This window comes from Humulus lupulus, chromosome 1, assembly GCF_963169125.1.
Source record: "Humulus lupulus chromosome 1, drHumLupu1.1, whole genome shotgun sequence".
NCBI classification, from domain to species: Eukaryota; Viridiplantae; Streptophyta; class Magnoliopsida; order Rosales; family Cannabaceae; genus Humulus; species Humulus lupulus.
The window spans coordinates 257,221,651-257,365,829 of NC_084793.1; the positions used below are offsets into that span (position 1 = coordinate 257,221,651).

Genomic DNA, 144,179 nt, shown 5'->3' on the forward strand with positions numbered 1-144,179 from the left:
TCATCAGTTATGATATGAATTACAAATCTTTATTATTAAATGGTTTTTGGATAAAGACTTTTATTCATATCGCTCATTCTCATATATAATTATATTATATAAAGCACATTTACCGAGATGTCTTACCACATCAATAATCTGAATCTAGATTATTTGTATCAACATGATACTCAGTAAACCGTACTTACAACCCTCTAATTAAACAATTTCATAACTTCAATTTGTTGTTGACTATTTTTATTCATTCATGTGATCTTAATTCTCTCGTACTAATACAAGATCACATTCTCAATAATGAATATGAAATTTTTCTGATATTTAAAAAAATTATTCAAACAATAATTTAATAATCTAAATATAACAATAATAGACCATTGTATTTATTTATTCATTGAAATAATAAATGTATTTTACATGCTTTTAGGACATACTCCTAACACTTTTTGGGTCCAAAGTGTTTCTTTGCAGTATATGAGAGTACTCAAAATGTTTGGGAGCATTTGGAGATGTGTAAAGACCCGACTAACATATAGACCTATGACCTTTAAAACTACTATCTTTTGGATACATACATAAAATAATAGAACTTTATTTATTTATACATAGAAAATCCAAAAAAAAATACAAGATCCCATTGTATATACATAAAATCATAAAGAAAACAAAACCTTTATTTAAATGTTCAAATACTAAATGCGGAAATCATAAATACATATTTAAAAGACTCAAATGTCAACGTCATCCTCGATCGATCCCATCGGTTCATTCATTTAGTTCCTCGCCCAATACACATGCCAAAGCAACCTCAGATCCGTCCCGCCTTCCATGTTCATTTACCTACGCAATCTAAATAAAAAGGAATGAGCCTAATGCCCAATAAGGAAAAACTACTAAATCATAAACATAAAACACAAGACATGAAACATGAAACATAAAATATAAAAATGGACTACAATATTAATGGCCATTAACTCATTACTGTAGTATATGATAGAAATCACTATAGTCCTCTTGCTACTATTTAGAGGTAGGTTTAGATACAACTATAGTCTACGATAATGATAAAAAAAATCTCGAGATTTGCTATCTAAGCAACCATATTTCCCAAGCAACTAAAAGACATAAAAAAACATACAAACAAACACATAGCACATAAAATCTAACTTATTTTCCTTATCGAAAATCAAGGTATTGGAGAAAAATGTGGGATTAGAAACTCCTAAAACCAAACAGTAAAACCATGAGTTTCCTAAAAAGAAGATGAAAAGAAAATCTAAACCATCAAGATAAGAACTTACCGAAAACCTTAAGTTTCAAAGAAATCAAGTTCCTAACAAAAAGTCATTATAACGAGTTAGGATTGAACTAAAAGAAAAGGATAAGAGGAATAACAATGAACTAAACCTGAGGATTAAGAGTACCTTAGATAGCTTAGAGCTTTGATATATACCTCAAACACCGAAATCACACTATAGCTTACCTCCCAAGCTTAGATTTGAAAGATTTTAACCCCAAAACCCTAGTGTTTCTCTCTAGAACAAAATTGGTAGCTTGGTGGCTCTGAGAAGTGTTTGAAAGATGATGCAAATGGCTGAGTGAAGGGTCTTATTTATAGAGTTCAAGGAGTGAAACTAACTGTAGAGTCCAAGAACTTTACTTAACTAATTGTTTAGTAGTATTATAGTATGTTTAGTGTTATCTTTGTTACTATGGATTTTTGGTTCAGACCAGGAATTATTTGGACACTCATAGTAGTACTTATAGATTTTCTAAGTTTAATCTATAGTTTAAGAATATTAAGTATAACCTAAGGTTTGATTAATATGACTGATATTAAGGATTATATTTATTATACTATAAGGTTTAGACATCAACCAATAGGATTTTAAGCACATGTTATGAATGGTGATTAAGGATTAAGTATTTTTGAGGATTTAATTTAATAAAGAGTAAAGTTTGAATGTTATAGGGTCAGTCAGCAGCTTTGAGTACGTTGAAGGCTTAGTCAAGGCTGTTTACTTCATTCAAACTTAGCTAAAAATGTGTAATTTCGTGTTTAAATATTCAGCGTGTGCCAATATATCGCAGCTATAGGGGGCGATATATCGCAGCACGTAGATACGGAAAACACGAGACGATGCACGGTCGCCTCGGGCATACTGGCCCAGGCGATATATCGCCTACAGGGGGCGATATATCGCCTCCTCCAGTATGTTTTCAAATGTTTTTGAATTCATTTCCTCTCAGCCATTCAAACTCCTTCAACAGTCCAGCATCTTTTGAACGAGTCTTCAGCCTCTGCTGAACGATTATTCAAATGATTTTCACCTAAAAAGCCATTATTTTTATTCAAGTAAAATCAAGATCCTTTCATTCCCAAACTCTATAAATAGGACCTAGTACCCAGCCATTATTCACCATTTGCTCTAAGTTCAGAAGCTGCTAGTGTTAAGTGAGTGTGAGAGTGTAAACACTTGGTTTGGGAAAAACTATAAGCTTAAACATCATAAGCTTATCAAACACTTTGGGAAATGAGTTCTATAGTATTTCGGTGGAGGTTAGATTGATCTTGCAAATCTTTGAGGTAAACCCGAAACTCTACTTCATTCATTTCATGTTATTTCCTTTCTCAAAACCTTCTACTCAGTCCCCTAACCTCATTCTTATTTTGGTTAGGGAATCCAAGTTCTTAAGCATATAAGTCGGTAAGTATGTTTTTTATGGTTTAGTCTTTCCATCCTTTTCATTTCTTCTTCTTCCTTCAACTCACTCTTGTTCATTATGGTTTTAGGAGTGTTCCAAAAAGTCCCAACCCAGTCCATTATATCCCGATAACTTTGGTAAGGAAAATAGGCTAGAATCAATATGTTATGTGCTTATGTTATCTATATGTTTTATGTTATTAAATGTGTTATGATATGTATATATGTTTGTAGGCTTGGGCATATGACCCATATGACTAACAAGACCCCAAATGGATTATGGGCATATGACCTACTTAGCTAGTAGGACCCCACTAATCCCATGGGCATATGCTTGTTTAGTCTATGGGACCCCAAGTAATAATGGCCATTATATTAAGTGTATGTTATATGTATTATGTTAAGTCTTTATGTTTTCTTATGAAATTATGTATATGACTATGTGTTAGATTTTCCTTGCTGGGCATTAGGCTCATTCCTTTCTGTTTTATGTGCAGGAAAATAAGCTTAGAGGCGGTAAGATTCGTGACGCTTGGAGGATGTGTATCGATGGTGAATGGAGTCAAGGGGCCGAGCGTTATTCGATTCGAGGATGTAGTTTCGGTTTTATGTCTTTTTACATGTATTTTCCGCACTAATTATGTAATGTCTTATTATTTTAAATTATGTTTTTGTTTTAAAGACAATGGGATCCCATATCTGTTTTGGTATTTACTTTGTAAGTAACTCTTATTTTTCAAGTTACTTAATAAAATTATGGTATTTTCGCAAATGTAAGTTCTTTTAAGGATTTTATGTATGGTTTCGTTAATGGTCCAAATAGTCTAGAGAAGTGGGTCGTTACACTAACTCCCTTTGAAATGAATAAAAATGGGATTTTCCACTCAACAAATGTCCAGAACTCGGTCAAAATTGTTCAAGAGCAAGTCCAAGTTGTTGAGGGTTGTTTCTAACTTCAGATTCCATGGATTTTCAAAAATGGCTGATGGAGTTGATATATCGCCCCCTATAGGCGATATATCACTGCCCCATTTTGCTGAGGCTTCATGGTTTTGTTCATGCGAAGTCGACGTATTTTTCGTATCAACATAGGCGATATATCGACCCCTATATTTGCGATATATCGGCTTACGCTGATATACTAAATCACGTTTTTGCACATTTTAAGCACACTTAAAGCTGTTTAATTTAAACCACTTTCACTGAGTAATACGAGATCCTAGCATCTGAGGGAAGAATCTAGACTTCTTAGGTTTATCCTTGATTATTTTATTCATCTAAAATCCTTAATAAACATACATGTGACAAATGTCACATTCTTAATTATTCAATCTAAACCTTAGGTTATAATAAATAATATTTCTAGACCAACTTTAATAATTAAACTTTATGATAAAATTAATATTTCTAAACTATAGGGTAAACTTATAAAATTCATAACTATCTCTATGAGTTTCCAAATAATTTCTGGCTTGAACCAATATCCACGAAAACTAAAATACTACAGCATAAGATACTACTATCTAACTAAGTAAAATTCTGAGGCGCTACAGGATGTTTTAAGAGAATTTTTGGAGCGCCAAGTCATAGGCATCGACAATGAGGCGACGCATTGCTCGCCTTTGAAAGAGGTACCTAGGCGACTTGCCGCTTGGGTTGTCCGTACAAATCCGTACAATGACGTATTTTGGCTCCAAAATTCAAATTAAAATGCTCTAATCTCATTGATTGAGTCTAATGAGGTTCCTACACTATTTAAAGGGTTCATTTGAGTTAATTGGTGACTTAATCACTCACATGTCTCTCTCCCTAAAAGAAACCTCTCTCTCTCTAGCTTTCAAGATTACTAGTTTTCTCAAAGATCTTCATTGGTGTTTGCACTGTAGTTGGCGTGTAACACATTCCTGATTTGAGGGATGTGTTCCAACTACTTTCTTTTAATTATTATTTAATAATTATTTATTCAAAAAATATCTAATAACTTATCTTATCAGATTAATTAAATAATAAATATCATTTCAAATTCAAATCTAATTTGAATTATCATAAATATATTTTCAAATCATTGAAATAAATATAACTAATTAATTCAAAATTAATTATCTTAATTATTTAAATGTTATTTTCAAAAATTCCCATTTTATTTAAAAAATTTATTTTCGAAAATTATATTAATTAATTAATTAATTAATTTGTCTCAATTACATATTTGACCCTGAAGAACAAATTTCTTTCAAATATGCAATTTCTCTGATTTTTCCCGATTTCAACTCTTACCTTGAATAGTGTTGATAGAGTCATCTCGAGGACCTATGGAACTATAATATCAAGCTCCAATAAATTTATATTATTGATTAAAACTCTTTAATATAATAACCTTAATTTATTAATCTCAATATTATTCCACTAAAAATATGAAACTAATCTCTTGTAATTATAGACATTTATTTATTGAGTACCTTTAAATATAAAAAGTGTCCATCGATTTAATCATTACATAAAATTCAATCCTCCATTAATGATTCATAATTAAAGTAGGAATTGATTACTGTTTAACCTCTTTAATTATATCTTGTTTCCTAGTACCATTAACTTTACTAGTGAAAATTAATTCATAAACTGATTTATGAGTTTGAGCTCAAAAACCTTTCAGTTCCAAAAGTCAACCCTTAAGAGAACCATTATTCAATTCCTCTCAAAAAGATATAGATTCCATATTTGTATATTATGTCCCCAGCCATTTACATCAATGAGTTCCTAAAGCAAAAAATTTCAGCCTGATCATTTTGACAAACCATAACGAGTGAATTAAAGAACCCATATGACATAAACAATAGTTCATAATAACTTTAGGATTAAGATAAATTTGTATATGATCATCCAATTGATAAATTTAATTAATACTTATAAAGTAAATAATATTATGAAGTATTAATAACACATCAGGTCCCGTTCATTTATAACCATTTTATACAAAGTTTCTCCACTAAGATGTCCTACTACATCAGTAAGCCAGATCTAGATTACATGTATTCATAATACTAGTAAACCGTACTTACAGTATTTAATCCAAAGATTTCATATAACTTTATTTTACTACGAACTATTTAAATTTGTTCCATACAATCTTAATCCTCTCGTACCAATACAAGATTTTTGTCATAATAACGAACTTGAGAATATTCTGATATTCATATAATATTATTCTATCAATAATAATAAATAATCAATATATGCAAAAAAATTATTTCAATTATTTATTTCATAAAACACTGTTCAATACATATGCTTTAAAGGGCACTAATCCCAATAGTTTGTTGATGAAGTTCTTAAAGATGGAGATGGAGAGTATGTTCAGAAAAGCATTGGGAGGAGTCCGTTTAGTTTATTAGTTTTATTTTATTGAAGGAAAACTTTGTTTTTTGTTCAGAACAATTTTTAGTTTATTTCTTTTAGAAATTTAATTTCCTTTTACTGCATGTAGTGACATTTAAATAATTTTTTAAATATGATTATTCTTAAACTTATTTTAAATAGACATGTAATTATAAACATTCAGGTCATAGACGCTTTTGTCAAATGAACGATCACTTAATAACTTTGAGTAATTTAAATTAGCTAAACCAAAAGGTAATAAAAGACAAAAAAATTCAAAAGAGGATCTCACATATCAATGGGATCTAAGACTAGGTCATATTAGACTAGACAGAATAAATTGGTTAGCAAAAGAAGGACCATTGAGAAAACATATTGTTGGAACTCTTCCAGTTTGTGAATCTTGTAGAAGGTAGAATGATTAAACGTCATTTCTCAGTGAAAGGAAATAGATCCAAAGAACCATTAAAGCTTGTACATAGTGATGTGTGTGGTCCCATAAATGTACAGGCTTGAGATGGTTATGAGTATTTCATCACTTTCATTGATGATTATTCTAAATATAGTCATACTTTTCTAATGTTTAGGAAGTAAACATTTGGCAAGTTTAAGGACTTCAAAGTTGAGGTTGAGAAATAGTTAGGTAAAACTCTTAGGACACTTCGATCAGATCGAGGTGGTGAATGTTTGGATTTAGAATTTAAAGACTTCATGCTGGAGCATGGTATTCTATCCCAACTCACAACACTTGGAACACCACAACAAAATGGTGTTTCAGAAAGAAAAACAGGACCTTGCTGGACATGGTCAAGTCTATGTAAAGCTACTCATCTCTTCCTCTCATATTCTGGGGTTATGCACTTCAAACGGTGACTTACATTTTGAATGTAGTCCCATCTAAGACAATAAACAAGAAAACAGTAGAGTTTTGGAATTGTAACAAACCTAGTTTGTGCCATTTCCACACTTGGGGTTGTCCTGCTCATGTTCTTAGACCTATGTCAGGGAAACTTGACTCAAGGTCTGAAGTGTGTATTTTCGTGGGCTATGCTCCAGAGACACGAGGTGGTTATTTCTATAGTCAAAAGGACCAAAATGTATTTGTTTCTACAAATGCAACCTTCCTTGAACATGACTATATGACTAACTATAAACCTCAGAGAAAATTATTTTTTGGATGAGCTTACAGTTAATCAAATTTCATCACCATCATCATTAAATTATAAAAGACAAACCAGAGAGACCATTGTTCCTGAAAAGGAAGCCTTAGTGCAACGTTGTAGTGGGAGGATTGTGAGACAACCTGTTTGCTATGAATATGAAGCACACATCCTTGTTTCTGACACAAACAAGGACGATCCATTAACTTTTAAGGAGTCAATGGAAGACCCTAAAAAGGAAAAATGGCAAGAAGCCATGAACCAAGAAATGGAATCGATGTATTCCAATTTTTTCTATGAACCTGTAGACCCACCCAAAGATGTCAAGCCCATTGGGTGCAAATAGATCTTCAAGAAGAAAATAGGTGCTAATGGGAAAGTGAAGACTTTCAAGGCAAGGCTTGTAGCCAAAGGTTGTACACAAAGAAATGGTGTTGATTATGAAGAAACATTTTATCCTGTTCTCATGCTGAAGTCCATACGCATTCTCTTATCCATAGCTGCCGCTTATGACTATGAGATATGACATATGGATGTCAAGACAACTTTGCTTAATGACTATCTTGATGAAAGTATCTATATGGTACAACTAAAAGGGTTAGTGAAGAAAGGGGAACATCATAAGATATGCAAATTGCTAAAATCCATTTATGGATTGAAGCAAGCATCTAGATCTTTGAACAATACCTTTGATGAGACAATTAAAACATATGGCTTTGAAAAAAAAATGTCGATGAAGCATGTGTGTATATATATATATCAAGGGAAAAGTAGAGTTTTCTTAGTTTTTTATGTATATGACATTCTACTCATTGGCAACGAAGTAGAGACACTGTCAAATGTAAGGAAATGGTTAGGTGAAAAGTTCCAAATGAAAGACTTGGGTGAAGCCAGCTATATTCTAGAAATTCAAATCCTGAGGGATAGGAAGAACAAGCTCTTGGCGCTCTCTCAAGCAAATTATATAGATAAAGTGTTGGTAAGGTTCTCAGTGGAGAATTCCAAGAAAGATCAGTTAACGACAAGACATGTAATTATCTATCCAAGGAGCAATGTCCAAAGACACCTCAAGAATAAGAGGACATTAGAATGTATTCCTATGCTTTAGTAGTTAGGAGTTTGATGTATGCTATGTTGTGTACAAGGCCCAAATATGCTATGCAATGAGAATCGTAAGCCGTTATCAATAAAATCCTTGTTTAGAACACTAGATTGCAGTAAAGCGCATAATCTAGTATCTTCAAAGAATAAGAGATTATATGCTTGTTTATTCAGGGGGTGAGTTAAATCCTACTGGATACACTGATTCTAATTTCCAATTAGACAAAGATAATCGTAAATCGACGTCTCGGTTAGTTTTCACTCTTGATGGAGGAGATATAGTTTGGAGAAGCATCAAACAATCCAATATTGCAGATGCAACCATAGAAGCCGAGTATATAGCGACTTGTGAAGCAGCTAAGGAAGCGGTTTGACTCAGGAAGTTATACACTGATCTGGAAGTGATTCCTGATATGGAGAAGCCACTAATCCTATACTGTGATAAGAGTGGAGTGGTAGCTAACTCAAAGGAACCTAGAAGCCACAAGAGAGCAAACCTTATATAAAGAAAATACCATCTGGTAAGAGAAATCGTGCACATAGGTGATGTGATAGTTATGAAGATAGCGTCGGAACAAAACCTGCTAAACTCATTTACCAAGACACTTCCTGCAAAGTCCTTTATGTGTCATGAACATAATATTGGATTGAAAGAGATGTCTCACTTGTTTTAAGGGCAAGTGGAATATTGTTATGGTTGATTCCCTAAAAGCATGTGAAAATATATTTTTATTGATTTAAATAAAAGTACAATTTTATTATATTTGACTCTCAAAATTATTGTTTGAATAATTTATATATAAATATCAGAAAATTTTCATATTCATTTATGAAAATATGATCTTTTATGCATACAAGATAATTGAGATCATATATAATGAATAAAATAATCAGCAACATATTAAAGCGCGAAATCTTTAATGAATGATTATTAGTACAGTTTACTAAGCTTATGGGATGCGAGTAATCTATATTAGAATTACTGATGTGGATAGACATCTTGGTAAATGTACTTTATATAATTGTGATTATATATGACAGGACCGATGTAAATTAATTTCTTTATAAACTTATCGTTTTCCATAAAGATTTAATTCGTATTTTAAAAGGTGATTATTTGTAGATCAGTCTAAATCCCGAGTAGTTATGAACTCATCTTCATGTTTATTGGATATTTTTATTCATTCTTTAAGGTCTCTTAATATAATGAGGCTAGTGACTTTTGTTTTGGAGATTCAATATCTTGAAAAGCTGGGAACATGATTTTACAATATTTGAATTCATGCTTTCCTAACGGATCAAATATTGGTTCCCTTAAGGGTTAATTCTTGGACTGAATAGTTATTGAACTCAAATCTATAATATGATTATAGATTAATTATTCACTGGTGAAGTAATGGTACTTAAGGAATAAGAGGTAATTATAAGGGTAAAATGGTAATTCTTGACCAGCTTTAATTAACGAACCAATAAATGGAGGACAAAACTACATATATTGATTATATCAATGGACTACAAGAGAATACTCTGTAAATATAATTATATAATTACTATGAGTGCAATTAAATATTTATAATGGAGTAATAATTGAATTAATAAATAAGATTATTTAATTAAAGAGTTTAATTAATAGTCTGGTTTATTGGAGCTTAGTATTGTAGGTCCATAGTCCCCAAGTCGCCTCTGTCATACACTGTCAAGGGTAAAGATGTCACATGCAAGATTAATAGAGAAAATAACTAAATTACAAATGAATTAATTTTCTAGGGCTAAGTGATAATTATGTGCAATTAATTATTTAACTAATTAGTTTTTATTTTAAAAAACTTTATATTAGTTGAAATTTATATTAATCGGTGTTTGAGTTAATGTTAAAAAGATTTAATTATTATCTTAGTATAAGATAATGTTGATTTTGAATTAACTGATATTTATTTTTTGAGAATAAATTTGTCTTAAAGTTAATTAAACAAACAAATGAAGAAAAAAATAGGGACACACAATTGGCGCCACTTAGACTGTCATATGTCACTGAGATTTGAATTTCAAATATTATTTATTTAATTAATTATTTAATTATAGTTTTAATTTGATTAAAGTAAAGATATAAGATATCAGTTATAATTAATTAAATTAAAAGAAAATAAAATTGTCGATTATTTTTAAATCAATTGGATCAGACGTATTAGTGAGATTGATCTATATAAAATTTTCTAAGCCTGAAAATATATAGAACTCTCTATAGGTTGCTCTCTTCTCCAAACTCTTTAGATCTCATGTGTTGAGAACATCTAGAGAGCCTAAATAATCAAAACAGTGAATCTTACGTGCCCACACATGACCTTGTGTGTTTGAGAAAGAATGATTAGTGGTGAAAAATGTATATTTATTGATTTTAATGGTCAAAATAAATTAAGTTTAATTAATATTTTCATGGAATTAATATAATTTATTTTATAATTGAAAATATTTGATTATGATTTAATTTATTGTTATTTTGTAGGAATTAAAGTTATATTTTGGCATAAAGAAAAAGAAAGAAGAAAGAAAGAATCAAAACTGAAAAAAGAGTTGAAAAAGTAGTATTTTTTAAGGGAATTAGACTCAAAATGAGCCCAAACAAGCACATGCCTAAGCTTGTCACCACCTGGACACGTGGCGCGCCTCTATTGGCCACGACTTGGTCAATATTTCAGCCACCATCAGCCCATTTTCTTGTGCATATTAGGCATTGAACCTTCCATTTTGAGCTCTAAAGCTCACATTTTGTGGTATTTTAGAAAAATGGTAAAATGATCATTCACTCAAATAGCTAGGTTAATATTAATAATAAGATTTGATTTTTCAAAATCATATTTTATTATTAATATTTCAAATTTATTTGTAGACCCCATTTGTAATTTAATTTCTTTTTAGTCATTTTCTCATTTGATAACTCTACAAAATAGAATTATTTTACCATATTTTATATGCTAATTGTTGCTTAGTTCTTGAGTTTTTAATTAACTTATTAAGTTTTTATGTAATTTTTAATTTATTAGTCTTATTGTAGTTTTCTAGATTTTTATATGTTTTTATAGATATTTCATTATAATATGTTGTAGTTAATTATTTGAAATTTGTGTTGTTAGATTATAAGTTAAAAAATGTGATTTTATTGAACTTAATTGCCAAAGTAAATTAAATTTCTATTAGTATTTTCATGGACTTAATATGAGTTATTTTATAATTGAAAATATTTGATTCTAATTTAATATTTACTTATTTTGTAGGATGTATTTTGCCATTTTTTATGCTTGAAAAAAAAAAACGAAATAAAAGTGGCATTTTTTGTGGAAAAAGCAAATAAATTATGGCATTTGTGAAGAGGAAATAGCAAAATTTGGCACAAGACCATCTCACTTCAGAAAGCCCACGCCCAGATTAGGCCCAATCTCATCAAGCTTCAGCATCACCAACTCTTCAGTAGTCCCACGTGCCCTCCATCCAGCCGCCACCTGTGCCAAATTTTCTCACCATTCGGCCTTCACATGCCCCAGCCGAAGCACCAAGTCTGCAGCTGCCACCTCACGCCCCAGATGTTTGCTTCCTTCAGCACCCCCTGAAGACCACACGCCTGCCAGCCAGCCCCCATGGGCCCACGCCCAGACCCGGCCCACCAACCACCAGTTGCTGCCCTTGCCTCCATTCGACCCAGCATTGTTCAGCCCGCAACACATTCTGCCAGCCACCTTGCCCAGCCGTACACCACCCTTCTTGAGCCCATAAAATTGTCCAAGTGTACCATTTGTCCCCTATGTCCAAAATGCCAACTTTTTACCCATTTTTATACACATTTTCACCACAACATCATCATTACACCCTATAATTTACCTCTACATACCATATTTATTTTATTTAATTAATCTAATCAATTTAATTAATTTAAATTGATTATTTTAAAAATCTCATTTTGGCTATAAATATGGAATTTCAAGACCATTTTAGGGTGCTTAATTTTTGGTTACTATCTTCTTTTCTCCCATTCTCTCTCTACCATCCTCTCTTCCATTTTGGGTTTTTTTTCAAGAGCATTTGCAAGTATGTATGTCATTTATTTTGTAATTTCTATTCTAGTTATGTGCTTCTAATCTTTTTCATAAGATTATTAAGATCATGATGAAGCAACTTGTAACTAGGTAATATTTATGTTGTATGTTGATTTCCCTTGTAATGCAACAAGTTTATGGATTTTTCTTCTTCATATATGTCTTTAATCTTTAATATCTCATATTTTGGATTGTTAGATAATATGCACTTTGTTCTTCATTTTGCAAAAACATAATATTCTTTGTGTAAGATGTGTCATTAAATTGTACACATCCATGGTTAGAACAAAAATATTATGTTTTGCCTTATAAATAATGTTCATTGATTTATTTGTTATTTCATTAGATTGATTTACACTAAATGCTTTGAAATTATAATTTTGAAAAGTGAAGAAAAATCCTGTCTTTCTAGAAGTAATTTGTGCTTAAAATTATAAATCTATTTAGAAAATGATAGTTTAAATTATTTTAACTATCACTAAAACTTGGGAATCAATATACTAATAAATATTATTAAACTTACATTTTGTGGATTCTAGTATCTTAATAATCTTTTCTTTTAACACTTATTTTCAAATTATTATTGGTTTATTTTTATTCTCTCAAATAGCTTTATTTTTCAATCTTTTATTTTATGTTCATAATATTAAAACTCATCAAACTTTGGAGCTAGGTTAGAATTTATTGCTTTTGATTTAAAATAGTTTTCTTTTTAATTTTAGACAACTCTTTTGGTTCGATCTCGTGCTTACACGAACATTATATTCCATATACGATTCGTGCGCTTGCGAGTATAACTTTTTAAAACATACCCGTTTTGGGTCCATCAAGTTATTGGTGCCGTTGACGGGGAGTTGCAAGAAAAAAGAAGCGAAATTTATCTCAAGGTTAGTAAATTCTTCTACTAGTTATTTTAATTTTTGCTCTTAAAAAAAAGAAAAAAAAACTATATATACAAAAATATAAAAATATATATCTATAAAAACTAAAAAAAAAAAGATAAAAAGAAAATTTGGGACGGTTCTACCACCCATAAAAAAAACTTACTTATATATTTATATATATATTTTTTTTAGTTGACGACACTTGAGCCTCCTATCTATCTTTTTATTTTTTTTAGTCGATGGCACTTGTGCCTCCTAATTTTGTTATAATTTTATTGTAATTTTTATTTCTTGTATTTCTTTGTTAGTAGACGGCACTTGTGCCTCCTAACATTTGTTGTAATTTTTTTTATTTATCTTGTTGTAATTTTTATTTTATTTTATTTTATTTCTGCAAATTACTAGTTGATGGTAATTTTGCCTCCTAGCTAGTTGATGGCAATTTTGCCTCCTAGTCTTTTATCTTATGTTTTAGTTGATGGCACTTGTGCCTCCTAATTTTTACCTTAATTTTGTTATGGTTGATGGCATGCTATGCCTCCCTACTCTTGCCTAAATTTTAGTCTTATTTAATTTTTGCCTCATTTTTTCTTTGTCTTTTATAATATTTTAGTGTAATATTGTGAAAAATACTTGGAAAAAAAATTGTTAAAAGTGTCTTTTATAATATTTAATTTTGCCTTATTTTTCTTTACCTTTTACCATATTATCCTATAATTGTGAAAAATACTTGAAAAAAAAAAACTTAAATCTTGTCCTTTCACCATAAGCAATTTTTGCTTAAAGGAAATTTGAACAAAATTCCCAATCCGCCTCTACTAATTAACCTCGGGGAGTTGTTAGTAGTGCGCGAGTAAAGTGGAATCAAATAGGCCTGGGGACAAGTAAACCATAAGAATTATATTGTTGTGAAATCTCTAAAAATTCTAAATATGCTCTGTGGTTGCGGTTTTAACTGATCTTCCACATCAGAAAATTGCTTGTTTGAGATTATCCTTGTTGCCTTGTTTGTGAAAATTGTATGCATCATTGGGAGCGTAACTCTAAAAAAGCAATGAGTAAAAAGACGTTTATCTTTGTTTGAAATTGAAAGTGTTAGTAAAATTTTGAGCATCATGGAACCTATTGCTAATCTTGTTGATGAAAATGTTGTGCCTGAAAAAACTTTGCTTGAATATTTTGCACCTATTTCATCTAATACTCCTTCATGCATTGTTTTACCTACAACTTCAGCTACTCATTTTGAGCTTAAACCAGCAATCATTCAATTGTTGCCATCTTTTTATGGGTTAGATAGAGAAGATCTTTACATGCATGTCAAAGATTTCTTAGAAATTTGCTCAACATTTAAATTTCAAAAATTTTCTGATGAGTCAGTCAAACTAAGATTGTTTCCTTTTTCATTAAAGGACAAATCAAAAGCTTGGTTAAATTCCCTTCCAACAGGGTCTATAACTACATGGGATCAACTTTATAATAAATTATTACTGAAATTTTTTCCTATGTCTAAAACTAATAGTCTAAGGAGAGAAATCTCCGAGTTTTTTCAAAAAGATAATGAAGAGTTTTATGAATGTTGGGAAAGATTTAAAGATTTATTATTAAAATGTCCTCATCATGGTTTTGAAAAATAGAGACTTGTAAAATATTTTTATGATGGTTTGACTCCCTTTAATCGTCAAATGATTCAATCTATGCATACTGGGAATTTTTTAAAATTTCAAGGACAAGAGGCATGGGACGCCCTTGAAGATTTATCTGTCAATTCACAACAATGGAATTATTTTGATCCTAGGTCTAGGTCAACTAATTCATCAAAAAGAGGAGGAAGGTATGAAGTAAAAAAAGAATTAGACTTAAGAGCATCCTTAGACAAATTAGCGAGAAAAGTAGAAGCTTTAGCCATAAGCCAAACTATAAACTCTCCAATACAACCAAGAAAAGATGTTTGTTCTATATGTTCTAGTCCTTGCCATAATGCCCAATCATGTCCTTCCTACCAAGAAGCCTTTTCTGAGGAGGCCAATGCTCTTCATTCTTATGGGAAACCAAATGATAGCCCATTTCCATCCACCTACAATCCAAATTGGAGAAACCATCCAAACTTTTCATGGAGACAAAACCAACCCCAAATGAATCAAGGGCACCAATACAACACACAAAACCAAACTCATGCCCCACAAAATCAACCATATCCTCAACAAAGGAAACCTTCCTTAGAAGATATTTTACAACAATTTATGCAATCCACTCAACAAATCCTACAAAATCAATCTCAATCAATTACCAAACTCAAGACACAAGTAAGACAACTCGCCACTGCTTTAGCTGATAGAGAAAAATGAACATTCCCTAGTCAACCTATCCCTAATCCAAAAGGTCAATATGAGATAGGAAAATCTAGTCATAATGGAGAAGTCAAATCAATTTCAACTCTTAGGTCCGGAAAGAACATTGCCAAACCCAATTACATACTCGAGGTTGAAAAAGAAAAAGAAAAAGAAAAGAGTCAGCCTTCTAGTTCTAATGCCAGTGACTTTTCAAACAAGGAAACTCCAATCCATCCTTTCATTCCAAAAGCCTCATTTCCACAAAGATTACTTCCAATTAAAAAAGGCGGCCAATATAATGACATCTTAGAAGTTTTTAAACAAGTTAGTATCAATATCCCTTTCTTAGACGCCATTAAACAAATTCCTGCCTACTCTAAATTTTTAAAGGATCTTTGAACTGTTAAAAGAAACACTAATGTTCCTAAAAAGGCATTTTTAACTGAACAAGCTAGTTCCATTATTCAATATAAGAGTCTTGTTAAATATAAAGATCTTGGGTGTCCCACAATTTCATGCATTATTGGCGATCATTTTATTAACAAAGCTTTACTTGGTTTGGGTGCTAGTGTGAATTTATTGCCTTATTCTGTTTATAAGTAACTTGGTCTTTGTGAGCTAAAACCTACCTCTATAACTCTTCAATTAGCCGATCGTTCTGTGAAAATTCCTAGAGGCATTATAGAGGATGTTTTGATAAAAGTTGATAAATTTTATTTTCCTGTTGACTTCATTGTTCTTGATACTCAACCTGTAGAAAACATGCATACTCAAATTCCTAGCATTTTAGGTAGACCATTCTTAGCTACATCTAATGCAATCATAAATTGTCGTAATGGTGTTTTAAAATTATCTTTTGGAAATATGACTGTTGAATTGAATGTATTTAATGTTGTTAAATCTATTAAGTGTGAGGAAGTGCATGGAGTTAACATGATAGATAGCATTTGTGAAGATGATGGAAATGACTTACTTGATTTTTGTGAAAAATACTTTGGTATAAACTTGCATGTTGACGACTCTAATGATGATGTGAATTCTTTGGTAGAGCCTATACCCTTAAATGAAACCAAAGTTGAACCTTTTTCACCCTTAGATCATGTTCTATCAATTTCTGAGCCTCCAAAGTTAGACCTTAAACCTTTGGCAGAAAATTTAAAATATGCTTTTCTAGGAGAGTCTGAAACCTTACCTGTTATCATAGCATCCGCTTTAGATAAAAAATAAGAAGGTAAATTGTTAGATGTCCTTAGAAAACATAAAGAAGCCATAGGTTGGAACATTGGAGACATTAAAGGAATTAGCCCATCCATATGTATGCATAGAATCCATCTAGAAGAGAATGCTAAAACCTCTCGGGAATGTCAAAGAAGGTTAAATCCAAATATGAAAGAAGTAGTTAGAGAAGAGGTCATAAAATTGTTAGACATAGGTATCATTTACCCTATTTCTGATAGTCAATGGGTTAGTCCAGTTCAAGTTGTGCCTAAGAAGTCTGGGATCACAGTTGTTGAAAATGAGAAAAATGAATTAATCCCTACTAGAGTACAAACGGGGTGGCGAGTGTGCATAGACTATAGAAAGCTGAATAATGTTACTAGAAAAGACCATTTTCCATTACCTTTTATTGATCAAATGCTTGAACGATTAGCTGATCATGCATATTATTGCTTTCTTGATGGGTATTCGGGATATAACCAAATCCCCATTGCCCCAGAAGATCAAGAAAAGACTACATTTACATGCCTTTTTGGGACTTTTGCCTATCGTCGCATGCATTTTGGATTATGCAATGCACCTGCGACATGATTTCGATTTTTTCTGTGTTTGGTTCCTCTTTTGATGAATGTTTGCACCATCTTTCACTTGTTTTAATTCATTGCAAAGAGAAAAACCTGGTGCTTAACTGGGAAAAATGTCATTTTATGGTTAAAAAAGGAATTTTTTTAGGTCATGTAATCTCATCTGAGGGAATAGAAGTTGATAAAGCAAAAGTTGATCTTATTTCAAAACTTCCCCCACCTAAAACTGTGAAAGAAATTAGATCATTCTTAGGCCATGCTGGTTTTTATAGAAGATTTATAAAAGACTTTAGCAAAATTTCTCGGCCTTTATGCCATTTACTTGGAAAAGAAAATGCTTTTGTCTTTAATAATGATTGCCATGTTGCCTTTGAAAAATTAAATATTTGTTGACTACTGCACCCATTAGTCGACCTCCTGATTGGAAAATACCTTTTGAAATAATGTGTGATGCTTCTGATTATGCTATAGGTGCTGTCTTAGGACAAAGACTTGAAAAATACCTCATGTAATTTACTATGCTAGCAAAACTTTGAATGATGCTCAATTAAATTATTCCACAACCGAAAAAGAATTGCTTGCTATTGTTTTTGCATTGGAGAAATTTAGGTCTTATCTATTAGGATCTAAAATTATTGTATACTCTGATCATGCTGCATTAAAATATATCTTATCGAAAAAAGATGCTAAGTCTCATTTGATCCGTTGGATCCTGCTTTTACAAGAATTTGACGTAGAAATACGTGATAAAAAAGGATCTGAAAATGTTGTTGCTGATCATTTGTCTAGACTAGTTGTTGAAACTATACATGACTCCACTCCTATCACTGAAACTTTTCCTGATGAACAATTGATGCATGTTTCTTCCTTGCCTTGGTATGCTGATATTGTTAAGTATTTGGTCACTAAAGAAATACCATCTCATTGGTCTAAGCATGATAAATCTAAATTTTATTCTGAGGTGAAAATTTTTATTTGGGATGATCCTTACTTGTTTAAGTACTGCCCTGATCAAATAATTAGAAGATGCATTCCAAATTGTGACCAATCTAAAATCATATCTTTTTGTCATGATCATGCATGTGGAGGACATTTTAGTGGTAAGAAAACAACTGCTAAAATTTTAGAATGTGGTTTTTATTGGCCTACTATCTTTCATGATACATATGTTTATTGTAAAGCTTGTGAATGTTGCCAAAAGTTAGGAAGTTTAACTAAAAGAAACATGATGCATTTAAATCCTATTCTTCTTATTGACATATTTGATGTTTGGGACATTGATTTTATGGGACCACTTCCTAACTCTTTTGGTAATTTTTATATTCTTGTTGGAGTTGATTATGTGTCTAAATGGGTTGAAGTTATTGCATGCCACACTAATGACCACAAAGTTGTGCTTCAGTTTTTGAAAGAAAATATATTTTCCCGTTTTGGTTCACCACGTGCTTTCATTAGTGATAACGATACACACTTTTGTAATAAGCCATTTGAACATTTGATGAAACAATATGACATTACGCATAAAGTCTCAACACCATATCACCCACAAACTAGTGGTCAAGTTGAAGTGTCTAATAGGGAAGTTAAGCACATTTTAGAAAAAATTGTGAATCCAACTAGGAAAGATTGGTCCTTAAGACTCACTGATGCATTATGGGTGTATCGTACCGCGTACAAAACACCCATTGGCATGTCACCCTACAGACTTGTGTATGGGAAGGCGTGCCATTTACCTGTTGAGGTAGAACATAGAGCCTTTTGGGCAATTAAGCTATTAAACTTTTCTTTAGACAAGGCAGGTGAGAAACGAAAGCTTCAACTAAATGAACTAGACGAAATTAGGAATGATGCATATGACTATTCAAAAAAGTATAAGGATCGCATGAAATTTTACCATGACAAAAATATTTTGAGAAATTATTTTTCTCCAGGTCAGAAAGTCCTTTTATACAACTTTCGTTTAAATTTATTCCCGGGAAAGTTACGCTCTAGGTGGTTCGGTCCTTACATTGTTCGTATTCTTTTTCCACATGGAGCTATTGAAATTGAAAATCCTAAAAATGGTGATATATTTAAAGTTAATGGACAAAAATTAAAACCATTTTTATAATTGAAAACCGATGAAGTGGATGAGATTCTCCTTGAGGACCCTGTTTACCATGCACTTTGATTCCTATTTGATATTGATAACTTGTGTTTTATTTGTTTTGTTTGTTTTATGTGCGATTTAATTTTTGTTTGTTGTATCTTTTACTCTCTTAGCGGTGCACCATATCGAGGTACGACCATTCTAAACTCTAAACTCTTGTCAATTTTAATTTATATTTATATTTATATTTATATTTATATTTTGGCACATTGAGGACAATACTTAAATTAAGTTTGGGGGTATCGAGTTTATATGGTTATTATCATTAAGGAGAGTATGATTTATTGTGTTTATGCTTTGCGTTGTTTTTAATTTTTATGTTTTGTGTTAATTTTTGTGTTTTATTTATGTTTGTTTGAAAAAAAAATTATATATATATGTTGTTGTTTTGTTAATTTTTTTTTTAATTTGTTCATTTTCATAAAAATTCAAAAAAAAAATTGTGATATTTTTCATTTTCAATGATAAAAATCTTGATTGAGTTTGAGTTTAGTTCTCTTAAAAATATGAATAATTCTTGAGCTTTGTTTTTAATTATAGGGTCAATTTTGCTTGTAACAAAAATTACATTTTTCATAACAAGAACACTCTTATTTCCTATAAGTTTAAGTAAAAAATAATTTTAATGAAAACCTATTTTCTAAAAGCAAAATTGACAATTTAATTAATTACATATGCTTAACTTTTATTCATAATAATTTTTTAGAATTATTTTCATTGTGCAATTTTTTAGAAATCCTTTTTATATCACCAATAAAAAAAATGTATGTTTTAATTTTTCTATTGCTTGAGGACTTGCAAAACTTTAAGTTTGGGGGTGTGATAACTCTACAAAATAGAGTTATTTTACCATATTTTATATGATAATTGTTGCTTAGTTCTTGAGTTTTTAATTAACTTATTAAGTTTTTATGTAATTTTTAATTTATTAGTCTTATTGTAGTTTTCTAGATTTTTATATGTTTTTATAGATATTTTATTATAATATGTTGTAGTTAATTATTTGAAATTTGTGTTGTTAGATTATAAGTTAAAAAATGTGATTTTATTGAACTTAATTGTCAAAGTAAATTAAATTTCAATTAGTATTTTCATGGACTTAATATGAGTTATTTTATAATTGAAAATTTTAATTCTAATTTAATATTTACTTATTTTGTAGGATGTATTTTGTAATTTTTTATGCTTGAAAAAAAAAGAGAAAACGAAATAAAAGTGGCATTTTTGTGGAAAAAGCAAATAAATTATGGCATTTGTGAAGAGGAAATAGCAAAATTTGGCACAAGGCCATCTCACTTCAGCAGGCCCATGCCCAGATTAGGCCCAACCTCATCAAGCTTCAGCATCACCACCTCTTCAGCAGTCCCACGTGCCCTCCATCCAGCCGCCACCTGTCCCAAATTTTCTCACCATTCGCCCTTCACATGCCCCAGCCGAAGCACCAAGTCTGCAGCTGCCACCTCACGCCCCAGATGTTTGCTTCCTTCAGCACCCCCTGAAGACCACACGCCTGCAAGCCAGCCCCCATGGGCCCACGCCTAAACCCGGCCCACCAGCCACCAGCTGCTGCCCTTGCCTCCATTCGGCCCAGCGTTGTTCAGCTCGCAACCCATTTTGCCAGCCACCTTGCCCAGCCGTACACCACCCTTCTTGAGCCCATAAAATTGTCCAAGTGTACCCTTTGTCCCCTATGTCCAAAATGCCAACTTTTTACCCATTTTTCTACACATTTTCACCACAACATCATCATTACACCCTATAATTTACCTCTACATACCATATTTATTTTATTTAATTAATCTAATCAATTTAATTAATTTAAATTGATTATTTTAAAAATCTCATTTTGGCTATAAATATGGAATTTCAAGACCATTTTAGGGTGCTTAATTTTTGGTTACTATCTTCTTTTCTTCCATTTTCTCTCAACCATCCTCTCTTCCATTTTGGGTTTTTTTTCAAGAGCATTTGCAAGTATGTATGTCATTTATTTTGTAATTTCTATTCTAGTTATGTGCTTCTAATCTTTTTCATAAGATTATTAAGATCATGATGAAGCAACTTGTAACTAGATAATATTTATGTCGTATGTTGATTTCCCTTGTAATGCAACAAGTTTATGGATTTTTCTTCTTCATATATGTCTTTAATCTTTAATATCTCATATTTTGGATTGTTAGATAATATGCACTTTGTTCTTCATTTTGCAAAAACATAATATTCTTTGTGTAAGATGTGTCATTAAATTGTACACATCCATGGTTATAACAAAAATATTATGTTTTGCCTTATAAATAATGTTCATTGATTTATTTGTTATTTCATTAGATTGATTTACACTAAATGCTTTGAAATTATAATTTTGAAAAGTGAAGAAAAATCCTGTCTTTCTAGAAGTAATTTGTGCTTAAAATTATAAATCTATTTAGAAAATGATAGTTTAAATTATTTTAACTATCACTAAAACTTGGGAATCAATATACTAATAAATATTATTAAACTTACATTTTGTGGATTCTAGTATCTTAATTATCTTTTCTTTTAACACTTATTTTCAAATTATTATTGGTTTATTTTTATTCTCTCAAATAGCTTTATTTTTCAATCTTTTATTTTATGTTCATAATATTAAAACTCATCAATCTTTGGAGCTAGGTTAGAATTTATTACTTTTGATTTAAAATAGTTTTTTATTTTTATTTTAGACAACTCCTTTGGGGTCGATCTCGTGCTTACACGAACATTATATTCCATATACGATTCGTGCGCTTGCGAGTATAAATTTTTAAAACATACCCGTTTTGGGTCCATCATCATTCTATAAATAGGGACTATTCTTTCACATTTTGTATGTAATTTTGAGAGTAAAGAAATTATAGCCAAATTTCTACTCACTTTCTTCTCATATTTTCTTCTTAGAATTTTGTGAGAATCATGAGCATAATGACCTAATCTTCATCGGAAGGTTAATGATGATTCCATATGCTAGTGATTTTATTTTGCTACTTTGATTTATTATATTCTTAATATAATGTATTTGAGTTATTTATGTTCGTTTATCATCATCTCTATTTACTTGTGCTAATAGTATACAGGATTAGTCATGCTCTTTCTATGTGCTTCTAATTAGTAAAAGTAATATCGATACATAATTTTATGTCTAAATCTTCTATTGTATTATTGCCCTTGGGTATTTTGTCATTTTTAGATTTTTCATAAGATTAACATTATGCTCGTAAAGTAAAGAACTTTATAACTCAAATGAACTTTTGTTAGAAAAGAATATGGACTTTAATGTTAGATTTTCCAAGTAAATGTTGGGATGTGAACTATTTACTTGTGTATTTTTGTAAATCAAGTAACTAACTAACAAAACAAGCATATGGATGATTATTAAAACCTTTCTATTTCTCAAACTCTTGATTACACCCTACTTTTATTTCACTTGTCTCATTTTATCATTTTATCAAAAAGACAACACCAAAATCTCAAATCTCTTTTCATTTCCATTTTTATTTATTTCATGTTACTAACTTTTTGTGTTATTTTCTACTAATCCTTTGGTTTTAGGTTACCTCCTTGTGGATCGACTGCCCAATTTTACTACAACTATCACTTAGTGGTTGTCACATTTTGGGCGTTAAAAAAATTCTGGCGTCGTTTCCAGGTAGGTAGTTTTAAAAAAATTTAGTGAAATTTTTCCCAAAATATTTGTAACTTTATTTGTATTTTTGTTAGTATGAATATTGTGTTAGCATAGTGTTCTTATATTTGTGGGTTGTATTCTTTTTATTTACTAATTTTTAGTTAATTTGATTATTATTAAAAAAATCAAAACAATTTTTTTTTAGTTATTTATATATATATTCTTTTTTTTTCTTTCTTCCTTTTATTTTTTCGGAAAAAAAAAATAATATATATATAAACAAAAAAAAAGTAGAGAAAAAAAAACGTAAAAAAAAAAATATTTTTTTATTTTCTTTTCCTTTCTTTTGGTTACAAAAAGAGAATTATATAAATATATATAATTTTTTTCTTTTTAGTTAATTCTTACTCTATTTCTCTTTTTTAATTTATTTTCTATTTTTTTAGTTTAATAAATATTTTTTAAAAAAAAGATTAAGGTTGCTATTTTATCTTCACTTCAATTTTCTTTTCTTTATTTTATTTTTGTGTTGATTATTTTGTTGTTTTAGATTCCTTAGTTTAGGCTTTTCTTTTTCTTTGCCTTAGTTTTCCTTATAATTTAGGTTTTCCAAAAACAAAAAAAAAACAAAGATAAAATTGCATAAAATTGTTCATAAAATTTCGATCATAAAACGCTTAGTATTTGGAACAATTGTGTAATATTACAAATGGTAGAAACCAACATTGTTCTGTCCTATAAAGATTGGTTGTTAAATAAGGTTTGTGATAGCGTTACCCCCCACACTTACCTGGGAAACCCAGGGAGTTCTGTCTAGACAAGTGTGGGTCTAAAGCGGTACCTTGGCAACCTTCACAATCGGTCTGGGAACATTTCGAGCATATACCTTTGCACTATTACATTGTTGAACTTATTACTATAAGAAAACCAAGCTTGTTTTGTTAAAATAAGCAATTTCACTCTACTTAAAGGTTGTTTGGTCGAAAATATTTAACTTGTGATCCACCATACTTATTCAGTAACCTCGGGGAGTTCTAGTAATGTAACGCCCTGGTTACTCCAATACCGTTACTATGAACTTTAAATAGTGCTTAACTCGCTACACGAGTCATTTGGTTATAAACGTGCATCTAGGTGTTATTAATAGGCTAAGGTAAAAAAATCAAAAGGAATGGATAAATTTGATTTGAAACATAAAACTGTACATGGGCCCATAAAAGTGTTTACAAAGTTATTTACAATAAAAAATGGTCATTATAGTGTAAAAATTACAACCCGCTGACCTAAGCGGAAAAAATAGGGTTAACCCCTAGTTCCTCTAAGAAACACCTTGGCCATGGTGGTCAAGCGGCCGCATATGTACACATCGCCACCTAAGCTCTCTACTCAAGGCTGGGTGAGCTTTTCTTTCCCTTTACCTGCACCACATAGCACCCGTGAGCCAAGGCTCAGCAAGAAAACTTATTACTGCATGTATGTTGTTGACACTGTTTTTGTTGACGCCGTTTTTCGTCAACAGATAAAAGAAGAGAGCACGCAAACAATTAAAGACAATGGTTAAAACAAACAAACGAATCAGACACACGATTTTTACGTGGTTCAGCAGTTAAATCTGCCTAGTCCACGAGTCTCTGTTATTAATCTCAAGATTATCTCTGAACAATTCTTTAGCGTGAATTCTCCAGAGTTTTCTCTCAAGAATCAGAAATTCGGTCCTTTACAATGGTGCATGACTTCTCTATTTATAGAGAAGGATGCAGAATACTATCCCACATATTTTGGGTAGTTACTCCTTTGTGAATAAAAATAAATGGCCTTAAATGCCAATAATCAGATATACAAGGAAACGTTTCCCAAAGATCAGGAAACACACAACTGACTAAACAATATCCCACGATTCTTGGGGATTTACATCAATAAATGAGGATTACATCCTATATCTACAATACTTGTAGATATTCAAAGTAATCATAGCGTATCTCCAAGGCTTCAGCATCTAAGGTTTCATGTCATTGTGCGAGCCACTGACATTTCCCGAGCTAACATCGCTTTCGAGATAGCATATCTAGCTCGAGACCCCTGCTCCGAAGTTGTTCCTGAAGATGAGGGGCTCTCAGAGCTATCTTTCGAGATCGAGTTCATTTCGAGGTCAGTACAATCGAGGTCTGTATCATACTTTGCAGGCTCCGATTTACAATCGTAGAGCATACCCCAACCCTCACGAGACCATTTAATGCGAACTCAGCTTTCGAGGTCATATTTGCTATGGCTCGAAATCTGGGTATAACATTTTGCCCCCTCAAAAGTATTTGTTCGAATCCTAAGAGAAGGAAACTTTTGAACTACTCTTTTCGGGAACCATACCGTCACACTCTTAAAACGGACACGTGCCAGATGGGTATTGCTCACTTTAGGTACTTGAGTACCTTGGGAACATGCCCACGATCGTTCGTCTGACAGCTTTTCGGCGCCATCTTATCATCGACTCCCCTCCATTCGATCTGTTGAGGATTTTAATCAACGCTCCTGATTAATCCAGTTTTCCCACCTATTTATACAAGACCCCCTCTTCGTCTTCTTCACATTTGCTCATCACAGACCAGAAAAAAGAAAAACACTCCCTAAACCTCTTACCACAGTTTATGCTCATTGCATGTTTTCCAGGCCGAAGAAACAAAAGAATCCTGGTTTGTACGAGTCAGTGAGTTCTTTCCTGCAACCTCTTCTCCTCTCGACGATTTTGCTGCACTCCCCATCACTGTGTAAGTACGCCGTTTTTGTTGTTCCTTTTATACTGTGCTTGCTGTGTATGTTAGTTTACGTTCTTAGCATGATGCGATAGGAGGGTTTGAACCGATAGGTTTTTAGGTTTTCTGGATTTTTACTCTGGAAGTTCGTCTCTGGTTTATATCCAGATTCGACGTTCGAATGTGGTTTCAACTTTCTGGATTTTGATTCAACTTTCTGGGTTTCGAAAATTTTAGGCTATGTTTCTTGTACACCAAGTTTTCGGGTAAAAACCCTTATTCTTGACAATTACACGAAACCCGAAAAAGCCCTTTCCTGGCTAACCGCCACCTTTCTTTCTCTTGAATTTCGGGATTTTCAAAACAAAAAAAATCATCCACGTTCTCTTTCTTCCCTGTGGAACACGCGCTCTGACCCCTTAGTGAAGGTCTAAATTCTTAGTTTCTTGTCCTTAAATCTCCGAGCTCATTCTGTCGAGCTCGTGATCCTTGCATGCATGGCCCTCACCATTTTTTCTTTCTCGTTAGATGTCACAGAATCCGGAAAGACGGTGGGGGTCACTACGAGCAATTCCTTACGAGCCCAAATCTCCGAGCCCGGAATCGGTCTTTGCCCGGAACCAGCGTCGGATTAAAGAATACGAGATCGCACGGGAGAAAGAAGACATTCGAGCCCACTATCGTCGCCAGATAGACGAGGTCATCGAAAAGAAGAGAAGGGTTCTCCGAGAAGCCATCTATCCGGAGCCGAACCCCGGACCTAGGCCAGTTCCCCTCGACCCCGCGTTAAAAGTCACGGTAGCATACCACCCGGGGGAACTCCAGTTTTCCCTAATGGCGGAGCCTTCGTCTTCGCAACCTAGGAGGGAGATGTTTGAAGCCGAATTCTACCAGAGCTCGGTTACCACCTCCGACCAGATAACTGACATCCTGGCCATTCATGGCCTTAGCTCGCTAGACACACTGAAGTGTCGAGCTCCGACAAGGCATGAACAGAGCTGCTTCGCTCCTGGGGGCCGCGACTCCAGTGTGAAATACGCGGCCTGGAGCCAGGAACACCTAAAGGCAGGAGCTTTGCTGCCCCTGAAGTCCTTTTTCAGGGACTTTATCGATTTCGCTGGGTTGGCTCCATTCCAACTCAACACCAATTCATACAGGGTGCTGTCTGCCCTGAGGTCCTTGTTTCACGAGCAGGGGTGGACAGGTCCTTCACCCCAAGAAATTTTATATCTCTTTTGCTTGAAGAGTAATCCCTCCCGAGCTCGGGGAGGAGATGGTTTCTACTATCTTTCGAGCTACCCCAAAGAGACAAAAATCTTTGAAGATCTTCCAAACCATCCTCCTGACTTCAAGAGGGCTTTTTTCTGGACAGACGGTCTGTTCCCGTCTCGACATCGTTCGTTTAGGCGAATTCGTAAGTATTCCCGTTACTTTCTACTTTTGAGCTCGAATTTTTAGCCCTTGAATCCATGTTTAGTTGAAGTGTATCTCGCCTTTCAGCTAACTTTCAGCGTCCCACCCCTGATGAGACAATGAAGGAGCACAGAGAGAGCCTGCTCCGACTCCCTTATGGCAGGAGGTCTCTCTCATTTCTGCTACATGAGGACAAGCTTCGAGCTTGTGGCTTGTTGGGACAGGGCCAGTCGACCTCTGACTGGTCCAGTAACAAATATGAACGCTGGGAGGAAGTGCCTCTGCCCACAGGCATCCTTCCTCCGAGGAGGGAAAGGAAAGCACCTCTCCCAATTCGCTCGAGAAGTCCGCGGTCAGGGAACGAGGCAAATGATGAAGCCTCGGGTTCGGACTCCGATGGAGGTAAAACCCTTCCTACTTTGCGAATGTGGTCTCCCACTTTATTAAAACACAGGCCCAATAGACTAGTCTCGTGCCCACAGGATAGATATCACTTCTACATATGGAGTTGGGTAGATGACTGTGTCCATAGGTTTGATAGTGGGCTCGGGAAATACGACACTATGTATACCACGGACGAGATGTGGAATGGGATAGCTGTGCAGTATGGGACCAATGATTTTAGGGACCTTTCGAGGTTATCACCAACTTATAGGGAAGGCCCTCCCCCCGCCTCTTCTGAAGACGGGGGAATTTCATGGTCCCCAAGCTCGAACTCGGGGGAAAGTTCCAGTTAGGTTTTTTCTTTCACCACTCTGTATAGTGTTGGAGTAACTTGTATTTCTTTTACTGACTCACTGTGATGACTTGTGCAGGCAACATGGACTCCGACCTCGACGCCCTCATCGACAATGCGGGTGCCAAGAGGAGCAAGCGCCCTAGGGCAAGGGCACTGACAACCAGTCAGCCTGGGAAAAGCTCCAAGAGATCTAGGAAGACGCCTCCTCCTCCCCCGCCGGCTTCGAGCTCTGCTGCTGCGTCGACTGGCCAGACCAACGTCCCCACGACGATACCACCCTCGCAGGCCATCGTCTCTGTGGTGGCGCCGGCCTCGCAGACTAGTATCGCTGCCGTGGTCGAATCCCAACCTCCTGTGGCGGGTCAAATGCCTTTTGCCCAGCTCGTCAAAAGACCTTCTGCTTCCCGAGCTCAGAAGCTAACCATTTCCACCCATATGGATTCGTATGTGGTGGATAATGCCGCCGGTCCTCACGGGTCTACGCTGATCTCTGATGTAATGTCCCAGATTGGCCAGAGCTATGGCAATTTCGAGGCTCCTCAGTGGCAGTGTTTAACTGGCACTCGGGACCGCACTGTCCTGTACGAGAAGAGTATCGAGCACACTGCCGCGGTAAGTATCCTATATTCCCTTTGCTTACATTCATACCGTCTCGAGGCTAATGATGGTTTCTTCCTTTTTCTCAGGCTCTTGCTTTCACTGCCCAGCTCAATTACGAGCTGAATAACGAGGTCCATTCGAGCAGGACCCTTGCTCAAGAGGAGAGGGACCTCCACCTTAGAGCGAATGATGACCTGAAGGCGGCGAACATTAAGCTCGAGGCAGTGGTTAAGGAGCGTGAGGAAATGGCCAAGGAGCTTGGGAAGCTGAAAAATGAACTCGAGGAGCAAAAGAGAGATAACATCCAGCTTCGGGAGACCAATAAGAAGCTCGAGGAAGACAAGGCCGTCACCCTCGACCTCATGGAGGATATCGAAACCCGCCTTACTGCCGAGTTCAAAGAAAAGAAGGAAACGGCGGTCGACTCAGCCATGTACCGGATGTGGGCTTACAACGAAGAGCTGGACACCAGCTTTTTGGGTCCCCACGAGGCGTCGTTCCTTGAACGATGGAATGCTCGGCTCGAGAAGGAAAAGGCTACTCCGGGCACCGTTTCGGAGGAAGCTCAGGAGGATAGTCATGCTATTCGTCCTGAGGGGTCCGGTGCCACTGATGCTGAGAAGGCCAAGGAGACTCCTCTTCACTGAATCTGACCTCGGGGAGATCAGTTATCGGGGCTGCGTCCCCTTCTGTAATTATTGTAATTTATGCCCATGGGGCTGATACAATTTCTTTAACTATTCTTTTACATGCTTTACATTTCTTGGCTCGAAATATTTTGCACATTTTTATAATTGATGAACCGGTTATGTTTATTTATGCATACATAGTTTGGATTTAGGCTCGAAATTCGATGCATTCATGCATAGTTTATTCGAATTATCCGCTTCCGACCTCGTTACTTATCAAGGTCGGATATTACTTTAACCATGAACTCGAAAGTACTTATATGGTATGTAATATGAATGATTTGGTTATCTTTTTAGTCACTTTTCCTCATCCTTAGTATCTTAGCTCCGAGGTTATGAGTTCGAAACTATTTTTCTTTAAGATGTTCCAGCCTCGATCTTGACATATTTCGTGATGGGTTTAGGCTCCCATTTTTCATCGATCGATAATTTGGCTGGTTTGTTCCAAACCTGTTATGCTTGCACATCTGGTTAACTCCAAACATTTTTGGTAGTTCGGTAATGTCCGAACTATCTAAGCCCGCGTACTTGGTTATTTCCAAATACTTAATGTTTTTTGATAACTCGGTTGAGTCCGAACTATCTAAGCTCGCTCGGTTAAGTCCGATCTATCTAAGCTCGCGTATTTGGTTATATCCAAATACTTTTTTGTTTTTGATAACTCGGTTAAGTCCGAACTATCTAAGCTCGCGTATTTGGTTATATCCAAATACTTTTTATATTTTTTATTTTTTAAGCTGGAGGTATGTATACCAATGATGCCCCCTTAATATCCTATGAGTGTGACCATAGGTTATTAAATTAAGAGAGATTGCAAAAATAAAAATAAACTACATGCGAAACAAAGTAGACATTTTATTTGATGAAATTCAAAAGCAAACTAACGTGGATAGAAAATCATGGTTACAGGCAACACTTTTCCTATACTATTGATAATAAGGTCTAAGGTGTTCGCCATTCCATGCTCGTGGTATGAGGCTCCCATTTAATCTTGCAAGTTTGTATACGCCAGGGTGGATGACTGATTCTATCTGGTATGGTCCTTCCCAGTTTGGTCCGAGTACTCCTGCTGCTGGATCTCGGGTTGCTAAGAATACTCGTCTCAAAATCAGGTCTCCCACTCCGAACTTTTGGTCTCGAACCCTCTTATTGAAATATCTCGTGGTCCGTTGCTGGTAAGCAGCATTTTTCAGCTGAGCCTCTTCTCTTTTTTCTTCGATCAAGTCTAAGGTTTCTTCGAGCTGAGTATGATTGGTACTTTGGTCGTAAATCTGAGTTCGAATTGTTGGAATCTCGACCTCAATGGGCAACATTGCCTCGCAGCCGTATGCTAGAGAAAATGGGGTATGTCCAGTTGATCTCCGAGCTGTAGTTCTATATCCCCAAAGGACTTGGGGTAATTCCTCAGGCCACCGTCCCTTTGCTTCTTCCAACTTTTTCTTCAAGGAACTCTTGAGAGTTTTATTAACGGCTTCGACCTGTCCGTTCGCCTGAGGGTGAGCCACTGACGAAAAGCTCTTGATTATACCGTTCTTGTTACAAAAGTTGGTAAATAAGTCGCAGTCAAACTGAGTTCCGTTGTCAGACACAATCTTTCTTGGCACTCCATATCGGCATTCGATGTTCTTTACCACGAAATCTAGGATCTTCTTTGAAGTTATGGTCGCTAGTGGTTCAGCCTCTGTCCATTTTGTGAAGTAATCAACTGCGACCACAGCATACTTTACTCCTCCTTTGCCAGTTGGGAGTGAGCCTATGAGGTCGATGCCCCATACCGCAAAAGGCCATGGGGACGTCAACATGGTTAGTTCGGAAGGTGGAGCTCGGGGTATCGTGGCGAATCTCTGGCACTTGTCGCATTTTTTCACGAACTCGAAAGAATCCGTTTTAATGGTTGGCCAGAAATATCCTTGGCGTATAATTTTCTTGGATAGGCTATGCCCCCCGGTATGATCTCCGCAAAACCCTTCATGAACTTCTCTAATAATCTTCTTTGCCTCGGGGGGAGTCACGCATCTGAGCAATGGCATGGAATACCCTCTTCTGTATAGCCTTCCGTCCAGGATGGTGTATCGAGGAAGTTGATACATTAGTTTCCGAGCCTGACTTCGATCTTTTGGAAGAATTCCATTTTCGAGGTATTCAACGATCGGGCTCATCCAGGTCGGTTCTGTCTCGATCATGCACACATCTTCCTTGTCTGACTCAGTAATGCTGGGTGCTGACAAATGTTCTATGGGTACAACATTCAGCTCCTCATTTTCAGTGGAAGTGGCGAGCCGAGCTAAGGCATCTGCATTTGAGTTTTGTTCTCGGGGAACCTGTTCGATTGCATAAAACTCAAAAAACTCCAATGCGTACTTTGCCTTCTCCAGATAAGCTGCCATTTTTGTGCCACGAGCCTGGTACTCTCCCAAGATTTGATTAACTACGAGCTGAGAGTCGCTGTAGCAATGTATAGCTCTGGCCTTGAGTTCCTTTGCTATTCGTAGTCCCGCCAGTAAAGCCTCGTACTCAGCTTCATTATTAGATGCTTTAAAGCCGAACCTTAATGCAGAGTGAAATTTTCTCCCTGCAGGAGTGATCAGAATAACTCCTGCCCCCGCTCCATTTTCATTTGACGACCCGTCGACGTAAAGTTTCCACAGCTCGTGGGCCGTGGTTGTTACCTCGTCGTCGGCTGTACCGGTGCACTCCACTATAAAATCTGCCAACGCTTGTGCCTTAATGGTTGTTCTCGGATGGTAGGTGATCTCGAATTGTCCGAGCTCAACAGCCCACTTAAGGAGTTGACCAGATGCCTCTGGTTTGGACAAGACTTACCTTAATGGTTGATCTGTCAGTACATGGATAGGATGTGCCTGAAAGTAAGGGCGGAGCTTTCGAGATGAGTGGATCAAACTGAGGGCGAGTTTCTCCATCAGTGGATACCTTGACTCTGCCCCCAGTAATCTTTTACTGATGTAGTAGACGGGTTTCTGTATTCTCTCTTCCTCTCGGACGAGCACCGCGCTTATCGCGTGTTCAGTTGTTGAGAGATATAAGAATAGTATTTCTCCCGTCTCAGGTTTCGATAGGATGGGTGGTTCGGCTAAGTGCCTTTTGAGCTCTTGAAAGGCTAGCTCGCACTCGTCTGTCCATTCGAACTTTTTACTTCCTTTCAATAAGTTGAAGAATGGGAGACCGCGGTCCATTGACTTCGAAATGAACCTGCCCAGAGCTGCCATCCTGCCAGTCAAGCTTTGAACATCTTTATGCTTCCGAGGTGAAGGCATATCGATCAGGGCCTTTATTTTATCGGGATTAGCCTCGATTCCACGAGAGTTGACAATGAAACCCAGAAATTTCCCTGAAGACACCCCAAAGCTGCACTTCTGAGGATTCAACTTCATGTTGTACTTTCTGAGCACGCCAAAGCACTCTTCGAGGTCATCAACATGGTTCTTGTTAAGTTGAGACTTTACAAGCATGTCGTCAACATAAACTTCCATGTTGTTCCCTATTTGCTCTGAGAACATCATGTTTACGAGCCGCTGGTACGTGGCTCCGGCATTCTTGAGTCCGAATGGCATGACATTGTAGCAGTAGAGCCCTTTATCCGTAATGAAGCTTGTATGCTCTTGGTCGGGGGCATGCATGGGAATCTGGTTATATCCAGAATAGGCATCCATGAACGACATCAGACCATGCCCCGCCGTGGCATCCACGAGCTGATCAATTCTCGGTAGGGGAAAACAGTCTTTCGGGCAGGCCTTGTTGAGGTCTGAGTAGTCAATGCACGTTCTCCATGTCCCATTGGGTTTCGAGACCAACACTGGATTGGCCACCCAATCAGGGTAAAAAGCGTCCCTTATAAAATTATTTGCTTTCAGCCTGTCCACCTCCTCCTTTAGTGCTTTCTTTCTGTCTTCATCCAGCTGCCTTCGCTTTTGCTGCTTCGGGGGAAAGCTTTTGTCTATATTCAATGCGTGGCTTGCTACATTAGGGCTTATTCCCACCATGTCAGAGTGGGACCACGCGAAGACATCCTGGTTTTTCTTCAGAAAGCAAATTAATTGCTATTTTGATTCGTCTAGGAGGTGTTTCCCGACCTTCACCTTTTTCGAGGGATCAGATTCATCGAGCTGAACCTCTTCGAGCTCCTCCAAAGGTTGGAGGTCAATCTTCTCTTCAATCCTTGGATCGATCTCCTCATCAATTTCTAAAACTGTCCCATCTTTATACTGTATGACAACAAGTGCTTGCGCGCTTGTTTGTTTCTTTCCCCTTAAGGAAATGCTGTAGCACTCCCTTCCTGCCAATTGATCTCCTTTCAATGTTCCGACCCCGCTTGGAGTTGGGAACTTAAGGGCTAGATGCCTTACAGATGAAACTGCCCCCAGCCCGATCAGGGCGGGTCTCCCGAGCAATACATTGTAGGCAGATGGTAACTCTACTACCACGAACTCCATCATCTTGGTCACCGAGACTGGATAATCTCCCAAGGTCACAGGGAGTTCAATGGACCCCATACAGGCGGTTCCTTCTCCAGAAAAGCCGTACAAAGTGGTTGCACAAGCCCTCAGGTCGCGAAGGGAGAGTCCCATTTTTTCTAGGGTTGCTTTATAAAGAATGTTAACTGAGCTCCCATTATCTATGAGAACTCGGCGCACTCTTTTGTTGGCAAGCTGTAGGGTGATGACGAGTGGATCATGATGAGGGAACTGGACGTGAGAGGCATCCTCCTCGGTGAAGGTTATAGGCTGAGTCTCAACCCTTTGGCTTTTTGGTGCCCTTGGTTCGGGTTCATATGGAGACCCGTCCCCTGTCTTTAGCTCATTCACATATCGTTTTTGAGCATTTCTGTCCCCTCCTGCGAGATGAGGACCTCCCGAGATGGTTATTACGTCCTCTCCATCTATCGGCGGAGGCCTATCCTCATCCCGAGATCGGGAGTTATTATTCTGTGTTGCCGGAAGCGCGGCTACTCTCTGGCTGGCAGTAGCCTGTCCAGTATTCTGGTTTTTGACATACTGCCGGAAATAACCTCTCGAGATCAATCCTTCGATCTCGTCCTTCAGCTGTCGGCACTCATCAGTTGTGTGGCCGGTGTCCCTATGAAATCGACAATACTTGCTGGAGTCCCTCTTGGACTTTTGATTCCTCATAGGATCCGGACTCCTGAAGGGGACCTGGTTTTCATTAGCCAGGTATATGTTTTCCCGAGACTCGTTGAGCTCGGTATGCACTTTATATACGGAGAAATATCTTTCTCCTTTTTTCTTCTTTCCTCCATCAGCCTCGGGATTATTTCCCTCGCTTTTTTTTCTCTTGGAAGGATTCTCCGAGGTAGGTTGTGTAACTAGAGGGTCAACCGAGGTTGAGGCGGAGTTAATGTTTATCGTTGTAGTTTCGGTCTGCGAGGTCGCTTTGAGTGTTGACCTCGCTTCCTCTACATTGACAAATTTCTGCGCCCGTCTGTTAAACTCGGTTATCGACCTCACCGGTTTCCCTTGTATGTCATCCCAAAGGGCACTCCCGGGTAAAACACCAGCTCGGATGCCCATCAAGTGCCCGCTGTCATCCACGTCACGAGCTCAGGCGACCTCTAGATTAAATCTTGTCAGGTAGCTCTTTAGTGTTTCGCCTGGTTGTTGTCGGACGTTAGTCAAAGTGGATGCTTTGGGTCTGACTCCCACCATAGCCCGGAACTGCTTCTTGAAGTCTCTAGACAATTGATCCCACGAAGTTATAGAATGTCTCTTGTACTTCTCGAACCAACTCTTGGCAGGCCCGGCCAATGATGTTGGAAACAACATACATCTGAGCTCGTAACCCACGTTACTAGCTCTCATGATAGTGTTGAATGTACTCAGATGGCTGCATGGGTCGGCTTTTCCTTCAAACGCTGGGACGTGAGGGATCCGGAACCCTTGGGGGAACTGAGTGTTAGAAATATTGGGAGCAAACGGCTCGAGCTCCTCATCAGAGTCCTCATATCGACCGTTTCCTCGCTCATTCTTCAAAAGCCTAAAGGCTTTTTCGAGCTGATCGATCCTTTCTTGTACTGGGTCCTTAGGTGGTGTTTGGAATTGATAGTCATTAATCGCGATCCCAGGCTCGCGTCTCCGTGAGGGATCTCTACGCCCATTTAGATGATTCCTAAGATCCGGGTTTGTCTGATCTCCCTTTCCCCTGCTCTGATTCAGGTGATTGCGCAGGTCGGGATGGCTCTTGTGATTCCCAGTATTTTTACGACCCCGGTCGTGTTTACTGACAGACCTTGTTTCTCCAGACTCATCGCTAGTGAAACTCATCGATCGGTCATTTCGTGGTGGATCCTTTCTACGTCGCCTCGTCACTGCAGTGCGAGATCGGGACGTCTGACTTCTCTCGGATGGCGCGCCTTTCCGCCCCTGGAACGTCTCCCTGTCTCCTTGTCTCTCCCCTGTACGCCCTTGATCCTGATCTCGACCAGGTTGAGCGTTCCTGCGGGAGGTGAAGGATATCTTATGGGAGACGGAGGAAACCGTATAGGTGACGGTGGTTGCCGTCCTTGCCTCGGCCTGGAAGGTCCAGAATTTGCCCGAGATGGGTCGGTTGCGTTTGGTGCGCTACCAGGAACCTGAGTCCGAGCCTCGACAGGAGGTCGGTTGTTCTCAGTTCCTGCAGGCACTTCCACAGGTGGATTAGGCGGGACCCGAGCTCGGGTACTCCTCTGAGGCCTAGAAGGAGCAGATGGCTCTGTTGGTGCTGGAGGTTGCGCTGGCCTCCTTGTGTTAGCATTTTTTCGTGGATGCCCACGGGGCCTCCGGGGAGGAACGTGCACGTCCCTTGGAGGAGGGACTTGGTCTTCGCGCGGAGGTGGGGGCTGAGCCACCTGCGCCTCCGCGGCTATCCTAGTCAACTCCTCGTTACGTTTGTTGGCATCTGCCAGCAGTTGTTTCAGCTGCCGATTCTCCAATTCTACAATAGGGACATAACGCTCAGGGTTATAATACATGTCCTCATCCCTTGGTTGTGGAGGTGGTCCCCGGGAATCGGAGGATCCACTCCTTTCTTCAGCGTCCGGGTTCTCCATCGGTTGTTTTCCAGGACGCCTTGGGTAATTTTCTTCAGGAGTGTTCTGATTGTTTGTAGCCATGAATCTTTCTGGGATGGATGCTTGAGGCTCTCAATGAAAGCACCAAACTGTTGACGCCGTTTTTCGTCAACAGATAAAAGAAGAGAGCACGCAAACAATTAAAGACAATGGTTAAAACAAACAAACGAATCAGACACACGGTTTTTACGTGGTTCAGCAGTTAAATCTGCCTAGTCCACGAGTCTCTGTTATTAATCTCAAGATTATCTCTGAACAATTCTTTAGCGTGAATTCTCCAGAGTTTTCTCTCAAGAATCAGAAATTCGGTCCTTTACAATGGTGCATGACTTCTCTATTTATAGAGAAGGATGCAGAATAATATCCCACATATTTTGGGTAGTTACTCCTTTGTGAATAAAAATAAATGGCCTTAAATGCCAATAATCAGATATACAAGGAAACGTTTCCCAAAGATCAGGAAACACACAACTGACTAAACAATATCCCACGATTCTTGGGGATTTACATCAATAAATGAGGATTACATCCTATATCTACAATACTTGTAGATATTCAAAGTAATCATAGCGTATCTCCAAGGCTTCAGAATCTAAGGTTTCATGTCATTGTGCGAGCCACTGACATTTCCCGAGCTAACATCGCTTTCGAGATAGCATATCTAGCTCGAGACCCCTGCTCCAAAGTTGTTCCTGAAGATGAGGGGCTCTCAGAGCTATCTTTCGAGATCGAGTTCATTTCGAGGTCAGTACAATCGAGGTCTGTATCATACTTTGCAGGCTCCGATTTACAATCGTAGAGCATACCCCAACCCTCACGAGACCATTTAATGCGAACTCAGCTTTCGAGGTCATATTTGCTATGGCTCGAAATCTGGGTATAACAGTTTTTCGTCAACTTGAAATGTAGAGTACGTAAATATTTATGGCCAGAAAATACAATGAAACTAGAAGGATTTTTTACATGGTTCAGCAGCTAACTCTGCCTAGTCCACGAGTCTTTGTTATTAGAACTTAGGAAATTTCTGGAAATTCTTCAAGAATGAATTCTCCAGAGTTTCTTTCAAGATCCAAAATTTAGGTCTTTTACAAAGGTACAGGACTTCTCTATTTATAGAGGAAGTCTCAGGATACTATCCTCCACCTTTCTCGGAAGTTATCCTTTACATTAATAAATTTAATGGCTTTAAAAGCCTGTAACTCCTATATACAAGGAAACGTATCCTGAAGACCAGGGGGTGTATAACTGAATAATAAATATCCCTTTATTATAGGGAAGTTACAACAATAAATGTAGACTACGTCTCTCCAAGTGACTGACTAAGATGTTCGAAGTCAGCAATCAACATCGTCAGTGTCGTACCATCCCAGGTTTCTGAGTGACTTTCGAGGTGTATTATTTTCTCAAAATCAACTTAGAATGAAACGCCGAGCTCACACTTAAGCCAAGCTCGGGCCACTTGGTCCGAGGTCACACGGCAATGGACGTATCACGATGCTCTGTCTTCCGAGCTTGCAAGGCTTCGAGACCGCCATTTCGAGGTTGCCATCTATTTTGAAGGTTCGGCGCCTAGGTTGCGAACACGTATTCTAGATATTGCGAGCTCACACCTGACGAATCCAGCTTTCGAGATCACAATTCTCAAGGCTCGAAATCTGGGTGTAAAATTTTGCCCCCTCAAAAGTATTTGTTTGAATCCTATGAGAAGGAAACTTTTGAACTACTTTCCTTTTTTTTTCGAGAACTGTACCATTACACATGTTCGGGTATGGACACGTGCCAATTGGGTATTGCTCACCCAAGGTACTCGAGTACCTTGGAAACCTGCCCACGATCGTTCGCCTGCCACCTTTTCGGCGCCATCATGTCATTTGTCCCTGAACGTCAGATTTGATAAGGATCCTAATCAATGGCCCGGATCAACCCCCTTTTTCCACCTCTGATCGTCTATATATAAGGCTCTAGTCATCTTCCTCATTTTATTTTTACGTTCATCAGAGGAAAAAAGAAAAGAGAAAGAAAAACCAGAGGATATCCCAGAAAGCTTCGTGCTTTTGCATGTTTTCCCAGCCAAAGAAGCAAAAGGCTGCCAGCTTGCTCGAGACCATGGGACTATACTTGCAGCCTCTTCTTCAATCAACGATTTCTCTGCAACCGTCGTCTTCATTGCGTAAGTATCTGATGTATATATATTTTCTTTATCAGTCTCTGGCTTTGCTGTTTTTTAGTTCCTGGGAATGCACTGGTTCACTTTGTAGTTTTGACATACTAGGACGCTTTGACCAATAGGTATTTAGGTTTAGGTTTTCCCATTACTGGTTCTAAATCCAGTTTATATGTAGAAAAAACCCAAACATGGTCTCTTTTTTCTGGGTTTTCAAAATTTAAAAGACATTGGGTACAAATCTCAGTTTTAAAGAATGCATGATACCCAAGAATTCCATTTTTGAACAACCGCCACCTTTTTCCCTGATATTTCGAGATTCTCAAAAATTAGACCCACTTCCCTCCTTTCTTTCATAGAATACACGTTCTAACCCTTAATCGGGTTTCTAGGATCGAGCTCGTCTCGTACCCAAGCACTTTCCGAGCTTGTTTCACCAAGCTCGTTAATCTTGACTCCTTGCATGCATGGCCCTCACCATTTTTTCTTTCTCGCTAGATGTCACAGAATCTGGAAAGACGGTGGGGGTCGCTGCTTGCCATCCCGTATTCGCCAAAAACTCCGAGCCCAGAATCGCTGTTTGCTCGGAACCAACGTCTAATTCGTGAATACAATCTCGCGCGCGAACAGGAAGAAACCCGAGCTCATTATCGCCGCAAAATCGTCGAGGTCATAGAAAAGAAGAGAAGAATCCTTCGAGAGGCTCTTTATCCGGAATCTGGTTCAGGGCCCAGACCGATCCCCCTTGATCCTAGGTTAAAAGTGACAATCGCATACAACCCGGGAGAGCTTCAATTCTCACTGATGGAGGAGCCCTCTACCTCACAGCCAAGGAGGGAGTTTTTCGAGGCCGGGCACTATTGGAGCTCGGTTACCTCGCTAGGTCAGATAAATGATATCCTGGCCTTTCACGGTATCAGACTGTCAGGCTCGTTAAGGTGTCGAGCCCCTACTTCCAACGAGCGAAGCTGCTACGCTCCAGGAGATGGAAATCCTGACAACAAGCTGAGGTACACGGCTTGGAGCCAGGAGCATATGAAGGCAGGAGCGATACTGCCTTTGAAGTCTTTCTTCAAGGAGTTCACAAACTTCGTTGGGTTGGCTCCATTCCAGCTCAACACTAATTCATACAGGGTTCTGTCTACCCTGAGGTCGATATACCACGAGCTGAAGTGGGAAGGACCGAGGCTAGAGGAGATCCTGTATCTTTTCTGCTTGAAAAGAAATCCCTCCCGAGCTCGGGGAGGAGACGACTTCTATTACCTTTCGTGCTACCCGAAGGAGAAAAAGATGTTTGAGGATCTTCCCAATCACCCTCCTGATTTTAAGAAGGCCTTCTTCTGAACGGATGGCCTGTCTCCGTCACGATGCTATTCGTTCAGACTGATCCGTAAATATCCCACTTCCTTTAACTCTGTGCTCGAACTTTTGTCTATAGGCTTGTACTTAGTTGAAATGTATTTTATTTTCCAGCCAACTATCGTCGTCCCACTCCTTCTGCCGAGATGAAGGAGCGTAGGGAGACCCTGCTCCAACTCCCTTATGGCAGGAGATCGCTCTCATACCTTTTGGACGAAGGTAAGCTCCGGGCTTGTGGGCTCTTAGGAGATGGCCATTCCACCTCGGACTGGTCCAACAAAAAATATGACCGCTGGGAGCTCGTGCCTTTGCCAACAGGCATCCTCCCTCCAAGGAGAGAGGTGAGGCCCCCGCCTCCAGCTCGCTGACGGAGCCCGCAGGCAGGGAACGAGGCCAACGATGAAGCCTCGAGCTCGGGCTCGGATGATCAAGGTACAGTCATCCTAAGTTCGAAAATGTGGCCCCCCACCCTGTTAAAGCACAAACCCGATAGGCTAGTTCTGTGCGTAGATGCTAGGAACCACTTTTATGTGTGGACTTGGGTAGATGAACGGGTTCATAGGTTCGATAGCTGGCTCGGGCAATACGATACTATGTATAGCCTGAACGAGGTATGGAACGGAATAGCCATCCAATACGGGACCAATGACTATAGGGACCTTTCGAGGTTGACGTCCACATATAGGGAAGGTACTCCCCCCGCCTCTTCTGAAGATGGGGGAATTTCATGGTCTCCGAGCTCAAGCTCGGAGGAGAGTTCCAGTTAGGTTTTTCTCCACTTGTTTGTTTTTTTATATATCTTCTAAGTTTGTTAGCACCATGCTAAACCTTGATTGCAACTGTGCAGGTGCTATGGACTCCGACCTTGATGTCGTGCTCTTCAGTGGCGAGGGAGCTCAAAAGAGTAAGCGCCCGAGAGGCTTGCGGAGGTTAGACCGACCCTCTAAAATCTGCAAGAGCACTGAGAAGACCCCACCGGCTCCAACTGCTACGAGCACAGCCGAGGACCCGAATGCCCATGTCGACGCATCTGTCTCGACCGCACCTGCCACGCTTCCTCCAGCCACAACTCTTCCAACACTCGGCCAACCTCCGAAGAAACCCTCAATCTCCAAATCACTCCTACCATCGGCCCGACCTCATGTTGATGAGTTCGTGCTTGATAGTACCGCTGGGGCCCACGGAGCCATAATTGGTTCGGATGTCCTTTCTCGGGTGGGTCAGAGTCTTTCAGGATTCGATGCTGATCACTGAGAGTTTGTGAATAAGGCCCGAGACTACAATACTCTTTATGATAAGAGTATTGAACTTACTACCGCGGTAATTTTCGTAACTTACCTTTAATTGCTTATGTCTTGGCTTATGTTCTAATTCAATCTCTTTGTGTTTCAAGCCCTCGTCGTCTCGGCACAGCTTAATCATAAGCTGACCAATGAGGTGCATACGAGCATGTCTCTGGCCCAGGAGTCGAGGGATCTCCAGCTTAAAACAGCTGATGAACTCAAGGACTCGAAGACAGAGCTTGAAAAGGTGAAGGCTCGTCTTGCGGAGCTGGAGAAAGCTAATGCCAAGCTCGAGGAGGAGAAAGCTGCCACTTTCGAGATAATCGAAAATGAAAAGGCCCGCCTCCTTAACAAGTTCAAAGAGAAGAAAGACAAAGCGGTCGATCAAGCCATGTACAAGATTTGGGCTAACAATGCTGACCTCGATACCAGCTTCCTAGGTCCTCTTGAGGCGAAGCTCGTAGATCAGTGGAATGCTCGACTTGAGGCGGAGGAGGCTGCTCGGGAGGCTGCTCAGGAGGCTGCTCAGGAGGATAGTCATGTTATTCGTCCTGGAGAATCTAGTGCTGCTGGTGCTGAGGAGTCTAAGGAGACTGCTCCTTCTTGAATCTCATCTGGGGGCTGCATCCCTTTATTTTTGTAATTGTTTTGATTTATGCCCATAGGGCTGATACAATTTCTTTTTCTTTTAATATATATATGCTTTACATTTCTTGATTCGAAATATTTTGCACATTTTATTTAAAGAATCGCGTATGTTTGTTTATTCGCACAAACATAGTTTGGGTTTAGGCTCGAGGTTCAATGCATTCATGCATAGTTTGCTCGAATTATCCGCTTCCGATCTCGTTATTCGTCAAGGTCGGATATTACTTTAACCATGAACCCGAAAGTAATTGTATGGTGTGTAATGCAAATGGTTTAGTTATATCTTATTTTTTAGTTACTTTTTCTTGTCCTCGGTTATCTCTCAGAGGTTATGAGTTTGAAACTATTGTTTTATAAGATACTCCAGCCTTGATCTCGACCTAACTCGAAGTGGGTTTATGTTCCAACTTATCGTCGATTAGTTTTAGCTGGTTTGCTCCAAACCTGTTAAGGTCGTGATTGGTTTGTAATCCATACACTTATATGTTTTTGATAATTCAGTTTTATCCAAATTACCTTAGCTCGCGCATTTGGTTACATCCAAACACTTATGTTTTTAATAATTCGGTTATATCAAAATTATCTTAGCTCGCGTATTTGGTTAAATCCAAACACTTATGTTTTTAATAATTTGGTTATATCCAAATTATCTTAGCTCGCGTATTTGGTTATATCCAAACACTTGTATGTATTTCGTATATCTTAATTTATTTTTCAAGCTGGTGGTATTTATATATACCAATGATGCCCCCTTAATATCCTATGAATGTGACCATAGGTTATTAGATTAAGAGAGATTGCAAAAATAAATCATATCAGACGAAATAACTCTTTATTTGATAAAATCCAAGAGTAGGCAAAACAGTACAAATAGACAAGCATGGTTACAGGCAACTTCCTTCCTACACTATTGATAGTAAGGTCTTAGGTGTTCGCCATTCCATGCTCGCGGTATTAGGCTCCCATCCAACCTCGCTAGCTTGTAGACACCGGATCAGATGATTGACTCTATCTGGTAGGGTCCTTCCCAATTTTGCCCGAGCACGCCAGCTGCTGGATCTCGCGTTGCCAAAAATACACGCTGTAGCACCAAATCTCCCACGCCGAACTTTCGATCCCGAACTCTCTTGTTGAAGTACCTGGTAGCTTGCTGTTGGTATGCAGCGTTTCTCAATTGAGCTTTGTTTCTTCTTTCCTTGATCAGGTCTAAGTTTTCTTCAAGCTGAGTGTGGTTCGAGTCTTGATCATAAGTGTGGGTTCGAATCGTAGGAATTTCGACCTCAACTGGCAACATAGCCTCGCAACCGTATGCTAAAGAGAATGGGGTATGGCCTGTTGATGTCCGGGCCGTAGTCCTATATCCCCATAGGACTTGGGGCAATTCTTCGGGCCATCGTCCCTTTGCTTCTTCCAACTTTTTCTTCAGTGAACTCTTGAGAGTTTTGTTTACAGCTTCGACCTGGCCATTTTCCTGGGGATGAGCTACTGATGAAAAACTCTTTATTATTCCATTTTTTTCGCAAAAGTTGGTAAACAGATCGCTATCGAACTAGGTTCCATTGTCGGACACAATTTTCCTCGGCATCCCATATCGACATATGATGTTCTTCACTACAAAGTCGAGGACTTTTTTAGAGGTTATTGTTGCTAATGGTTCAGCTTCTGTCCACTTCGTGAAGTAGTCTACGACAACTACAGCATACTTTACTCCACCCTTGCCAGTTGGGAGAGAGCCTATGAGGTCGATTCCCCATACCGCGAATGGCCATGGGGAGGTCATCATGGTCAGCTCGGATGGTGGAGCTCAAGGGATTGTGGCAAATCGCTGGCACTTATCACACTTCTTTACGTACTCGAAAGAGTGCGACGTGATAGTAGGCCAAAAATAACCTTGGAGTATGATTTCTTGAACAGACCATGCCCCCCAGTGTGGTCTCCACAGAACCCTTCATGAATTTCTTCAATGATTTTCTTGGCTTCGGGTGGAGTCACACACCGAAGTAATGGCATGGAATATCCCCTCCTATACAGCCTGCCATCCATGATGGTGTAACGGGGGATTTGATACATTAATTTTTTAGCCTGGTTCCGATCTTTTGGGAGGATGTCGGCTTCGAGATATTCGACTATCGGAGTCATCCAAGTAGGATCGGTGTCGATCATACACACGTCTTCTAGCTCTGGCTCATTAATACTTGGTGCCGAGAGATGTTCAATTGGCACAACATTTAGCTCATCTTTCTCGGTGGAAGTAACGAGCCGAGCTAAGGCATCTGCATTTGAGTTTTGTTCTCGGGGGACCCGTTCGATCGTGTAAAACTCGAAATGTTCCAATGCCGACTTTGCCTTTTCTAAGTAAGCTGCCATTTTTGTGCCATGAGCCTAGTATTCTCCCAAAATTTGGTTAACCACCAGCTGGGAGTCGCTGTAACAATGTATTGCCTTAGCTTTGAGCTCCTTGGCTATGCGAAGCCCCGCCAGTAAAGCCTCGTATTCGGCCTCGTTATTTGATGCACTGAAGTCGAATCTTAAGGCAGAATGGAATCTTCTTCCTGCAGGAGTGATCAGAATGACCCCTGCCCCCGACCCATTTTCATTAGATGATCCATCAACGTAAAGTTTCCACAGCTCATGGGCCGGGGTTATAACTTCATCGTTGGCTATGCCAGTACATTCCACTATAAAGTCTGCCAAGGCTTGAGCCTTAATGGTCGTCCTCGGATGGTAGGTGATCTCGAATTTTCTGAGTTCAACTGCCAATTTAAGAAGTCAGCCTGAAGCTTTTGGCTTAGACAAGACTTGTCTCAGTGGTTGATCAGTTAATACATGGATGGGGTGCGCCTGAAAGTAGGGTCGAAGTTTTCGAGATGAATGAATTAAGCTAAGAGCTAGCTTTTCCATCAAGGGATATCTCGACTCTGCCCCCAGTAATCTTTTACTGATGTAATACACGGGCCTCTGCACCTTTTCTTCTTCTCGCACAAGCACTGCACTTATGGCGTGCTCGGTAGTGGCAAGATATAAATATAGCACTTCCCGCGTAATAGGTTTTGATAAGATGGGGGTTCTGCGAGGTGCTTTTTAAGCTCCTGGAAGGCGAGCTCGCACTCTTCTGTCCATTCAAATTTCTTGCCTCCCCTCAATAGGTTGAAAAACAGAAGACAACGGTCTGTAGATTTAGAGATAAACCTACTTAGTGTCGCCATCCTACCGGTCAAACTTTGGACATCTTTATGTCTTCGAGGTGAGGGCATGTCGATCAGGGCCTGGATCTTGTCTGGGTTGGCTTCTATTCCACGAACGTTTACAATAAAACCCAGGAATTTTCCTGATGATACCCCAAAGGAGCATTTCTGAGGATTTAGTTTCATGTTATATTTCCGGAGCACGCCAAAGCATTCTTCGAGATCATCAACATGGTTATCGTTAAGTTGAGACTTGACTAACATGTCATCGACATAAACTTCCATGTTGTTTCCTATTTGCTCTGAAAACATCAAATTCACAAACTGCTGGTATGTGGCCCCAGCATTTTTATCCCTGAATGGCATGACATTATAACAATATAGACCCTTGTCCGTTATGAAGCTCGTATGTTCCTGGTCAGGGGCATGCATGGCAATCTGGTTATATCCAAAATAGGCATCCATGAATGACATCAGGCCATGCCCTACCGTGGCATCCACGAGCTGGTCAATCCTCGATAAGGGAAAACAGTCCTTTGGACAAGCCTTGTTGAGGTCCGAATAGTCAATCCAGGTTCGCCACGTCCCATTGGGTTCTGGGACCAGTACCGGGTTGGCTACCCAGTCTGGGTAAAAAGCATCCCTTATGAATCGGTTTGCTTTTAACCTGTTGACTTCCTCTTTCAGTGCCTTCTTTCTAGGATCGTCCAGTTGTCATCGCTTTTGTTGCTTCGGTGGGAAGCTTTTATCGATATTTAGTGCGTGGCTCACTATGTTCGGATTTATTCCTACCATATCAGAATTTGACCATGCGAAGACATCCTGGTTTCTCTTCAAAAATCAAATTAGTTGCTATTTGGTTTCTTCCTGGAGGTGTTTCCCAACCTTTACCTTTTTCGAGGGATTGGACTCTTCGAGCTCTTCTAACGGTTCGAGATCAACTTTCTCCTCCACCCTTGGATCGATTTCTTCATCAATCTCCAAAACCGTCCCATCTTTATTTTGAACAATGACGAGTGCTTGTGTGCTCGTCTGTTTCTTTCCTCTTAAGGAAATGTTGTAGCATTCCCTTCCAGCTAACTGATCTCCCTTCAATGTCCCGATGCCACTAGGGGTCGGGAACTTAATGGCCAGATGCCTTACAGACGAGACTGCCCCCAGCCTAACCAGGGCGGGTCTTCCGAGCAGCACGTTGCAGGCCGAAGGTAGGTCTACTACTACGAACTCCATCATCTTGGTTGTTGAGACTGGGTAGTATCCCAAGGTCACAGGGAGTTCGATGGAGCCCATGCAGGCAGTCCCTTCTCCTGAAAAACCATACAGCATTGTTGCACATACTTTCAGGTCGCGAAGAGTAAGTCCCATTTTCTCCAAGGTTGCTTTATAAAGAATATTTATTGAGCTCCCATTGTCTATGAGAACTCGGTGAACTCTTTTATTTGCGAGCTGGAGAGTGATGACCAGTGGGTCATGGTGAGGGAACTGGACATGGGACGCATCATCCTCGGTAAAGGTTATTGGTTGAGATTCTATCTTTTGGCTTTTTGGAGCTCTAGGTTCGGGTTCATAAGGAGACCCGTCCTCAGTTTTTAGCTCGTTCACATATCGCTTTTGGGCATTCCTACCCGTTCCTGTGAGATGAGGTCCGCCCGAGATGGTTATTACGTCTTCTCCATCAATTGGAGGGGGCCTATCTTCGTCCCTTGCTCGGGAATTGTTATTTTGTGCAGGTTTTGGCGCGGCTACCCTCTGGCTCGTAGACACCTGATTAGTATTCTGGTTTTTGACATATTATCTGAAATAACCTCTCGAGATCAAACCTTCGATCTCGTCTTTCAACTGTCGACATTCATCAGTAGTGTGCCCGGTGTCTCTGTGAAATCGACAATATTTGTTGGAGTCCCTATTGGACTTCTGATTCTCATGGGGTCTGGACGCCTGAAGGGAACCTGGTTTTCATTAGCCAGGTATATATTCTCCCGAGACTCATTGAGCTCGGTGTATACTTTGTATATGGAGAAATATCTTTCCCCCTTCTTCTTTTTTCCCCCTTCGGCCTCGGGGTTACTTCCTTCGCTCTTCTTTCTTTTGGAAGGGTTTTTCACAGTAGGCTTTGAAGCTGGTGGGTCTGCCGAGGTTGAGGCAGAGTTTATGTTTATCGTTGTAGTTACTGGCTGGGAGGTCACATTTAGTGTTGACCTCGCCTCTTCTACATTGACAAACCTCTGAGCTCGTTTATTAAACTCGGTTAGGGACCTCACCGGTTTTCTCTGCATATCGTCCCAAAGAGCACTTCCTGGCATTACTCCAGCTTGGACAGCCATCAGATGACCGTTGTCATCCACATTTCGTGCCTGGGAAACTTCCAAGTTAAACCTTGTAAGGTAACTTTTCAATGTCTCTCCTGGTTGCTGCCGAACGTTAGTCAGAGTTGATGCTTCTAGCCTAATCCCCATCATGGCTCTGAACTTCTTCTTGAAGTCCTTTGATAGTTGATCCCAAGAAGTGATTAAATGTCTTTTATATTTCTCAAACCAGCTTTTGGCTGGTCTCGTTAGCGATGCTGGAAATAACATACATCTGAGCTCGTAACCCAAGTTACTTGCTCTCATTATAGTATTGAATGTACTCAGATGGCTGTACGGGTCGGACTTTCCCTCAAATGTTGGGACGTGAGGGATCTGAAATCCTTGAGGAAACGAGGTAGTGGAAATATGGGGAGCGAACGGTTCGAGCTCCTCATCAGAGTCCTCATGCCGACCTTGGCCTTGCTCATTTTGTAAAAGTCTGAAGGCCTTCTCCAACTGATCAATTCTTTCCTGGACCGGGTCCGTGAGGTGTCTTGCCTGAAATTGGCTGTCGTCAATCACAATTCCAAGTTCGTGCCTCCGCAAGGGGTCTTTACGCCTATTTAGGTGATCCCTCAGGTCCGGGTTTGTCGGGTTAACATTACCCCGATTCTGATTCAAGTGTTCTCACAGGTCGGAGCGATTCTCGTGGTTCCCAGTATTCTTTCGACCTCGATCATGCATACTGACTGATCTGGTATCTCCAGAGTCATCACTAGTAAGACTCGTCGCATGATTATTTTGAGATGGGTCTCTTTCATGCTGCCTCGTCTCTGCAGTGCGAGATCAGGACGTTTGAATTCTTGCAGATTGGACGCTTCTCCGCTCCCTGAAAGCCTCTCTGTTCCCTTTCCTCCTTCCCGCACGTCTTTCCTCATCATCTCAAACTGGTTGAGCATTCCTGCGAGGAGGTGAAGGGTGTCTTATAGGTGATGGCGAGAAGCGTATGGGTGAAGGTGGCTGCCACCCATTTCGAGGCCTAGATGGCCCGTAGTTAGCCTGAGACGGATCGGTTGCATTCTGTGTATTACCAGGGATTTGAGTCCGAGCCTCTGCAGGGGTTCGGTTATTCCCAGTTCCCACTGGTACCTCTACAGTTGAATTAACTGGAGCCCTAGCTCGGGTACTTCTCTGGGGTCTCGAGGGAGCGGATGGCTCTGCTGGTGCCGGAGGTTGTTCCGGCCTTCTTGTGGCAGCATTTTTTTGTGGACGCCCACGAGGCCTGCGGGGAGGAACATGCACGTCCCTCGGAGGAGGGGCTTGGTTTTCACGAGGAGGCGGGGGCTGAGCCGCCTGAGCCTCTGCAGCTATCCTAGCCAACTCCTCATTCTGCTTGTTGGCTTCAGCCAACTGCTGTTTCAGCTGCCGGTTTTCAAGTTCCACAATAGGAACGTACCGCTCAGGATTGTAGTACATATCCTCATCCCTTGGGGGTGCTGGTGGTCCCCGAGAATCGAAGGACTCGCTTCTCTCTTCCGTATCCGGGTTTACCATTGGCTGCTTCCCAGGGCGTCTCGGATAGTTTTCTTCAGGAATGTTTTGATCATTTGCGGCCATAACTTGTTCAGGGATCGCACTGCTTAAGGCTCTCAATGAAAGCACCAAACTGTTGACGTTGTTTTTCGTCAACTTGAAATGTAGAGCACGTAAACAGTAAATATTTATGGCCAGAAAATACAATGAAACAAGGAGGATTTTTTATGTGGTTCAGCAGTTAACTCTGCCTAGTCCATGAGTCTTTGTTATTAGAACTTAGGAAATTTCTGGAAATTCTTCAAGAATGAATTCTCTAGAGTTTCTTTCAAGATCCAAAATTTCGGTCCTTTACAAAGGTACAGGACTTCTCTATTTATAGAGGAAGTCTCAGGATACTATCCTCCACCTTTCTCGGAAGTTATCCTTTACATTAATAAATTTAATGGCTTTAAAAGCCTGTAACTCCTATATACAAGGAAACGTCCCCTGAAGACCAGGGGGCGTATAACTGAATAATAAATATCCCTTTATTATAGGGAAGTTACAACAATAAATGTAGACTGCATCTCTCCAAGTGACTCACTAAGATGTTCGAAGTCAGCAATCAACATCGTCAGCGTCGTACCATCCCAGGTCTCTGAGTGACTTTCGAGTTGTATTATTTTCTCAAAATCAACTTAGAATGAAACGCCGAGCTCACACTAAAGCCAAGCTCGGGCCACTTGGTCCGAGGTCACACGACAATGGACATATCACGATGCTCTGTCTTCCGAGCTTGCAAGGCTTCGAGACCGCCATTTCGAGGTTGCCATCTGTTTTAAAGGTTCGGCGCCTAGGTTGCGAACACGTATTCTAGATATTGCGAGCTCACACCTGACGAATCCAGCTTCCGAGATCACAATTCTCAAGGCTCAAAATATGGGTGTAACATATGTTATATCAATAAATGATTATGGTAATCATTATGGGGCTTGCAGCCCAGTTAGATAAGTGACTATTGAGTCACACGCTGTGCAAGTGACTAATAAGTCAACCTCTAAGGACTTGTTCCCTGTATAGATGACTAGTAAGTCCATCTCTAGGATTTTTCTCCTTAAATAGATGGCTAATAAGTCCATTTCTTGGGATTTTCTCCCTAAGCCATGTGACGTATCAGTCACCTTAGCCTTTTGGCTCTGGCTCTAAGTAACTAGCCTTTACACTAGACAAGCACTTTTGTTTTCATCAAACTTAAGGTCAGTCAAGCATTTCATGCTTATGTTGATAATGCCTATTTCAATTAGATCTAATCTTTTCGTCTTACGTTAAACACGCTAATACCGCTCTTGACTCATAGGTCAACTCCATACGACCAGTGCTCAGTACTACTGCCAAACTTGACTAATAAGTCACAGCTTCACAGTCAATACTGACACCATTCTCGATTCTGACTAATAAGTCAGGACCACTCACAAGTAAGCAATACTGCTAAGCATTTAATATGCAATCAACGTCCACATAAAGAGCACTCAACATGCCTTATCAATAACCATGCATGTCACATACTGGGTGCAGTTTTCTTACCTCTTGTTCGAGTGTGAAATAATAAAAGAATGACCCTTTGAGAACAATCAATCCTTTGGTCCCTTAGCGGTCACCTAGTCATAACCAAATATGGAATTTCATTAATAAAATAAATCATAAAAGGTTCATAGTCTAAAACATGGTTAGTAGATTCTATCCCAAGCCTTAAGAATTGAAACCTCGAGCCTAAAACTCTTGAAAACTCCTCCCTAGCACAAAATGAAGGGGCGGGCCACGACTTGGCCTAGTGAGTTGCGACACGCCCCCAAGTCAGAGAGCGCTCTGGCTGGGTACCAGGGGCGGCCAAGTCGCAACTTGACCCCACGAACACAGCACCCCTGCCATTTTCTCCATTAAAACCAGCCAAAAACTTTTACCAAACAACTCAGAAATCACACCCAAGCATTACCACAACTTACCCAGCATTCAACCAACAAAACCTAAGCTTTAAACCATTTAAAACCACTTCAAATAACCACTTCTATAATCAAAAGTTCTAGCTCAAAAACTAACTTCAAAACAGAGCAAAACCAGAGAAAAAATAATGGCTGAAACCTTACCTTAAACTTAGGTTTGAATCCCCTTCAATGGCTAAAAACTAGCCTAGAACCTCAAGCCTTAACTTCTAAGCTTGAACCCTCAAACTAAGCTTCAAAAATTCAAAGGAAAATAGAGAAGGAGATGATCGGGGAAGAGGAAGAAGAGTCTCCGTTTTGCTGCCTTATTCTCTACAGCCTTATATTTAGTTTAGATATATCCTAAGGTTAAATGACCAAAATGCCCCCAAGCCTAACTATTTCCTTAACAGCCACCAAGGGCAAAAGTGTCATTTCTCCTCTAATCTTGTTAATCATAATTAATGTCCTCCAATTCCCGTTATTCCAAATATTCTCCAATAATTAATAAATCAAATCTCATTACCCTTTTAATTCCCGGTAATGTACTAATCATCAATGTAATGCCTTGGTTACTCCAAGACCGTTACTGTGAGCTTTGAACCGTGCTTAACTCGCTAATCGAGTTCTTTGGTTATAAACGTGCATCTAGGTGTTGTTAATAGGCTAAGGTGAAAACCAATCAAAAGGAAATGATATATTTTATTTAAAACATAAAACTAATCATGGGCCCATAAAAGCGTTTACAAGTTATTTACAATACAAAATGGTCATTACAGTGTAAAATTTACAACCCGCCGACCTAAGTGGCAAAAATAGGGTTAATCCCTAGTCCCTTTGAAAAACTCCATGGCCGTGGTGGTCAAGTGGCCGCATATGTACACATCGCCACCTAAGCTCTCCACTCAAGGCTAGGTGAGCTTTTATTTCCCTTTACCTGCACCACATAGCACCCATGAGCCAAAGCCCAACAAGAAAACTCAATACTGCATGAATATAATATCAAATAATGATCATAATAATCATCTAGGACTTATAGCCCTAAATAAAGGAGTGACAGTTGTAAAAGTTATTAATGCGGATTCCGTACCCTTTACAAATAAGTGATTGAGTCACTAGCTTAAATAGGATAAGTGACTGATGAGCAAGTCACCAATGTAAACCAACTGAGTGACCATGGAGTCACTGATGTGAGTTCCGTACCCTTAGCCATGTGACGATACGGTCACCTGGGCCTTCTGGCCCTGGCTCTGAGTAACTAGTCATGGAACTAGGCAAGCGCTTTTAGTTTTCATCGAACTCGGGGTCGGTCCGAAACTAATGCTCATAATGAGTCATTCAATGCTGATGTCGATTAGATCTAATCTTTATCAGCTCTGCGTTCATGACGCTTATTCCGCTCCCGACTCATAGGTCAGTAACATACGACCAATGCTCAGTACTGCTGTTGAACTTGACTAGTAAGTCACAGCTTCACAGACGGATCTGACCATTGTTGATTCTTACTAGTAAGTCAGTGCCATTCACAAATAAGCAAGATTTTCTAAGCATTTGATATGAAATCACTGTCCACATTTAAACACTCAACATGCCTCAATTATAACCATGAATATCACATATAGGGTGCAGTTTTCTTACCTCTGGTTCAAGCGAGAATTAATAAAAGAACGACCCTTGAGAATGATCAACCTTTTAGTTCCTTGACGGTCACCTGGTCATAACCAATTATGGGATTCCATCAATAAAATGAATCACTAAAAGTTCCCCAACCAAAACCTAGCTTCCGAGACATCGAATCCTACTAAACGGGTAGTAGGAACGATCTCGAGGCCTAAGGTTTGATTCCCCAAGCCAAAAACCTAATTTTGGCCAAAATGTCACTAAGGGCCGTAGCCCTACACCACCATGCCACGACTCGCCTCCTCAACTAGAAGCGGCCACACATCCTTCCCTAACACGGGCCGTGACCCTCCTTCTCCATGACGCGGCCCAACAACTTCTCCCTTCCTCTTCAATGATCTTGGGTCGCGGCGCTCTAGAACAGAGTCGCTGCCCCACTTGAAACTCAGCCAATAACCCCTATTTTTCCCCTTCGAACTCATTTCAAAACCCCATAAAATCTCTCCCAATATCACAAAGCAAAGCCACCAACTATTACCACAACTTATCTACCATATAAGCATCAAAACCTAAGCCTTACACCAATCAAAACTTCATCAAATTACCCATTTCAATGATCAAAATCCCAAACCTTAAACCCAGCACAAAAACAGAGCAAGGAGCCATAAACTTGAACTAAAACCTTACCTTAAGCTTAAGTTGAATCATCTTCAATGGCTGAACACTAGTCTAAGACCTCAAGCTTCAATCTCCAAGTTTGAATCCCTAAACTTGCTTCAAAAAATCAGGGGAAGGAGAGGAGAAATGATGTTCGTGAGGAAGGTAGAAAGGAGACTTTGTTTTGGTTCTATTTTCTACAGCCTTCAGCTTATATATAGTCTAGGTCAAATGACCAAAATACCCTCCATGCTTAATTCATCTCTTAACAGCCCCTAAGAGAAAAACCGTCATTTCCCACCTATTTCATTAATCATAATTAACGCCCTCCAATTACCGCTATTCTCAAATACTAATAAAATCATATCCCATTACCCTATAATTCCTGGTAATGCTCTAATCATCAAATCACCCCGAGACTCACCCCAAGCCCCGAATACAACCCAGTTATGACCAAACCGATAATTTGTATTCAAATATCGTCTCATGCCGAATAGCTTGAACAAATCCACATTATAACATGGCCTCAACAATAGTTCACCAACATGCATGAAAGTATACAAATATGCCATCAACGGGCCAAATTATCAAAATGCCCCTATAATGAAATGTGGACCCACATACACGCATTTATCATCATATAATAATATAATTCACATAAACATCCACATAATAGTTTAATGACATAATAAATCAATTATGGCCCTCCCGGCCAACTAATCCAACCATTAAACTGCGTTAGGGATTTTTGGGCATTATAATCAAATTACCCCGAGACTCACCCCGAGCCCAGAAATTAATCCCGTTATGACCAAACATTCTAAGATCGTCTCATGTCGAATAGCTCGAACAAATGCACATTATAATGTGGCCTCATCCATACCTCACCAACATGCATGAAAATATACATATGCCCTCAACATGCCAAATTACCAAAATACCCTTACGGTGAAAAGTGGACTCACATGCATGCATTTATCATCATATGACAATATAACTCACATAATCATGCATATAATCATTTAATTGCATATTAAATCAATTATGGCCCTCATGGCCCCCTAATCCAGGCTCTAAGCCACATTAGGGAATTTGGGTCATTACAAGTAAGGCGTTGGAGGTCACCCCAAAACTTCCAAATCTACTTGGGAACAAGTTTAAAAAAAAAAAGAAATAAAAAAAACATAAAATAAATCTAATTCTGATTTCTGAGAGTGGATGAATCATCATGAAACTTCTAGTGATACTTCGTCCAATTCATTTGCCACTCCTTTCGGAACTCGTTCCACCAATCCTGCTTTTCCACAAACCTTAGTTGATAATAATCCATTTGCAATGGCTTGCAATGATGAAATCCAACCAAGAACTCTCAATGACTACCTCCAGCCTACTCGCACTTCCACGCCTTCATGCCTTATCTTCCCTTCTAATATGCCCGCATTAGACTTTAACCTGGCATGATTCAACTCTTGCCCACATTTCATGGAATGGAAAACGAGAGCCCATACGTGCATATTAGAGAATTCAAGGAGGTAGTAGCAACGTTCTATAACCGAACTGAAAATTTAATTCTGTGGACTGAAGTTCTTCCCCTTCTCCTTGAAGGACAAAGCCAAAAGATGGTTAAACTCTTCGAGACCTAGGTCTATTGGAACATGGGAGGAAATGACAAAATCCTTCTTTCTAAAACACTTCCCCAACCATAAGACCAACAGTCTAAAATGACAGATTTCCACATTTTCCCAAAAGGACAATGAAACGTTCTATCAAGTCTGGGAAAGATTCAAAGATCTATTGAATCAGTGCTCGCACCATGGCTATGAGAACTGGAGTTTGGTCAGTTACTTCTATGAAGGACTACCGAGTCGTGAGCGCTATTTTGTAGAAATGCAATGCAATGGTGAATTCCTCGAAAAAGAGCCAGACGATGCTCTTGAATATCTCGAAGAAACTGCAAAAAAATCTCACACGTGGACTGGTCCAAGTGCTACTGATAACACCAACCGACACAAATCATCTGGGATCTATCAACTTTGAGAAGAGGATAGTGTTAAGGCCCAAATTGAAGCTTTGAAAAAGAAGTTTGAGGTCTTAATGACGAAAAATGGCCAAAAACCGCACATGATTGCTCAAGCAGAATCACAAGAACCTTGCTTTGTTTGTGGAGGGACGAAGCATTTAGCTAAGGACTGCTTAGCTTTTAATGAAATGAGGGGGCTTAATGAGGAGCAATGCAATGCCTTAGGGGCATATAACAAGCCATTCTCCCATACGTACAACCCTGGTTGGAGAAACCACCCAAATTTCAGTTGGAGAGATTCCAAACAAGCTCAATTGTCTGGAGGCCAATGGAGAAATGAGCAACAAGTTCAACCATCAAAGGCGTATTCTACACCTCAATACAATGCTCATCCATAAAGAAATTCTCTCGAGAATACCCTTCATGCATTCATAGAGGAACAATCCAAACTAAATCGCCAAATAATGGAAGAAATCAAGGAAATAAAATGTCAATTCTCAAAATTGACTAAATCCTTAGTCATTTCGGAAAAATGCAAACTTCCTTCCAAACCAAAATTCAATGTGCAAGGCCAACACATGGCCCAATCTTCAAATTCTAATGATCAAAATGTTAAGGAAGTAAATGTCATCACGACTAGAAGCGGTAAAAATTTGCAAGACCCACCCATAAAATCCAAATTTCCCAGTACTCCAAAAGTTATTCTCAAAAGTCCACTACTCAATGCCTCTCCAAAAGTACCATTTCCCCAAGCTTTGAAACCTATTGGGAAACTTCTTGATAACCAAGCTGAAATTTTTGAGCACTTAACAGAAGTGAAGATTAATCTTCCTTTGCTTCACTGTCACGCCCCGGCTGCCCCGGGACACGCGACGGTGATCGGTGAACTGGAAATTTGAATCATTGCCTGAGTCCTTTGGTTAAAAACGTGCTTCTAGTGTCATTAATAGGTTAAGGTGAAAATCAATAAAAAGGAAAGGATATATTTTTTTAAAAACTATTCATGGGCCCACCAGAACATTTACAAGTTATTTACAACTCAAAATGGCCATTACTATTTAAAATTTACAACCCACAGACCTCAGCGGCAAAATTAGGGTAAACCCCCTAGTTCCTCTGAGAACTTCTTGGTCGTGGTGGTCAAGCGGCCGCATATGTACACAGCATCGCCTCAGCTCTCCACTCAAGGCTGGGTGAGCTTTTCTTTCCCTTTACCTGCACCACATAGCACCCATGAGCCAAAGCCCAGCAAGAAAACACATATTGTAAGTAAACAATATCATATGATGTAATTACATCACACTCAGCTTAAAACTCTAGGCTGATGAGTGACTATTGGGTAAGTCTCTAGTCATCAGATAAACAGGTGACTAATGAGTCACACCTTGGAAAAGGTGACTGATGAGCCACACACTTTGGACAGGTGACTGATGAGCCACACACTTTGGTTAGGTGACTAATGAGCCACACTCTGGATAGGTGACTAATGAGCCACGCTCTGGATTGGTGACTAATGAGCCACGCTCTGGAGGTCCCATACCCTCCTAGCCATGTGACCTGTGGGTCACCTTAGCCTTTTCTAGCTCTGGCTCTAGATTTCTAGCCTTGGGCTAGACAATCGCTTATTAATATTCATCGAACTTAAGGTCGGTCCGGTATTAATGCTCATGTGAGTCATTCAATGCAGATGTCGATTAGATCTAATCTTTGTTGGCTTGCATTAAGCATGGAAAAACCATCCTTGACTTATGAGTCAATGCCCTGACTAATGAGTCAGTGCCATTCACAAGTAAGCAATGCTACCAAGCATATATCATAGATCAAATATATAAACATGGGCATTCATCACACTTACTTAACAGTTGCTAGCATAATAATGATCATGCACAAACATAGAGACTCAAGCTCTGAACAGTTTCATAGTCAATATTCATGGCATGCCTTAATGATATCTTTATACAAATGAGCAAGATTGCAAAGTATTCAATATGCTATCAATGTCCACATTTAACCATCCAACATGCATCAAAATATAACCATGCATGTCTCCTTTGGGGGTGCAGTTCCTTACACTATTTTCTTACCTCAGATTCGAGCTAGAATGAATAAAAGATTGACCCTTGAGAACAATCTGACTTTAAGTCCTTTAGCGGTCACCTGATCATAACCAAATAAGGAATACCATCAATAAAATGAACATCATAGGTTTCCAAACCAATATCTAGCCTCCAGGAGATCAATCCAAACTAATCCAAGTAGTAAGAACAATCCCGAGGCCTAAAACTATGTTTTCGGGGTCAAAACTAGGGCTAAGCATAAAATCCGAAAAATCGAAAAAACCGTGTACACCGACCTACCGAACACCGAAAAAACCAAAACCGTTTAAACCGAAAACCGAAAAAACCGCCGACGGTGCAAACCGCCACTGTTCGGTCGGTTTGGAAATTTTGGGTGAATCGACCAATAAAACCGAAACCGACCGAACACAATAAAATAATAATATAATATTATATAATTATTAATTATTAAAATTTTTAATAAAAAAAAAACTTAGGGCACTTGTAAATGTAATTATTTTCTATATATTTATGTTGTAAAAACACACAAAAATGGATTCTAACAATCCAAAATTTTTAATTTTTTAACTAAAACTTTCAAAAAATTAAAAAAAAATAATCAATTCGGTTTGGTCGGTTTAACCGACCAAACCGCTGTCCAAAACGGTCGGTTTTTTTTTAAACTGGTTTGGTTCGGTTGGTTTTTGGATTGCACCAATCCGAACCGAAAACCGAATTCTAGATTTTTTTTATGAAAAAACCGCCCAAACCGACCGATGCTCACCCCTAGTCAAAACACGCAAACGGGGCGAAAACTGACCAAGGGATGTGGCCCTAGAACCTTGGTCTGCGGCCCCCAGCACTCCCTGAAGCAAGGGCCACGGCGCCCAGCAGGCACAAAAAGCCCCACCTGCTTCTTCAAGCAAGGGTCGCGGCACCCCAAGAACAGGGCCGCGGCCCCCAACCCTGGGCCATTCCCAAACACGTTTTTATCACTCCAAAGCCTCCAAAATCAAACCTAAACATTCCCCAATCATCAAATCAAAGATCCCAAGCTTCACAATGGTCCAAAACCCTCAAAACCCAAGGTTCAATTGAACCAAAAACTCAACGATTCACATAGTCTAATTCAAAGCTTAGAAATTATAAAAACTCAAAACTTTAATCTTCGATTGGGTTGTTTTTCATCAAATCCTTCGGTTAAGAAGCTTCTAATCTTTCCTAGGATCGCTATGCCTCGATCCTCGCTCGATTCTGACTCCTAGAACTCGAGATTTCTTCGAAAAGGCTTCGGGTGGCAAAATGAACTAATGAAGGAGAACGAGAGATTTCCTAACTTATGTTCTATCTGATAAGCTACTTCATGCTTAAGTAACCTCAAATAAAACCTAGTGCTCAGGACCCCAAAAACACCCCCGAGGACATTATAGCAAAACCTCCAAAATTTCCTCCTGATCTCAAATACTCCCAATTTATCATCAAATAAACATTCTTATTACCCCATATCTGACCCCGTTATGAAAAAACCGCTAATCCATTATATATGACCGTCTCATGTCAACTAGCTCGAATATATCTCCATAACGATGGAATCTCATTCATAATTCACAATTTGCACCCAAATACACAATTATGCCCTAAACGGGACAAATTGCCAAAACAGTTCAATTAACAAATGTGGACTCACATGCATGAATATAACATTATATTATGATATAATTCACATAAACATGCACATAAACACTTAATAGCATAATTAAACAAGTATGGCCCTCCCGGCCTACTAATCTCGCCATTAAACCACATCGGAGAATTCGGGGCATTACAACTATCCCTTCCTTACAGAAATTTCGTCCTCGAAATTTACCTGAACAGCTCGGGATACTAATTCTGCATGTCTGACTTCAGCTCCCAAGTCGCTTCCTCGACCTTGTTGTTCCTCCACAATACCTTAACCAAAGGTATCGTCTTATTCCCGAGGACCTTATCTCTTTTGTCAAGAATCTGGACTAGCTGCTCCTCAAAGGAGAGATCTGCCTCAAGCTCCAGATCTTCGTAACTCAAAATATGATTAACATCAGGCACATACCTCCGAAGAGCTGAAACATGAAATACATTATGAACGGCCAACAACGCCGGTGGCAAAGCCAACCTGTAAGCCACTTAACCAATCCTCTCCAGGATCTCAAATGGACCTACATATATAGGGCTCAGCTTGCCCTTCTTCCCAAACCTTCTCACCCCTTTCCATGGCGAGACTCTGAGGAAAACATAGTCTCCTACCTAGAACTCCACGTTCCTGCGTTTGGGATCTGCATAGCTCTTCTGTCTACTCTGAGAAGTAAGCATTCTAGCTCTAATCTTCTCAATAGCCTCACTGGTCCTCTGAACTGCCTCAGGACCCAAGTATCTCCTTTCGCCTGTCTCATCCCAATGAATGGGAGATCTACATTTCCTACCATATAGCATCTCATAAGGTGCAACTCCAATGGTAGATTGATAACTGTTGTTGTAGGAAAACTCTATCAAAGGTAAATACTTACTCCAAGATCCATCAAAGTCCAATACACATGCCCGCAGCATATCTTCCAATATCTGAATTGTCTTCTCAGATTGTCCATCTGTCTGAGGATGATAAGCTGTACTGAACTCCAATTGTGTCCCCATGGCTTTCTGCAAACTCTCCCAAAACTTGGAAGTAAAAGTGGGGTCACGATCTGACACGATCGACCTAGGTGCACCATGGAGCAGCACGATCTCTCTCACATAGAGATCTGCATACTAGTCAACTATACAAGTAGTCCTCACTGGCAGAGAGTGAGCTGATTTGGTGTAGCGATCTACTATCACCCAAATAGAATCATGTTTACCAACAGTCCTGGGTAAGCCCACCACAAAATCCATCGTGATGTCTTCCCATTTCCACTCTGGGATATCCAGAGGCTGCAATAAACCTGCCGGCCTCTAATGCTCAGCCTTGACCTGTTGACATGTCAAGCACTTAGCCACATACTCTACTACATCTCTCTTCATCCCTGGCCACCAATACAGTGATCTCACATCTTGATACATCTTCGTGGTGCCTGGATGCAAGGAGTAAGGTGTAGTATGAGATTCATCCAAAATCTCCCGCCTCAATGCAGTGTCTAACGGAACACATATCCGCCCCTTGTATCTCAACAAGCCTAACTCAGACACTGTATAATCTCTGGATGCTCCAGCCATAACATCCTCTCTGATCTTGATCAGCTGTGGATCACTCAACTGACCCTCCTTGATTCTTTCCAATAGTGTAGACTGTAGCGTAATATTGGCCAATTGGCCCACCAGCAACTCTATACCAGCTCTGGTCATATCATCAGCTAACTCTCTGGCTATCAGCCTCGCACCGTAAATCTGTCCCGAACCCTTCCGGCTTAAAGCATCAGCTACTACGTTGGCTTTTCTTGGATGATACAAAATCTCACAGTCATAATCTTTTACTAATTCCAGCCAACGCCTTTGTCTCATATTCAGATCTTTCTGGGTGAAGAAGTATTTCAGGCTCTTGTGGTATGTATAAATCTCACACTTCTCTCCATAGAGATAATGTCTCCATATCTTTAATGGAAAAACCACAACCGCTAACTCTAAATCATGAGTGGGATATCTCTTTTCATACTCCTTCAACTGACGAGAGGCATAGGCAATCACCCTCTCTGACTGCATCAGAACACAGCCCAAACCCTGATGAGAAGCATCACAGTAAATAACAAACTTCTCCTGACTTGTTGGAAGGCTCAAAACCGGAGTTGTAATCCATCTCTGCTTCAGTTCCTAGAAGTTGTTATCACATTTACCTGACCACACAAATTTCTGACTCTTGCGTGTCAGCTCAGTTAACGAAGTAGCAATCTTAGAGAACCCTTCCACGAAACGCCTATAATAACCTGCCAATCCAAGGAAACTTCTAACTTCGAAAGCATTCTTTGGCCTTGGCCAATCTCTGACCGCTTCAATCTTTGCTGGATCTACCTGGATCCCCTCCTTGCCGACAATGTGTCCAAGAAAGGATACATGGGACAACCAGAACTCACATTTCTTGAACTTTACAAACAATCTGTGTTCCCTCAGTTTCTATAGAACCAACCTCAGCTAATACTCATGTTCTGACTCTGGCTGAGAATATACCAGAATGTCATCAATAAAGACGATCACAAACTGGTCCAGATAATCCTTGAACACTCTGTTCATCAGATCCATAAAAGCAGCAGGGGCATTAGTCAATCCAAATGACATAACTAAGAATTCATAATGCCCATACCTGGTACGAAAAGCAGTCTTCAGTATGTCTCCCTCCTTGACCCTCAACTGATGATAACCAGAACGAAGGTCGATCTTTGAGAATACCGTCTTGCCTTGCAACTGATCGAACAAATCATCTATCCTTGGCAATGGATACTTGTTCTTGATTGTCAGCTTATTTAGTTCTCTGTAATCAATACACATCCTCAGAGAACCATCTTTCTTCTTTACAAACAGAACTGGCGCTCCCCAAGGTGAGAAACTAGGTCTGATAAAACCTAAATCCAACAGTTCTTGCAACTGTACCTTTAATTCTTTCAACTCAGCTGGGGCCATTCTGTAAGGTGCTTTTGACACTGGCTCTGTCCCTGGTGCCAGTTCTATAACGAACTCAATTTCTCTGTGAGGTGACAACCCTGGAAAATCTTCTGGAAACACATCCAGAAACTCACAAACAAGTCTGGTATCTTCTGGTCTCACTGGCACAACCCTTATGGTATCAACCACACTAGCTAGGAATCCAATGCAACCTCCTTGCAATAGATCCTTAGCTCTCAATGCAGAAATCATAGGAATGCGTGGTCCATGCACAGTACCAATAAACACAAAAGGATCCTCACCTTCAGGCTCAAAGGTGACCATCTTCCTTCTGCAATCAATGGTTGCCCCATACTTTACTAACCAGTCCATACCCAATATCATATCAAAATCAGTCATAACCAACTCTATCAAATCCACTGACAACTCTCTGCCCTCCACTGTCACTGGCAAAGATCTAACCCATCTCCTGGATACTATCAATTCCCCACTGGGTAATAAGGTACCAAACCCCACAGCATAAAAATCACAGGGTCTACACAGTATATCAATGATTCTACTAGCAACAAACGAGTGTGTAGCACCTGAATCAATCAATACATTATAAAATGTTCCAGCACTAAGAATCTGACCTGTAACCACTGAAGGAGAAGCCTCAGCTTCTGCTTGTGTCAAGGCAAACACTTGAGCTGGGGCCGAGCTGTCTGCTTTCCTAGATTCTTCTTTTCTGGATTTAGGGCAATCTTTCTTAAAATGACCTATTGCTCCACACAAAAAGCAGGCCTTTGCCCTACACTCTCCCAAATGACGCCTTTTGCATCTAGGGCATTCAGGATGAGTTTTCGAAGCCTTATTCCCACCTGGACGACCCATTGTAATACCTCGCGGTCGCTTGTCAGGACCTGAAATTGGGAAGGTATTAGGAACCTTCCTCTTCTGATCATTGGGGCCTACACCCCTACTGGAACCCACAAATGGAGGAACTGTCCTCCTAAAATCCTTTCTGGCTGCACTGTCACGCCAGATCTTATTTTCTGCACTCTCAGCAGTGAGTGCCTTCTCCACCACTTGTGCATAAGTTGTCACTCCAGCCATGGTGGTGATACGAACATCTCGGGCTAATCTAGGCTGTAGTCGTTGAAGGAATCTCTCCCTCCTGGTCCCATCAGTGGGTACCAATTCCCTGGCAAACTTTGCCAAACGATCAAATTTCAAGGCATACTAAGTTACTGACAAACTTCCCTAGAGTAGCCTGATGAATTCCTCAGCTTTTGCCGCCCTGATAGCATCATTATAATACTTCTCATTTAATAGAGTCTGAAACTCTTCCCAACTCAGGGCATTCACATTCTTGGTCTGGGCAATCACTTCCCACCAAATTCTAGCATCTTCTCGAAACATATAAGTGGCACAGGCCACCCTCTCATTACCAGTCACCCTCATGAAATCCAGGATGGTGGTAATCATACTCATTCACTGTTCAGCCTTGGCAGGATCAGCACTGCCTTCAAAACTAGAGGTTGTTGCTTCCTGAACCTTTCGTAGAGAGGCTCCCATTTATTACCAACCTCAGGCTGCTGCTTAGTTGCTGGCACTAACACAGAAGGTGCCTCTGACACACTGGCTACTGCAGGTGCTCACTGTTGTTTCAGGAGGCGAAGCTCTTCCCATTGTTTCAGTATTGTTGCCTGCAAATCTGCAAGTATCTGCTGCCAGTTTTCAGGAGCTGGCGGTGGAATCTGTCCTTGGTCATTCTCTTCTCCTTGACTGTTATTATTCTGGCCTTGATCACTTTGGCCAGCTGTCATATCTGTCTGATATGGATTCATTCTTATCTTTCACACCTTGCTGAAACAATATTCAATACGGCCAGTCAGGTAGAAATGACTAATCCTCTTGCCACCTTACGGTCCAAGAACAAATAGATAATCACACATATTCCACAATCATACATATATGCAGATGGATACACGATTATAACATTTAGCACTTAATATGTATCACATAATAACTCACAACAAACAATACTAATGAGTATGTTCCAGCAATCCCAGTACAAATTAGCACACAGTTGCTGAGAATATATTATTCAGGGCACAGGTGAATCATAGTGTCTCATGCATACATGTAAAGAATTTATAATATATTTAAGCAATTATACATATAACTACATAAATTATTACCAAACCATGAGTTGAACTTGACTTCAGTGACGTGTGTACGTGCCCAGCCAGTCTACAGGAACCCTAACCTTGGCACAGCTCTGATACCAAGTTGTCACGCCCCGGCTGCCCCGGGACACGCGACGGTGATCGATGAACCGAAAATTTGACTCATTGCCTGAGTCCTTTGGTTAAAAACGTGCTTCTAGTGTCATTAATAGGTTAAGGTGAAAATCAATAAAAAGGAAAGGATATATTTTATTAAAAATTGTTCATGGGCCCACCAGAACATTTACAAGTTATTTACAACTCAAAATGGCCATTACTATTTAAAATTTACAACCCGCCGACCTAAGCGACAAAATTAGGGTAAACCCCCTAGTTCCTCTGAGAAATTCTTGGCCATGGTGGTCAAGCGGCCGCATATGTACACAGCGTCGCCTCAGCTCTCCACTCAAGGTTGGGTGAGCTTTTCTTTCCCTTTACCTGCACCACATAGCACCCATGAGCCAAAGCCCAGCAAGAAAACACATATTGTAAGTAAACAATAGCATATGATGTAATTACATCACACTCAGCTTACAGCTCTAGGTTGATGAGTGAATGTTGGGTAAGTCTCTAGTCATCAGATAAACAGGTGACTAATGAGCCACACACTTTGGACAGGTGACTGATGAGCCACACACTTTGGACAGGTGACTGATGAGCCACACACTTTGGTTAGGTGACTGATGAGCCACGCTCTGGATAAGTAACTAATGAGCCACGCTCTGGATTGGTGACTAATGAGCCACGCTCTGGAGGTCCCATACCCTCCTAGCCATGTGACCTGTGGGTCACCTTAGCCTTTTCTGGCTCTGGCTCTAGATTTCTAGCCTTGGGCTAGACAATCGCTAATTAATATTCATCGAACTTGAGGTCGGTCCGACATTAATGATCATGTGAGTAATTCAATGCAGATTTCGATTAGATCTAATCTTTGTTGGCTTGCATTAAGCAAGCAAAAATCATCCTTGACATATGAGTCAATGCCCTGACTAATGAGTCAGTGCCATTCACAAGTAAGCAATGCTACCAAGCATATATCATAGATCAAATATATAAACATGGGCATTCATCACGCTTACTTAACAGTTGCTAGCATAATAATGATCATGCACAAACACAGAGACTCAAGCTCTGAACAGTTTCATAGTCAATATTCATGGCATGCCTTAATGATATCTTTATACAAATGAGCAAGCTTGCAAAGTATTCAATATGCTATCAATGTCCACATTTAACCATCCAACATGCATCAAAATATAACCATGCATGTCTCATTTGGGGGTGCAGTTCCTTACACTATTTTCTTACCACAGATTCGAGCTAGAATGAATAAAAGATTGACCCTTGAGAACGATCTGACTTTAATTCCTTTAGCGGTCACCTAATCATAACCAAATAAGGAATACCATCAATAAAACGAACATCATAGGTTTCCAAACCAATATATAGCCTCCGGGAGATCAATCCAAACTAATCCAAGTAGTAAGAACAATCCTGAAGCCTAAAACTATGTTTTCGGGGTCAAAACATGCAAACGGGGCGAAAACTGACCAAGGGCTGTGGCCCTAGAACCTTGGGCCGCGGCCCCCAGCACTCCCTGAAGCAAGGGCCGCGGCGCCCAGCAGGCACAAAAAGCCCCACCTGCTTCTTAAAGCAAGGGTCGCGGCACCCCAAGAACAAGTTCGCGGCACCCCAAGAACAGGGTCGTGGCCCCCAAACCTGGGCCATTCCCAAACACGTTTTTATCACTCCAAAACCTCCAAAATCAAACCTAAACATTACCCAATTGATAAGTGAATTTTAGATTCACTTATTAGTGTCATTTTATATCTAATTTGTAGGTGTTTAGGGTGTTTTGTTTGGTTTTATGCTTGTGTTGTGTTTGTGTAGGGTCCAAGGAAAAGTGGCGCGAAATTTGTACAAAACGGAAGGGAAACGAAGAAAAATAAAAAAATTCGTGAAATAGGGCTGCAGCGCCATCATTAAGGGCTGCAGCGCCTCACTGAAATAGAGAGCTTGTTTTTGGCATTTTTGTAGCGCAGCAGCGCCTGTTTAAGGGGCTGCAACGCCTGGATCCGTACAGAAAGTTTAAATTGCGATTTTTGAAGGGAAAAATAGGTCTTTTTGGAGGGAGTATAAAAGAAAAAGTTTAATTTGGGTTCTAAGGACGTTTTGGAGGAGATTAGATCAGAGATTACATGCTTGGGAAAGAAAAGGAGGCTAGACTTCATCAAGATCATCACCATTATATCTAGTTTATTTCTTCTTCCTTTAATTTTTAGTTTTTAATTATGAACAACTACATTGCTATTATGTTTATGTTTGTAATGGAGAACTAAACTCTTTTTGTGCTAGAGTATTAGATGAATCTATTTTGATTATTGAACTGTGGTTTTTATTATTATTTTTATGAAGTTCTTCTCGTTTGTTCATATCTTCTTGATTTAATTTTCTCATATTAATGTTTGTCCATCATTATTGTGAATTAAAATCTAGGGTTTATGCTTGAGAAAGATAAACGTAGATTGGACATAAGAAGATTTGACATAGAGTGATTGTGAGATTGAGAGATTCCTTGAACTCTATGAATTTGGCTTAGAATAACTATTGCTTAATGACGTCTTGATTAATTAATAGCGAATAGAGATATCATATTGATTAATTGAGATTAATTGCATATATGCTTGAGAGAGATAAATGCATTATATTAGAATTCTAGAAATTACAAATGAGGAGAACTAATTAGGATAATAAAGAAACCATGTTCATAATTGAATAGTGAAATCATTACTCTAGTACATTTATCTTTTATTTAATCACTTTCCAAGATCACTAGATTTGATTATCTTGTTATTTCATATTCTTTATTTTATTGTTTGATTTATTTATTGGCTTTTCTAATTAAAATTATAGACTTAACAGTAATAGTAATTAGTGAATTTAATATTTAATCCCTGTGGGGTCGACATCTTTTAATTTAAAACTATATTGCAATACACCGTACACTTGCGGTAGAAAAAAAATATGTATCAAGTTTTTGGCGTCGTTGCCGGGGATTAAAATTAATTTTACTAATATTGAAACTTTAAGTCTTGATTTTAAATTATATTATAATTTTTACTAACGTTATAGATTGTGCTTGTGTTCTCAGTATATGCGAAGGACTAGGAGTTCTACACCTGTTGAGCCTTTGAATCCTGAAATTGAGCACACACTCCGTCAGTTGAGATCTAAGAAAAGGACTGAAGAGCTTAATATGGACAACAATAGGGTGACCAACAATGGTAACAATGGCAATAATAACAATCAACCAGCAGTTGGCGGGGCTCCTCTTAATCCAGCACAGCGGGCAGTGCGTGACTTCTGCATGCCTGTTGTGAATGAAAATCTCACTGGAATAGCAAATCCAGCCATTGCTGCCAATAACTTTGAACTGAAACCTGCACTAATTAACATGGTGCAGCAAAATCAGTTTGGGGGTTTAGCGACTGAAGACCCTAACATTCACTTGGCCATATTTCTGGAGGTATGTGCCACAGTGAAGATGAATGGCGTTACTGATGATGCCATCAGATTGCGTCTCTTCCCTTTCTCTTTGAGGGAAAGAGCCAGGAGTTGGTTGCAATCTTTGCAGCCTGGAGCAATTACAACATGGGATGAGATGGCAAGAAAGTTCCTGATTAAGTTCTTCCCTCCTTCCAAGTCAGCCCAATTACGTAATGATATTGGGCAATTTCAACAGTCAAATCAAGAACCATTCTATGAGGCTTGGGAGAGGTTTAAGGAATTATTACGACGTTGCCCACAGCATGGTTATCAAAATTGGATGCAAGTTCAGATTTTTTATCAAGGGTTGAATGCTCCAACACGAACAATAGTTGATGCTGCTGCAGGGGGTGCTCTATTAGCCAAGACAACTGATGAAGCCTTCACTTTGATGGAGGAAATGGCCACCAACAGTTATCAGTGGCCCAATGAGAGGTCAGGCCCAAGGAAAGTTGCTGGGTTATATGAAGTTGATCAGATGACAGCCATGAATGCCCAAATTGCTGCTCTACAAACCCAAATGGATGCACTATCAGCGCAAAATAATCCAACGGTTATGGAGAGTGTAGCAGCGGCTGCTGCAATGCAGGGGCAAGAAATAAGTCCAGAACAAGCCCAGTTTATGGCAAACCGCTCCTTCCCCAATAACTACAGAAGCAACATCATGCCTAATTATTATCATCCAGGATTGCGCAACCATGAAAATTTCTCTTATGCCAATAATAAAAATGTGCTGCAACCACCTCCGGGATTCAATTCTCAACCGCAACAAGAGAAAAAGAAATCGTTGGAAGACATTTTGGGCACTTTTATTATGGAATCTAACAAGAGGTTTGGGAAAAATGAAGCAAGACTCGACAATATAGAGACCCATATGACTAACATGGGAGCTTCAATGAAGAAAATTGAGACTCAAGTGGGCCAATTAGCTAATGCGGTGAATTCTAATCAGAAGGGAAGTTTTCCTAGTAACACTATGGTAAATCCAAAGGAATCATGCCAAGCAGTTTCTTTGAGAAGTGGTAAGGTGCTTGATGAGGGTAATGTTCAAGCTAGTTCAAATGAGAAAGTTGAGCCAGTGGTACGAGAGGTAGACAAAGAAGAGCAAGCCAAGAAGCAGAGTGGAAGTGACAAGAATGACATGAAGAAAGATAGCCTTCCAGTGTATCAACCGCCCATTCCATACCCCCAACGATTTCAGAAGAAGAAATTAGATGAACAGTTTGCAAAGTTTCTAGAAATCTTCAAACGAATTCACATAAACATTCCATTTGCAGATGCTCTTGAGCAAATGCCTAATTATGTGAAATTCATGAAAGAAGTCATGTCAAAGAAAAGAAGATTAGAAGACTTTGAAACTGTGAAGTTAACAGAAGAATGCAGCGCCATCTTACAGAAAAAGTTGCCTCAAAAGGTGAAAGATCCTGGTAGCTTTACTATACCATGCACTATTGGAGGGTCATCCTTTGACAAGGCATTATGTGATCTTGGAGCGAGTATTAATTTGATGCCACTTTCAGTTTTTAAGAAGTTGAGGGTAGGAGAGGTGAAGCCCACAACAATTACTCTTCAATTAGCAGATCGATCACTTACTTATCCTAGGGGAGTGATTGAAGATGTGTTGGTTAAGGTGGACAAATTTATTTTTCTCGTTGATTTCATGGTTTTGGATATGGAGGAGGACCATGAAATCCCCATTATTCTTGGTCGTCCATTCTTGGCTACTGGAAGAGCTCTTATTGATGTACAAGGTGGTCATTTGACACTGAAGGTTAACAATGAAGAGGTTAAATTCAACATTTATCAAGCACTACAGCAGCATGACAACACGAGCACATGTCACCGAGTGGATTCTATTGAGGTAGTAGTAGAAGAAACAATGAGAAAAGAATTATGTGCTGATCCATTACAACATTGCCTTAATTCTAGTATTACTCAATCTGATTTGAAGAAGGTGAACGGTGAGCTTGTGGGTGACGAAGTGGCTGAATTTGTAATGGCTCTTAGTGCTATTCCTAGTGCTAGTGGGATTATAATTGACGAGACTCTTTGTGAAGTTAAAGAAGGTGACATTGAGAAGGAGGCAGTGGGTAAACAAGATTTGAAGCAACTCCCAGATCATTTGCGGTATGAATATCTAGGAGAGAATTTCACTTGCCCAGTGATAATTTCCTCAAGGCTCTCAGAAAGCGAAACTGAAAAATTGCTAAGAGTTTTGAGGAAATATAAATCTGCATTAGGATGGGCAATTTCAGATCTGAAGGGAATAAGCCCAACTGTTTGTATGCACAAGATTATATTTGAAGAAAATTACAAGCCTTCTATTGAGCATCAACGACGATTGAACCCAGCCATGAAAGAAGTGGTGAGGGCAGAAGTATTGAAGCTATTGAATGTTGGGATCATTTATGCTATTTCAGATAGTAGTTGGGTTAGTCCTGTGCAAGTTGTACCAAAGAAAGGGGGGATGACAGTGATCAAGAATGAAGCCAATGAATTGATTCCGACAAGAACAGTAACGGGGTGGAGATTTTGTATTGATTACCGGAAGTTGAACAAGGCTACTAGAAAGGATCATTTCCCACTTCCATTTATCGATCAGATGCTTGACCGGTTAGCTGGCTATACACATTACTGCTTCTTAGACGGATATTCAGGCTATAATCAAATAAAAATCACTCCTGAAGATCAAGAAAAGACAACTTTCACATGCCCTTACGGCACTTTTGCATACAGGAGGATGCCTTTTGGACTTTGTAATGCACCTGCTACTTTTCAGCAGTGTATGATGGCCATTTTCTCTGATATGGTAGAAGAGATCATGGAGGTATTTATGGATGAATTTTCTGTTTTTGGGTCATCATTTGACCATTGCTTGCACAACTTGGCCTTGGTCCTAAGTAGATGTGAAGAGACGAACCTCGTGCTAAATTGGGAGAAATGTCACTTCATGGTTGAAGAGGGAATTGTGTTGGGGCATCGAGTTTCAAAGGAAGGTCTTGAAGTAGATCGAGCCAAGATAGCCATTATTGAGAAGCTTCCTCCACTGGTGAATGTCAAGGGGATAAGAAGTTTTTTGGGGCATACAGGTTTTTATAGAAGGTTTATCAAAGATTTCTCGAAAATCAGCAAGCCACTATGCAATCTCCTAGAAAAAGATACTGATTTTGTTTTTGACGAAGAGTGTAGGAAGGCATTTGACTTGATAAAAGAGAAGTTGGTGTCAGCCCCTATTATGATTGTCCCAAATTGGAGTCAAGCATTCGAGATTATGTGCGATGCTAGTGATTATGCAGTAGGGGCTGTCTTGGGGCAGCGAAGAGAGAAGACTTTCCGAGCAATTTATTATGCAAGCAAGACTCTTAATGATGCTCAACGAAATTACTCAACCACTGAAAAAGAACTATTAGCGGTGGTGTTTGCATGCGATAAATTCATACCATATCTTTTGTGTTCCAAAGTTATTATATACACAGACCATGCAGCACTTCGTTATTTGTTTGCAAAGAAGGAGGCCAAGCCAAGATTGATACGTTGGGTATTGTTACTTCAAGAGTTCGACATTGAGATTGTGGATAAGAAGGGGAAAGAGAACTTTGTGGCAGATCATTTATCACGATTAGAGAATAAAGAAGCTGCATGTAAAGATGAGATCAAAGAATTATTTCCGGATGAGTTACTGCTGGCTGTATCAACAGAACTTCCATGGTATGCCGACATCGTGAATTACCTGGTTAGTGGCAAGCTTCCTCCTGATTTTAATGCAAATCAAAAGAGTAAATTGATTCATGATTCTACATTCTACTTCTTTGATGATCCATACCTGTTCAAAATGAGTACGGATCGAATAATTCGTCGTTGTGTACCAATGGAAGAGACTCAATCAATAGTAGAGCAGTGTCATTCGGCACCTTACGGTGGGCACTTCGGGCCATCGCGTACAGCAGCGAAATTTTTGCAATCGGGTTTTTATTGGCCTTCAATTTTTAAAGATTGTTACACTTTTGTCAAGACTTATGATAGATGTCAACGAGTTGGAAATATCTCGCAAAGAAACGAGATGCCCATGAATGTAATTTTAGAGGTGGAATTGTTCGATGTGTGGGGCATTGACTTCATGGGGCCCTTTCCACCATCTTTCGGGAACTTGTTTATCTTACTCGCTGTTGATTATGTTTCAAAGTGGGTCGAAGCGATAGCCACTACTACAAATGATTCCAAGGTGGTTTCTTCTTTTCTGCAGAAGTTTATATTTAATTGTTTTGGAACTCCAAGAGCGATAATAAGTGATGAAGGAACACATTTCTGCAACAAAGTTATTAAACCACTCTTGATGAAGTATGGAGTTCGACATAAGGTGGCTTTGGCCTATCACCCCCAGTCTAATGGCCAAGCTGAGGTATCAAACCGAGAGATCAAGTCTATCTTGGAGAAAACAGTGAATTTAAATAGAAAAGATTGGTCTCAAAAGCTTGATGACTCTTTATGGGCTTACAGGACATCGTACAAGACTCCTCTCGGTATGTCTCCTTATCGACTAGTATTTGGCAAAGCTTGTCACTTACCAGTAAAATTGGAGCACAAGGCTTATTGGGCGATCAAGAAGCTGAATTTTGATTACCAAGCAGCGGGAGAGAAGAGGTTATTGTAGCTGAATGAAATGGAGGAGTTTCAGAATGATGCATATGAAAATGCTCGTATCTACAAGGAGAGGACAAAGAAATATCACGATCAAATGATATTAAAGCGAGAGTTTGTGCCGGGACAGCAAGTTTTACTTTTCAATTCTCGTTTGAGGTTATTTCTCGGTAAGCTAAAGTCACGATGGTCTGGTCCGTTTGTTATCACCAAAGTTTCTCCTTTTGGTTCTGTGGAATTAAGAAATAATGACGGTTCGCTTTTTCAAGTGAACGGACAAAGGTTGAAACATTATTTTGGTGAAATTTATAAGAAGGTGGAGACGATGTATCTCCAAGACAGCAACTGAAGCCCCATCAATGTCTAGCTAAAGACGATAAATTAAGCGCTTAATGGGAGGCAACCTATTGTTTTAGAATTTTTATTTAGTTTTTTTTTTTTTTTTAATTTTAGAAGACATTAATTATTTTGTAAAATATTAAGTTTATTATGAACCGTGAAAATCGTTAAAAAAAAAAAATGTTCCAGGGGCTGCAGCGCCACTTTCATAGCGCTGCAGCGCAATTCTCGAAGGAATTAGAGCCGCAGCGCCTTCATTAAGCGTTGCAGCGCCGCACCCTTACAGAGAGGGTGTTATTCGACAGCCCCAAGCGCCGCAGCGCCATCATTAGGCGCTGCAACGCTAATTCACGGAAAAAAATCTGGAGCATCAGGGCTTTCCTTACCCTAATCATAAATACCACCTCCAATTTACATGTTGATCAAGTTCTCACTTACTTCTCAAGGGGGCCGAATTTTATGAAGAGAGTAGTTCATTGAAAACACAAGACACTCACATTCATCAAGTAAGTCATTTACTCATCTCTTTGGACCACTTAGATTCTTGAATATATGTGTAAGAGGAAATTTTATGAGTTTGATGAATGTTGTGAGTTGCATTGTTGGAATTGATGATTCATGGATTGTTTTTGAAGTATTAGTGTGATTTTGGGGATTAAGATTGAGAAAAAGTGGAAGGGAAGAGTGAGAATTGTTGTTGCCCACCAAGTGTTTGAAAAATTGCCTAAGTGACTGTTTTTGGTGATTTTAGATTAATTGTCATAAGAAAGAAGTGGTGAATTACGTTTGGAGAGATTTTTTAGTTGTTAGGGGGGTTAATACGTGATTAATTGGGAAGTGAGGTATTTTTTGGGTGTTTGGCGGGTTGTTCCGAGTCACCATGGGACCTAAGAGAAATAGTTCAAGACCATCATCTTCAAGACCCTCATCCTCTAGGGCACCACCATTTGATGCCACCAAATTTGTATGTAAGGAGGTGGAAGAGCGATATATTTCTTTTGTGGGGAAACCGGTGCTCAAGGAAAGAGGTATCGAATATGCTCCTCAACCTAGTTCGTGTGTTATCTTTGAGCCAATTAGAGCCAATATAGAAAGTAGGCAATGGGAAACCGTTGTGAAGCAACCGGAAACTAGAATGAATATCTCTTGGGTGTATGAATTTTATGCTAATTTTCCAGAGTTGAATGAGAAGGGTGAATGTTTTGTGAGAGGAAAATGGCTACCTGTGGGGAGTTATAAGGCAGTCGATGATTTTGTAAATACTAAGAGCTTTGATGACGAGCATGATGAGTACCAATTGTTTCTACAAGATCAGCATGATTATGTTCTTATAGCGGAAACATTAGGTTGCCCAGGAGCTAGAGTTGCATATGCTCATGATGAGCCTAATGGGATGTTTTTATGGCAACTTAATCAGGAAGCTCGAGCATGGTTCTATTTTGTGGCAGCCAAATTAATCCTTACTAGTCATGTTAGCCATATGACGAATGACCGAATGAGGTTGGTATTTGCTATCATGAAGGGGATGACTATTGATGTTGGACGAATTATTCGTCAGGGTATGCGGTTTGTTCTTCGTGGCACCACTACTGGGGGATTTCCGTTTGGGTCATTCATCACAGATATGTGCGTCGTGTATGAAGTACCGAAGGAAAAAACTGATATAACGGTGCCAGTCAAAGGGAAACTTACTCAAGCAAGAATTGCGCGTTATCCGAATGCCTCTTTAGTAGCACCAGCCGCACCTCCACGAAGACAAGGTCAACGACGAAGGCGGGAGAGTGATGATGAGGACCTTAAAAATCAAGAGGATGACAATGTTCCGGAGAATGAAGAGGGGCCAATGAATGTGGATGTTCCTTTGGTTCCTGGTGGTCCAATTGATCTTAATATGCAATACTCGCATGACATGTTGTGCTATATTGTTCAACAAAACACGATAACTCATAACTATTTGGCTGCTCGGGAGGCATATGAGCATAATCAGGTTGATCAGCTAAATTTGTTGGTGGCTTAGTGGATGTTGAACAGAGGACAGAATAATTATTTCGCTTATCCCCCTCCGTTTCATGGGATGCAAGATCCACCACCACCGCCACCAACTTCTCCTTATTAGTGAGCATGGACTGTTTGTAAGTTCTCTTCTTTTTCTTTATAGTTACACATTGGGGACAATGTTTAATTCAAGTTTGGGGGAGGGAATTTACGAAAGTTTTCTAATATTTTAATTTTCATTTTGTAAATATGTGTTTAGAGTCGAGTTGTTGTGAGTCGTGTTTGAATCAAATCAATAATAAAAGTCAAGGTACGTAATGAATGCTATGAACATAAAGTTAGGAAATAAAACCACTTTGCATCCGTGTGCTTGATTTTGTCTGTTGCCATGATTGACTAATATATGAGGAAAGATTAAACTTTTTGCCATGATTGTTAAATTCGTGTTGATTGATTGTGTTATGCATGTTAAATGGGAATTGTGGAAAGATTTGGTTGATTACTCTAGAATTTGTGTTACTTGTTATTTGAGACAAAATCCTAAATAATGTGTGTTTAAGAAGAAGATGTAGGCAATTTTATTTGGTCCGTTTGAGCCTTTCTAGCCAACCCGAGACAAACTTGTATCGTTAGTCACCCTACTTGAGCCTTAAGCCTATTTTTGTTGAAACCCCAAAATCGTTGAAACCTAATGAAAATCTTATCAAATATCATAACCATAATAATATCATGAGCATACAAAGATAAGTTGGGATGGGGTTTTGTAATAGAAAGCATTTTGGGTTTTCAAGAGAGGAAAAGATGAATGAGAGAAAGTTTCTTATTGAAAAAAAAAAAAATCATGGAGATACACTCCCTTAAGGAAGTATATTGTATACACAAAGTTTGGGGGAGTGAGTGTTGAAAAAAAAAAGAGATGAAAAAGAAATATATATATATATATAATAACTAAAGAATAAACGAGGAAGAAAGAGAAATATATATCTCATTCATGACAAGGGTTCAATGCGGGTGTTGGGGATTTATGTGTACATGGTTGTTTGAAAGGTTATTATGCTTATAGTATTAGTGCCTAAATGACTTTCTTATCTACCTTACCTAAGCCATACATTGTAAGCCATTAAAGTCCTATTGATTCTTAAGCATGCATTGTTTACATTAGTGGAGAATAATGAGTAATGCAAACTTATGGAAAAATATGGATTGTGGTATGACTGTGAGAATTTGATGTGCATAACTATGTCAATTACTTGAGTTTTAATCATTATGGTGAATAGTTAAAGGATGTGAATGATAATTAGTTGATTATGGCAATAGTTGAGATTAAAATTCTGGATTGTGTTGTTGGGAAATTTCTGAAGCTTTATGTGAGCATGGTATTCAGGAAATTGAAGCTTGACTGTTATTGTTGGTTTGATTCGCATTGTGTGAGTGTGTTTAGTTTTTATTTAGTTTGTGTTTTGAGTCATTACTCGAGGGCGAGTAATTGTCAAGTTTGGGGGAGTTTGATAAGTGAATTTTAGATTCACTTATTAGTGTCATTTTATATCTAATTTGTAGGTGTTTAGGGTGTTTTGTTTGGTTTTATGCTTGTGTTGTGTTTGTGTAGGGTCCAAGGAAAAGTGGCGCGAAATTTGTACAAAACGGAAGGGAAACGAAGAAAAATAAAAAAAATTGTGAAATAGGGCTACAGCGCCATATTCAGGGGCTGCATCGCAATTTCTGGCCTGAATTAGGGCTGCAGCGCCATCATTAAGGGCTGCAGCGCCTGACTGAAACAAAGAGCTTGTTTTTGGCATTTTTGTAGCGCAGCAGTGCCTGTTTAAGGGGCTGCAGCGCCTGGATCCGTACGGAAAGTTTAAATTGCGATTTTTGAAGGACAAAAGAGGTCTTTTTGGAGGGAGTATAAAAGAAAAAGTTTAATTAGGGTTCTAAGGACGTTTTGGAGGAGATTAGATCAGAGATTACATGCTTGGGAAAGAAAATGAGGCTAGACTTCATCAAGATCATCACCATTATATCTAGTTTATTTCTTCTTCCTTTAATTTTTAGTTTTTAATTATGAACAACTACATTGCTATTATGTTTATGTTTGTAATGGAGAACTAAACTCTTTTTGTGCTAGAGTATTAGATGAATCTATTTTGATTATTGAACTGTGGTTTTTATTATTATTTTTATGAAGTTCTTCTCATTTGTTCATATCTTCTTGATTTAATTTTCTCATATTAATGTTTGGCCATCATTATTGTGAATTAAAATCTAGGGTTTATGCTTGAGAAAGATAAACGTAGATTGGACATAAGAAGATTTGACATAGAGTGATTGTGAGATTGAGAGATTCCTTGAACTCTGTGAATTTGGCTTAGAATAACTATTGCTTAATGACATCTTGATTAATTAATAACGAATGGTCCAAAACCCTGGGCCATTCCCAAACACGTTTTTATCACTCCAAAGCCTCCAAAATCAAACCTAAACATTCCCCAATCATCAAATCAAAGTTCCCAATGGTCCAAAACCCTCAAAACCCAAGGTTCAATCGAACCAAAAACTCAACGATTCACATAGTCTAATTCAAAGCTTAGAAATTCTAAAAACTCAAAACTTTAAACTTCGATTACCTTCGATTAGGTTGTTTTTTGTCAAATCCTTCGGTTAAGAAGCTTCTAATCTTTCCTAGGATCGCTATGCCTCGATCCTCGCTCGATTCTGACTCCTAGAACTCGAGATTTCTTCGAAAAGGCTTCGAGTGGCAAAAATGAACTAACGAAGGAGATGAGAGATTTTCTAACGTATGTTCTATCTGATAAGCGACTTCATGCTTAAGTAACCTCAAATAAAACCTAGTGCTCGGGACCCCAAAAACACCCCCGAGGGCATTATAGTCAAAACCTCATAAATTTCCTCCTGATCTCAAATACTCCAAATTTATCATCAAATAAACATTCTTATTACCCCATATCTGACCCCGTTATGACAAAACCGCTAATCCATTATATATGACCGTCTCATGTCAACTAGCTCGAATATATCTCCATAACGATGGAATCTCATTCATAATTCACAATTTGCACCCAAATACACAATTATGCCCTAAACGGGACAAATTGCCAAAACAGTTCAATTAACAAATGTGGACCCACATGCATGAATATAACATTATATTATGATATAATTCACATAAACATTTAATAGCATAATTAAACAAGTATGGCCCTCCCGGCCTACTAATCTCGCCATTAAACCACATCGAAGAATTCGGGGCATTACATTCACATCATAAAACAAGTGTCAGCTTATGCCAAAATCATCAAGGATCTATGCACTGCAAAAAGGACGCACCATGTCAAGAAAACTGCTTTCTTGACTAAGCAAGTGAGTGCGGTGATTAAACAAAAGACACCACTGAAATACAAAAATCCCGGTTGTCCCACCATTTCTTGCCAAATTGGGACTCATGAAGTCAGCCAAGCTTTACTTGGTCTTGGCGCGAGTGTAAATCTCATGCCTTACTCTGTGTACTCGCAACTCGGTCTTGAAGAAATGAAGCCAGCATCTGTTGTGCTACAGCTTGCTGACCGCTCCACCAAAAAGCCTACGGGTATTATTGAGGATGTTTTAGTTCAAATTGAAAACTTATATTACCCCGTGGACTTTCTTATTCTTGATACCCAATCTGTGGTAAACATGGAATCAAAATATTTTATTATCCTCAGAAGACCATTCCTTGCTACTGCAAATGCTTTGATCAATTGTCGGAATGGCCTAATGAAGATATCATTTGGAAACATGACTCTTGAAGTCAATATCTTCCACATTGGGAAAAAATCCTGAAAAGATGATGAATGTTATCAAGCATTCATGATTGACACTTTAATTCCCGAGGAGGTTCAATTACGAAGCAACTTTGATAATCTTGATGAGCTCCTCCTTTTGTCTCAAAATAAAAGTCCCGGTTCTATTGAGTTTACTCTTGCAATATCAGATCACATAGACTCACACAATAGAGGGACTCAGTTTTGGCAACCTCGCTTTGAAGAACTACCTCGTGAAAGGGCACAGCCAAAAACTTCAGCCGAAGAGATTCCAATTGTTCAATTGACCCAAATTCTCGAGGGTTTGAAACATGTCTTCTTGGGAGATGGTCAAACCTTTCCAGTTATCATCTCGTCCAACCTTCAAAATTCTCAAGAATTGCAGTTACTCGAGCTACTAAGAACGCATAAATCTACGATAGGTTGGACGCTTGCTGATATCAAAGGTATTAGCCCTTTAATTTTCTCCCATCGAATCAATCTGGAGGATGAGGCTATCCCTCGAAGAGGCCCTCAAAGGCGACTGAACCCCACAATGAAAGAAGTTGTAAAAATGAAGTTTTGAAATTGCTAGACGCTGGTATTATTTACCCAGCAGCTGATAGCAAATGGGTCGGTCCAACTCAAGTCGTGCCCAAGAAATCTGGTGTCACTGTGATCCAAAACGAAAAAGGGGCCCTTGTCCCCACAAAAATTGTGATAGGGAGGCGCATGTGCATTGATTATAGAAAATTAAATGCCGCTTCCCGCAAAGATCATTTTCCACTCCCATTCATTGATCAAATGCTTGAACGTGTAGCTAGTCATCCATTCTATTGCTTTCTTGATGATTATTATGGCTATTATGAAATTGAGATTGCATTATAGGATTAAGATAATACCACTTTCACTTGTCCCTTTGGCACTTTTTCTTTCTGGTGTATGCCATTTGGCTTGTGTAATGCACCAGCTACTTTCCAAAGATGCATGATAAGCATCTTTAGTGACATGATTAAAAAATCAATGGAAGTATTCATGGATGACCTAATCGTTTTTGGAAACTCCTTTGACACATGTCTTCTTCCTCTTGAAGTTGTTTTAAAACAGTGTATTGAGAAAAGACTTGTGCTTAATTGGGAGAAATGCCACTTCATGGTATCCTCTGGCATAGTCTTAGGCCACATTGTTTCTGAATGAGGAATTGAGGTTGATCAATCCAAAGTCGACCTTATCTCCAACCTGCCTACTCCTAAGACTGTCAAAGACGTTAGATCACTCATTGGTCATGCTGCTTTTTATAGGAGGTTCATAAAAAAAAATTCAATGATTGCTCGTCCGCTAAGCAACCTCCTAGCCTAAGATGCCACTTTTGAATGGACACCTAAGTGTGAGGAATCATTCCGAACGCTTGTCAATTCACTCACTTTCGCTCCCATCATTCAGTCACCCGATTGGAGTCTTCCTTTCGAGATCATGTGTGATGCCAGTAACTTTGTTGTGGGAGCTGTGCTAGAACAACGAAGGGAGAGAAAACTCTTTGTTGTTTATTATGCAAGTCAAACTCTCAATAGTGCTCAAATGAACTATTCCACAACTGAAAAAGAGTTGCTTGTCGTCGTCTTTTCCCTTAACAAATTCCGATCTTATTTGATTGGATCACCTATTATGATCTTCGCAGATCACTCCGCCCTTAAGTATCTCCTTTCCAAAAAGGATGCTAAGGCATGATTAATACGGTCGATCCTTCTTTTGCAAGAATTTGACATAACGATCAAAGACAAGAAATGTGTTGAAAATGTCGTTGCGGACCATGTGTCCCGACTTGAATTCAGTTATCCCACTAACGGTCCACCTATTCATGATGATTTCCCGGATGAACAGTTGCTTTCTGCACTAAGTTACCGTGGTATGCTCACATTGTGAACTACTTAGTAACAAGTGAACTCCCATCTGAATGGAGTTCACAAGACAAATGCAAATTTCTGGTCGAGGTGCGCAATTTCTTTTGGGATGACCCATACTTATTCAAGTACTGCCCCGTCCAAATCATGCGAAGATGCATCCACAACAATGAGGTGTCTAGTGTGCTGAATTTTTTTCACAATGATGCTTGTGGTGGTCACTTTTCTGTGAAGAAAACCGCTGCAAAAATCTTACAATGCAGTCTTTACTGGCCCACTTTGTTCAAAGACACCAATGATTTCTGTCATTCTTGTATAAGGTGCAAAAAGTTAGTTTCGTTATCCCATCGGAATATGATGCCCTTGAACCCAATTCTTGTTATCGAAATATTTGATTGTTGGGGGATAGACTTTATGGGACAATTTCCACCTTCTTTATGCTACCTTTATATTCTTCTCGCTGTGCATTATGTTTCCAAATGGGTCGAGGCTGTACCCTGTCGAACCAATGATAACGCTACAATTGTCAAATTCTTGAAAGAAAATGTGTTATCAAGGTTCGGTACTCCTCGTGCTATCATCAGTGATCAAGACACTCATTTTTGCAATAGATCTTTTGAAGCTCTTATGCGCAAGTACGGTGTACTTTATAAGGTTGCAAATTCCTATCATCCACAGACTAATGGTCAAGCTGAGTTAGCCAATAGGGAGATAAAACACATTATGGAAAAGACTGTAAATCCCGACCGCAAAGATTGGTCTACACGTCTTCTAGATGCTCTTTGGGCATACTGCACTGCTTTCAAATCACCTCTTGGGATGTCACCCTATCGGCTTGTCTTTGGAAAATCCTGTCATTTACCTGGTGAGCTCGACCATAAAGCTTATTGGGCTATCAAAGCCCTAAACTTTGATCTGAATGCCGCATGTATCAATCGCAAACTCCAATTTTCTGAAATTGAGGAGTTGCGAAACGATGCCTATGACAATTTCAGGATTTATAAAGAGAAATTGAAAATCGCTCATGTTAAACAAATCCTACAAAAACACTTTGAGCCAAATTATAAAGTGCATCTGTATGATTCTCGCTTGCACTTGCACCCCGGAAAACTGCGATCGTGATGGACTGGTCCATTTGTAGTGAAGCAAGTATTTCCCAACGGTTCTGTTGAGGTCGAGGACCCAACCGATGGGAGAATTTTTTGAGTCAATGGCCAAAGACTGAAGCATTACATTGAGAGTGTGAGTCATGTTAAAGAGGTCCTTCTTAAGGACCCAATTTATACACTCTGAAGTTCTGAATGGTTTTTTTTTTTAATCTTTATTTTTATGTCTTTCTTTTATTTTGGTATTTTTTTTATTTTGTTTGTTTTGGGATATTGTTATCAGGTTATTTACGCTCTCGCCTCATGGACATGGTCATCATCCAGGTGTTCTCTTTCCATACATTTTTCATTAATTATTCATTTTGACATTGAGGACACTGTCTGATTTTTGGTTGGGGGTGGTGAGCATTCATTAGGAAAATCTTATTGTCGAGTTGAATTTTTAAGCCAATTTTTTTCAAAATTGTCCAAGCATGAATACAACTTGTTGGTTTGAATCAATTTTTAATATGTTTAGCTATTAAGAAGTGATTTTCAGAGTTCTTTTGTGCACTTTCCAAACATGTGATAAATTGGTTGTTAACACAAATAGTTGAGAGAAATTTCAAGTTTAAAGTTTTTCATTTCTTTGTGAGTTGTGAGAGTTGAGAAAATAACTTTTTGGAACTTTTATTGATCATTTGAGTTGGTAAGTCACATCTTTGGAATTTAAAGCATGACATTTACTAGAGGGATGTTTTTCATTTAAGAGCAAGTCTTTGTAATAATTTTTAAATTTGTGTTCAATATATTTTATTTTGTTTGTAACTTCCTTTTATTTTTGCGTTGCCTCTTGTCAAAAAAAAAAAGAGGAAGAAAAAAATATATAAATGAAAAAAATAATACAAAAAAAGCAAAAGAAAAATATAGTACAAAAAAATGATGAAAAAAAATGAAAAATAAAAGAACAAGAGCAACATTTTTCCTTCATTATTTTCTAGTTGTTAAAAAAGAATCTTTCTATTATTATTTTTGTTTTGTGTAATTGTATAAAAATATATATAATAATAATAAAAAATTATTATTATTAATAGTTTCATTTTCTTATTTATCATTTCTAGTTAGTTGTCATTTTGTTCTTTGAGCTTTCTCATGTAAATCCCAAATGTTGTTTGTCATTTGAATTCCAATAAGTTGACATGTCTATCTTGTGATCAATACTTGTTCAAATTGCTTGTCCTAAAAAGTTTATTTTTTCTCATTTGAGCGTAAACTGTTACATTTTCAACTCCAAGAGTATGATCCTTCCCATAAAAATACTTCCAATGCCCGTGAGGAATTTGGAGTTGAGACCTTTATACTTTTGAGATTTTTTTATACTATTTGTGTTATGACTTGTAATAAAAAGAATATGGTTTGGTGCACACACACACACAACTCTGGAATTGCAACTGAAGTAGCTTTGATAGTAATTTCTGACTTCTTGCTGATACTTTGAAAATGCTTAGATGATTTTGCTTAGTGTGACTTGATTATTCAACTTGATAATTTTATTTTTTTTCGCTTGAATTGCTAGGGACTAGTAATAAGCAGGTTGAGGGTTGTGATTAATGGTGAAAAATGCATATTTATTGATTTTAATTATCAAAATAAATTAAGTTTAATTAATATTTTCATGAAATTAATATAATTTATTTTATAAATGAAAATATTTTATTATGATTTAATTTATTATTATTTTGTAAGAATTACAGTTACATTTTGGCATAAAGAAAAAGAAAGAAGAAAAAAAGAATCAAAACTGAAAGAAAAAAAAAAGTTGAAAAAGTGGCATTTTTTAAGGGAATTAGACCCAAAATGAGCCCAAACAAACTCACACCCAAGCTTGCTACCACCTGGAGACATGGCGCACCTCTATTGGCCACGACTTGGTCAAAATTCTAGCCACCCATCAGCCATTTTCTTGTGCATATTGGGCCTTAAACCTTCCATTTTGAGCTCTAAAGTTCACATTTTGTGGTGTTTTAGAAAAATGGTAAAATGATCATTCACTAAAATAGCTATGTTAATATTAATAATAAAATTTGATTTTTCAAAATCATATTTTATTATTAATATTTCAAATTTATTTTGTAGACCCCATTTGTAATTTAATTTCTTTTTAGTCATTTTCTCCTTCTATAAATAGGGACTCTTCTTTCACATTTGGTATGTAATTTTGAGAGTAAAGAAACTATAGCAAAATTTCTACTCACTTTCTTCTCATATTTTCTTCTTAGAATTTTGTGATAATCATGAGCATAATGGCCTAATCTTCCTAGGAAGGTTAGGGATGATTCCATATGCTAGTGATGTTATTTTGCTACTTTGATTTACTATGTTCTTAATATAATGTATTTGAGTTATTTATGTTCTTTCATCCTCATCTCTATTTTGTTATCTCTATTTACTTGTGCTAATAGTATATAGGATTTGACAAGAATCATGAGGCTCCTTCTAAAAATCAATTGGTGATTAGTGGAGTTACACATGTTCTTATTAATGGTTCAATATTCTTACACTTATTCCATATGGGACACCATAGTCTAATATCCCCCCTCAAGATGGTGACGATTTTTCGCTCACCAATCTTGAATCACCTGATCACAAGTGGCCCCTTTTTTCAGCTCGCTTATTTTTCGGATCTCAAGTGTCTTTTCGCACTATGCGGGTCTCGTGTGGCTTGACTCACGCTTTGGATCGGCGTGGATCGAATGCCCGCTAGGGAATTGGCTCTTGATACCATGACAAGAATCATGAGACTCCATCTAAAAACCAATTGGTGATTAATGGAGTTACACATGTTCTTATTAGTGGTTTAATATTCTTACACTTATTCCATATGAAACACCATAGTCTAATATGATTAGTCATGCTCTTTTTATATGCTTCTAATTAATAAAAGTAATATTGATACATAATTTTATGTCTAATCTTCTATTGCATTATTGCCCTTGGGTATTTTGTTATTTTTAGATTTTTCATAAGATTAACATTGTGCTCTTAAAGTAAAGAACTTTATAACTTAAATTGAATTTTGTTAGAAAATAATATGGACTTTAATATTAGATTTTTCAAGTAAATGTTGGGATGTGAACTATTTACTTGTGTATTTTTGTAAATCAAGTAACTAAGTAACCAAACAAGCATATGGATGATTCTTGAAACATTTCTATTTCTCAAACTCTTAATTACACCCTACTTTTATTTCACTTGTCTCATTTTATCATTTCATAAAAAAGATAACACCAAAATCTCAAATCTCTTTTCATTTCCATTTTTATTTATTTCATGTCACTAATTTTTTGTGTTATTTTCTACTAAACCTTTGGTTTTAGGTTACTTCCTTGTGGATCGACCGCTCGATTTTACTACAACTACCGCTTAGTGGTTGTCACATTTTGGGCTTTTAACAAACAACTTGGAAGAATGTAGTGCGAGTGTTCAATGGATAAGAAGATCGTTTGATTATACAAAAAAACTCAAGGAATCTTGATGGGCTACCAGAGGTATACTTCTTCTTTTTTGTGTGTAGATTTAATGTATAGATATATGTATTGATCCTGACTCGGTATTAAATAATTTTTAAAACCACGAACAACTTCCCTAGCGTCTCTGATTTTATTCAAATTATTACCAACATAAACTCTATTGTTGACGCATAATTTGATCATAATTCTTCACACCAAAATTATTTTGGATGTTTATTGCACGGGTGTTTGTTTCAATATTTATACATACGTGCAATATGCTAATTAAATCATAATTTCGGCATCATAAATTATTCGGAATTTCCTGAAAATTTGTAAAAAGTCCTTGTAACTACATTATACACGGTTATGTAAAGAAAATAGAATTACAACTTATCTATACACTGAAAATACTAAAATTATGTGATTAAAAATAATAACTTACACAAAAATTTTCCATATAAATTAAATTAAACTGAAGACTCGTCAAAATTTTCACAACGCACTAACCCGCAAGTGTAGAGTACATTGTTATTGATAGCTAAGTCAAGGTTTGTTTGCATGTACTTTTACTAAGTGATGATCTTCCGATGAATTTTTTGAGTCAGTAGTTCAACTTTACCGAAGCTTTGTTTTTCTCTCTTCTTTTTATCAGCATGTCAGAAAAAAAAATTTATAATTATTTTATTTTATTTTGGTAATGATAGATCATGACATGAAGGAGTCTATTGCGGAAGAGAGATAAAAGTTTAACCAGAAAGAAAATTGTATTACGAATCTGAAAATTGAATTTTACATGATTTACAGTAGTGTATCAAGCACTTATTTATACAGAAAAATCAGAAGGAGAGCTAAATCGACTAAGGCTAAAAGATAATTATCCTAACTAATCGATAACAAAACAGATAACAGAATTCTGTTGTATAAAATCTGTTACCCCCCCTTCAAGGTGGACTGTATATGTCATATACAGACATCTTGGCTATGTGAGAAGTAAGAGTAGTGGAAGGTAATGGCTTGGTGAAAGCATCAGCAAGCTATAAGGTACTGTTAACAGGAATTAGGCGGATAGTTGATTGTTTAATCTTGTCCCGGATAAAATGACAGTCTAGCTCAATATGTTTTGTTCGTTCGTGGAAGGTAGGATTGTTGCCGATATGAATGGCGGACTGGTTGTCGCAGTAAATGAAAGCTGGAGTGTCTTGTGGAATGTGGAAATCAGCTAGTAAATATTGGAGCCAGGTGATTTCACTACTAGTAGCAGCCAAGGCCCGGTACTCTGCTTCAGCAGAGCTCTTGGAAATGGTGGGTTGTTTTTTTGTGCGCCATGAAATAAGGCAGTCGCCCAAGAAGATGCAAAATCCAGTGGTGGAGCGCCGAGTAATGGGGCATGAAGCCCAGTCCGAATCTGAAAAACCCCGAAGGTGCAAAGAAGATTTGGCTGAGTATAGAAGCCCTTGGCCGGGGCTACCCTTGAGATATCGAAGCAGATGATGTACAGCCTGCAGATGAGGAGTGCGGGGATGAGACATGAACTGGCTGAGATTGTTTACTGCATATGTGATGTCCGGCCGTGATAATGTGAGGTAGAGTAAGCGGCCAATTAGTTGTCGGTATGAGGAAGGGTCTTCAAGAGGGGTTCCTTGTTCATCATCCAACTTGATTCGAGGGTCCATAGGGGTCTTCGCAGGCTTGCTTCCTGTGTACCATGTATCATTGAGAAGTTGTAGAGTGTATTTGCGTTGGGACAGAAAAAGTCCTTCTTGTGCTTGAGCGATTTCAAATCCCAAAAAATATTTCAGTGGCCCGAGTGCTTTGAGTTTGAAATGAGTGTGCAAAGAGTCTTGTAGTTGGTGTAGAAGAGGAAGATTGGGGCCGGTGATGATGATGTCGTCGACATACACGAGGAGAGCAATGAAAGTATTGTTTGATCCTTTGGTAAACAAAGTATAATCTGCTTGAGATTGAGTGAAGCCTTCGTGAATGAGAGCATCTGATAATTTCCGATACCATTGTCTAGAGGATTGCTTTAATCCGTAGATGGATTTGTGTAGCCTGCACACCATAGTTGTATCTGCACAAATAGAAGGAGGTAGAGTTAGACCCTGAGGAATTGTCATGTAAACCTCCTCATGGAGATCTCCATTGAGGAAGGCGTTGTTAATGTCAAGTTGAAGAGTATGCCATTGTTTAATGGCAGAAATAGCAAGAAGGAGTTTGAATGTGACCATCTTGGCCACAGGAGAAAAAGTATCGAAAAAAATCTAAGCCTTCTTGTTGTGTGTAGCCTTGAGCAACAAGGCGTGCTTTATATCGTTCAATGGAGCCGTCACTATTATGTTTGATCTTGTATACCCATCGGCAGCCAATGGCTCTTTTATTTGGAGGGAGTTTCACTATGGTCCATGTGCGGTTGGCAAGGAGAGCTTGGAGTTCAGTTTGCATAGCTTGATTCCATGCTTGGTGCAGTATGGCTTGATTGAAATTTTGAGGTTCAGAATGAGCTGTTACTGCACAAATAAAAGCTTTGTGAGCAGCTGAGAGATTAGTATAAGACATAAATTTGTGAAGAGGATAAGGTGTAGAAGATTGGTCTTGAATGGCAGAATTGCATTCATAGTCTCGTAGATAACTCGGTGGTTTGATAGTTCTGGTGGTCCTTTGCAAAGCAGCTGGTGCTTCAATGGGACTTGCTGGTGTTGTGACTACCTGTTTTGGTGTAGTATTTGATCCAGCAGCATCAGCATAGGGATGTGAATCCTGCAAATTTATATTGGTACTAGTAGAACTTGGAACATTTAAAGGATAGTCAGTAACATAAGTATGAGTAACATTAGATGAGGGAAGCACCATACTAGAGAAAGGATCGACAGTAGTGTTATCAATATTTAATTTGTGAAAAAGATATATTTGCTCATGAAAGACAACATTCCTTGAAACAAAAAATTGTTTGGTATTAAGATCATAGAGCATATACCCTTTAATGCCTTGAGGATACCCCATAAAAACACAAGTGCAAGCTCTTGATTCGAATTTGGTTCTGTGAGCTGTAAGAGTTGAAGCAAAAACAAGACATCCAAAATTTCTCAAATGTTCATAATTAGGTGGAGTACCAAATAAAAGTTCATAGGGTGTTTTGTTGCCTAAAATCGGGGTAGGAGTCTTGTTAATGAGAAAGGCAGCTGTCATTATGCATTCGGTCCAGAATATAATGGGTAATTTGGCTTGAAAAAATAGAGCTCTTGCAACATTTAAGAGATGCTGATGTTTCCTTTCAGCAACGGCATTTTGTTCAGGAGTTTCTACACAAGTAAATTCATGCATAATTCCAAGTTTAGAGAACAAATCTTTGAAACTCAATTCAGGTGCATTATCAGATCTAAAACATTTGAAAATGCAATTGAATTGTGTTTGAACATAGGAAATAAATTGAGGCATAATAGTTAGAACATCAGATTTTTGCTTTAATAAGAAAATCCAAGTAAATTGAGAGTGATCATCTACTAAGGTGAGGAAATACTTGTAATTAGAATGTGAAGGAATGTGGTAAGGCCCCCAAATATCACAATGAATCAAATCAAATTCATGAGTAGCAAAATTATTGTTATTAGAAAAATGAAACTTCCTTTGTTTTGCCATAGGACAGATATAGCAAGGAGTTTTTTTATGTAGAGAATCAGTATTACAGTGAAGTTTATCACTAAGTATAGCTAATCTTTTCTGAGATAAGTGTCCGAGTCTGGAGTGCCATAAGTCTGCAGAAACAGCAAAAACACGAGCAGGTGGTGAGAGGTCCAGCATGTACAGACCATTGTTGGTCTTACCTTTGCCAATCACCTTCTTGCTGAGTTTGTCCTGTATAAAAAAATGATTAGTGTAGAAATCAACAGAGATGGAATCATTATTGGTTAGACAACTTACTGAGATGATATTGTATTTAAAGTTTGGTACATACAGTACATCAGTGAGTAATAATTGATCCGAGACAGCTATAGACCCACTTTGGTGAACAAGCAAAGTGTCATTATTAGGTAGAATAAGCCTAGTTTCTGGCAGAGAACATATGAATTGAAATAACTTGATATTATTGCATATGTGTCTAGTTGCACCTGAATCTATAATCCAAGATTCATTGGAAGGAGGCAGAGAATTGTGAGACAAAATTATACCTATGGTACCTCTAGAGGTGCTAGGATCCAAGATAGTCATACCAGGTTGTTGAGTAGCCAACAAATTCAAGAGTTGTTGATATTGGACAGTAGTAAGTTGAGGAAGGAGAGTGTGAGACTCATCAGAGTTGGTGCTTGTATCGTTGCTGGTGTGGAATTGATTTGCAGCAGCTTCTTTGGGTTTATTAGTCTTGAAACCAGGTGGATAGCCATGGATTTTGTAACATCGTTCCACTGTATGGCCATGTATGTTACAATGTGTACAAAAAGGTCTGTTCCGTTTGGGAGGATTGGTTCTAGGACCTTGGGAATCTTGTTGTTTGTTTGAAGCTTTGTCTCCCTGAAAAAAGAATGCCATATTCGGATTAGGATCGGCTCCAGTAGAGGTATTTCCCTTTTGGTTTTCTTCTTGAGTGACCAGGTGGAATACCCTATTCGCTGCAGGCAGAGGATCCATTAGAAGAATGCTGCCACGAACTTGAGAAAAATGATCCGAGAGTCCCATAAGAAAGGACATTATGTACTCCATGTGATGGTGTTCTTGAAGTTTCTTGACACCACCACAAGTACACCCATTGCAGGTGCAATTGGGTCTATAGTTGGACAATTCTTCCCAAATAGTTTTGAGCCTGGTAAAATACATGCTCACCGTTTGATTATCTTGCCTTAGATTCATCAATCCCTTTCTGAGATTGTAAATGTGTGGGCCATTCCTCTGATGAAAACGAACCCTGAGATCAGTCCATATTGCTGCGGCTGTTTCATCATAAAGAATGCTAGAGGAAATTTCTTTAGACACAGAGTTTAAAATCCAAGAAATCACAATATTATTGTTCCTAATCCAAGCATTATACATATTATCAGTAGGCAAGGGTTTAGGGATAGAACCGTCTAAGAAACCAAGTTTGTTCTTTACCGAAATCGCTAGTTGCATAGCACGACTCCAAGAAACGTAATTGTCCTGACCGGTGAGAAGCTGAGAAACCAAGATGTTCCTTGGATTGTCGCCATGGTGAAGATAGTAGGGATCAGTCAGATCTTCAAGAGGATTTCTTGAAGTAGTCATCTGTAGAGTTTGATTGTTTTGAATAACAGGAATCTGTGGGGTAACAGCGATGGCAGGGTTCGCAGCTCCGGCATCCGTCTGAGTAGATTGATTATCATTCGACATTCTCGATCAAGAACAGGTTCAATGACTTTGATTGAGAGGAATACAAAGCATCAACAACTTGAAGAAAAAAACAGAGAAGAGAAATACAGGCACCACCTTCGCCGGAGAAGAAGCACGGCAAGCAAGGAAGGAGAGGATCAGGATCGATTAAGGGAAAGCAAACCTTCCTGCTCTGATACCGTATTGCGGAAGAGAGAAAAAAGTTTAACTAGAAAGAAAATTGTATTACGAATCTGAAAATTGAATTTTACATGATTTACAGTAGTGTATCAAGCACTTACAGATAACAGAATTATGTTGTATAAAATCTGTTACAGAGTCTTTTTGTTAGAAAAAGAACGAGATATTGCTTAATTATCAATATGTCGGTTCTACGTAAAATATATGGCTATTTGTCTTTTTCTTAATCTAATTAATCATATTTTTCATGTCATGTAATTAAAACTATTGTTCTAATTTTTCCTTAAAAGAAAATAACAAATATTTAGTGGTGGATATTAATTTTAAGATAATATGTAGAGAATTTATTGAGTAGATAGTGGGAGACTAAAAGCATCTTAAAAGTTGGTAGGCGGAAGAGTAGAAAAAATTTATGGTGGAGAGAAACATAATAGAGCTGAGCTTCTGTAAAGCATTCCATGATTGCTTTTCAATTTTTTTCCAAAATTTTAGCTTAAGGCTACTTTAAAGAAATTTTGAAATTTCACTTCAATCATTCTATCTATTTTAATATATTTTTTATTTGCTTAAAAAAATATATTTTTTATTAAATATATTCGATCATATTTCTAACTTCTATCCACATTTAGATAGCAGCATTCCATTACTCCATACTAGCTATTAGCAAATAAAAAAAACATCTTATCATTAGCCTTCATTTTGGGCAAGGACTGAATACAGAGCAATCTTGGAGATCTCTTAGATCCCATTACAAAAGCCACAGCTAGGGCATGGCATACTTTACACTGAGCTCCAGTACCCATTAAGCTATTTATACCTAAACAAATATAAACGACTGTATAGAAGCAATGGAGATCAGAGACTGAGCATGGAAACACTACCCAATTTCATCTATAACATATAAGGAGTTGATCGACAAGAGCCAAGTTTAGTTTTGGTGCCCGCTTAGTAATGCAAGTAGATAAAATACATGGTCATAATCTGATTTAGAACTTGTAACATGTTCATGGCTCGGCTCGGCCCGGCCCAATCAGAAAAGACTCATTTCACAGAGATATCACGTGTGGATCTGAAAGCTAAATCAGACCTTCGAGAGTCTGAGACTGACATTACAGCATTTCCATAAGGATCACAACTCAATGTCATAATTACATATTAGTAGAAGTTTCTCTTATCTAAAGTCTATAGTTCATAACCTGGGAACCTGGAGTTTTGAGGCGCAAGCAGATCAAACCAGAGGCAAGCAGTTCCAGCAAGTCCTTGGAAAAGAGAGCAGGCATGATCAGCCCCAGGAGAATTATGCTCCATGTTTACAAGCTGAGGAGCATTATGATACAAAAAGCATGCAAATGCCTTTGCTCTCTCTTCGTATAGGCTCTCCCCTGTCAGTCTGTAGAGGGAAAGGAAAGCATAGGCATTCCCAGCCACCCCATCAGCCAGTCCAACCTTCTTCACTAACCCATTCTTCCACACTACTTCTCCTGCTTCTATAGCAGCATCACGGAATTCTCTATCACCTGGGAACACCTGTGGAGATAAAGCCATCACATTCTATTAGTCCAGTGCAAAAGGAACTAAAAGCTTTGTACATTTTCTGTATTATATTTTTGATTGGGTTCAACCCTGCCAACTAAGGAAACAAAAAAGTGTAGTTGAGTTGCTAACCTCTGAAGCCTTGGACAGGGTAATGGCTATGCTGGTGGCACCATGAGACCATTGCACCAACTCGTCCCTAGGATTTCCCTCACTTGAGGGGTAATTTCCACTATGTGGGAACCTTTTACTCATCATATACCTTAAAGTAGCCTTGACATCCTCAGCGTCTTCTTTGGATAGTGGAAAGTAGAGAAGTACATGCAAGATTCCTGACAGGCCATTGGCTGCGCCCCAGTATCTCGTCCCATGCCACCTATACATTAGTGGACAGGATGAGCTAACGGATGCCCCTGCTCTGCCACCGGCTAACACGGCTTCAACGACTGGCATGAGAAGATCACTAGGCAACTTATTGACCTCACCAATGTATTTATTTATGAACAGAGCTGCCCATAAGAAGCCTGCTCGCCCGTAGAGAAGGTCATATGACATTCCAAAACCACCTTCCTCGGGTCCAGCAGGGAGAGCCCTTTCCTGTGCCACCTATAACATGATTAAATTTGAGTAAACAAACTATACGATTAGACGACTTAATGTGATGTCGAGAACTCTACAGTTTTCTTTTAATAATAAGCAAAGAAAGATGCAGAGCTAAAAGAAAGTATTTTCTCATGTTTGTGCGATTTTCTTGCCGTTATGTGAGATTATAAATTTAATCTAATCATGTTATAGCAAGAAAATCACACATTCATGACAAGAGAACGTTTAAATATTAAATAGTTTCGTCATTGTTGATTGTTGATCGGTATACGTAGATCTCAGAACCAATATTTAAACGTTGAATCCTACATCTGCTGCGCTGTGCTCTGCCACCAAAACTGAATTTGCAATCACTAGGAACCCAACAAACAAACTTACAGGTGAGTGCGTCAACTAAAGTACTTTTGTGTAAATACACATATATTATTAAGTAGTTACATATATATAGAAATATGTTAATGAGTAGGGACTCGTTTGCATTTTTATTCCTTTCCGCAAATCAATTAGCTTATAATTAGTTTCATAAAACATGATCACTTTAGCATGTGGTATGTGGAGCAGAGGGACAACCACTTTATCATGTATGTCAAGGAAAATGATAATAATTGAAGAAAGCATAACAAAAATATTGAAAAATAAGTGTAAATTGTATGTATCTCTAAAAATGAATATTTACAATTGTAATCTAATGCAATACAAATTAACTTAAAAAAGTCAACAATTCATTCAATATTTATTGATAATATAGAAAAATTAATATTTTTTTCATTTTATATTGTAAAATAGATGAATAAAAAAAGTAATATGATTACTTATTAATTGTTAATTAATAAATTAGTGGCAATATGATACATAAAAAAAGAGCATTTATTGTTGTGCTAAATTTGGTTATGTTGTGCCAAATTTGACACACTTTTTAGAATACTATTAGAATAATACTTTTACTAAAATGTGTTAAATATAACAATGTACAGCTTTTTTTTTACTGGAGATACTCTAAAACTACCCAATAATAAGATACAACATCAGATTTATTTTTTAAAAAACAAAAATAGTAAAACTAAGTCTATCATTGTAGTTTCTTTTTTTTTCTCTTTGTTTAGGATATTCCCTAATACGAATTAAATAAGGGTCCATTTGTGGTCGCTGGCATGAAAATATTTCGCAACCACATAATTAATTGCTTTTTGTTTACTATGTAGATTTTCATATGCTTGGTACGATGGACGCGTGTACGGTTTAAGTGTTAAAACTAGTCATATTCAGACTCAGATAGAACAAGTTACCAAAACTTAACTATTTTACTTTTCTCTCAAGAAAAAGGATCCATATATCGAGATCATCACAGATGTCGATGTGACAACGATCTCGGATCAATAATGAGAGACATAAATATAACCCGTGTTATGAATCCAGATATTTTATTTGACAGTTAGCTTTGTAATATAGTATGCTAAAATACAATTCCAAGTGTCCGCAGTGAGATGAAATGTTTTGAAGATATTAACGAGTTGATACTTGAAATAGATACATACCTCTAAGAAGAGGTTAAGGTACATGTCACGCCTTTGATGGTCCCCCATGCAATTAGCTACAACAGCTCCAAGCGCGTAGACCCCACCTTTACCGCAAAGAAATGTCACGTGCCTGTATAATAAACGATAACGAATAATGCACTTAAGACCATATTTTTTTTAATAATATGTAAATTTGTGTATAATTCAACTAAAATTTATAATTAGTGGTATATTTAAACATGTAAGCCCATATTATTTTTAATTTAATTTAATTACATATTATTTATATGCGACTTTTGTATGTGTTTCTATCATTACATATTATATATTTTATTGTCTATATTATTTATTATATATTTATGTATAAATTTTTATTATATTTGAAATGTTTTTAGATAAATAATTAGAATGTAATTAATTCAAAATATCAAATTTATAATTTCATATATTTTAATTAGTTATTTGATTAAAATTGATAAGTACTTTCTAATATAATATAAAATTAAAAAATTCATATATCTTAAAAATTATCTTTATATATAAAAAAGTGTAACTAGCGGAAAAGTTTAATGGTTAAAACTAACATCGTTTCAAAAATTAATTAATTATAAAAAATTATTTTACTTAAAATATTTAAATAAATTCTTTATTTCATTGTTTATATTATTAATTATATATTTATGAATAATTTTTATATGATTTGAAATATATTAAGATAAATAATTAAAATATAATTAAATCAAAATATTAATTTTATAATTTCATATATTTTGAATATTTATTTAATAGAAATTTATAAGCACATTTTAATATAATACAAAGTATTTACTTTAAAATAAAAAATAATGTATTATATATGAATCATAATATAAAAAGCATGCTGCCAATATATATTCTTTATATGTATTAAAAATGGTCTAATAAAAGCAAAAATAAAAAAAATTATATTCGTAAAATGTAAACTAATTATAAAAACACTTTAAAATAACTTATTTAAACATATATCATGCACGTCAGTACTGACATACCAGAATTTAAAAAAAAAAAAGAGAATCATTCTTTCTAAAAATTTTATTTTTTGAGTTGTAAAGAGTTACATTTGTGTTGCTTATGATACTGATAAGATACCGATTGATTACTATTTTTTTTTCTTAAAAAGCTTTATTTGTAGATCATATTATTTCAGTTATATTTTAGTTACTTCCAAACTTATTTGTAGACATTTTAATATATCAATTAGTTATTTTTAGGTCATATTATATAGTATGTTAATATATAGTATCTTACTATTTAAGATACAATAACATTTAATCTTATTTCAGGAACTAACGAGTGGTCATATAGTATAACAAGTTACAATATAGCTCATTAATAAAAATTATTTTTGTATACTACACAATAACTTTTAAATGAAAGTTTTTAATAGACTTTTTTAGTTAATCATATAATTTACATGACAACTTATAAATTTAAGTTTTATGATGTTTAAGATACCATTTGATTTCCTTGTAAGTTTTTATAGAAACCATTGAAATCGCTCTATAAAATAGAATTATTTAGAATATCATATAGTAACTTTTAAATATGAAATAACAAAAAACTTTTGAAAAATTCTATAACAAACACCCTATTTTTGGGTGTATCGATGCACCTATTTCAATTTTTGGTACTTGGATGATTTTTGGCACAATTTTTTTTTAATAATTGTGTACATTATAATTATTTAGAGTATCTTGTAAATTTTTAAGAAATTGAAAAGTAATTTACAATGCCGAAAACGTTTAAATAGTTTGTTGCACAAGTGACTTAGAAAGTAACATATTTACACTCAGTTTTTTGCACTATAAATTATTCAAAATTTCTTGAAAATTTACAAAATGTATTAAATAACTGCAATGTACAGAAAAACATTAAAAAAAATTATGCTCAAAATTATCCAAGTACCAAAAGTAGAATGGGGTGCACCAATACACCTAAAAGTGGGGTGCACCAAAGAAGCACCCAATACTTTTTAGTAACATGTGAAGTTGGTTGATATATTGAATTTTGTTTAAGTTTAATGTTTGATAAATATAAGAAGAAATTAAAAGATACTATTGATTTTGGTTATTTTCTTATATGACAGCAAGAAAATATATATTTCTTATATATTAAAATGATCACTTTAAATAGTAGATCATAATGGTGCTACTCTTAAGCTTAAATGACTTATAGCGTGGTTGGAAAGTTTTAAAAAAAATTGTGGAAAAGAGATAGAAGAGTGAGATAGTTGTAAAATAAGTCCTAAAGCAGCAACAACAACAAAAAACTTGAAAACATAGAAATAGTACAGTAAAATCATGAATCACTACTTTTGCAACCTAAAATTTGGTTAACACTTTATTTTTATTAAAATATAATATATAATATACATATTTTCAACTTATGCTCACATTTTTTTTATTTTAAAAAATACATATAAATAATATATATTTTAATTATTTAAATAAAATAAAATTTTAAACAAAAAAAATATAAAAATTTGTCAAAATAAGAGTTTTTTTTTCTAAAAATTATACATTAATTAAAAAAATTTGTGAAAACAAAATAAAATTAACTTATTGAAATTAACAAAAAAAAAACGAAATTAAAGAATGTCAAAAAAAATATTGAGAAAAATAATTTTAATTATTTTTAATTAATGAGATATTTATATATATATATTTTTTTTTTTGATGTAAATACAATGTCTTAAAATTATAATTAAAATAGAAAAGGTTTTTTTGGAATTAAGGTACTAAAAATGGTGCATATGTAAATAAAATACCTGGAATTAGCACGTGCGATCTCGTCGCACCTGTCGATTATTTCCGTACATATGATCAAGTCTTGATTATTACCGCTAGCTTCGTACGATCTGAAGCAGGTGAACGCCGTGCCCAGCAGACCCGTATACACACTCGGGTCAACGCCCACACCCATGACCCGACGTCGTTTCCATGTGATTGCAACCACCTAAACAAAACAAATGAAACTTTCTAACATACTCATACGAAACAATCAATCTTATTTCTTAACCTACGCCCATTCAATTTAATGGCTAATATTTCTATTCTATACACTCTACGGTGAGAAGCGTACTTAAGAACCGCAGAAAGTATAAATATCTACATATAGTGTACGGACCTGATCTTTGAGTGAGAGCGCCGCTCTCATAAGAGTCTCCGACGGCATTGAAAAGTCGGCCACCGCCGTTGGTTCAATAAAATCCAACGGTTTGTTGTTAGCTTCCGATTCACGGCCACCGTCTTCCGCCGTTGCAAACTCCATCACTTTTTTTTTTTAGACACTTCACTGCTTCTAATTCCTCTCTAGAATTTTGTATTCCTTGCTCCAATGGGTTTTTCTGCCAATACGGGGAGAGAGGAAAGAGGTGGATAGCTGTGGTTGTATGCAATGACGGTCCACGGAGTAATATTAGCTCTACGGTGCCACGTAATTAAAATTTAATCATGCGAATCACATGTTTATCTTCAACTTGGATAACTGGACCATTTTCAATTATTAATTACATACAGTAAAAATTACATTTAGTACCCAATTTAATTTAATCTTTTTAATTTTTACCCATTTATTAAAACTCTTAGATTAATACTCAAATTATTAATGACTCTACTCATTGTACAGTGATCTAGTGTAAATGTCAGTGAAATATTATTTAAAGAGGGAAGTAAATGATACGACAGAGGCAAATATTGAGATTTTTACATTGGACTTCTAGTAGTGTTTTAAGAGTAATATGGGAAATGTGCTTTAAAAAGTAGGTAATATTCAACTAAATATTATTAGTAGCTATTTTTAGTTAACTAATCTTAAAACTGGGTATTTTTCAAGTTATCTCTTAATTATAATGTCCACCATAACGTGAATATCATTTAATTATGTGGAAATTACATTTTATATGGACTTTTTATTGAAGTTTTCAAAAATATGGCTTTTTTTTCAGCATAATTTTTTTATGGCTTTTTATACTTTTTTATCATTTTTATGGCTTTTTTTTTCCACATGTTTGTCAAAATTTCTGATTATGCCATATCTTTATTACTATTGAATTTTTTTTTTCAAGTAGAATGATAGTTTTGTAATGTCATTTTATTTAATTTTTTTTAACTTTTCTATACTACATTTTTTATGGAAAAAAACTTACATTTTCAGTTATTATAAATGGTAGTTTTTATATTTTTATATTATTTTATTTTAACTTTTTTATATTACTTTTTATATTATTTTAGGTGTCATCAAACCAACTAAATAAGCATGAAGCAAGAACTGTCATTGGTATTTTAAAATCATTTTAAAAAATATCTTGAAAGCTTCCTCCTGCCATCTAAAATCAACCAGTTCTCATAATGATTTTCCTTTCCTGTCCATGAGATTTTTATTAGTTCTGACAAAATATTGGTCATTTTTCTCAAGAGCCTCATCAATGGTGCAAAACTACAAAATTTAGAGAAAAAGTTTACTGAATGTTACTGAACATATTAAGAAAAAGAAATGCACTAAAGGACATTGGTACAATTAAAGCACCAGAACAAATAAATACACATATATAGACATAGCAAGAGGGCATATACATTTTGTCTTAGTATTATAAACGATGGGGACCACCCTTTTGGGTTTTTTGGTAGGTTGATAATCAGGTTCTATTATATATCTTAGCCAACTCCTATTCTTGGGTCCTACTCTAAGATTGTATTAGCCAAACACTTGGGGTAAGCAAACAATCCCTTTGACTTTCACATTCTGTAATTTCTATTGAATTTCTTTAATTCCACTCCACACAAATGATTTGATATACTACTCATTCTTAACAATCACAATATATTTACTTATCTTTTTTGCACTCTTAATTTACTTGGAATGAAACTTCCCCATTACTAGAATTCTTTTACTCCTAAGTCAAAATTTGAATTAGAGTTCTTTTTATATAACTAATTTTATACTAAGTTGTTCTTTGGTTGTTTTGCAAAAATCTTTTTTTTTTTTGTGATATGAATTGTGTTTATTATTTTTTATTTATTTATTATAAATATTTTTTTCTTATTTTTATATTGTATGTTTCTTTTTTCAAATTCTGGGTAAGGTAACCAGTTACTTGATTTATCTTTGACAATTATGTAAAAAAAAATCTTAGAGCTAGGTTAAATAACATGTACCAGGAAGAGTAACTAGTTACCCTGAGAGAAGTAACCTTCTGCCATAAGAGGGGTAACCAGTTACCATAAGAGGAGTGACGGGTTACTCTTATTAAATATGAAAAGAAACATCAAATCTGAATGAAAAAGAGGAAGAACACTTCATTGAAAAAAGGAATAAATAACTATGATTTTAGTAACATAAGTAACTAGTTACCATAAAGAACCCATAAATATATACACACATCATAACGTAAAGGTAACCAGTTACTCACAAAAATATACACACAAAAAACGTGAATGTAACCAATTACCCCAGAAATATACATACAAATAACGGGAAGGTAACCAGTTTCCACAAATTTGAAGATAGAAAAAAAAATTAGATCCACCCCTTCTTCTCTCTCTTCTTCTTCATATAATTTTTTTTTTCTGGATTTGAATGTTCCCATCAGGGTAACTAGTTATCCATTCACATTTGCATATTTTTATTAGTTTTATTTCCAAATTTTGGTGTTCCTATAAGGATTACAGTAAAAAGAAAATGCTGAAAAAATTGATTTGAATTTTTATATATAGTGGAAAAAACCATAAAAAAAATTACAATAATAAAAGATAATACATAAAAAATAGTAAAATAATTATGTAATGTTAAAATATGTTTGAAAAAAGGGGAAAAAGAAAATAGAATGAGAAAAAAATAAGTACAAAAAAAGAAGAAAAAAGAAGGAAAAAAACTTAGGAAAGAAAACTAAAAAAAATATGAAAAAACAAAACAAAACAAATGATGAAGGAAAAAATAGATGAATGAATAAAAATGAAAAGAAGAAGAAAAATAATGGGAAAATGGAAAGAAAAAATTGAAAAAAAATGGAAGAAGAAAAAAAGAAAGAAAGAAAAAGCTCATATGTTTGAAAAATGAAAAAAAAAATAGAAGAAGAAAAAAAGAAAGAAAGAAAAAGCTCATATGTGTGTAAAAAGAAAAAAAAAATGGGAGGAGAAAATAATAAATACAAAAATGAAGAAAAAAAAGGAAAAAAAAACTGAAAAAATATGAAAAAAAAAACATTACAAATGAAATAAAAAATTTGATAAATTAATAAAGAAGAAGAAGAAGAGGAGGTGGAATGGAAAAATGGAAAGAAAAAAAAAAAGATAAAGAAAAAAATTGGTAGAAAAATAAATAAATAAGTAAGGAAAAAAGAAAAAAAATAACTGAAAAAATAATTAAAAAATTGAAAAAAATAAAAAAATAAAATCACCTTCAAAATCAAAGAAAATATAACTATGATAAAAAAAAAGTGACATTTCCATATTTTAGTTAGTTACTAATTGTGTTTTCCATATTTTAATTTTGTCTTTAATAAATTTTCCCATACAAATTAAGAAAAGTATAATTCCTATATTTTTGCACATTGATAGTATAAAAGCCATATTTTTTAAAAATCCCCTTTAATTATACAAGCTTGTCGACTTTAAATAATTAAATTAATAAAGTCAAAGTTTAATTATTGAATGATAAAATAATATTTAGAATCTATTGGGCGTGGACTTTATTTGTTTGGCACCATATCCATGCAATAAAGTTTAACAATTTTTCTACACTTTACTGAAAAGTAATTTATTTATTTCTTTTAAATCATATATTTACATTTTCTTCTACTTTAATAATTTTTTTACCAACCTTTTTTTAGCTCACTTTAAAAAAATACAAAATTTTTACATGCACTAACTTTTTCACATATCAATTTTTTTTCTAGCATAATTTTATTGTTCAAACTACTCTTTTCTTTTCTTTTCTTTTTTTTTTTTTTTTTTTAAGAAACCAATAAATTCTTTTTCAAAATACTCATTTCTTTTATTTAAAAAAAATGCATTTTTAGGCCAATCAATATATAAAATGCATTTTTAGTTCCATTTTTTATAACTTCTTCCAACTACACTAGCTTTTCACATACTGTTATCCCCAAAAATAGATATTTATGACGTGGCAATAGAGGTGACAAATGACAGTACATGGTCCGTAAAAGACACATTAAATAGTCAATAAATACATTGACTCCTCAGAGTTGTGATAAAGTGACCCGGTAGACTGGTGAAAAGTTTGGACTACTTGAAAGATGTCATAACCAAACTAAGTGCATCCTAGGAGATCCCAAGGGTGTGGTCCGAGGAGACACCAAGGGGGTGGTCCTAGGAGAGCTAAGGAGAGTGCATCCTAGGAGATCCCAAGGATGTGGTCTGAGGAGAGCCTAAGGGACTTTGGTCCGAGGAGAACCAAGAGAGTGGTCCTAGGAGACCCCAAGAGGGTGGTCCTAGGAGACCCCAAGGATGTGGTCCGAGGAGAGACCAAGAATTTGGTCTTTATACATATGTCCAGCAAGTGCATGGTTGCCCAAATAAAAGAGTGCCATGTTAGAGAGATATGGCATGCTAGAGGAGAGTGTCATGTTAGAGGAGAGGAGTGCATGTCCTACCACCATGCACTTGTCCGACCCACAAAAACATGTCCTACCACCATGCACATGTCCGACCAGCGCTTGCATGGGTGGGCAGTAGGAGGTGGATCAACTAGCAAGAGGAGGACTAAGTCAAGATTCCCATAAACAACTTCAACAAGATATGCGGGAATCTCTCATTCTTCCCACAAATGGGGGGTTTGTTACATTTTGAATTTTGAATGTTTCTTTGTAATTTAAATGTAATAAATATAATAAAATATCCCGGTTCTAGGGGATACTGTATGTATGACCCTAAGCCTATAAATAGAGGGCTTATGGGATGAGAGAGGGGCTTCTTCTGCTTCTTCTTTCTAGAGAGAGAAAATTTGGATCTGAGTATTCTAGAGAGAGAAAGTGCTGATATTTGAAAGGATTCTTGTATTTTTGCAATCTGTACTGAAGAAACTCAGTTGGCTCAGTCCATCTGATCTTGAGTACAGATCTATAATCACAACTCTAAGTGGATTAGGCTATTACCAACTATCGGGGCTGAACCACTATAAAAATCTTGTGTGTTCTTTATTTTCTTTATAAAACTGTCTGTGTTATTTAAATTCTCTTGAAGGTTTGTCGTATTTGACGTTCTTACGTCGTTGGCTAAAAACACAGTCAACACATACCAATATTTTTTTAGTACAATTTTTTTTCTTCAAACTACTCTATTTTTTAAGAAACAAATAAATTATTTTTCAAAATACTCATTTTAAAATTAAAAAAAAACATTAGCCAAGTATTTCTCTTTTTTTTTTTTACCTCTTCTTAAATCTATATATATATAAAAAAAAATAGGCAAACCTATTTTTAAAATGCATTTTTATGCCAATTAAAAAAAAAATCTTTTTGACTTTTGGAATTATAGCTCCATTTTTTTTATAAGTTCTTCAAACTACTCTTTTTTTTTTATGAAACCAATAAATTCTTTTTCAAAATATTCCTTTTAAAACTACAAAAAATAAATAATAATTAGCTAAACATTTCTCTTTGTTACCTCTTCTTACAACTATAGTATATACAGAGGATAATTCTTCTATAGGGGCTTCACTTTAAGCCCTATCGGTAAGGCTCTCAGTGTTTTTCGACCCGTGAATAGTTTTTGACACGATTTTTTTATGACTGTGTATATTGTAGCTATTTAGAGCATCTTGCAAATTTTCAGAAAATTACGAATAGTTTACAGTACCGAAAACTAGGTTTAAACATATTGTTTTCTACACGCACAAAAAAAATTAGTCATGCGTGCAACAACATGTTTGAACTTAGTTTTCGATACTGTAAACTATTCGGAATTTTCTGAAAATTTGCAGGATGCTCTAAATAGCTACAATATACACGGTTATAAAAAAAAATCGCGCCGAAAACTGTTGATAAGTCGAGAACACTGAGAGCCCTACCGATAGGCCTTAAAGTGAAGCTCTATAGGAGAATTTCCCTATATATATATTTGGCAAACCTTTTTTTTTTTTTAAATACATTTTTAAGTCAATCAAAAACTTTTTATTTTGAACTTTTGGAATTTTAGCCCCCCTTTTTTTATAAAACAATCAAAAACTTAAAAAAAAAAAAAAAGCTTTTACAATATTTCCTTTCAAAACCACTCTTTTTTTAAACCAATCAATTTTTTTTAAAGAAAAACTATATATTTACATTTCCTTCTACTTCAATAATAAAGTTTTATGAACTTCTTTTTAGCTCAATTAAAAGAAAAAAACTAAACTTTTTCACATACTAATCTCTTTTTAGCACAATTTTTTTCCTTCAAACTACTCTTCTTTTTTTTGAAGAAGCCGATAAATTCTTTTTAAAAATACTCATTTTAAAACTATACAAAATAATTAGCCAAACATTTCTCTTTTTTACTTCTACTAAAAACTGTAAAAAAATAAAATTAGACAAGCCTTTGTCTTTTTAACTTTTGGGATTTTAGCTCCATTTTCTATAAATTCTTCAAACTACTTTTTTTTTAAGAAACCAATTCAAAATACTCCTTTTAAAACTATAAAAAATAGCCAAATATTTCTTTGTTAAATATATTACATATAGAATTATGTAATTAACCAAATATTCTTTGATTTTTTTATAATTAAATATTTCAATTTACAAAATAATATATCATAATGTTACTCTAAAAACACGCCTTGCATATAGTTTGCCCCTAGTAAATATAGATGTGTGGATATTTGTGTCCCTATTTGTGGTTTTATTTGGTGCCTCAAAAGCTCATCAGTAGTCTTTTTGTCTTCTTAATAAATTGGTGGTGGTAAATTGTATGTCCCCCCTTGTTATAGCGAACGTCGATACTCCTTTTTCTCAAGGTGATGCCGAAGTTGTGTTACTTCTAGTGAATTGTTGTTAGGGATGGAAACATGTAGAGTATAGGTAGCGTATGTCTATTGTATGACACTATCCTATAAAAAAAGCTCTAACCATATCCGACTCTAATATCCTATAATTTTTTATGGATAGGGTACGGGTATTACTCTAACAGATATAGGGTACCAATGGGTAATTCTACCCTAATAAAATTCAAAAAAAATATATATATGAAAAGTAAAAATCAATATATTATATTTATAAAATTAAATGAAATATAGTATGTAATAAGTATTAAGGATGGTAAATACTAATAATAAATTATACATTATTTATACTTATAAAAATTAATAAGAATGTATTCAATATTGTAAATACTAATATGATATATTATTTATACTTATAAAGTTACTTAGAATATAACATAATCGGGTCGGGTATAATATGGTAATAGGGTTGGGTGTGCACCTATATCTGTACCCTACCCTATACCTGCATTAGGTACATATTTTTTTTCCCTCACCCTACCTTAAACCCTAATTCCTCAGGTAATACCCCTGCCTATTATAATAGGGTACCCATAAGTAAACGGGTTTATGGGTAAAATTGCATCTCTAATTGTTGTTGGTTTGCGGATCTCTATATATATTGGTGTTGTTCAGTGACATATTATGTGCTATAATGTGTATACAAATTGTTATAACATGTAATGATTTTTTTTTTAAATGTATGATAAAATAAATAATTTACAAACAAAATAGACATTTTTTTATTGTTAAAAAATTTATATCCAATCTTTACCTCAAAAATATATATTTGAAAAGGGATATTGATGACGATAATAACAAAAAAAAATTCAAAAGTTGCACTTTAATAACCAATTCTTTTTTGGGGGGGTAATTGTTGTACCCTAAAAATTAGCACGAGTCTAATAACTCAGTTCTGGTACAGCTAACAGATGAATACGTGGAAAAGCAACCAAGTAGAACCTCGTGAGCAGCTCGAGTTGGGACTTGAAAACACGACGTACAGGTTGTTATTAGATCGCCTCTTAGGATAACAATCCAGTTCGAGACCTAAAATGACCAGATCCACATTTGGGCGCTCTGAGCTTAATACGAACTAAGGTTCAGATAGTCTTTGAACACCAGTTCGAGTGAGATATTCAGCTCGTAAAAACCTGGTCATAACACATATTGAAGGATCCCAAGAGATTCAGAGGCTCCTTATACGCTCATTAATGCCCAGGCTGTGTTGCATATCTATCATTTATTATCTGATAACTCTACAAAATAGAGTTATTTGACCACTTTTTATGTGCTAATTGTTGCTTAAGTCTTGAGTTTTTAATTGATTTATTAAGTTTTTAAGTAATTTTGAATTTATTAGGTTTATTTTAATTTTATAGATTTTTGTGTAATTTTATAGTTATTTTGTTGTAAAATGTTGCAGTTAATTATTTGAATTATTGTTGTTTAGTTTAAGGTAAAAAAATGTTGTTTTATTGAACTTAAATGTTAAATATAAATTAAGTGATAATTAATATTTTCAAAGAATTAAATTGATTTATTTTATAGTTGAAAATATTTTATTATAATTTATTTTGTAGGGAATTTATGGTATTTTTGGGCTTTGAAAAGTGAGGAAAAGAAGAAATAAAAGTGGTATTTTTGCACTCAAACCCAAGCCGTGCCTCTCCTCCATTCACCCAACCAGCTCCCACGCAGTAGCTCCCTTCAGCTGCCCAACCAGCCCCCACGGGCCCGGTCCCACCAGCCGAGCACTCCTGCCCAGCAGCCCTTGGGCCCGCCTCCCTCCTCTCAGCCCAGCCCGCCTCCTCAGCACCCAAGCCTAATGCCAGGCAGCCAGGCCCATCCGAAGCTGCTTCATCCATTCACTCGGCCCACGCCAGCCTTGCTTCCCAGTTGCCCACAAGCATCACCCAGGACCAACCGAACTCCCTGCCTCCTATGCTAGCTGCCAGCCCAGCAAACAAAAGGAGCATGGTGTCTTGAGCCCAACAATTGCAAATTGTCCCCTTGTCCCACAATGTCCCAAAATACCAATTTTTTTACCCAAACTTTTCTACACATTTTACCCTAAAACATCATCATTACACCCTATAATTTACCTCTATTTGCCATATTATAATTAATTCAATTAATTTAATCAATTTAATTAATTTAAATTGATTATTTTAATACCCTTTTTTTTACTATAAATAAGGGAGTTTAGTGTGCATAATTGGAAGAAGAGGTTACCACACTACCATTCTACACTTTCAAGACCTCTCTATTTTCTTCTTTTTCTTCTTCTTTGTTGTAAATTTTCTATGTGTTTTTAGAGGAAAAATTTGGGAGTTCATCCTCCAAATTTTCCTATTTATGTTTGTAATTTTTAGTTTGTATTGGCTATTTTAGTTATGAGTTTCTAATCTTTTTAAGATTATTAAGGTGATGATGAAACAATATGTAACTAGATAGTATTTATTTTGTATGTTGATTTCCCATTTTGTGCAACAAAGTTTATGGAATTTTCTTCTTCAAATATCTTCTTTCATCTTAAATATCATGTATTTTGGATTGTTGGCACATATCTACACTTTGTTCTTCATTAGTGCAAAAACATAATATTCTTTGTGTAAGATGTATCATTAAATTGTACACATCCATGCTTAGAACAAAAATATTATGTTTTGCCTTATAAATAATGTTCATTGATTTATTTGTTATTTCATTAGATTGATTTACACTAAATGCTTTGAAATTATAATTTTGAAAAGTGAAGAAAAATCTTATCTTTTTAAAAGTAATTTGTGCTTAAAATTATAAATCTATTTGGAAAATGATAGTTTGATTTATTTTAACTATCACTAAAACTTGGGAATCAATGTACTTATAAATATTATTGAACTTATATTTTGTGGATTCTAATCCTTAATAATCTTATTTTACCATCTTGTTTACAATTATTAATTTAGTAATATATATTGTCTTTAATTTCTATATTATTGTCTTTTATTTTATTTTCATTATTAAAAAATCTCTTCAATCTTTGGAACTAGGTTAGAATTTATTAATTTTGGTTTAAAATAGTTTTATTTTCGATTTTAGACAACTCCTTTGGGTTTGATCTCGTGCTTACACGAACACTATATTCCATATACGATTCGTGCGCTTATGAGTATAAATATTTAAAACATACCCATTTTGGGTCCATCTTTATCCGAGATAGCAAAAGTATATTCTATTCTGTTATCAAATCATATCCCAATGTAAATGGGAATAATCTGTATTAAATGTATACCTTATTTATTCACGCAGTTACCCAAACCTGTCAAGAAAATTCTCCTATAAATAGGGATAATGGACAGGGAAGGGGACGACCTTTTTTGTATTACTAAACCTCTGCAGAAATTGTGAGAGAAAAGCAATAATATTGTTTCGTGGACTAGGTGGATTTTAACCACTGAACCAAGTAAAAGTTGTGTGTGTACGAAAGGGTTCTTATTATTTCATTTTGGTTTACAAATAAGCACTAATATCCTTATTAGATTTCTTAATCTACTGTTGGTGAAAAACCGCATCAACATTTTGGTGCTTTCGTTGAGAGGAAATTAATGCTTCACAAGTTTCAATCGACATTCATCATGGTGCTCACTCGATCGATGCATGACAATGAGATGGAGCATCTTGGTGGGCAGGAGGCCCATCATACTGCTATTCTGATAAGGTCATTTTTGTATTAATATTTGTTAAGTTTTTCTATGCTTGGATGGTGTTATGATATCATTTTTAGTAGTTTTAACTTAGTTTCGTGATTCTACAACATATTTTCTACATTGCATTTTATGATGATAAATCTGACATTTTGAGAGCAAGTGTAGTTTATAAATCATAGGTTGAAAAAGACTCACTGAGATGAGGTTAAAATAAAGTTTTTGAAGCATTCCAGGCTTTCGAGATTGAAATGTTGAAGTGGCGGCAGCGTACAAGCTTTCTAAGGTTGAGAAATGAAGAAATTGAATATAGGTCGCTGCTTATAAAATTTAGGCCGCGACACTTTAATTGGAATTGACGTTTCAGATTTTCTGTTCCAAACAGGCCGCTGCCCATATTTTTCAGGCCGCGGCCAACTGTGAAGGAAAGTGAGTTGGGTCGCTGCCCAGTTTTTTCAGGCTGATGCCTGCGTGACCAATTTCTGCACATATTTTGTTTTGGGTCGCGACCTGCGAAGTTGTTTTCAGATTTTTAATTAGAATTTAAAGGAGACTATACAAAATTTATTAGGGTTAATTTGAGAAGAGTTTATGATTGTTTAGGAGAGAAAAAGACTCAGACTACATTACTTTTGTTCATCAATCTAGTTTCTTTTCTTCCCTTAATCTCTTTAATCTTAATGATAATGATGTTTGTGCTTATGATTACTATTATGGAGTAGGTTCTTTTTAGGTTAAGGGTTAATTCAAAATCCAAGACATGAATTCTTGATTGTTGATAATGAATATTGTTCTTTAATTTCTCTCAATATTAAATTGTTTCTATTTTTCCAATTGAATGTTATGAATTTTGTGATTTCTTGTTAGGTGGCCAACTAATTAAGGTTTTACATTATTCAATTTTCATCTTACAATTACTACTCACCTAATAGTTTGGATTCTGAGTGTATGTGATAAATTGCAATTGATAGTGATGTCAAAAGAATTGTTCATTGTAATGAAAAATAGAACCTAGGTTAAATGAATTATATGCTTCATTAATTTATTGTCTATATTAACTTGTTTCCATAGGACTTAGCGCTTTATCTAAGTTAAATAGATTGTATGCTTCATAGATTTATTGCTTAGCTAAAAGAGTTAATTATTGAGCGCTTCGCCTTGATTGCTTATAATAGGGAGACTGAGATAATTGTCTGCTTCAGCATTATCTGCAGGGTTAATAGTTTAATTGAGAAATTAGAATAATATTTATTATTAGTGATTATGAATGATTGTTGAGGGTGGAGATTAACATTTAACTGTTTCTTACTATCGTAATATCAATCTTTATTTGCTTTCTAGTTTATGTTATTTAATTTTGAGTTAAAAATAAAAATCCCCTTCTTTATTAATTTTTATCTTTCGAATAATAAATTGAATAGTACTCCTTGTGGGTTCGACCCTTATTTATCACTACATTGAAATAGTTAGTATAAGGAACTAATAAAATCAATAATTAAATTTGATACGGCATACGACACCCATCAAATTTTTGGCGCCATTGCCGGAGACTATTGTTATTCTCTTTATTATTCAAATTTATTTGTTTGCGACTAATTAGTTTTTACTGTGGAATTGTCAGGTGTATATGTTTGGTGAGGACGATACACAAGATCGACTACAAAAGATTAAAGAAAATCTTGAGGCATCATCCGCATCACACTCTTCCAGAACTATCACTGATAATCCACTCTTTCAGCGTCATTATCAACGTGCAGAGTCTGTTAAAGAGCCATTATCATCTGAAAAAGAATCTGATTCTGACGATTCAGTTCGATCCTATAGAACAATGGCCCAGCAAAGGACGTTGAAAGAGTTGGCAGCGCCAGATCTTGACCAACAACCGCTTTGCATCCAGTATCCACCTTTGGATGTTAACTTTGAGTTGAAGTCGGGCCTCATCCACTTATTGTCTTCTTTCCATGGGCTGCCCGGTGAGGATCCGAATAAATATTTGAAGGAGTTTCATATTGTCTGTTCTAGTATGACACCTGCTGTAGTGACTAAAGAACAAATTAAGCTGCGAGCTTTTCCTTTCTCCCTGAAGGATGCAGCTAAAGAGTTGTTGTACTATCTTCCACCTGGTACTGTTGAAACTTGGAATGGTATGAAAACTATGTTCCTGGAACTATATTTTCCAGCATCTAAAGTTGGAAGCATAAGTAAAGAGATATGCGGTGAAAGACAATATACAAGGGAGTCTTTGTATGAATATTGGGAGAGATTTAAGCGGTTGTGTGCTAGTTGCCCTCATCATCAGATAAGTGAACAACTCCTCATCCAGTACTTTTACGAAGGATTACAATCACTAGATATGAGTATGATTGATGCAACCAGTGAGGGTGCACTAGTTGATAAGACTCCTGCTGCAGCCAGGAGCTTGATTTCTAATATGGCTGCTAATTCACAACAGTTTGGCATTCACCAAGATCCTACTCCACCACCCAAATCAGCTAATGAAGTGAACACCTCTAATGCTAATCAGCTTGGTCAATAATTGGCTCAATTAACTGCAGTGGTCCAACAACTTTCTTTAGGCCAACAGGTGCGACCATGTGGAATCTGTAAGGTTGTGGGGCATGCTACTAATACTTGCCCTACTTTATTTGAGGGAGAGGCTGAGGGTGTTAATGCTGTAGGAAATTTCTCTAGTTAATCACGTCAGATGTACTATGAACCATTTTTACAAACTTATAATCCTGGCTGGCGTGAACATCCAAATCTTCGTTATGGGAATCAACAACAAGTTGCTCCACAGTCTACACCTGCGAGACCACCTGGTTTCACTTTTCAACAACAATCTCAACATAATTTTGTACCTAGAACTATGAAAGCACCACAAGTTGCTCCACCACCAAGTGCCAAACCCTCTATTGAAGATTTAATCAATGCAATTGCTACAAATATGCTTCAGTTTCAACAAACTACCCAAGCATCCATCAAAATTTTGGAGAATCAGGTGGGACAACTAGCGACATCATATAACAAGTTGGAAGCTCATCTTTCTAATAAATTTCCTTCACAACCTGAGAGGAATCCCAAGGAGAATGTAAGTGCGCTAACACTTTAAAGTGGTGTACAATATGAGCCACCCACACAACCTTCATCGCCAACTACAGTGCAAAAGCAAGTAGTAGACAACTCCATCCATGATGAACCATCATTGCAGAAAAAGTCACATAAACCAACTATGCCAACCTATGTCCCTCGTCCGCCTTTTCCAAGCAGATTGAAAAAGTTTAAGAAATAGGAACCTGACAAGGAAATTCTTGAGACATTTCGCATAGTTGAGGTAAACATTCCATTACTTGACGCAATTAAACAAGTGCCACATTATGCTAAATTTTTGAAGGAGTTGTGCACGAATAAGAAGAAATTGAAGGGTGATGAAAAGAAAAGTGTGGGGGAGAACGTCTCTGTTGTTCTCCAAAAGAAGCTGCCACCAAAATGCAAGGATCCTGGAACCTTACAATTCCTTGTATGATTGGGAATAAAAGGATTGAGGAGTGTATGATAGATTTAGGAGTATCGATCAATGTCATGTCATATTCATCATATACTTCTTCAAATCTTGGGCCACTAAAGGAGACAGGAGTTATTGTTCAGCTGGCCGATCGCACTAATGTTTATCCTTTAGGGGTAGTTGAAGATGTGCTGGTAAAGGTTGATGGACTTATCTTTCCAGCAGATTTCTATATACTTGAAATGGGGGATGCATCAATACCAATCCGACACTAGTTTTATTTGGGAGGCCCACTACTACAAAAATGGGATTTCCCGACAGTTTTTAACTGTCGCTATTGAGCAATGACGACAGTCGACTAACTGTCGTATTTGCTTATGCCGGCATAAGGGTAGCTACGCCGACAGTTAATAGGTGTCGCCGTTACTGGCTACGCCAACAGTTAATACGTGTAGCCGTTGTTGGCAACACCGACAGTTAATACGTATCGCCGTAACATTAAATTATATATATAAATAATAATTTTTCGATACATATTTTTTAAAACTTTTAATTATATTTTTAGCAATTGAAGTTTGATATAAATTTAAGTAAAAAAATTACTCACATAATTAATTATTATTACCATAACTTGTAAAAAAATTATATTTATCATAATAAAATTTATATACATACAAAATTTATTCATATAATTGAAATGTAAATAATACATCAAATCTCCGTGAGACTAAATAATTCTCAATAAAAATTCATTATAATATTATAAATCCATAAACTTCAAAATATATAATACAACAAATCTCAACAAGACAACATAATTATCTTCTCTAAATCACTGCAAACTCAATCATGTTTCTTTTCTCAATATTCTTCCTAATAGATCTAGGCATCCACCTTAAAAGTCCGTCCTATGATATTCCCTGCACCAATGAATTAAAGACTTCAAATTATAATTAAATAGCATATCTTACCATAATATATTAACGAATGAATGAGAGAACCAACAATATAAATATGTAAAATTAGTTAAATAATCCTCTTAGAGATTATTAAACAAAAACTGACCTTGTAAGAATGCCGAGAAGGTTTGAGACGGAGACCAATGATGTTGTGAATTACAGTATAACAAAACTCCCAATTTAATAATAGAATATCCCCAATTTAATCATCATAAGGATTTCAAAAAGAAAAAAAGAATGACTTATTATGAGCACTTAAGAAACTTTGTATGCCTTTAAAAATATAAGAGCACAATAAGTCCTATAATCACCAACATAATAAGCATACTCATTATTTTAACAACATTGGCAAAAAAAAAAAAATGAATACCATAAATATAATTAACCATAATAATACTAGAAAGAAATATCCAACAAAAATATATTTATATATAGATATATATACATATATACCAAAATCAATAAATGTAAAAAATGAATCACAAAAAAGAACTTAATTACAATAGTACACATATATAATCTAAATCTAAATAAACATAACAAAATCAAAGGCAAAATATCTAACAAAAAATATATATACATAATATACACTAAAATCAACAAATCTAAAAAAAAAATTAAGCAATGACATCAAAACACAAATATACCCTAAAGCTGATTAACATAACAAGATAATAAACAAAGTCTTCAACACTAACAGAGTAAACACAACACAAATATGTCATAGAATACCAAATATAAAATTATATGATGGGTACCAAAAGCCACCAACAAAATAGTCTATATATATACATACCTTGAATCTGAATAAACATAACAAAATCAGAAGCAAAGTATCCAACAAAAAATATAAATACATAATATACACTAAAATTAATAAATCTAAAAAAATTAAGCACTGACACTAAAACAAAAATATACCCCGAAGCTGATAAAATCAATAAATGATAGTCCAAAAGAATGAAACTTAGAGTCCAATATAACTATGAATTATCAACCAATATGCTAATAATGTCTAACTTTTGTATAACACTTTATACTATTGAACCTAAACGTGATCATAAGAACCAAAAGTGATGATCAATGTTATAAATCACCTCACCAAAGACATCAGACAAGGGACAAAAAGAAAACTAACATCGTCTAAAACAAGAAGTACAAAAAGTTATGCTATATGTGTATGCCAACACGCAATAAGTACATTCATACAAGTATATGTTATAATCAAACCAATCAAACACAATTCAATTATAGGATAATCATAGACAAGTCTACATAAAACCGAACAACATTTTCCCCATACTAGCAACCAACTATTTGCCAATATCAATTCAAACAACACACGTTTTCTTTCTTATCTCCGCAGCACACAAATTTCTCAAATCCTACTTCACTAAAACATACAAGTTCTCAACCTTCCGTTATCACCGCAACATACAATATCAATCCCAGAACCTACTTCACTATGGATGAATATTTAAGATATTCAAACTCCTCTAACATTTGCATAGTATTAAAATAAAAGTTAGAGGCATACGTTTTACAAACTGTTGCAAAAAAAGTTTATTTGAAGTCTGTCTTAGCATATACCCACATTTGCAATGTTATAATATATAATGAATGTGAGTCAAATCCGAATTAAATAATTAAATAATAATGCAAAGAGGAGAAAATAAAATATAACTAAGGTATGACCAAGTATTTGTTGATATTATGATATTATATATGAATACCAAACTACATATATATGAGATTATGATATTTTTAGATTTTTAGTAATAGAAACTTAAAAATTTAGCAAAAAATTAATGTAACATTGCAAAATCAAATAATACACTTACTCTATATTAGAAAATAAGAGAATTCATTTTGAAATTAGGGAATTCAGATTTATCTAAACCCTAAACTCATACACAAACTAATGATTAATTAAAAGAAAATAATTCAATAATGAAAGAATTAAAAGAATTTTATAACAAGTAAATTGAATGCAATATGCAAGTTTTTAGTGGAGTCGGGAGAACGGCGAGACAGAGCTCTGATTTTTTTTGGGATAAGTACCCATGGCCATTGTTTTAAACTGTCAAGACTACATTACAATATGCAAACAAAAACAAATTATAAACACACAAAAGGCACCAACAATTATGTTATTATAATAATAAGTTACCATTAATTAGAAGCTGCATGAACAAGACAAACCAAATTCAAGAAACATATCATGTATAGCTAGATGCATATTACCATATATAATACTTGGCTTTTATTGATTTAGTTTTTCTCATTAAATGCGTTTCCAGCCTAAACACTAACTAATAAAACAGGAATTTTATTCCAAATTCTAAAATGATACCAAAGCCACATTTATGCCACTTGTTTTTTGCTGTCTTAATTGTTTGTTCATATAAAGAATAAAAAAAAACCCACCATTATGATGACGATGATACTTTCAACTTATCAAGGTTTGAAGGGAATAAATCAAATTTTAAACATAGATTTTGTTCTTTGATTCTACAATAATTATGGACTAGCACGTGGCCTTGATCATCAACCCAACTTCCACGTTATCTCATTATGTATAAATAAATAAACAGCCAAACAAAACTCAATAATTATTCTCTTTTTGTTTAATAGTAAGTAATTACTGCTCCATTGACATCTAATCATGTATTTAAGCTTTCTAATATGCATCCAGTTCAAACATATAACAATCTTTTTATAAAAACCACCTCTATAAACTAGATTCTTATTTGTGTCGCTTACTCTAAGAGAGTACTTGTAGTTGTAAACATTATAAATGATGATAACCAGTTGCCCATAATTGGTCCAACAAAGAGGGTTTTGCTTTACAACAACATTCTGATTCTTATCCTAGAAATAATAATGATTGCTGATATAGCCATACCTATAAAGAAATGATATAAGGGACTGATCTTAGCAAAATCAGTCATCACAACAACTTATACATACCTGCCGAGTACATACATACTTAACTATATGTACACAAGCCACCTGAAATGGGTTATCCTGTTGATAGCGCCACACAAAGTTTTTTGGGTTAATAATTGATTTTACACCCTTCGATTGACGACTAAGAAGCTAAGTTGAGGATGCCCATTATTGTGATTCTGGTTATTGTTGGATGACTAAGGCATGTGAAGTTGTTGTTGTTGTGTCTGGTGGCTACCAAAGTGATGCATGTCGGGCAGGTGGGAGGCGAGTTGGGGAGCGAGTCCTCGGTTGAACATATTGCCATTGATAGAGGGAACTTTCCCAAATGCTATCTTGAGGCGCTGAACTTCTTCCCTCAATTTTTCGTTCAGAGCTGTGGCTGAGAAAAAGAAAATAGCAACATGGATTCATTCCTTGAAAGAGTAAAAAGCAGAGAAGAGAATTTGGTTAACTTGAAATTGTTAATAGCTAGAAAAAACAAAAAACAAAATATCCATTTTCCATTTTCACAAGGCTCCCAAATGCTTCCCCTGGTGTAATAGAACCATACCCTCTCTGAGTTGTGCTTGTTGCTCCATAGCCTGTAACCGCATTTTGAGCTCCTTATTCTGAGCAGTTAACCCAACAGTATCCCTCTGCATCACATGAAAATACCAAGTATGAATAATGTGTGATCTATGACCTTAGTATCTTTGGTTCACTTTAAATTTGGTTTTTTGTTTACTCTTCTAACAGTCATTAAGGTGGTGAGCAGACACACCCAGTACAAAAGTTAGTATACAAAAGCAGTGATCACTGGTTCATACTTTCCTAGAAAAATAATCAATATCTTAAACAAAGAATACAGTAATCTCTAATTTAGTTAGCAAAACAACCAATAAACCGATAAATTTTAAAGGCTCACTAATACGAAGGTTCTAATTAAAATTAAAATACATATCAAATAACCGAAAACTCTGGTGTATGGGGGTTGAAAAGTGAATAACATTGTAAAAATGACAAGGACTCCCCATTTTTAACACCATAAGCAAGAAACAGGCCGGAAGTCTATACAGTTATATTTGATTAAATTGCTAAAACTTGAAACCCAGAAAAAGCAATCCAAAAGGAAAAAGATGGCAACACCATTGAATTCAATTTCGAACACAGATATCAATCCGCCCAAACAAGGGGGTTCAGCAAAATTCACACACTGGTGTCATAAATATGAAAAATTAAACAATACCCAATTGAACTCTCACCCTAATCTCAACAAACACAGCTTCAAATCCCTTAAAATCCAGAAGGGGACGCGGAACGACATACCTCTTAGTGCGAATGAGGTCAACGACATGGTCCCAAACCGTGATCCGAATCTGATTCAGTTCCAGAACCCTGAACTTGGGGCAGCTACCGAGAGCAACGGCATGGTGATCCAGAATGGGAGGAATAAGTAAAGTCCTGTTCAAAATGGTAGACATTAGAAGGGCGTTCTTGAACTCGGAGAGCTGGTTGCTGAAGCCACTGTGGGGCGCGTACCAGAGGACCTTTTGTCCATGGAATGAGTTGCAACGGGAAGATGTTTTAGAGAGAAGGGATTTAAGGATGAGAAAGTAGTAAGAAAGAAAGAGGAGGATGCAGAAGAAGAGGAAGGTGAGGGAGAGAGAACTATAGAAGATATAAACAATGTAAAGTTTGTTCCACTTTAAAGTTTAAAGTCAATTCTGTTATATGCTTTGTATATATATTTATTCTAATTAATATTTACTTACCTAGTTTTACTGCTATTTTCTAGCATTACTTTAGCTGAATTAGTTCTCCAAGATATATTGTAAATATCCTGTATTTGCCTATTTAAAGGCTGATAATATTAATGATAAAACTATCTCTTCTCTAAACTTTTATATGGTATCAGGAGCCCACACGATCCCACCTTATTATTCTTCTTTTTTTCTTCGGGGGAATGAGTAATCCACCATTCCTAATACTAATGAGCCTGCTAAACTATTTACTATTCTCCAATTACAAAACACCATCAAATTAACACCCACCAATTATATAGCCTGGAAAACTCAATTGCAAGCAACACTTCTTGGTTATGATATGTGGAAATATATCGATGGCTCTTTTCCTTCTCCTCCCAAAACCATCACCACTGGAAGTGTTTCTGCCCCAACCCAGCAACCTTGACTTGGTTCTGCCAAGATCGACTAGTTTTTGGTGCTCTCGTTGGGGCTCTTTCCCAAGATCTTGTACCTCTTGTCTCTCAAACTAGCACTGCCAAGGAGGCATGGGATATCCTTTCCTCCACATATGCTAGTACATCACGTGGTCATGTCAAACAAATAAAGACCCAGCTCTCCAAACTTACTCACACTAATCAATCGATTCATGAGTATATGCAAGCCATCAAGCGGTGCACGGACCGTCTCGCTGCTATGGGAAAGCCTATGGACCATGAGGACATTATTGACAAGGTGCTCCAAGGTCTTGAATATGAGATGTACAAGTCTGTCATTGACGCCGTCAACGCTCGAGACACCGCTATTTCCTTTGAGGAACTTCATGAAAAATTAATCACAAAAGAGGTTGTTGTTGCTAACACATCTTCTCCTGCCCAATTCCCGACCACTGTGCATGCTACCCAATACCGAAAAAATTATTCTAAAGGTCAACAATCAAGCTCTTCATCACCACCCCTGCTTCCCACTCCTCAATCTTCTTCTTCAGCCAAGCCACAACGACCATATTTGGGTAAATGCCAATGGTGTCGGGTCACTGGTCATGCTCTCAACAAATGCAATATATTCAAGACCCTTTTTCCTACCATTGAGGTTCCCACTCCGGTCTATGCTCGACCTACTCAAATGGGTCGACAGCCTCCTTCCTTACCTCAAGCTCACATTATGCAAGCTGTTCACAATGGCACCTCATCCCATGGCTGGCTCCTGGATAGTGGCGCATCCCACCATGTCACAAATGATCTCAACAACCTCTCATTACATGCACCATATGATGGCTCAAATGAAATTGTCATTGGTGATGGCTCGTCCCTTCCCATAGCAAATACTGGTTCTTTCTCTCTCACCACTCCTTCTAAAATTTTTACTTTCTCTAATGTCCTACATGTTCCATCTATCTCACGAAATATCCTCTCCATCTCAAAGTTTTGTGAAGAAAACAACACTTCAATTGAATTCTTACCTTCTCTTTTTCGTGTCAAGGAACAGTCGAAGGGCACCACTCTTCTCCAGGGGCCATCTAAAGTTGGTATTTATGAATGGCACCCAAAACCTCCTCGAGTCTACACAAGTTTCAAAAAGCCCATTCATGATTGGCACCATCGGCTTGGGCATCCATCTAGTTCTATTCGTAGACTTTTAAACTCCAAGTTTTCATTAGCTATTTCCGATTTCTCTATGTCGCATTGTAATTCATGCAATATAAATAAAAGCCACAAGCTACCTTTTTCTGATTCTACTCTTACCTCTAGTGCTCCTCTTGATTTAATTTTTACTGATGTATGGTCTAGCCCACTGCTCTCAAATGACAATTACAAATATTATGTGATTTTTGTTGATCATTTTACAAAATACACATGGTTATATCCTCTAAAAAAAAAAGTCTGACACTGAACAAACTTTTTATCATTTTCAAGCACTTGTTGAGAAATTTTTTAAGAAGCCAATAGTTCAAGTGTTTAGTGATAATGGTGGGGAATATGAAAAACTTAAACCTTACTTTGCCCATCTTGGCATTTCTCATCTTACTACTCCTCCTCACACTCCGGAACATAATGGGTTTGCGGAGCGTCGACATAAGCACATTGTCGAGACTGGTTTATCCCTTCTTTCTCATGCCAAAATGCCCTTAAATTATTGGCCATATGCATTTGCTACAGCCACATATTTGATTAATCGACTCCCAACTCCAACACTTAATAATGATTCTCCCTATCTTCGACTTTTTGGGACTGCACCCAACTATTCCAAATTGCAAAATTTTGGAAGTTTGTGTTACCCATGGTTGTGTCCATATGCTAGTCATAAACTTGATAATCGGTCTCTTCCATGCATCTTTGTAGGTTACTCTCCATCACAGAGTGCCTATTATTGTTTACATCTTCCAACTAATAGGGTGTATGTCTCTAGGCACGTCAGATTTGTGGATAATGTCTTCCCCTTTCCCACCTTTAGTCCAACATCTACTCCCATCTCTCCTACCAACATTGCTGAATGGTGCATCGTGGCCATTCCCATTGCATTGCCGCCTCCTATGTAGCCCACTGTGCAACCTGTTGTTGAGCCTCAAACACCACCTACTGTTACCATCTCACCACCGCCCTCACCTCCCCAGTCGCCGTCCACCACCCCACCAACTCCTATTGTCTCACCTAATCTCCCTTCACCACCACCTCCTCCACCCACTAAAACCATTGTCACTCGTCTACGGAATAATATTGTTAAGCCCACCCCTAAGTTTGTCAATCCAACCACTACTCAAGCTCAATCAACGGAACCCCGTAACATTACTCAAGCTCTAAAAGATCCTCAGTGGCGTCTTGCCATGACAGAGGAATATGATGCTTTGGTACGTAATGCTACTTGGGAACTTGTTCCCTCTCACCCCTCTCAGAATGTTGTTGAATGCAAATGGGTTTACCGAGTTAAAAACAAATCTACGGGTGCAATTGAGCGTTACAAGGCTTGCCTTGTTGCTAAGGGTTTTCATCAACGGCCTGGGATTGATTATTCAGAGACTTTTAGTCCAGTTATCCAACCTACAACAGTCAGACTCATGCTCTCTCTTGCAGTGACAAATGGGTGGAATATTCGACAGCTTGATATTAACAACGCCTTTCTTCAAGGTAATCTTAATGAACATGTCTTCATGTCACAGCCTCCTAGTTTTCTGGATAAAGATAAGCCCACTCATGTATGCAAGCTTAAGAAGGCTATCTACGACCTCAAACAAGCTCCGAGAGCTTGGTATCAGGAGCTCCACACTTATCTTCTGTCTTATGGTTTTCGCAATTCTATTGTTGATTCTTCATTGTTTATCTACAAGCATCATACTGTCACTTTTTATCTACTGGTATATGTTGACGATATTATTATTATGGGTCCTTCATCTTCCGCTCTACAAGTGTTTCTCACTAGCTTGGCCTCTCTCTTCTCCCTAAAAGACTTGGGGTCACTCTCATATTTTCTTGGTGTTGAGGTCCTGCCTCATGAGCATGGGTTGTTCTTAAGTCAAAAGAAGTATGTTCAAGATTTATTACAACGTACCAAGATGTCAAATGCTAAGCCGGTATCAACACCCATGGTCACTTATCCCTCTCTCAACCTCACTGATGGCTTGCCTTTAGCTAATCCTACTGAGTATCGTGCACTAGTTGGCAGTCTACAATATTTATCCTTAACGAGGCCGGACGTTGCCTTTACGGTTAACAAGCTCTCCCATTACATGCACAAGCCTACAAATCTTCACTATGCTGCACTCAAAAGACTCCTTCGCTACCTTAATGGTACGTCCCAACATGGTGTTATCATCCATCGCCAATCTCCATCACAACTTCATGCTTTCTGCGATGCGGATTAGGCGGGTGATCGTGATAACTACTTATCTACCACTGGCTATATTGTCTATTTGGGACGAAATCCTCTCTCTTGGAGTTCAAAGAAACAGCAGAGCCTCGCTCGATCTTCGACAGAAGCCGAATTTAGAGCTGTGGCAACCACTAGTGCTGAGGTTATATGGCTTCAGTCTCTTCTCCAAGAGCTAGATATTCATCTCCAACAACCTCCTAGTATTTACTGTGATAATTTTGGAGCAACTCATTATGCGGCCAATCCAGTTTTTCATTCACGCATGAAGAATCTTGCACTGGCCTTCCACTTTGTACGAGATCAAGTTCAGAAAGGCACACTTCGTGTGCAACATATCTCAGGTCATGATCAATTGGCTGATTATCTCACAAAGCCACTACCTAAGTCTCGTCTTCATCTCTTATTTACTAAGATTGGACTTGCTCAACCACCGTCCATCTTGCGGGGGAATATAGAAGATATAAACAATGCAAAGTCTGTTCCACATTAAAGTCTATTATGTTATATGCTTTGTATATATATTTATTCTAATTAATATTTACTTACCTAGTCTTACTGCTATTTTCTAGCATTACTTTACGTGAATTAGTTCTCCAAGATATATTGTAAATATCCTGTATTTGCCTATTTAAAGGCTGATAATATTAATGATAAAACTATCTCTTCTCTAAACTTTTATAAGAACAACTCATTGAGGTTTGGGTTTGGGTCTCTCCGTTGGGGTTTTTGCGTTTGGGGTTTGGGGGTTTCCGAGGGAAATAAAAAAAAATAGTGGTGTTTTATTTGGTTTCGTGTGAAACAAATAATTTTTATTAATATATATATATTTACATCATTTATTTAGTATTTTTAAAATTATATTATTCATTAATTTTTTTACAATATTTTTCCAATTAATAAAACAACTATTTTTTAACTAATACAAATTTTATAAATATGTTAAAGAATAATATAATTAATGATACAGTTAATTTTATAAACATATTAAAGAATAATAAATTTAAATTTTGATATAAAAATTATTATAAATACAAAAGTTAATAATATAAAAAATTTAAAAACAAAAAAATTTTAGTTTTTAATAAATACATCATTTTTATAAATATATATTTACATAATTTAGTTTTTTTTAATTATAATATTTATTAATTTTTTTACAATATTTTTCCAATTAATAAAATAACTATTTTTTAACTAATACAAGTTTTATAAATATGTTAAAGAATAATATAGTTAATTTTATAAATATGTTAAAGAATAATAAATTTAAGTTTTGATATAAAAATTATTATAAATACAAAAGTTAATAATATGAAAAATTTAGAAACAAAAAAAATCTAGTTTTAAAAGTTTTTAATACATACATAATTTTTATAAATATTTATTTACATAATTTAGTTTATTTTTAAAATTATACTATTCATTAATTATAATTTTAGATTTTTTATTTGAATTTTGGCGACATTTTATGACTGTCGGCATTGGACTTTTATTAACTGTCGGCGTTAGGGTCAATAGCGACACCTTTTAACTGTCGGCATTGGTCTCGAATTAACTGTCGGCGTTGGGGTCAATAGCGATACATTTTAATTGTTGACATTGGTCTCGAATTAACTGTCGGCGTTGGGGTCAATAACGACAGTCAAAAGCAACGGTGACAGTTATTAGCTGTTGGCGTTGGTCTCTATGCCTACAGTGTTTAACTGTCGGCGTAGAGTCCCGCTAAGTAATTACGACAATCAACAGAGTTGACTGTCGTGGTTGGATGTCGGGAAAGCCCAGTTTTGTAGTAGTGGCCATTCTTGATGACAACAAATACAAAGTTGGATGTTAGAGTAGGAACACTGACAAAGGAATTTGATGGTGAAGTTATCAAATTCAATGTGTTTGATTCTCCTGGTAAGATCAATGGGAAGGAGACTTCATTGAAAAACCCAACATAAAGATCTTGAGAGCAGCATTGAGTCGAGCTAACGACATTAAACAAAGCGTACTTGAGGGAGTTTTCTATTCCTTATCTTTCATTTTATTTTCATTGAGGACAATGTACTGTTTAAGTGTGGGGGAAGGGAACAATTTCATTTTGTCTATTGTTGGTTTTATTTTTTTCTGTTATTTTTTCTGTTTTCGTATTTTTTTTAGTTTTTTTTATTTGTTTGTGTGTTTTCTTGTGTTGGTCATGTTGAAATCATTGGCCAATGATGAAACTTTTAATTGTGCTTAAAGTGATGTTAGACAATGAGGAATTTTGTATGATTTGTGTGCTTGACTACTATGTGAATTGCTATTTTTATTTATGTTGTTTTTCACTATATGCACGATTGAATTCACCACTTAAATGTATTGGAAAAGATTTATGCTTGTTTGAAAAAAAATTATTTGAAGTCCCAACTAGTCTAGAAATCATTGATCAATTGTTTGAGGCGAAATCATAACTACACATGATTCAGAAGATGATTAAGGCAATTCTTTGGATCGTTTGAGCCTTTCAAGCCAACCTATTATATGATAATCCCTAGTTTCCCATGTTTGAGCCATGACGACTGTTACTTTTCTTCTAGGAACCGAAATTTTTGACCATATACCTCATTGAAAAAAATATATTTCTTTATTGTATCTCATTGCACCATGGTTATATATATGATTTTTGATTTTGTGGAATGGTTTGTAAAAAAAAATACTTATGGGTTATTTGTTGGGTTCTAATGTTTGTATGATCTCTATTTCTCTCCTTGAAATATTATTAAAAAAAAGGAAAAAAAATAAAAAATGATGATATGCAATGAAAAAAAAATGCATATATGCAAATTTTGCAAAAGTATAAGTGTGGGGGAAATAGTGAGATCATTATGGAAAGAAGAGTAAGAAAAAATAGGTATTTCTTGAATTGTATGGGAAAATTTGGGGAAGTTCAAAGAATGGAATTAATGTATGATATGGTGTGATTTGAGCTTAAATGTATCTTTCTCAAATACCCTTCACCTTAGCCTACTGTGAAGAAAAGTGAGTTGGGTCGCTGCCCAGTTTTTTCAGGCCACTACCTGCGTGGCCAATTTCTGCACATATTTTGTTTTGGGTCGTGACACGCATTTTCCAGGTCGCGACCTGCGATGTTGTTTTCAGATTTTTAATTACATTTTAATTATAATTTAAAGGAGACCATAAAAGATTTATTAGGGTTAATTTGAGAAGAGTTTATGACGGTTTAGGAGAGAAAAAGACTCAGAAATGCTGGAGAGAAGACTATAAGACTACATTACTTTTGTTCATCAATCTAGTTTATTTTCTTCCCTTAATCTCTTTAATCTTAATTATAATTATGTTTGTGATTATGATTACTATTATGGAGTAGGTTCTTTTTAGGTTAAGGGTTAATTCAAAATCCAAGACATGAATTCTTGATTGTTGATAATGAATATTGTTCTTTAATTTCTCTCAATATTAAATTGTTTCTATTTTTCCAATTGAATGTTATGAATTTTGTGATTTCTTGTTAGGTGGCCAACTAATTAAGGTTTTACATTATTAAATTGTCATCTTATAATTACTACTCACCTAATAGTTTAGGATTCTAAGTGTATGTGATAAATTGCAATTGATAGTGATGTCAAAAGAATTGTTTATTGTGATGAAAAATAGAACCTGTATTAAATGAATTATATGCTTCATTAATTTATTGCCTAGATTAACTTGTCTCCATAGGACTTAATGATTTATCTAAATTAAATATATTGTATGCTTCATAGATTTATTGCTTAGCTAAAAGAGTTAATTTTTGAACGCTTCGCCTTGATTACTTATAATAGGGAGACTGTGATAATTGTCTGCTTCAGCGTTATCTGCGGGGTTAATAGTTTAATTGAGAAATTGGAATAATATTTATTATTAGTGATTAGGAATGATTGTTGAGGGTTGAGATTAACCTTTAACTGTTTCTTAATATCGTAATATCAATCTTTATTTGCTTTCTAGTTTATGTTATTTAATTTTGAGTTAAAAATCAAAATCCTCTTCTTTATTAATTTTTATCTTTTGAATAATAAATTGAATAGTAGTCCTCATGGGTTCAATCCTTATTTATCACTATACTAAAATAGTTGGTATAAGGAACTAATAAAATCAATAATTAAATTTGATACGGCATACGACACCCATCATGTTCCCACTGAAAGGGGCCCAAATGTTCAGCAACGTCTTGGGAAACAGCCGGTGGGCCAAGACGATACTGGGAGTTCGGCGTCACTCCCGCCAAATCCTAATCTTGGATATTTGACTACCGTCAAGATGGAAAATGCCCAATTAATGAGCCATATCGCTAGGGAAAAAAGACAGATCGAGGAGGTCTTGGCTTGGTTACCCCCTCTTGCAACAGACGTTAATGTCAGAAAGAGGCAAATTGGGTCTCATAAGTCACACAGGAATAACCGGTCTAAACCTAGTCGCTCTGTCAGGACCGCCACTCCGAGCTCTGTGCCTTCAGAGCAAAACTGTAACGCCCCACGTCACTATGGCTGCTTCCTAGAATGACGACTGGCCCTACAAACCAACACGAGTCTTTCCAGCATGCTTTGTCCTCACTCGCACGCTTCTTGGGAAAACTTCCTAGGAGGTCACCCATCTTGAGATTACTCTAGGTCAAGAACGCTTAACTTTGTAGTTCTCAAGTGATGGGCTACCGAAAAGAAGATGCATCTTGTTGATATAGGTAGTACCCATCAATCCATTTAAGCCATCTTCAACTGTGTAGTCCCATACCTACATAGTCTTAGAATCATCACACTTGACCTTTCCCAGGCGATGTGGGATTGCACAACTTTTTTACCCGTTCTTTCCCCTTACACATCACGGGATTCTGACTGTCACAAAAACCACCGAAGTGCTCAACCCACTGGTCATCACAGGAGTCACCATCAGCATGTCAGCCGATTGGTTAGGATTGGGACCCCCCAACTCCATGCCTTCTTCATAGATTCCTAGGAATGCCCGCAACAACCAACCAGGGCGGGCTGGGACAAGTTCACGGAGGCAAAATGCTCCAGTGAATCCTCCTGTGTCACAATCAATGTTGGGAATTGTGCTGTGAAAGCATATGTAGTAGACATTGTTTTAAGAAATAAATAAATAAATTGAATTTGTTATGCATATATTTTATGGACTATATTATTCTATGATAATATTAAGTGAATATCAGAAAAATTCATAAGTTCATATATGTGATCTCAACCACGTATTAGTACGGGAGGATTGTGTGTGAGATAAATGAACTTGAATAGTTCGCAGTAAAATAAAGTTATGGAATCTTTAGATTAATTACTGCAAGTACGGTCCACTAGTATTATGAATACATGTGATCTAGATCCAGATTACTAGTGTAGTTGGACACTTTAGTGGAGATACTTTATTGTTGACGCCGCTTTTCGTCAACAGTGAATAAAGAGCACGAAAACAATAAATAGTTATGGCTAGAATAATACAATAAGACAAACAGGATTTTTTACGTGGTTCAACAGTTAACTCTGCCTAGTCCACGAGTCTTTGTTATTAGAACTTAAGATGATTTTTGGAAATTCTTCAAGAATGAATTCTCCAGAGTTTCTCTCCAGATCACAAAATTTCGGTCCTTTACAATGGTGCATGACTTCTCTATTTATAGAGGAGATTTCAGAATACTCTCCCACACGTTTCGGGAAGTTATTCCGTATATGTAAATAAATTTAATGGCATTGAAAGCCTGTAACTCCTATATACAAGGAAACGTCCCCTGAAGACCAGGGGGCGTATAACTGAATAATAAATATCACGTACTTCGATGTCTGCCTTTCGAGCTGATGAGGATTTCGAGGCTACCATCTTCGAGATTGCCCCTGCTTTGTAGGTTCGGTGCCTAGGTTGCGGACATGTGTTCCAGACATTATGAGCCCATTCCTGACGAATCCAGCTTTCGAGATCACAATTCTAGGCTCGAAATCTGGGTGTAACATTTATATATTAGTGAATATATAGAACTAGACCAGATATGTTTATTAATACTTAGTTAAATACCATTTCGAAGTATTAATTAAATATATCAACTGATGATCATATACAAATAGATCTTAATCCTGAAGTTACTATGAACTCCTATTTATGTTATATGAGTTCTTTGATTCACTCGTTACGGTTTGTCAAAATGATCAGACTAGAAACTTTTGTTTCGGCAACTCATTAGTGTAAATGGCTGGGGACATAGTATACAAATAAGTAATCTATACCTTCTCGTAAGAGATCGAATAATAGTTCTTTTAAGGGTTGACTTTTGGGACTGAAAAGTTATTGAGCTCAAATTCATAATTTAGTTATGAATTAACCTTCACTAGTAAAGTCAATGGTACTTAAGGAAACAAGATATAATTAAAAGGGTAAAACGATAATTTTATTCCCAGTTAATTATGAACCATTATTAGAGGGTTGATTTGTATGTAATGATTATATCGATGGACGCTTTATTGTTATAAAGTACTCAGTAAATGAAATGTCTATAATTACAAGACTGCAGTCTCATATTTATAGTAGAGTAATCACGAGATTAATAAATTAAGATTATTTAATTAAAGAGTTTAATTAATAATCACAAATTTATTGGTGCTTGGAATTATAGGTCCATAGGTCCCCACAACGACTCTATCAATACTATTCAAGGCAAGAGTTGATATAAAGGAAAAAATGGTAAAAAGACATATTTAAGAAGAAATTTGTTCTTCAAACAAAATATGCAATTATGTGATAATAGTGATTAATTAATTAATTACAAAATAGTTGTAACTATCAAAATTAATTATTGTATAATTTTCAAACTTATATAAATAATAATTTATTATAATTTCTGAAATTATAAAATAAATATAAAAAATTTGAAATTAGTATTTAATTAAAATTGGTTTTAATTAATTAGTAGAATTAATTAAATATCTTTATTTGAGTGGGATATAATAATCTAATAAGTTCAAATTGGATTTGAATTTAAAAGATTGATTTTATTCAAATAATTAATTATATGTGATAATTAGTTAAAAATATAATAGATTCAAATCTGAATTAATTATCAGGTTGTTTGATGATTTATCTGATAAGGTAGTTTAAATAAATAATTAAATAATTGTGGAAAAATCAAATATCCCTAATTTATAGGGTGTTGCATGACACATACAATCCGGACTGTGTGTGGTGTGCAACTATATAAAAATCAGGGATAGATTTTTCACTTTTAATTAATTAATTAATGGAAAATTTAAAAGTTAGTTTTTGATATTTTTATTAATAAGATAATTAATTAATTAAAAGATAAATTGTAAATTTGTTACATATTTATTTTTTTAAATTTAAATATTTTCCATATAAGTTAGACTTATCAGAAAATAAATAAGATACTGAATTTATTTGCTCTAAGAAAAAAGAACGATACTTTTTTATCTCTCCCTGAAAAAGATAGAGAACCAATCTCAGGCCTATTATCTTGATCTCATGTGTTGAGTACATCAAGTTGAATCAGAAATATTCCATCATTTATTCTCTAAGTGCCCACACACTTCTTGAGGTGTAGAGAACGTTGTGGAAGATCTTGGTGTGAGTACCTGGGAGCAACTTGGATAGGAAGATTATTTATTTTACGAAAAGATAGCAATGACACTTGATAGGCATCAAGAGGTATGTTCTTTATTCTTTTCTTGTTTATGATTAATGTATGTATATTAATGGATCTGCATATTTAAAAGTAGTTTAAATATGTTACAATTTTTTTGTTGTACACTGGGCCAACCCATCACTATTCCGCTGTGTATTAGGAAACTCGTTCCTAACAATTGGTACCAGAGCGGTCATTAATGTTTGCATACATTAATTACTGTGTAGGCATAATATGCATTCTTATGTTATTGTAATATGTGTGAATGGATGGATGTATGTATGTTTATAGTTTATTTTTAAGGGTCGTTAATTATATGGTGCTTTGGGTTTAGGAATTGTTCTTAAATTTATAGATGAAAAATGTAAGCCATTTTGGGGCATAGGAATTTTTTGTAATTTAATTTTATATATTAAATTATTTGAAAAAAAAATTATGTAAGGCCCAAGCCCCGAAGCCCGAGCCCATGCGCCTGCCTGCTGCCGCGCGCGCCCCTGTGCCTGCATCAGTGCACCTTCCAGCCGCACCTCCCCATGCCAAGCCACCTTGTGCCGCCAACCCTAGGGTTTCTAAACCCTAGGGCTTGCATCTTTGTTATCTATTTAAATTATGGGCCTAAATAATTTTAACCCATAATTAAAATTATTTTGTTTTAAATTAATTGTTTGGGCCCAAATTCAAAAGTGGGCCTAATAACTTATTGGGCATTAAAGTCCAAGTTAATTATTCTTAAAATTTGTTTAAGATAATTGAAAGTTATTTTAATTCAAAATTAAATGGATAAATGATTTAATGGATCAAGACTACTTGTGAAGGCCTAAAACTGAAGATAGATATCTCTTTAGGTATTATTTAGTTTCTTACATTTTTGTGTATAATTTTGCAAGTGTTGTAATTTTTCTAGAAATACCCAAGACACCCGGCCCACATTTATTTATTTAATTAGTATTTATTTATTTAAATGTTTGAATGTGATCAAATTGTTTAATACTTTGTCATGCATTTTTGATATGCCATACATATTACCCACACAGTATTTAAAATTAGCATGCATCTCATATGAGTAGAAACATGCCTTAGGAATGTCCTATGTGATTATATGCTTTATGTGATGGACCATATAATAATAAATCTAGTTTTAACTAGTTCAAGAGCATAAATAGATTTTAAAAGTAGTTTAATTTCTAGTATTTAATAAAATTGTTTTATTAAATAATAAATGATATTCTGAGTAATTATAACAAATTAAAATTGAATTAATTAGGGCATAGTTCTATAATTTTAATTTTGCTTGATTGGATTAGTAATTATTAGAATATCATTTGGTAAAAATAGATCACTTTATTTTTACAAACTAATCAAAAAGCATATGATGTTTTGAGAAAACACATATTTTAAAATAGTGAGTGGGAGAGGGAGTTATGACAATAAGTCTCATGGTCTCCATTATTAGTTAGCACCGATGTGACATGGAGAGGGCCTCGCGGCACCATTGCTTGTGTCCCCCTAGGGAAGGCTTCCGACTGTGTTATTCTCAAGGAGAACTTCTTTTTCAAGAATAGGATTTAATGATGTATTTCAAGTTTGACTGACCCTAAGGCACACTCTTGAGTTAAGTCATTGATCTAAAATAATGAGTTACACTCACAAGGTGCATTAGGCTTTCGAGTGGACTAGTGTATCATTGACCAAACAAGCGGATGTTTATAAGTCAAAAGAGAAATGTTAATTTGAGTTTTTACTTATAAATTTGAGAATTTGTCTCAAAATTAATTTGGAATTAGTCTGACCTACCCTAAGGCTGGTCCATTAATGTTCAAATTAATTAATCGTGGAATTAGTAATGATTTTTTATGTGTTCTTTATTTGTTACATTCATGCATCATGTTTACTATTCAAAAAATTACCGATATTTATTATATGCATAAATTCATTTTTGTTTATTTATTTATTCACAGCAAAGATGTCTATTGGTGAATTACACACCAATGCTTTTCTCAAATCTTTGGTTTTGAACCTGAAAACATGCAACACTGGTTTCAAGGTATTTTGACCATTTTTTCTTATAAGAAGTTGATGTCAACTATTTGTAACAAACCTCCAACAGAACCACCTTTGGCTACTAGCTATGAAGCAGAAGAAAAATATACGAATTGGATGAAATCTGATCGGTTGGCACGTTATTGCATGCTTTCAACCATGCCTAACGAAACACAGGAAAAATATATACACTATGACTCAGCCCGTGAGATGTGGCAAGCAATGACAAAGGAAGTCTTTGCTGAGTGTCATCGTTTGTATCAAACAAAAAAGGTAAATGAGATTTACATGTATTTTTTTTTCCAATTTTGAATAGTAGATTCAAATACTATGAATTGCAGATTAAAATTTTTAGATAGTAGATTTAAAAATATATGCCACTAATCTATTTTTCTTTGTTTTTCCTTTTGCAGAATCATCAGAATCCTGAAAAGGAGGAATAGAATGATGAGGGTTTTGATAGCAAGTAAAGCTGGAGGAGTTGGAGATTAGTTTTATTTAGAAATTTTATTGTTAGTTAAACAATTTAAAATTTTATTTTGTTTTATAAATTCTAGATTTCTTTGAACAAAGAAAACTGCAGTTTAGAAATTTAGTTTATTATTAGTAATTTTGATTATTAATGTTTGAAAATCTATTTCTTTTATTAATAAAATAGTTATTATTGAAAGAAATTATTTATTTACTTGTTATGCAAATGCTTTGGGATAAAAAAATTTACATACTTATAATGAATGATAAATTTTTTTACTTAATTCTGAATTATTTAAAATAGCTAATCCTAGATCTATTAAACTACAAAAGACTGATTCCGATAGTGAAACATATCTGTGGCACTTGAGATTAGGCCATATTGGTCTAGATAGAATTAATAGGCTTGTAAATGATGGTCCTTTAAGAGAACTATCTATTGAATCTCTCCTTGTTTGTGAATCCTGTCTAGAAGGCAAGATGACTAAGAGACCTTTCTCTGCTAAAGGTTCAAGAGCTATAGAACCACTTCAGCTGGTACATATGGATGTTTGTGGTCCACTTAATGTACAATCAAGAGGAGGTTATGAATACTTTGTCACTTTCGTTGACTATTTTTCAAGATATGGTTACCTATACTTAATGCAAAGAAAATCTGAAACTTTTGGAAAGTTCAAATAATTTCAAGTAGAGGCTGAAAAGAAATTAGGTAAATCACTGAAAGTTCTTCGATCTGATCGAGGAAGAGAGTACTTGGATTTTGAATTCGAGGACCATATGCGTGAGCATGGTATTCAATCCCAACTCACAGCACCCGGAATGCCATAGCAAAATGGTGTTTAAGAAAGATGGAACATAACGTTACTAGACATAGTTAGATCAATGATGAGCTTCTCATCATTAACACTATCATTCTGGGACTACGCAATTCAATGTGCTCTATACATACTGAATGTTGTTCCATCTAAGTCTATCCAGAAGACACCCATGGAATTATGGAATAATTGTAAACCTAGTTTACACAATTTTTGCATTTGGGGGTGTCCTGCACATGTGCTTAAAGGAAAGGCCGGGAGGGTGGAATCACGCTCTGAAGTGTGCATGTTTGTGGGATATTCCAAAGAGACTAGAGGTGGAATTTTCTATAGTCCAAAAGAAAATAAAACATTTGTATCAACAAATGCAACTTTTCTTGAACATGACTATGCTAATAACCACAAACCTCGCAGTAAGGTTGTACAGGAGGAGATGGTCTCAAATGAAGTTGCAAAGTCACCAGCAACAACCAATGAAAAATGACAAGAGGAAACTACTAGTTATAGTCAGAAGAGTAGAGAGCCTCGTCATAGTGGGAGGGTTAGTAAGCAACCCATACGCTATAAACACAAAGTTCAAATGCTTGTGTCTGACACAAACAAAGACTATCCATTGACATTTAAAGATGCAATGAATGATATCGACAAGGACAAATGGCAAGACGCCATGAACCAAGAAATGGAATTGATGTATTCCAATTATGTCTGGGTTCTTGAAGATCCACCTGAGAATATCAAACCCATTGGTTGCAAATGGATAATCAAGAAGAAAAGAGGAGTGGATGGGAAAGTAGAGACTTTTAAAGCAAGGCTTGTAGCCAAAGGCTACACACAGAAAGAAGGGGTTGATTATGAAGAAACATTTTCTCCTGTAGCCATGCTAAAATCCATTCGTATACTCTTATCCTTTGCTGCGTGTATGGATTATGAGATTTGGCAAATGGATGTCAAAACAACTTTTCTGAATGGCTACCTTGATGAAACCATTTACATGTCTCAACCAGAAGGGTTCAAAGTAAAAGGTCAAGAACAAAAAGTTTGCAAGCTTCTTAGGTCCATTTATGGACTCAAACAAGCTTCTAGATCTTGGAATCTTAGATTTGATGGCACAATTAAAACGTTTGGTTTTGAAAAAAATGTTGACGAACCATGTGTCTATAAACAAGTCAAAGATGGTGTATTAGTATTCCTCGTTCTTTACGTTGATGATATATTACTAATTGGCAATGACGTAACATCATTATCAAAGGTAAAGAAATGGTTATCTGAACAATTCTAAATGAAAGATTTGGGAGAAGCCAAGTATGTTCTGGGCATTAAAATTCTTAGAGATACATAACAAGACTTTGGTATTGTCTTAAACAACTTATATTGATAAGGTGCTAGAATGCTTTAATATGCAAAACTCCAAAAAGGGTGATATGCCAACCCGTTCTGGAGTAGTCCTTTCCAAGGAGCAGTGTCCCAAAACACCTCAGGAAGAGGAAGATATGAGATAGTATCCCTATGCCTCAGTGGTAGGCAGTCTTATGTACGCTATGCTATGTACAAGAACTGTCATTTATTATGCAGTAGGGATAGTCAACCATTATCAATCCAATCCTGGATTGAGTTATTGGATTGTAGTGAAGAATAGTCTTAAGTATCTTAGAAATACTAGAGATTATATGCTTGTATATTCAGGTGGAGACCGGAAATCGACTTCTGGATCAGTGTTTACTCTTACAGGAGGAGCAGTAGTCTGGCAAAGTATTAAACAAACCAGCATTGCAGACTCCACCATGGAAGCCGAGTATATAGCAGCTTGTGAAGCAGCTAAGGAGGCTGTGTGGCTCAAGAAGTTTTATTCCGATCTGGAAGTAGTGCAAGATGTGGATAAGCCACTAGTCCTATACTATGGCAACAATGGGGCAGTAGCTAACTCAAAGGAACCATGGAGTCACAAGAGGGGAAAACACATCGAGAGGAAATATCACTTGATCAGAGAGATGGTTCATCGAGGAGATGTTGCAGTTATAAAGATAGATTCAGAGCATAATCTTGCAGATCCTTTCACAAAGACTTTATCCATGAAATCTTTTAAGGAGCATGTAAGAAACATGGGAATGAGAGAGATCCCTCATTTTCTTTAGAGAAAGTGGGAGATTGTTGGGAATTGTGCCCTGAAAGCATATATAGTAGACATTATTTTAAGAAATAAATAAATAAATTGAATTTGTTATGCATATATTTTATGGATTATATTATTATGTGATAATATTAAGTAAATATAAAAAAAATTCCTAAGTTCATATATGTGATCTCAACCACGTATTGGTACGGGAGGATTGTGTTTGAGATAAATGAACCTGAATAGTTCGCAGTAAAATAAAGTTATGGAATCTTTAGATTAATTACTGCAAGTACGATCCACTAGTATTATGAATACATGTGATCTAGATCCAGATTACTAATGTAGTAGGACACTTTAGTGAAGATACTTTATATATTAGAGAATATATAGAACTGGACTAGATATGTTTATTAATACTTAGTTAAATACCGTTTCGAAGTATTAATTAAATATATCAACTGATGATCATATACAAATAGATCTTAATCCTGAAGTTACTATGAACTCCTATTTATGTTATATGAGTTCTTTGATTCACTCGTTACAGTTTGTCAAAATGATCAGACTAGAAACTTTTGTTTCAGCAACTCATTAGTGTAAATGGCTGGGGACATAGTATACAAATAAGTAATCTATACCTTCTCGTAAGAGATTGAATAATGGTTCTTTTAAGGGTTGACTTTTGGGACTGAAAGGTTATTGAGCTCAAATTCATAATTTAGTTATGAATTAACCTTCACTAGTAAAGTCAATGGTACTTAAGGAAACAAGATATAATTAAAAGGGTAAAACAGTAATTTTATTCCTGGTTAATTATGAACCATTATTAGAGGGTTAATTTGTATGTAATGATTATATCAATGGACACTTTATTTCTATAAAGTTCTCAGTAAATGAAATGTCTATAATTACCAGAGTGCAGTCTCATATTTATAGTGGAGTAATCATGAGATTGATAAATTAAGATTATTTAATTAAAGAGTTTAATTAACAATCACAAATTTATTGGAGCTTGGAATTATAGGTCCATAGATCCCCACATCGGCTCTATCAACACTATTCAAGACAAGAGTTGATATAAATGGTCAAAAGACATATTTAAGAAAAAATTTATTCTTCGGGCCAAATATACAATTATGTGATAATAGTGATTAATTAATTAACTACAAAATAGTTGTAATTATCAAAATTAATTAATAATTAATTATTGTATAATTTTCGAAAGTATATAAATAATTAATTTATTATAATTTTTGAAATTATAAAATAAATATCAAATTTTCAAAATTAGTATTTAATTAAAATTGGTTTTAATTAATTAGTAGAATTAATTAAATATCTTTATTTGAGTGGGAGATAATAATCTGATAAGTTCAAATTGGATTTGAATTTAAAAGATTGATATTTATTCAAATAATTAATTATATGTGACAATTAGTTAAAAAGATAATAGAGTCAAATTTGAATTAATTATTAGGTTGTAGGAATTTATCTGATAAGGTAGTTTGAATAAATAATTGTGGAAAAATTAAATATCCTTAATTTATAGGGTGCTGCATGACACACACAGTCCCTGGACTATGTGTGGCTTGCAGCTATATAAAAATCAGGGATATATTTTTTACTTTTATTTATTTAATTAATTAATTAATGGAAAATTCAAATGTTAATTTTTTATATTTTCATTAATAAGATAATTAATTAATTAAAAGATGAATTGTAAATTGGTTACATATTTATTTTTTTAAATTTAAATATTTTTCATATAAGTTAGACTTATCAGAAAATAAATAAGATACTTAATTTATTCGCTCTTAGAAAAAAGAACGATGCTTTTCTATCTCTCCCCGAGAAAGATACAGAACCAATCCCAGGCTTATTCTCTTCATCTCATGTGTTGAGTACATCAAGTTGAATCAGAAATATTCCATCCTTTATTCTCTAAGTGCCCACACACTTCTTAAGTTGCAGAGAACGTTTTGGAAGATTTTGGTGTGAGTACCTAGGAGCAGCTTGGATAGGAAGATCGTTTATTTTACGAAAAGATAGCAAGGACAATTGATAGGCATCAAGAGGTATGTTCTTTATTCTTTTCTTGTTTATGATTAATGTATGTATATTAATGGATCCGCATATTTAAAACTGGTTTAAATATGTTACAAAATTTTTGTGGTACACTGGGCCAACCCATCACTATTCCGCTGCGTATTAGGAAACTCGTTCCTAACAATCAGAACCCTAGGCACAGAGAACTCAGAAGATTAGGGTAGAGCCGAGGCGGGCTAATTTAGTTCTTTTTTATGAAACGAGGATAGCCTCGCAAATAAGGCATCCGCAACAATCGGTTAGACATCCTACACCACAGCGCCCACAACGAGATACTCTAACTCGTGGGAATAGTAGGAGAAATCCTCCCCCGTTAGTAGATACTTACGCCCCATGGGCACGTGACGAGAATCCAGGTCCTCGATCTCAGCCTCGGGTCGTATGTTTTGCAAATGGAAGTTACTGAACAGGGAGCCAACGTGGAGGCAGGTCTGAGAGCGACCTGAGAAATCACATGAGCTCAGCGCAAAGTCCTCGGTATGATCCACAGCCCGACCTGCACGATCATTTGAGCTCACAAAAAAGGTATCCAGCTCGCAACGAAGATATGAGTTATACTCGACATGAGGGAGGTCCGTTTATCGTACGCGACAATGGGAATGTCCCACCTAACCAAGCTCGAGCTTGGAGGGACAATAACCTATCAAACACGTACAATAGGATGGAAGTTGTTGAACAACCCCCAGCTAACCTAGAGACCAAGGACCTAACCCTTGAGCGACTGGCCTTGATGGAGGAGCAGATAAAGAGGCTCTTATCTGGAAAGGGGATTGATGATTGTGACTTAGGTGAGGAGCTCAAACCTTTCGCTCCAAACATTGTCGCAGCTACGTATCCTATTGGCTTTAGGATACCGAACATGTCGACATTTGATGGAAACACAGATCCATCAGACCACCTCAGGATGTTCAACACAATGATGTGGCCCACAACGTCAGGCTCGATCTAAGGTGTATCATGTTCCCCGCGACTCTGGTCGAACCTGCTAGACAGTGGTTTAAATAGTACAAGAAGCATTCAATAAACTCGTGGAAGAAGCTAGGGACGTTGATGATACTGTTGGGGTTTTATGCCCTAATTAAAACCTAATTTCTTTGTAATCTCATTTACTATTAGTAAAACAATAGAAATAATGTTTTGACTTGGTCAATCACTTTGCTCACGTGTTTTATTTTCATGATTATTTGTTTAATATAAACTTCTATTAAATCCCGGGCATATAGCTAATCGTATTTATAGTGACGTAATCACAGTGGAATATAAATATGATTATATGTTCAAATATAAGTTAGTCCTAAGATTAGTCAGTGCACAGGATTTACACTGACTTGCCAATCTACGATATGGTCTACTTACACATCGCAATGTTATGTTATTTCCAGACCATTAACAATGTAGATAAGATCGGATGTATTTGTTACATCGGACTGGACCGATATTGACAATAGAGAGGATAAGTAAACATACCTTTATTATCTATTCTAGTCATATCATATAGTTGACCATAGGTCAATTCAATCTTAGTTCTGAGTGGTTAGTAATTCTAACTGATTGTATTATTTGAGTTATTTGACTTGTTCGTTACCAGCTTACCCTACGGACTAGCTCATACTTACATCTTGGGAACTCGGTAGTATAATTGAGTGGGAGTGTTAATCATAGATATGAACATCTATAACTTCTGATGAAGAAGTGAAACGATGGTTTCCTTTTAGTTTGATTTAAGGTGCTAAATGATAGAGATCTCATTTCGGTAATTAATATTAGTTTACTGAAATATCATTTACAAGGAACTAAGTGTTTTAAGGATAAAATACAATGAAGGGTAAAATGATATTTTAGTCCCATCTCATTGTAGACCATCTAAAGAGGATTGAGTGACAATTGTGGTTGTAACAATGTATAATTAATAACGTATCTATATTTGTTATAGAGCGTACTATGAATTCAAGAGTGCAATTCCGAGTCTTTAGTGGAGTCACAAGGAATTAATAAGTTAGTAAATTTATTTGTTAGATTTATGATAACTTATTGGAGCTTGATTTCATAGGCAAATGGTCCCCAATGTACCTTGGATAAACTTATCTAGATAGTCTCAATTAATTGATTTAATTATCAATTAGAATTATCAAAGTTGACCAGGTCAATTTTGGATAGTTTCAAAGAGTTATGTAATTTAAAGAAGAAAAGAGAAATTATGACTGATTTATTAATTAAGATATTTTGGTATCTAAATTAATAAATAAGTTTAAATGAAGGTTCAAATTATAAGTAATTAATTTGATATAGGATTTGAATAGTTATTTATTTAATTAAATCAATAGAAAATAATGCAGGCTTTGATTTTAAGTCTAACAGACTTATAATTAAATGAGATATTTCACAGGCCTAAAGCCCATGATAATTTCGACCTAGGGCTTATTATTGGCTATTATTTTATTGATTTTATAATTAAATAACTGACCTAATTGAGTCTATAAAAGGAATTCTAAGAGAGAGTTGAAAACATAAGTTGGATCACAAGTTTCTGATATGTTTTAGATTCTCTCTTCTACATAAGTCATTTTCTAAACCTCATTGTTCTTTTCTCTTATTCTCTATGTATCTGTCTCATGTGTTGAGAATTTCCCACCCTAGTCTAGGTGATTCTAAGGATACTTTGGAAGATTGTGAAGAAGATTGAAGAACGGTTCAGTTTCTTGGTAATACTCTACGACAGAAGAAATACAAGGTTAGAGAAACTGAAGGAATGACTCACTCATTCCGCTGCGTATAATGTAAGTATTCTTATCATTATTTATGTTTGAATTCAATTTTAGAAACATGTTTTAGGTTTTCTTATATTAGTTTGTTTAATATAAGATCTACATGAAAATAATAAAGATATTGTATAAGTTTTTCCAACAGCTGGCCTCAGAGTCTTTGGTAATCTTTATTTTCATGCATGAACATGTTAAAAATTTAATTATTTGATAATTCATGATTTTATGAAGCATATTGAATTCTATATGATTATTAGCAATTTTAGGTTATTTAGTTGTGTTTTCTATGCCATTAATTTTTATTTATGTTTTATTTTGTATAAAAATTAATTAAAAACATTTTTGGTTTGAAAAATTGCACAAAAAAAATTCTAAATCTTTTTGCCTGGCTGCCCACACAAGCATGAGCACCAGCGCGTGTCACCCTTCTCCGCGCGCGCGCCTGCGCACGTCCCCCCATCCGCGCACGCACACTGTCGGCAGCCAGCCCCACCGTACGCACACACACCTGTAGCCGAGCACACGGTGAATAGTACCTGTCATGAGTATTGTTCATCTAGAATTTTTTTTAAAAAAAAACAAAAATATGAAATTGAGTATTTATAATAAAAATAAAAAATATCAGATTTATTTTATCATTTAAAAATAGACTAACAACTTAATTTTAAATCTTTTAATATATTAAAATATTAGAATTAAGATATCAGATATTAAAGATATTTTCTTTTAAATACTTGTTATTTTTATTAACTCTTTATTTGAAAATATTAATATCTGTTTATTCTATAGTTTTTAATATTTAATTTATTTGAAATTTGCTAGTTAGATATTTTTATGGATATTTGAATTTGTTTAATTGTTTTGAGATATTTTAGGGTTTTTATAACTATTAATATTTTATTTTTTTAAATGGTTAAAATATTAGCTTATTGTTGTAACAACACACAAGATATATTTCGAAAAACAGTTAAAATATTGATTTTAAAATTGGTTAAATTTTAAAAAATATCATTTTTAACCAATTAATAAAATATTTTTTTAATAAATGAGATTTAAATTAACTTTGGTTAATTATAGATAAATGCTATTTAAATTAAATTAATATTTTTCAAATTAACCTAAACCAAGTTGATTGTTGATAAATGAAATTTAAATTAACTTTTGTTAATTGTTGATAAATTTCATTAAAATTGACTTATTTTTGTAAAAAATTAATTAATTTAATTTTTTTTGATAAATTCTAGATAATTAATCGTTATATTTTTGCAAATGAAATAAATTGTTGTATTTTTGCATAAATTCATAAACTTGCTCATATTGTAACATGATTAGACCCATCCAATTATAACATGTCTGTTTGCATTATATGTTGTATTTTTACAATTGGGCTTAGATGCATGTAGTGGCACATATGTTTGCTTAATATGGATTTTGCCAAATAAAATATTCATAAAATGATAGGTTTAATTTGGGCCCATTAGAAAATGTAAAGTTTAAATTCCTCTCTTGTGGGTGGTTCCACTTGTGAATGCTCATTTGCTTTGCATGACTATAGTGGGCCTAATCAATTAATAACAATTAATAAAACGAAGGTTTAAATTTCCGTCTTTTGGACCTTGTATGGAAGTATGAGGGCCTTTGTAGTGAGAACGACATACTGGACCCAACCCTCCTCCATACAAGCCCAATTATTAAAGCTCATTTACCTGAGTTTGACTTAATTGTATAGGTTCATTATATTAGTTAAACCTAAATATTGATTAGTAACAAATTAATTCTAAATTAATTGAATTTGTTTCAATGTGACACTTTAATAGGAAATTATAGGACTTTGGTTTTAAAAATTTAATCTTTTCAATTTTTTTGGAGAACCATAGTCATTAATTTTCTAAAAATAAATAATAAAAATACTATTTTTAATTTTATCATGAGCTTATTATAAGAATTATATTTGATCTCCACCGTTGGTTTAAAAATGTCATTAGCTTAATGGGGCCTCGAGACGCTTTGATTCGTCCCCCTATGGAAGGTGTTCATTAGTTATTTTGACAAGGTTAGATTTCAAAAGATAGATAATTATAGGTCAAATTCTACTAGACTCATCCCTACGGTGACTACTAGGACTAAATCTATTAATTATCGAAACCGTGGGTCTAGATCATAAAATAAGAGATTTTGTTTTCTTATTTTGATCGAATAGTAGGTTGTTAATAATGGTGTTCATTATTAAATAAGTTTACAACTTTATTTAACTAGTGGTATTTTTGACTCTTGCCAACCAGCACAAGGATATCATAGATTGGTTAAAAACCTAAAGATATTATTATTTTGGTATTTTTCCTCATATCTTACATATTTACGGTATATGTTGTGCTATTTCTTGAAATTAAAGTGAATAGAAGTTTTATTGAGCAAAAGTGATTGATTTCTATTTTATTGATAATCGGTAGTTTTAAGTATAGCTGTGTCTACTCCCATCCTTCCTCAACTTTCGATGGAGAAACTCACTGGAGAAAACTTCCTTAAATGGAAGCAAAACATCAACATTATGTTGATTGGTGACAAGTCAAAGTTCATCATGACTGAGGAATCCCCAGAAGTTCCAGCTGAAGGAGCTACCAAGTCTGTGAGGGATAAGTATGAGCGTTGGCAGGCGGCTAACAACAAGGCGCGGTACTACATGTTGACTAGGAAGGTCGACACTCTCAAGACAAAGATGGAGAATGTCGAGGAGACCCACGAAATCATTGATCAGCTCCAAGACATGTTTGGTACCAAGTCAGTGCAGACTCATTTTGAGGCCACCAAGAAATATGCCAATGCTCGGATGGCACCTACTCAACATGTTCGTGATCACCTGATCAAGATGATAAACTACTTTCAGAAAGCTGAACTTCATGGAGCAACAATAGATGAGGAAACTGAAGTCGGCTTAATCCTCAACAGTCTCTCTCCAGCTTTCCTGCCGTTCACCACCAACTATGTGCTAAATAAACTCAACTATGGTCTGATGTAGTTCATGAACGAGCTTCAGACTTTTGAGTCCATCATGGGTGGACCAAGTAAGGGAGGAGAAAAGAAGACAACTACTACTATTGTTGCTGATCCAGCTAAGGCTGAAGCTAACCAAGCTTTGTCTTTGAAAGCTGGAAACAAGAGGAAAGGTGGGCAAAAAAAACAACCCCAAGCCTGCAAAGGCTGCAAAGACAAGTACACAACCATAGGAATAGACGCCTAAGGGGAAGAACAAGAAAAACAAGAAAGGTAAAGGTAAGTGTTTTCACTGCAAAGAGAAAGGGCATTGGAAACAAGATTGCTCCAAGTTTCTAGCAGCGAAAAGCAAAGGTAATGATTATAGTTCAATTATCTTAGAAACATGTGTTTTAGAAAATGATAAATCCGTTTGGATTATTGATTCTGGATCTACTAACCATGTTTGTAATTCTTTACAACTTCTTGAATCGTGGGAGGAAGTAGACGAAGGCGGCTTAAAGCTTAGAGTTGGGAACAAAGCGTTCGTTGCGGTCCAAGCTAGAGGAATAGCTCGCCTAAAGTTCGGAAATAAATATTTAATTTTAAATGATGTATTTTTTATTCCGTATTTTAGTAGAAATTTAATTTCAGTTTCCATGTTGCAATTAGAACAATTTGTTATGACTTTCACAAGTTCTAATATATCTATTTCTTTCAATAGATCACAATTATGTATTGCATGTTTGGAAAACGGGCTTTATATTCTGCGGCTTAATGAACCCCTCACTCTTAACAATGATTTATTCAAAGTAGCTAAACCTAGGACCAATAAACGTCAAAAGACCGATAATGACAACATGACGTATTTATGGCATTTGAGACTATGTCACATTGGCTATGATAGAATTCAAAGACTTACAAAGGACAAGCCTTTGAGGGAACTCACCTTAGGTGAATTACCTATCTGTGAATTTTGTCTAGAAGGCAAACTTACCAAGCGTCCATTCTCTGCAAAGGGTGATAGGGCCAAAGAACCACTTGGACTTGTGCATTCAGATGTTTATGGACCTTTGAATATACAAACCAAGGGTGGTTTTGAGTATTTCATCACATTCATTGAAGATTAATCTAGATGCTCATGTCTTTAACTAATGCATAAGAAATCAAAAACATTTTCAAAGTTTCATGAATTCTTAGCTATGGCTTAGAACCAATTAGGTAAAACGTTGAAGATCTTGCAATCTGATAGGGGTAGAGAATATTTGGATATGCAGTTCCAAGATCATTTAACTAAACTTCGGATTTTATCACAACCTACTGCCCCAGGTACTCCGCAACAAAATGGTGTAGAGGAACGTCGGAACAAAAATTTATTGGAAATGGTTAAATGCATGCTTAGTTACTCAACTCTATAAACTTCGTTCTGGGGACATGTAATTGAAACCGCGAACGACATTCTACATGTTGTGCCATCTAAATCAATCCCCAAAACACATCTAGAACAATGGAATGGTCGTGTACCTAGTTTACGCCATTATAGAATCCGGGGGTGTCCCGCCCATGTCCTGAGGAAAAAGGAGGGAAAGCTAGAATCGCAAACTGAAGTTTGCATGTTTGTTGGCTATCCTAAAGGTACTCAGGGTGGAATTTTCTATAGTCATTCAGAAAAGAAAGTGTTTACTTCTACGAATGCTACTTTTCTGGAAAATGACTATGTCCAAAACTTCAAACCACGTAGCAAAGAAGTTTTAGAGGAGATGGTTGAAAAATTGACTCCAACCAATGTTCCATCATCATCAATGTGAGCTGATGATGAAATTCCCACTCTTCATGTCTAACCGACGCAAGTCGATTTAAATGAAGAAAGTACCACTATTCCTGAGCAAACAGTCACAGAGCCTTGTCGTAGTGGGAGGGTTTCTAGGAACCCAGTTCATTATGGGTTGGATGGTAAAACCAATATGGTTGTTGGTGACACTAGTGATGATGGTTTGTTGTCTTTCAAACAGAAAATGGCTAGCCCTGAAAAAGAACTATGGCTCGAAGCCATGAAACAAGAAATGGAGTCCATGTACTCAAATTCCGTTTGGGATCTTGTGGAAGCACCTAGTGACTATAGGGCCATTGGGTGCAAGTGGATCTACAAGAAGAAACGAGGTGTTGATGGAAATATCGAGACTTATAAAGATCGATTATTGGCAAAGGGTTATACCCAAAGAGAAGGCATGGACTATGAGGAAACTTTTAGTCTAGTAGCCATGCTCCAGTCCATTCGCATCCTCCTATCCATAGCAGCCGCTCTTGACTATGAGATCTGGCAAATGGGCGTCAAGACAACTTTTCTTAATGGAAAGCTTGATGAATTCATTTATATGGATCAACCAGAAGGATTTAAAGTGGGTGGACAAGAAATAAAAGTTTGCAAGTTGAATAGATCTATTTATGGACTCAAAAAAGCT

The 144,179-nt window shown here is 36.4% G+C and overlaps 1 protein-coding gene, 1 long non-coding RNA gene and 4 other non-coding genes across 8 annotated transcripts; all 6 read right to left on the reverse strand.

Moving 5' to 3' along the window:
• Positions 1-14,827: 14,827 nt before the first annotated feature.
• Positions 14,828-14,934, reverse strand: LOC133813462 (small nucleolar RNA R71). Its single transcript, XR_009884472.1, has one exon. It is a non-coding gene; the product is annotated as a small nucleolar RNA R71 (small nucleolar RNA).
• A 39,983-nt stretch (positions 14,935-54,917) lies between these two features.
• Positions 54,918-55,024, reverse strand: LOC133813142 (small nucleolar RNA R71). The gene has a single exon (XR_009884183.1). It is a non-coding gene; the product is annotated as a small nucleolar RNA R71 (small nucleolar RNA).
• Positions 55,025-67,805: 12,781 nt separating this feature from the next.
• On the reverse strand, positions 67,806-67,909 carry LOC133813280 (small nucleolar RNA R71). The gene has a single exon (XR_009884310.1). It is a non-coding gene; the product is annotated as a small nucleolar RNA R71 (small nucleolar RNA).
• Positions 67,910-91,091: 23,182 nt separating this feature from the next.
• Positions 91,092-97,508, reverse strand: LOC133805799 (lanC-like protein GCL1). The gene is made up of 5 exons (XM_062243955.1): positions 97,242-97,508; positions 96,883-97,070; positions 94,095-94,206; positions 92,089-92,562; positions 91,092-91,950 (listed from the first exon to the last, which is right to left on the reverse strand). The coding sequence occupies exons 1-5, from the start codon at positions 97,383-97,385 to the stop codon at positions 91,606-91,608; spliced, it is 1,263 nt and encodes a 420-aa protein (XP_062099939.1). The 5' UTR covers positions 97,386-97,508; the 3' UTR covers positions 91,092-91,605.
• A 12,465-nt stretch (positions 97,509-109,973) lies between these two features.
• Positions 109,974-110,080, reverse strand: LOC133813251 (small nucleolar RNA R71). Its single transcript, XR_009884285.1, has one exon. It is a non-coding gene; the product is annotated as a small nucleolar RNA R71 (small nucleolar RNA).
• A 1,923-nt stretch (positions 110,081-112,003) lies between these two features.
• LOC133805804 (uncharacterized) lies at positions 112,004-116,863 on the reverse strand. 3 transcript variants are annotated; one of them, XR_009879004.1, is made up of 4 exons: positions 116,498-116,863; positions 115,743-115,827; positions 112,347-115,571; positions 112,004-112,201 (listed from the first exon to the last, which is right to left on the reverse strand). It is a non-coding gene; the product is annotated as an uncharacterized LOC133805804 (long non-coding RNA). The 3 variants fall into 3 exon arrangements; XR_009879003.1 differs by having other exon boundaries at positions 112,004-115,565; XR_009879002.1 differs by having other exon boundaries at positions 112,004-115,571.
• Positions 116,864-144,179: the final 27,316 nt, after the last annotated feature.

Bases quoted from the DNA above. Each gene is read 5' to 3' on its own strand.
- LOC133805799 (XM_062243955.1), bottom strand. From the start codon at position 97,385: ATGGAGTTTGCAACGGCGGAAGACGGTGGCCGTGAATCGGAAGCTAAC. The intron at 97,071-97,241 runs GTCCGTACACTA...TGTTTTGTTTAG, and splicing joins CGCTCTCACTCAAAGATCAG to GTGGTTGCAATCACATGGAA. The intron at 94,207-96,882 runs GTATTTTATTTA...TTTATTATACAG, and splicing joins ATCGCACGTGCTAATTCCAG to GCACGTGACATTTCTTTGCG.